Source organism: Barbus barbus, assembly GCF_936440315.1.
Source record: "Barbus barbus genome assembly, chromosome: 23".
Taxonomy (NCBI): Eukaryota; Metazoa; Chordata; class Actinopteri; order Cypriniformes; family Cyprinidae; genus Barbus; species Barbus barbus.
Genome location: NC_136751.1, coordinates 22,761,228 through 22,864,655, shown reverse-complemented (window position 1 = coordinate 22,864,655; position 103,428 = coordinate 22,761,228). Strand labels below are relative to the sequence as shown.

The window sequence follows — 103,428 nt, the reverse complement described above, 5'->3', positions numbered from 1 at the left end:
TTCTACACCCTTGTTAATCAGCTAGCATTTCCCTCTGATTTTAGGGATAAATTATGGTTAGGGTTAGGTTTAGGGGTAGGGATTGGGTAAAATTCCCTCCACTGGCCCTTGTCAATCATGGCCTCCTAATAATCCCCATCCACTTGACTGGTTCTATGACTCTCTCCTCTCCACCAGTAGCTGGAGTGTGGTGAGCGCACTGGCGCCGTTGTACTGTGGCTGCCGTCGCATCATCCAAGTGGATGCTGCACACTGGTGGTGGTTGAGAAGAGACCCCCACATGATTATAAAGCGCTTTGGGTGTAGCCTACGGCAATACACAATAAAAGCGCTATATAAATGCATCATTCATTCATTCATTTAAAGTCTATATTTTTGGACAATAATGTTGATTCAGGATCAACAAAAGATGTTGATCCAGGAACATGTCTTACTTGGCAAAATCACGGTGACCATTTAATGACATTTTAAACATAATATTTTGCAGATTACCTACATTTGAAACTCTTATTGAAACGTATTTAAATTGATGCATTTAAAGAGTTTTTGGATCAAAAAAGAAAAGAACTTGGTTTTAGGTTTGATGAAAGGTTTTGATCCACTTCAAATGTTGACTAGCTACTGTATATTAGAACATTCTGTTCGAGGTCCTTGACATAGGCTAATTAGAGAACAAGGTGAAAAACATGAAAAATGTCCTCTTTGAAGTAAATATGCTCTTATAAATCGTTTAAAATCTAGGACTTTGGATAAATTAAAATATTGAATTTACAGGTCACCCCTAGATATAGTAGCATGCAAACTTTGAGTCCAGATGCTTCACCAATGGGCAACTACTTCCTACATAAAAAGACAATGCTTCTCTTGTTCCTTTCCTTTCTTTTCACTATTCTGACTCATATATCCCTGGCTTTTTCAGTGCAACCCTTCATGCTTCCCTCCTCCCCTGCCCCTCTCCCTTTTTCGCATCTGTTGTGCCTGTAATGATTGTCTGGTTTGCTGAGATTAAGTCTTCTTTAACGCAGTACAAACAACTTGAGGGCTAAGTTGCACTCCAAAGTTACAAAAAAGATTTCTCAGAAAGCAAAAGAAATCTCAGAGCTGCTGAATCAGCTAACAAACAGCATTAAAATTCAGCAAGCAGCATTACAATTATCAAGCTCAGTGGTTCTCAGCTGGTAAGTTGCGTCTGTGGGTCACAGGTCTATTCTGACTGTGGACAGCAGAGGGGAAAATATAAAGTAATGAAATGCAACCAGCCATACAGCCATAGGTAAAATAACAAAATAAACTGCTGTATTAAATTTTAAAATGTATAGAACAAAATGTTCAATGTGTTGGATATTTTGTATCTTAGTTTAACTTAGATAACAAAATAAATGCATTTATTAAATTTCAAAAGGTATATGAGAAAATGCTTTATATTAATTTTAATAAATTAGCATTTATTAATAACATAAATACAAAAATAATATTAAATACACTTATTGAATTTTGGTTGCATTTTATTGATTGCTTAGAGCATCAAACCATTGCAATTCAATATTCATTTAGAATCCAACACTGTCCATTTTTCTATTCTGTCTATTTTGTGCAATAAACAGTTGTGATTTGGGTCGCCACTTGATGTTTGTAAATGTACTGTAAAATCTGAGTTGGGAAAACCTGGGTTCTGCAATACAAGCAAACAAAAATGATGAACATGAGCTTATTAAAAAATCCCAGACTATGAAAAATGACGAGAAGCATGAGTATTTTGTAGTAATCTTTATAAAGAACACTGATTTAGTCATCGAGTGACACAAATGTCATTAGAGACACAGCACATCAGAACATATTGCAGGCACATTCTGAATCAGTCATTTCAGTCAGGGGATTCACAGCTACAATTCTGCAACTCCATGCTGATAATAGTTCATTTTCCCAGACAATGAACCCGCACACACACAGAAGAATGTAAAGTCAATGCAAGACATGACGACAGCAACAAAACCCAAGCATGAAAATGCTTACATGCTCATCTACATTTACAACAGTTAACAAGACTTCAAGAACACTTCTATAATACATTATTGTGAGTTCTCGATGGAAGTCTTAAGATGATTGACATCTTATATACATCTACTTACAGCTGGAGATCAAACTACTCCATATGAGAGATTTCCATCAGTATTTACACTGGCAGCCACATTCTCTGCCCACATTTTAAACATATGGTTACTGATAATAAGAGCAATATCTGTACAACTGTGAAGAAGCATCATCTCAATGCTCGAAAATACAAATCTAGGAAGCATATTTAGTAACATCTATAATCAGTGCTGACAATGATTGAGTTGTTTTCTATTCCAGAGGACTTACTCCTTGTACCCCTAAGCCATGATGTACCAAAAAAGCTTGACCTGCTTGCTGTAGCGATCTCAACAGTGCTGCTTTTTTGGGTCACATCACATTTGCTGCTCATAAAATGAGTTACTGGAATTGCAATATTCCAAGGTTAGTAGAGGTACTGCATCTAAGAAAACCATTATCTATCACAGGTGTTATTCAATTTGGAGATGAAATTTAAAATGGCATTGTTTCCTTTATGGCTGTTACCTAACGCACAGATCAAATCTGCTGAGAAGAGATCACCACAGTCCTAGATGGAGAACTACGAGTGCATTGCTACTGCCACTGAATGAACACATTTACACCGCACTGCTAGAGTCCTGGAGGAAGTGCACGTGTTGGGATCTCAGCATGCTTTGATGAAGTCTGGAGGCAGTTTTAGACGATGGATCCCTTCGATGAGGACAGATGAATGGAGCGAATGCGCGTGGCCAGCGTCTTCTCCAGATCATGCAACACATCGGGGCAGCAGTTCTCCACTGGGGTGTTATAGAGCAACTGTTTAAATGGCTCAAGCTCTATGAGAACTGCCATGTTCTTTAGAAAGTAGCCCTCGATGTAGGTCGACAGCTCAGGTACCTCCAGGAACTAAGAGAGAAAAAGAGAAAAGAACATACTGAGAATGTAAGGAATATTTCATATGCATGGAAAATTAAATCTGAGAACATGTTCGATTGTATGTTACTTTAGCATGGTTGTAGATCTCCACACAAGTTTCGGTGTTGATGTTCTTGGCGCAGATGATCTCACAGTGTCTCTGTAAAGCCTCTAGCTGGAAGAACTTAGATGCAGAGAGGAGCTGGAAGAGAGCAGAGCAGAGAGACGTTAATACCAAAAGAAATAAAACTCATATAAGCCTAATATTGTATATAAGATTCATAGGTAATCAATAATAAATGTCCATATAAAAAAAAAAAAAAAAAAAAAAAAAAAAAAAAAACAATTATATATATATATATATATATAAATAAAAATAAATAATATTTTTAAATTAATACTTTCGTTCAACAAGAATGCATTAAATTGATTAAAAGTGACAGTAAGTCAAGACATGCAACAATATTTAATAAATACAAAAATATTTAAATCATAAAATAAATAAATGTTCTTTTGAACTTTAGAATCCTGAAAAAATGGTTTCCAAAAAAGAACAAAAAATGAAGCAGCTCAACTGTTTTCAACAATGATAATAATAAGAAATATTTATCGAACATCAAAGCATGTTGGAATGATTTCTGAAGGATCGAGTGAGTAATGTCTGATGAAAATTCAGCTTTGCCAACACAAGAATAAATAGCATTTTTAGAATATATTAAAATAGAAAACAGTTATTTAAAATTGTAATAATATTTCACAATATTACTGTTTTTTTCTGTATTTCTTTTTAAATAAATGCAGCCTTGGTGAGCATAAAAGCTTTGAATGAAACAAATCTTTGAACAAATGTTTAAACAGCAGTGTATTTTTTTGTAAGAAACTACTAAATGTATAAAACATTGTACAAATAAAATACTTGAAATAGCATAATAGAAATAATTACATAGTGAGGCTAATGCACTTTATTAATTTGTGGAAGAAATAATAATAACTTCAAACACTGGTCTTATATTGCTGCTGCAATAAGAATCAGTTTGACTGCTTTACACTGTAAAATCCCTTTAAATATCAATCTGCTAGACTGCATAACATAAGGACTGAAACAGAGTTATTAGTACTTACATCCATAACCTCAGTGTTTCTAATGTGAAGTGAATCTGTTCCACCACAGTACAGATACTGCATCACCAGCTATATGGAAAGCAAAATATAATGTTTCATGCATCAGTATGACACTCAATAGGCCACAATATAAAAATGATGAGCTCTCCTTTCCCTCTCAATAAAAGCAGCATAAAAATAGCAAGACACACTCGCATCTTCTCAGAGCATTAGTGGAGCAGTCGGACTGTACCTGAAATACATTGTATTTGACATGGCTGATTTCAATACAGGTGTTCTCAGCAGCTGGTCTGTTTGCCAGAAGTAATTTAAACCTTGGGTACAAGAAGGAGAAGTTAAAACAATAATAACACTCCTTAAAGAGTAACAATGAATGAAAATAAGCTGTTCTTGGGCCTCATAAGGTATTGTAATCAAAAGAACAAAAGATCACAAGGCACACTGTCACTGTATGTACTGTAATTATACAGGGTTTCTTTTTTCAGGTGGATGCAGTGCACCAACTGACCTGTTTGAGGCAGTGAAGAGCAAAACTTTGTGAGCGTAGAATGGCTTTCCTTCCACCAGGAAGGTCACATCTGACATCTCCTTGTTGTTTAGAAAATGAGGATCTGACATAAACATATCACAGATGCATTTCATTAGTTGCAACTGTGGAATCCGTGGAAATTTAGCAGCATACCACAGTCAGTGCCAACAGAACTCCAAAGATTCATCCTCAAAATGAAAATTCTGTCATATTTACTCATATTGTTCCCAACCCGTATGATGTCAAAACAAGTCATACTGAGAAACAGACTGAAATTTTTGTCTTTGTTCAATGAAAATCTTTACAGCCAACCTAGATCTATTTGGAATATGCATGAGAGTTTATATATATTAAAAAAAATGAATTCAACATTCTTTTGAGACGAATACAATTCACAAAACTGGTTTCAATGATCTGTTTGTAAATCGAACTTTAGCAGTTAATGGGTTCACCTCATTTTATTTTAGCTTTATTTCAGTTACAGCAAATGATTCTTAATTTACTTTAAATTAGCCATAACAACATTGCATTAAGTTTTTTTAAAGATGGATTTAATTTGAATTTTAAAGATCTTTTTTTTTTTTATTATTCAAACAAACCGTTCTTAATTGCAGTGCACTCTTCAGAATTTTGTGTTCCACAAAAGAAATCAGTCATTCGGCTCAGAGTGACACGAGGGTGAGTACATAATGACAGAATTTTCATTTTTGACTGAACTATCTCTTCAACCTGCATTTAAAATATTTTTTAATGGCAGAACCACCCACAAATGACATGTTCACTTGACATTTCATTAACAAAAAGAGTGCTCAGTTCAGTTCAAAATGTAACTTTCTGTTGGTCATGAAAAGCTTGCAGTTGTTTGTTTTACAGAGAGCACGGCGCAACCTGATATCTGGTGCTACGTACCCAGTCTTGATATCTGTTTCCTCTTGATCTCTGTAAGTTTGGGGATCGGATACGGTCCGTAGCACTGAGTAAATATCATGGCCAGCTGCTGACTAATCACTTCATTCTGCAAACCATGAGAAAGAGTAACAGGTAAGACCCCTCTCATCAAGCCCCAATACAAAACAACACATTTTGACTTGCCTTGGGGGTGTTACAGTGCCTGAGTTGTGTGAAGGTTATGTGTATGTGTAAGCTTGCATACCAAAGCACACCATCTATCCTTGAGAAGTATCAATGCATGGTGTTTTTTGGGATCAGTACTTTGTTATGAAGGCAATAGGGGTAAAACTCTTAAATCCCTGTCAGTTCGCTCCTTCTGCAGTTTGAACGATCAGTTTCTCTGAAAGATTGTTAGAGGTTCCTCATCAACTTGACATTTCTCTCGCCCGGCCTGCCTCTGCCTCTACAAATCACCTGCTGTCAGCATAGCACCGCTATTTCCTCTCTCTCCCGCTCTCTCTGCTGTTCTTTCTCTTGGTCTCTCTCTCTTTGTACTAACAAGCAGACACACATTACTTGTGAAGGTTGAGCATGGAGCGGAAACTGTCAGTCATCCCTGCAGGGCTCAGAGTAAGATTCCCTGACTCCACCATAGATCAACCTTGACAAACACGCTCACACATACACCTACTGTAGCCCCAATAGAAGGAAATCCACGTTTATCTTTACTTCCTGTACTGTCTGATCTGCTATAGAGGGAGTAGGTATGGATGTGTGAAGCAGATGTAATGGTCAGTGTCTAAGGATTCTTTCTAGCACCCTAGGTTTCAAAGCAAAACTCACTATTACATAATGCTGTGGGAGGACGTCAACAGAATGCCCAATTCAAATTATGCAAGTTTCTGCCTTCACTTCCTATTCTATAGAAGCAATATGTTCCCCAGGATTCTGGACTCTAAGGATTCTAAGAAAAGTAACCCTAGGAAATTACTTGATGGGTATGATCATGTATCTCAGGCAAGCTTAACTAGCAAGACCAAAATCAGAGGTTTGATTCCAGAGAAAGCATATGATGTCAATTGTGGAAATTTTCACTCTGTGTTGGTGCGTGAGTTTAGCATGTGTTTTTGTTCACCTTGCTGGCGCGCAGGATCTGGAACATGAGTGGGAGGCCGTGTGTTATGAGTTCCTCTGTGTACTCCTCCTCTTCAATAGAGCTGAACTCTTTCAGCAGACCCTGGATCAGCGGCCGCCGGTGCTGCAAGAAACAGGTTCGCAGGGACTCCAGCCAAGTGTGCAGCGTCCAGGGCACCCCTGATATACACAAAAACACATGACAAACACCGTTTTACTTTTTAACAAGTAGGAATGTTATGTGATCAGTGATGTAAGTCGCCTTTGAGATTTTCACAATGGTATGCACAACCATTCAAAGATTTTGGGTTGGCAAGATTTTTAGAAATGTTTTTGAAAGAATCTCCTACGCTTACCAAGACTTCAAGTATTCAATGAAAAATACAGCAAATCAGAAATACTGTGAAACAATTACAATAAAAAGAAACTGTTTTGTATTTTAATATATTTTAAAATGCAATTTATTTCTGTGATTGCAAAGCTGAATTTTCAGCAGTTATTACTCCAGTCTTCAGGGTCACATGATCCTTCAAAAATCATTCTATAATGATGATTTAGTGCACAAGGAACATTTCTTAGTATAAAGAATGCTGTAAAAAGTTGTGCTGCTTAATATTTTTGTTGAAGCCTTGATTTTTTGATGAATAGAATGCATGTTAACACATGTGCGTCAATTTAATGCACCCTTGCATAATAAAAGTACACATTTCTTTAAAAAAAAATAATAATATATATATATATATATATATATATATATATATATATATATATATATATATATATATATATATATACAAACAAACAAACACACACACATTTTCTTAATATATATACAATCCGAATTCTGGAAATGTTGGGACGTTTTTTAAATTTGAATAAAATGAAAACTAAAAGACTTTCAAATCACATGAGCCAATATTTTATTCACAATAGAACATAGAGAACATAACAAATGTTTAAACAGAGAAATTTTACACTTTTATCCACTAAATGAGCTCATTTCAAATTTGATGCCTGCTACAGGTCTCAAAAAAGTTGGCTCGCGGTCAACAAACGGCTGAAAAAGCAAGAAATTTAGCAAAGATTCAGCTGGGAGAACATCTAGCAACTAATTAAGTTAACTGACATCTGGGCCCGTATTCACAAAACATTTTATCTTACCACTAAGAGTTCTCCTAAATAGCAATAAAAGTTTTTAGCTAAGAGTTTACTCTTAAAGCCTATTCACAAAGCTGCTGAGACAAACTTTTACTAAGGAATAGAGAGAAGTCTTAAGCTATCATCTCAGCATGCTTACTAACTATGCACACAGTGCTTGGCTGATAGGAGAGGGGAGGGGTCTCTGTCAGAGATTTATGCATAGAAATATTGTAGAGCACGATATTATGTTGCCATATCCACATAAAGGTTTAAAAAATAATGTTAATTGCCACATTCAAATAAAGATTTTAACATGCAGGCTAAGTGTCACTAATTAAACAAATACATGTTCAGCTAATTGTCAGTCTCTTACATGTATGCTTCTTGTAGCGGATGCATATAAACCACCTTTTAATTAACAGAGTAGAATAATCATGGCTGATAGTAAGACATGCAAACATAAAAGAAAACCAAACTGGACACAAGAACAGCTGTTACTTCTTGCACAACTGGTTAATGAAAAGGATATAATCAAAGGAAAATTTGGAGTTGGGATAACCTCCAAACCTTAAAGGTGATACCATTTTAAAGGCTCATTATGGTCAAATGTTTCTAATCGAAGGCAGATTGTTGGCAACAGACATTTTAGGATAGTTGTGAGTTGGTCTTAGTGACTTAGGAGTCCTCTTCACTACTCCTAACGTTTCACAGATTTAGGAGCTAGTTTTAGCGCTAAAACGCTTTGTGAAATACTCTTAGAGCAAAAATGTAGGAGTCCTAAATTGAGGACGCCCACTATTTTTAAGATTTTCTCCTAAATAAGTGAGTTAGGAGCTACTTTTAGCCTTAAGATTTTTCATGAATACGGGCCCAGGTCTGTAACATGATTACCGGTAGCTATAAAAGGGATGTCTTAGAGAGGCAGAGTCTCTCAGAAGTAAAGATGGGCAGAGGCTCTCCAATCTGTGAAAAAGTGCATAAAATGATTGTGTAATACTTTAAAAACAACATTCCTCAATGTCAAATTGCAAAGGCTTTGCAAATCTCATCATCTACAGTGAATAACATCATCAAGATTCAGAGAAACTGGAGAAATCTCTGTGTGTAAGGGACAAGGCCGAAGACCTTTGTTGGATGCCCATGGTCTTCGGGCCCTCAGACGACACTGCATAATTCATCGGCATGATTCTGTCATTGACATTACTAAACTACTAGTCTGGGTGCAGGCCAGCCTGTAGTCCAGATCTTTCACCTATAGAGAACATTTGGCGCATCATTAAACGAAAAATACGTCAAAGACGACCACGAACTCTTCAGCAGCTGGAAACCTATATCAGGCAAGAATGGGACCAAATTCCAACAACAAAACTCCAGAAACTCATAACCTCGATGCCCAGACGTCTTCAAACTGTTTTGAAAAGAAGAGAAGATGCTACACCATGGTAAACATGCCCCCGTCCCAACTATTTTGAGACCTGTAGCAGGCATCAAGTTTGAAATGAGCTCATCTTGTGCATACAATTTAAAAAATTTCTCAGTTTAAACATTTGTTATGTTCTCTATGTTCTATTGTGAATAAAATGTTGGCTCATGTGATTTGAAAGTCTTTTAGTTTTCATTTTATTCATATTTAGAAAACGTCCCAACATTTCCGGAATTCGGGTTGTATATATAAAATATATATATATATATAAAATCAATAAAAATCATTAAAAAGATAGAAGAGAATAGATAGAGCTAGTGTTAGAACGTCAATATATTTTTATTGTTTTCATAATAGTTCAAAGAAAACTACTGTATATATATATATATATATATATATATATATATATATATATATATATATATATATATATATATATATATATATATATATACACACAAAACAAGTATAGAATAGAAATAGAATAGTTAGTTCTAGTGTTAGAGGGTCAAGTGTAGATGTATATATAGCATATATAGCAGTTCTATGCAAGTTTCTGTTTTATTGTATGCCATATCAAAATTTTCCTCAGTACACCTCTTTTCAACAAGCCATTCATTACATTAAGCTATACTTACAGTAAGTAACTTAATGTTATGCAAATTCATTGTGATGTGATTATTTTATTATTGTAGATACAGCATCAGTACTCACCTAGACTTCTGATGTCCAATGTGATGTCGACGTAGCCATGTTCAGAGCTGTGATACATCGCCTCTCTCAGAGCTTTGAGTTTGGCTTTCCCCGTGCGGGTTGCTTCCATCTTCAGGGAATTCCTCTCTTCCATCTCTGATCCCTCAGCCAAGATCTCCTGTAGAGACAGAACATCTGCCTTCCCCTTTTCCGACTGCGACAGAAGCTTGCAGAACACGTTCCTGCAGCACGAGGATGAGGATGATACGATTTTGCAGTTTTATTAATAAATTACGAGACTGTGTGTGTGTATTTGACTAATGCATGTGTGTGTGTGTATTACCTGTGTCCATGCGCTGCAGCTAGGCTGTAGGAGTTCATGTCCCCATGCGGTGCGGTAGAGATGCCATTGCGGTACATGGTCCCAACCATGGGGTCCGCTCCTCTCTCCAAAAGCAGACTGACCAGCTCAAAGTTCCCTACAGCACACAAACTGCTGAGTCCTCTCTTGTGGTCTCGCTGGCTTATAATTCAGTAATTCGAGAAGGAAGTGGCACTGTTGTCCGGTCTGCAGCATGAGCTTTCTTACCTGCAGCGGCAGCTAACTGCAAAGGCGTCTCAGTGTAGTTCTCCATCCCGTCCTGCAGAGAGCCCTCCACATTAGCTCCAGCGTCCAGAAGCAACTGAGATTAAAGGAAGGAGAGAGAAGAGATTTGGTTTTCCATTATGAAGAACTCCAGCTGTAGTGAAGCTAATGAAAGCAATTCCTGCTAAGATTAATTAGAGGAATTAGAGACAATGACAATGAAATAAGCAAACACATAATGAATCATAATGGCTGTACGACTTCATGATAAAATGAGAACCTCAATTCATGCAGACAAGGCCTTCAGGAGAAAACTGATGCATACGCTACAGGAATTTTAGTCTGACTCAGTTGTTTGGTTTAAAATCTTGCCGAAAGTTTGAGCAGGAGAGAGAGGTCACTACCTGCACCACAGGGATATGCTGGCGAAGTACGGCAAAGGTGAGAGGCGTGGCCTGCCGGGTCTCTGGGAAGACTGAGGGGTACTTTTGCACTGTGTTTGGCACCTACGGGAGGTACAGGGGACAGAGCAGGGCACAAATCAGAGAGATGGAGACCTTTAAAAACCTGTCCTGGGAAAAGCATGCAATGCTGCGCTCAGCTTAAAATATGGAGATAGGAGAGGATCTTTGGCCTTTTTGCCTCCATTTTGCCTCCATTTTGAACCATTCAATCAAATGTTCTTTAAAGAACCATCTCTTTCTTACCTTTTAATAATCTGAAGAACCTTCTTTCGCCACAAAGAACCTTTTGTGAAACAGAAAGGTTCTTCAGATGTTAAAGGTTCTTTATGGAACCGTTTAGAACCATAAAAAAAAGTTCTTCTGTCTCATTGTGAAGCACCTTTATTTTAAGAGTGTAGTACAATTCCATCAAACTGAACTGAATAATCCTTATGTATTTTAATTAAACAATTGAACAATCCTTAGTCAATTATTCAATTAATATACGTAAGAATTATTCTCTTCAATTTAATGGAATTTGACTATTAATTAAATTGTGCAAATCTTAAAAATAGGCGTAATTGTTTTTTTGAGTATAATAAGAAATGTCGTAAAATTCTTTTAAAAGACCTACTAAAATACATTTCTATATTATTTACAAAAAAAATTACATTAGCTTTTCAATTGAACATATAACTAAAATTATTATGCTGATAATATCATTTGTGTGAATTAGTGTATATTAAATAATTTAAATTAAGTATTTTTATTTCTGTTATTTCTACTCTAATTTATGTTAACACCAGCACCAAATACCTTGCATTTGGCAAACTGAAGGTTAACGTAATAAAAACACACTTTTGAGGTTTTAACCAGCAACCTTCAATAAAATATGTTAATTAATATGTTAATTCATTAATTAAAAATTTTATTTTATGATAAAAAATTAGCCTCTAACACTAGCATTCTCTATTCTTTTTCAATTCTATACTTGTTTTCGTTTTCTTTATTATATATATTAAAAAAACCTTGCTACGTGTACTGCATTAGGCTAACCGAGACTTGTCACAGCACTTGCACATTATTGTTTTGATTGCTTCTATATTGTCCTCATTTGTAAGTTGCTTTAGATAAAATATTTAAAAAATGATCAAATATGGCCACCACTGTATATACATTTCTTTTTTTTTTACATTTCCATTTTTACTCAAATTTATTTCTACATATTCTAACGTAAAAAAAAATGAAGGTTAACCCAATATTTTGCCTTATCTTCTGGCATATGTTTTGATGGTAAAAAAAACAAGTCAAAATTCTTGTGAGTTGTTTGATGGAAGAAGAAGGTGTAAGGTTTTGTGAGAGAGAGAGCAAAACCAGATTCATAGCAAACGTCAATGAACTTTTTCACATTTTTATGACACACAGATGTAAACAATATTATTTCCCTGCTACAAGTGACTGAAACTGTGACTTGCAGTGATATCTCTCTGAGACGTGTTTTAGCAACAAATAATGAGTGTGTATATTAGTGAGAAATCTGTCTTCGCTAGCTTCTAGGGCCGAGTTTGGCAGAACAACACCTAGTGACAGTGACTTCAAACAAACACAGAGGAAATCTACCCAGACAAATCCCTCATGGGCATGCAAAGCAGTCTGAGTTTTCTCCTGTCATACTACAACACAAACACAAACACTACACATGAAACTACATGACGGGGAGGATGGGTGTACAGAATGTGTATAGAAGAACACAGCAGAGATGTAGTCACAAACCTCACTGTTGATGTCGGCTCCTGCGTCTAGCAGCATCTGAACCATGGCTTCATCACCGCGAACACATGCGTACATCAGAGGGGTCATGCCCTGCAAAACACACAAAAGACCAGTCATACTGAGCATAAGCCAGACATATCTTCTGACTGTGTAGTAACGAGGGAATGCAACTTGACAATATGCAGCATTTCATTTAAATGCATTCCTCTGTTTTATGCAGACAAAATTCAAGCACAGTCTTGTGTTGATAGGAACCAATCTCCTGGAAAACCATAACGTTACTCAAATCAAGAGATGGAAAATCAGATAACAAGTGAATTAGCTAAGAAACAAAGGTAATGGCAAATTTTTCCACTCCCTGAGGTCAATAACAGAGCAAAGCAATCAGTGATGGAAAGCGCACTGGTGTGTGCTCTGATTAATACGGTTAACCGTTAAACACTGTTAATCTTGAGGGAAACCTGCTGTGCAAATCTGTTTGTTTCCTTCTGGGCTTCCATAAATGGAAAATACAGCAATGTGTGCAAGCATTTATAGTCAGCAGCAACCTATCAATTTACGCATTAATCTGCATGTAGTTGCTTTCATCAATTTAAAGTGATGTATAATACATATTTGCACCTGGAGTTGCACCTGCATTTGTACTGGGAGGGGACCTCATGAATGAACCACTTCTAGGGGCTGAACCTGCAACTTTTAGGTTACAAGACCAGGCCAAAACCAATGCAAAATGACTCACCACAGGTTTTCAAAGCCCCAGGAAGCTATTTATTTATTATTTGAGAAAAAGGTTTGTTTATGGCTGTCAGAGTTAACATGTTAACTTAAGTTATTAAGAAAAATAACTTTTTTTTGCACATTCACATTCAAAATTGAATTCAATTCTGCTAGACAATTATATTAATTAAATTTAGATGAAATGTGATTATTTATTAATTTCTTTCTTTATAAAACTTACAGACCCCAAAATTTTATACAGATGGGTATTTCAGGAATGGGGTTCCCATGCAAAGGAATCATAATATTTGTAATTTTTTTATCATTAAAAAGATGATAAAACCCCTACCTTCACATACTGTTAAATACAAAAATAAAGGCAAGTTTTATATTTGTGTGCATGAACATGTCTGTTTATGTAAGAATCATTCGAACCTGTTCACTCATACTGTTGATTCCACCGGGTCCTAGCAAGTTGATGGCCTGGTTGACAAGGTCAGTGCGGCCACAGTTGAGCATGCGGAAGCCCAGGTCCTGCAGGAACTTGGCCTCGGTAGAGGCAGCATCCAGCTTACGTGACACGCAGAAACAGTCATCAGTCCTGCAGCACACATACAAAAACATCTCTCTAATGTCTTAATCCTCTACAAAAAAAAGCTTGAGTCACATATTCCAAGTGAAACACTCATCTATGGACGAAGCTTTCATTACAACACTTGGCCTAATAGCAATAAAACAGCAGTTATGGTGTGATGCATGCCTTATGTTGGGTCGACTGAGCTTGTTTTCCCTGTACAGACTGTTTATGAGCCATTTTCATTTCACTCATGATGGGTAGCAATATCTGGTAGCTGGATGTTAATTTAATGGCAGCATGCTTACTTCAGCTGGCGGGGTTCACAATCCACCCCAGGCAGCAGGAGTCTGGCCGCCTGCCGAACATCATCACTATCCACTGAAAAGCTGCGGCGGTGCTCCGCATGTGCCAAAGCTACTCTGATCCACTCCATCAGAGGAGGCAGTACGAGAAACGGCCTGCAGGAGGAGACAAAATTATTATTGATTATGCTATTTCACAAATACACACTATTTGTCTTTACTAATGATATATTGGTATTAACATTGTATCGACTAATAAGTTAAATTAGCTTTTATATTTTCAGTTTTCATTTTAATTTTAGTTTATTGGTCTCTCGCCAAGGCTTCATTTATTTGTTAAAAAAATACAGTAAAATATAATATTGAGAAATATTTTAAAGAAGTATTTTTTTTTTTTTACATGGAATTTATTCCTGTTGTGGCAAAGCCGAATTGAATGTCACATGATCAATCAGATTATGTATATGTATATAGAACATGTTTATATACGAAAAGTTCATTTGCAAAAACAGATAAATCCGTTTTTAACAATAAAAAAAAAAAAATGTTTTTTCATTGTGCATTCTAATTAATCTCAATCAAACTGCAGTTGGGTTATTTTGATTAGGTTAAAAAACAACTAAAAAACACAATATAAACATGATAACATAAAAAAATATTAATACTTTTATTCTGTTTTTGCAAATAAATTTCATATATTTAGAACTAACACTAATTTTAGTTAGCTGCCAAGGCAACATGTAATTTTTGTTTATTGTAAGTTTTTCATTTAATATTTATATTCGATAATATTAGTGTTATTTCAATTAACAAAATAGTTTTAGTTAGCAATAACATCCCTGATCTTTAAATACTTCAATCTCTGAGAGACAAAACTGGACATAGTCTCACAGGAACTGATTTAATTTCAGCTCAACTAGCAAAAGCCCTTTTCATGACCTTGGAAGATGACATTTTTTAATTAGGTTTCTAAGCTAAATCTCATTAGCAGCTAAGCAACACAATGTAACCTGAGAATATTTACACCAAACAAGTTCAAAATTTAGCAGACAAATCAACCCATAAATGTTTACTTATTTAATATCTTTGAAAATGACACTAACATAATTTTCCATCCGATACAGGAAGTGCTTCACCTACTCTTCATTTATTTATAATGTGGCTTCATTTCATTGCATCGCCTTTGCCTTGCAGTCTGTTGCACTGTATTTCACATTTACACTCCTCTGCATTTCATCATATGACAGTGTCAAGCTGAATAAACGACTGCTTGGCTTAAGGTAAGTACCTTGAGCTACTGCATCAATCAGAAAGCTCCTAATAAAACTACCCAGCCACAGTGGAAGTCCCCTCACCTCTCGGTCTGTAAGGTGACTTTGGACGGCTCTACGTTGGGGTTCTCCCACTCCATCTGAGGGCAGTGCATGAAGTAGCAGAGCGTATATAAAGCCTCGGGCTCCCAGTGGATCAGGCTGCTTTTCTGAGGGAGCGGAGTGCCGTTGCTGTGGTTCTTTATGCTCAGAGGCTGGAGGTGATGCATGGCTCTGGACACTAAATCACCTGTCGGGGCACAAGAGACCTTTGGTTTGGGAATGATGTAAATGGTGAAGGACAGTACTGTCGTCGCATTGATGCTACAGCATAAAAAATTAGCAGCTCTGTCAATCTTTCTCAGCCAGTCAGCTGTTTGTAGGTCCTCGGCAGCACGTTTGTCAGTAATGAAATTCTCCGCCAGTCCATCAAACTGAATATTACACAAAACGGTTATGTAATTTTGCCAGAGTACACCTGTCAGGACTCTATGAGGACAGATTTTTAATCACTCCGAATGACCCGGGTATATCGTTTGAATTTAAAATCTCAATATGTGCTTATTTGCATATATGTAATTTGAAAAAAGTCACATTTTCGAATTATTAAACAGAAGAAGTCTCTTATTCTTACCAAGGCTGCATTTATTTAATCTAAATCAGAGTAAAAACAGTAATATTGTGTATTACAATAACAAAAATTTTTTTTTCTATTTTACAGTTTTCTATTTTAATATATTTAATATGTAACAAATATACACTCACCTAAAGGATTATTAGGAACAACATACTAATACTGTGTTTGACCCCCTTTCGCCTTCAGAACTGCCTTAATTCTACGTGGCATTGATTCAACAAGGTGCTGAAAGCATTCTTTAGAAATGTTGGCCCATATTGATAGGCTAGCATCTTGCAGTTGATGGAGATTTGTGGGATGCACATCCAGGGCACGAAGCTCCCGTTCCACCACATCCCAAAGATGCTCTATTGGGTTGAGATCTGGTGACTGTGGGGGCCATTTTAGTACAGTGAACTCATTGTCATGTTCAAGAAACCAATTTGAAATGATTCGAGCTTTGTGACGGTGCATTATCCTGCTGGAAGTAGCCATCAGAGGATGGGTACATGGTGGTCATAAAGGGATGGACATGGTCAGAAACAATGCTCAGGTAGGCCGTGGCATTTAAACGATGCCCAATTGGCACTAAGGGGCCTAAAGTGTGCCAAGAAAACATCCCCCACACCATTACACCACCACCACCAGCCTGCACAGTGGTAACAAGGCATGATGGATCCATGTTCTCATTCTGTTTACGCCAAATTCTGACTCTACCATCTGAATGTCTCAACAGAAATCGAGACTCATCAGACCAGGCAACATTTTTCCAGTCTTCAACCGTCCAATTTTGGTGAGCTCGTGCAAATTGTAGCCTCTTTTTCCTATTGGTAGTGGAGATGAGTGGTACCCGGTGGGGTCTTCTGCTGTTGTAGCCCATCCGCCTCAAGGTTGTGCGTGTTGTGGCTTCACAAATGCTTTGCTGCATACCTCGGTTGTAATGAGTGGTTATTTCAGTCAAAGTTGCTCTTCTATCAGCTTGAATCAGTCGGCCCATTCTCCTCTGACCTCTAGCATCAACAAGGCATTTTCGCCCACAGGACTGCCGCATACTGGATGTTTTCCCTTTTCACACCATTCTTTGTAAACCCTAGAAATGGCTGTGCATGAAAATCCCAGTAACTGAGCAGATTGTGAAATACTCAGACTGGCCCGTCTGGCACCAACAACCATGCCACGCTCAAAATTGCTTAAATCACCTTTCTTTCCCATTCTGACATTCAGTTTGGAGTTCAGGAGATTGTCTTGACCAGGACCACACCCCTAAATTCATTGAAGCAACTGCCATGTGATTGGTTTATTAGATAATTGCATTAATGAGAAATTGAACAGGTGTTCCTAATAATCCTTTAGGTGAGTGTATATTTCTGTGATGGCAAAGCTGAATTGTCAGAAATATGCTGATTTGGTGCTCAGTTACTGCCATATACAGCAACTGATTTAATATCAGCTCAGCACAAAAACATTTGGTTTTTAAGCTAAATCTTACTTGCAGTTAAGAAATGCAATGCAGCTTGAGAATATTTATATCAAACAAGTTCAAAATTTAGCAAATTAATCCACCAATAAATGTTTACTTATTTATTAGCTTATAAAATGATGCATTTCCATGAGATACATGATGCTTCATGTACATTTTTGCTATATGTGTGTGTGTGTGTGTGTGTGTGTATATATATATATATATATATATATATATATAAAATGTGTATAAAGTATATATGTATACACACACACATACTGTATATAGTCTATATTGTGTGTATAAATACATATATATAATGGGTACATATACATATATACATATATATATATATATATATATATATATATATATAAAACCATGCTGTAGTATACTGTTATACACACACACACATATACATATATATATATATATATATATATATATATATACAGCCTGTATAGTGTGCATAAATTTATGTGCCTGTTTGCATGAGAAGTTTTGTAAAGAGCAGACAATCTGATGGATTGTGTTGAACACCAAAAATGCAAAATGTCACAAACCTCTTTTCAAAGGTCACACAAAGCTCTACATTCATTACACAGAACATTAAACACTCTTCCTCTCGCTCTAATGACTATTGCTTTTCATATGTGAAACTTCCAGGTCATTTGCGGTCTCATTTAGTTCATGAGACCTAATTCTTCTGAATGCGTTCAGCTGAACCACACTGTGTTCAGTACAGTCAATAACACACTCTGAAAGGAACACTGAGAAACAGCCTCATCTATTGCTCTGCAACTTAAACGGCCGCAGCACTCACACTCTTTCTCTCTAGAACATTTCACATCTCTGTATACGCTAATGAATTAACAAGGCTGCCTGTGCGAGATGAGAATTCATTTAGAGAAATAAACGACTTGTTTAACTGTTGTAATTCCTCCACCAAGGCTGCAGATTTAATGGAATAGCCAACCTGATCTCACAAGAAAATAGAAAATTTAGAAAAAAAAGCATGAAGGTTTGCCTCTAATCCAATTTATAAACATAACTGGGGTCACTGGGACATGAGTGGGTCATACAAAACATACAACTGTACGAATTCAAATTAATTAGCAAGCAATTCGCTGAAATGCGAATTGCGCTGAAGTGCGGACCAATGTTTTATTGGATCCCATTGACATTCATTGTGTGGACAAAAACAGCTGACGACTTCTGGATTTGGAACAACATTAGCGTGAGTACATAATGACAGAATAAAGCAAGAATGCAGGCATTGTAAAGAGGGAATAGTGATGAGTTTGAGCGGAAGCTATGTGGACTTTCTGGCAGCAGAGGCCAAAGATATGCACTGTAATTACACACAATAATTACAGGATTATGCGGAATACATTATCAGCAGCCGTGGGAGCTATACACGCACAAAACAATAAAGTGCAAGAATACACCTGTCAGCAGAGAAACACACAGCGTTTGCAGTCGGAGGTGGTGGCAGGAGGCTCTCGAGAGGTGGAGAGGGGCTGGAAGCCACCTGGGGCACTTCTGTGACCGACACTCATCTCTTATTCATGATAGCTTGTGACATTTCCTCAAGTCAGAGGGGCAGCAGAGGAACTGACTGAGAGATATGCTCAAGATTAACCAGCTAAACAAACATGGCCACGGCAAAAGGTCTTCGTCTATTAGTCATGACTGTAAACCTCATTACCAAGAGAGCCAATCATCTACAGTTACTGTAGGGCATTCGTATGAATACGCATGGCAATGTAAGATAACAACATAGCAGAAGATCTTCTTTTTGCTTGAGCGTCTTGGGTTAAATATGATACTCTCATCCGTAAGAGCAGAGAAGGTGCCCTTCATCACCAGACTGAGAACGAGACGTAGGGAATGGAGGATGCAGAATGGTGTTTTACTGTGAAAACTGAGCAGAATCGATTAGCTGTCCTCCCTGAACCAATAAATTATCAAGGAAAGGCCACGAGAGAGGAAGGTGCTCTGCTCCTTTGCTTGGCTTTAAGTAACAGAACAGATTTTTTTGTCTTTTTGAAACGTCAGACTGGGATTAGTTGGATTAACTGTAGTTGTTTTATTTAAACTGTCTGGAAAATTGCACGTCATGGGTATAACATCAAGAACTGTCTCCCAAAATCAATATATACAGACAGACAGACAGACAGACAGACAGACAGACAGACAGACAGACAGATAGACAGATAGATAGATAGATAGATAGATAGATAGATAGATAGATAGATAGATAGATAGATAGATAGATAGATAGATAGATAGATAGATAGATAGATAGATAGACAGATTGATTGATTTATTGATTTTGGGATACAGTTTTTGATGTTATACCCATGACATGCAATTTTCCAGAAATTTTCCAGACATTTAAAAAGACAACAACAACTCAAATTTAATTTTACAAAAAAATAAAAACATATATATATATGGGTGTGTGTGTGTATATACATACTAACATTTTAAAAATATAAAATGATAATATATATACTTATAATTTATTATAATAATAATATTTAATTAAAATATAATATTATACATAATTTTAATTATTACATGTATTAATGATTATTACTAATAGTTAATAATATTTTTAATTATTCATCTTATAAAATATTTCATTTCATTATTAAATATTGAAAAATTTAAATTATTATCTAAATTAAAACTGAATTAAGTGTACAAATAAGCACATTTCTTATTACTATAATGCAAAAATCATATTCTCATTACTGTAATGTGAAAAATAATGATATATTAACTAAATATAAAGTATCTACTTTAAATCTACTTTAAATATATGTAATATAATAATATTATGTAGCATTATTATTATTTTATAAAATAGTAAATACCATTAAAATAGTAATAAAATAATAATGACAATAAGCATAAGACTTTTTGCATTTAAATATTTGAGCATATTTTGTGTAGGATGTAGCATGTTTAGATTTTAGGACCATTTAAGTTTTGCGTTCTTTTAGATATACTGCATTTATTTAAAGTACTGTAGATACTGTATATTTACCCTTTTCATGATTTTAACCCACAGTATTCCCTTATTCTTCTGCTGAAAATACTTGGTCTGTGTCTCCTCACACCTATACGTAATGAGGTTGGCTTTTCCAGACATGCCAGAGAAATGTATATCTCAGCAGCCATCAAGGTTACAGCTACATTTCCTGTGACAGAAAACTCACTGCTCACTAGAATTACTGTATATCCTGTAAGAAAAGTGTAGATAAACAATTAAGAACCAGTCATTGGGCACCAGCAGTGCTCCAGAGCAATGAAGCAATGAAATGTAATGAGCGTTTTATGGAGCAAGAGGGAATAGATGCATTAGCAGAGCTATGGGAGGAAACTGGGACTTTTAGGAAAACAGGGGAAAAAAATGTTATGGGCGGCATGGAAACACTCAGTGATGGCAATCCAGCCATGAAGGTCTTTGATTGGTGTCTGGCCAACCTAAGAAAAGAAAAACTCCTAACTGTTGTGCAGGTTTCGTTCAGACAGAGCCTAATGTAAGACAGCTATTTATTCTGCATAAGAGTTGATTCTCCTTTAGGGCTGTTTTTAGAATCAGTGCAGACTAATGCGAAAATGACTATCAACAAATGTACGTTTCCCAATGAGCTGTTAATGGTTAAGTAACTGCCATAGCCCAAGGTAAAATTTTAGCACGCACACACATAAATGCAGAAAGCAGAGAATTGGTCTTATTTAGATCAAACAAGCCATTACACGAATAAATGTAATATGTAGGAGAAAGCCCATGAAGTGCAATAGAGCTTAGCTTTTCTGGAGTTCATTTGTCCCTCAGTTATTAGATTTTATTTCACATAATAGAAACTAAATTTAAATATGCACCACTTATCTTTTCTATGCAGCAAGCAATAGCTACACTCAATCTACATTACTGTTAAATTGACCCCAGAAAGAGTCAGATTCTTCGGTGCAGATCTGGAGAGGGAATTATTAAGGAACAAGATCTGCTAACTCAAAAACACAATGGAATTTAAAGAGGCAAGAACGGGACAAAAAAGGCTCTTAATGCATTGACCTTTTGACCTTTTAGTGCTCTGCAAGGAGAGACGTCTTCTACTTAACCTGCTCATGACTGACTCATAAAAACCTATGTACTGTAAGAAGATTTAATCTACCGCCATGCTCTGCTGTTATGGGATTTTATGAGTGTAATTACATTAAAGTACTATTACCGTATGGAATTGTAGATTTCAGGCTTCCCTCTGGATATATATGGCTGTGAGAGGATCGTGACAAGCCTACAAAAGGTCATATGTACTTCAGATGTACAATGATTTGCTGAGAGGCAGTGACTTTGAGAGTCTGAATGCCTTCCATTCCGATTTAATAACATACAGCTTTGAAATTTATAATAACCCTGATCCTACTGCAAAAGCCTGGTATAAACATTGTACTTAAAGACAGTTTGTTGATTTTTGTTTTGGAACAAAAGTCTCTTATGTTCACCAAGATGAAAAATATGATTTAAATTACAGTAAAATAGTAATATTAAACAATTACAGTAAAATACTAATATTGTGAAATATTATAATTTAAAAGAAAATGCTGTGGTGGCAAAGCTGAATTTTCAGCATGTCACATGACCAGAAATCATTCTTATTTGGTGCATAGTTTTTGCTGCTTAATATATTTGTGGGAACCATGTGTCACGGTTTAGTTTCCTTTCAGTTCTGTTTTGACCTTATTTGGTAGTTCCTGTTCTGGTTTAGTTAATTAGTAATCATCGTTTAGTCCTGTCACCTGTTTTGTGTTAATTATCTCGTTTGCTCCTTTGTTCTCTGGTCTTTATAAGTCTTGTGTTCACTAGTCTAGGTTGTCAAGTCTTAAAGTTATGTATACGTTGTTTAGAGATTGATTCCTCTTAAAGTTATTAAAGTTCTGTTTTTCTACGTACCCGCTGGTTCCTGCTGTCCTTCGTGGAGCGTACCATAACACCATGATACATTACCATTAAAAAGTTTAGGCTAACTAAGATTTAAAAAAAGAAATTAATACTTTTCTTTAAGGACACATTCAGTTGATCAAATGTGACAGTGAAGACAATTGTAATGTTGCAAAAGATTTATGTATTTTTTTTTCTATTTTCTAAAAGATTTCTAAAAATGCTATTCTTTTGAGCTATTGCTATTCTTTTGAAAGTATCCTGAAAAAAAATATCACTGTTTCCACAAAGATATTAAACCAAAAATTCAGCTTTGCTATCACAGGAATAAATATTTTTTTTTATAAATGTAATAAAACATTAAACAGTTCTTTTAAATTGTAATATTTAACAATATTACTGTTTCTACTAAATTTTTGCTTTGGTGAGCATAAGAAATTTCTTTCAAAAATCTTAATCGTTCCAAACTTTTGACTGGTAGTGTATCATATAATGTATATTTATATGTAAATGCTGCAGATTTGCATTATACAATATTAAGAAGATCAGGCCCTTTCTCTCGGAACATGCAACACAACTCCTTGTTCAGGCTCTTGTTCTGTCCAGATTTGACTATTGCAATGCTCTCTTGGCAGGACTTCCAGCCAATTCTATTAAACCTCTACAATTAATCCAAAATGCTGCTGCAAGATTAATCTTTAATGAGCCGAAAAGAACGCACGTCAGGCCTCTGTTCGTCAATTTGCACTGGCTACCAATAGTTGCTCGCATTAAATTCAATGCATTAATGTTTGCCTACAGAACAACCACTGGCTCAGACTTATGTGCCCTCTAGAAGCTTGCGTTCTACAGGTGAACGACACATTATTGTGCCATCCCAAAGATGCACAAAAACACTTTCACAGACTTTTTCATTAACTGTTCCCATCTGGTGGAATGACCTGCCCAACTCACTCCGAGCAGCCGAATCCTTACCCATCTTCAAGAAACGGCTAAAATCTCATCTGTTCCATCTTTACTTGACCCTCTAACTCTAGCACTCTCTATTCTAATTTTATTTTATCTATGTCTTTTTATTAAAAATAAATGTTGCTCTTTTGTTGGTTGTGATTGCTTCTTATGTCCTCATTTGTAAGTCGCTTTGGATAAAAGCGTCTGCTAAATGACTAAATAAATAAATAAATATTTAGAACTGTTTATTTCAAAAACTTAAAAAAAAATTAATTACTCCAAACCTTTCACCAGTAGTGTATATATTATGAAACATCAAGTTTATACTATTTTAAATATTTCTTGATAGGCAAACTCTGTAAAAAAAAAAAAAAAATCAGCAACACACAAAAACTCATTTGTCATTAAAAGCTGTATAATTAGATCTACATTTTGCAAGTACAGCCTTCTCTTAAAATAAACTCTGCCCTTTGAGTGAGAGTGTTCTGCTGTGACTGTCCAAAAGCAGAAAGAGCCTCTATGTGACAGTTGTTGTTCCTGCCCTTGCTGGAGGCGTAATACTGAATGTGTAAATCAGGGGAGGATCACTGTCCCTAACCAGGGTTCAAACTGCCCTCAACTTCCCCTGCAGGGTCACTGGGGACATCCATGAGAAAGAGAGAGAAATAAAGAAGAGAGGAGCTGGAAATAGACGACGCATTTTATGGAAATCTCCATGGATACTGTGTCTATAATAAAACTAATGGAGATTTTATATGGAAGTTTTGAAGAACACAGGCATTTCTAAAGTAACACATTACAGCATTTGGCACATATCTGCTTCTCCAGGCTTTGCTATGAGAAGTTTCCTTTTACTTTTCAGATATTAAACAGTGCCATGCTTATTTGTTGTATTTTTGTGTTTGTTGTTGCCGAGTTCATATAACGTAGCTGTTGTGACTACAAAGATTTCGCTTTCAAGGTCTGTCCTGCAGCACATATAGAATTGCATTTAAAAATCAATGTTTTCAAGAATAGAACAAGCTTTCTGCTGTAAAATATATTGAATTACATGACCAATCTCCTAAGTAAAAGAGCTTGACATCTAATTAGATTTGCATTTCCAGAAGGAAATACCAATGCTTGCAAGGCAGCAAACCAATAGTGTTAAAGTTTTAGGCAAGATTGAGTTTTAGGCTTTGGTTCTGCTTAAATTAAATGCTGTTGTTGTCATGACATTCAGCATGCATCTTGTTTTCAGATGGCTGCACATCACATGTCACTGTGCAGTAAAGTAAAGGCAACTATATAATTATAGAATAATTATGCGCAAGTAAGACAAGAGCTTTTATAATTCAGAAAAAAAGACCAATCATAATTTAGTATGCAAATAAATGTAAGAATGCAATGCATACTGTAACTGTACATATATTAGTTTTGGAACATTTTAAATATAATATATTAAGATTAAATGTTACACTTTATTTTAAGGTGTCCTTGTTACAGTGTAATTATACATTTAAGTACTGAGTAATATTAATTAACTGCATGTACTTACTATATGGTTAAGGTTAGGATTAGGCTTTGGCTTAGGGTTACTTGCATGTAATTATGCATAATTAATTGTTATTATAATAGTAAATTCATGTAACGTTTAACAATGACACCTTAAAATAAAGTGGTACCGAAATAAACATAAAAATATAGATATATAATAATATTCCATAATTCACTAAAATACATAATTATACATAAAACAGAAAATAAATGCATACAATATAATATATATTAATGTTTTTGAGCATTGTTAAACTAGATGGAGATGCACATAGGACAAACTGCATGCTTTGTTAAACAGTTGAGATAACAACAAACCTTTTAAAAACTGATATCTAAAGCAGTGTATTAAATTCATGGGACAATCAAATACAGTGTATGGCACTTGTATGAGAGTGGATTGTGCTGTATGGGATATTGAGAGCTAAAGGCCTGTTTGAGGTGAGAGATGGAAACCTGAATCCTGAGTAGATGGATTCCTACTAGTAAACACATACCACTTTGGTGTGAAATGCTCCAATTTAGGGCTAATACTTACTTCAAACGAAATGAATTTGCATTGAAATTCATATCTTTAAACACTCCACACCATCATGCAGCTGTTCCTGAGTACTGTGAAAATGTGCTGTACATGCAGATCAAACAGCTGTAGATCGCCCGACAGAAATAGTACCGGGTAAAACACTTGCAAACACAAACAAGTATTTAACCAAAGAATGATGGTGGCTTCCGCTTATCTGAAAAAGGAATTACTGGTAGATAAAGTATAAAGTGCCAGAAGAGCTTTAATTTAAGCTGAAAAATAGACATTTGTTTACTCACTGAGCTCAGCGATGCTCCCCACGCGTGTGGCCAGAAGGGACTGCTCAATAGTACGCTGCTCGGACTGACTGTAGGCGTCTCCAGCTTTATTTGCACACTGCTGGTTCCTGTGCAGGCTCAAACTGTCCGGCAAACTAAGGATTCCTGCACAAAAGAATTAAACAAAAAGAAAAATTCATGTTCAGCTAGAACAAAAAAATGCAGCTGTTAAACTCAAACGTCCAGTATACCAGCAGAGCATGGGTTTAAATCCCAGACAATGCTTGGGATAAAAGTGTTATTTAACATTTATTCATTTAGCACACATATTTATCCTACATTAAAGACAATTATATAATAATAATGGTAATAATATCAAAGACACACACCCCTCAGGAACAGAACCCATGACCTTGCTGTTGTTAGCACCACGCTCAACAGCTCAATACTAGGACTACAAGGACTTCTGTCTCACCCTGAAAAACCACTGGTGTTGCTTCCGGCTAAAATCATAAAAACTTCAAACCATTGCTTCCAGCTAAAATCCTCAATCAATAATATTTCTTTCTCCAGTGGAAAAGTCGTCTCGTCTGAATGAGGAGAGAAATATGCACAGATCAAGCACTGTTTACAAGCGAAAATAGTCCAAAACAGTAAATATACAGATGGATTTTGATGTAAGAGGACAACTGGAGACTGGAGGAAGTGTTATTATGGATTATGGACTCATATTCGGCCAGAAGTGGTATTTTAGAACGCCTTAATGGAGGATGTGTTTCTAACAAACATGCAGGTTTTCACTTCACAAGATATTAAATGATGGACTAGAGCGGTGTGGATTACTTGTGAATTATTGAGATGTTTTTATCAGCTGTCTGAACTCTCTTTCTGACGGCACCCATTCACTGCAGAGGGTTGTCATCTTCATTTAAAGGGATAGTTCACCCAAAAATGAAAACTCTATAATACTCACCCTCATGTCATTCCAAACCCATATATCTTTCTTTCTTTTGTGGATGATAAAAGAAGATATTTTGAAGAATATTAGTAAACAAATTTTGGTTCAAAATTTAAAAAAACTTAAAAAAAATGTAAATTTAAAAAAATTTAAAAAAACATTGTGTTTTTAGTCCATAAAACAGAAGTCAATAGAATTGAAACTGTTTGGTTGTCAACATTTATCAAAATATTTTCTTGTATGTTTCAAAGAACAAAGAAAGTCATACAGGTTTGGAACAACATAAGGGTGAACAAATTATCCCATTTTCATTTTTGGATGGACTATCTCTTTAATAATAATAAGCAGGCAAGCTGTATAACAGGTCCCCCAGGACTTCCTTCTAGGCGGTAACAGGTGATAAACTTGGCTGGCCTCTTGTTTTGTCTGCTCACAAGGAGAAAGGGAGGCGTATCACTTTTCCGGACAACCAGCAATTATGTAAAGAACCACCGTCCTCTATTTGTGGAACACAGACTTAGGTCTATATGCATATAACTTAATGCTAATGTTTCAATGATAACACCTGAAAGGATTCTGCACTTTACCAGTGAAACCGACTCCACATCACACAGCGTCCCTGAAATCAACATTAGATTGAAGGCTTGCTTGTTCAGCACTACTGCACCATCACAAAGCTTTTCATCCCAGCTCACAGCCGAACCGCTGGGGTGAGACTTCGTTAGTGTCTGAATCACAGTGGTTATTGTTTTTAACAGGATGGTTGGGCTCCTCGAAAATTGGATTCGCTCTCATCCTTGTTTTTCCATCAGTCCCATTGTTGGCAAACACTCCTGGAGCCGACGGCGTGTTAAATTATGATGTGGCGGAAACAAATGACTCTGTTTTGTTGTCCTCCACTGACAGAGGGGCTTTCGTTTGAACCGTCTCATTTACTCTCGCGAGGCAAATGTAATTTTAGGGGCCTGCCTGAGAGCGGGAATGATGTAAATCCTTAACCAGCTTCACCCAGGGCAATGTGACGGCAGTGTATGTTGCTTATCATAATGTAAATATATTGCTCATCATAGGTCTTCCAAGGCATGTTATTATTATTAAAAATATATGGATCATGCAGTCCATCTTACAGTAAGTGCTTTGCTTCAAGCAGGAATAAAAAATAAGGCGCATCCTGATAGAATTTGAACTAGGTTGCCATGGAGACAAGGCAGGGGTGGAGTGATGGTTACTTGCCTGCGGCATGGGAGGAAGTACAGGTGTTTAGCAATGCAAGACCACACCTCACTGTCCTGGGCCTAGTATTAAAACAAACCAAACTCGCAGCCCTGCAGATGTTCATAATAAGATCGTGCTCTCCATTGCCCTCACCTCAGCTCAATGAAGAATGATTGACAGGTGTATAAGATCCTAGAGCGGAGCAAAATTCCCCCTCGTTCACTATAATCTCCTGAGTCCACAGCTCTTATTAAAACTCTCAGCGGGTCTCCATGACAGATGAGTGTGCCAGGCTCATGCACAGCCAGCCTGAAACACTTAAAGCAACGGGTGGTAAGATTGGCATCTCGCTCGCTTTCCTTTCAGCTCCACTTCCTCAAACATCGGTCAGGGTAAACTTGTCAAATTACAGTAGGCTATAAAGACTTCACTCGTAGAGAAATGCACACACACACACTTTAAATAACTTTAAAAGCCTGGCTTCTTCCAAATGCTGGCCTTCTTTAGTTCTGTGTGATTTTGCTTCAAAAGGAAATCATGCTCAAAAACATTTTATGGCAGGTTTTTACATTTGGCCCACTGCAGAAAATATATTTTTAATAAGTTTTGAAGGTCAGTGCTTCAGATAACTAAATATGAAGACATGTACATCTATTTTACAGAAAAATAGCACAAGCTAAATATTTCACAACAATAACCTTGCTAAATATTAGAAAATGAAACAATAAGTTTGGGGTCTGTAAGAATGTTTGATGTTTTTTAAAGGAGTAATTTATGCTTACCAATTCTGCATTTATTTGATTAAAAATACTGTAAAAATAGCAATATTTTAAAATATTATTGGAATTTAAAATAGCTGTTTAATATATTTTAAAATATAATTTAGGATTTTAGACAGCTTTCGGAGTCACATTTCTGCTGATTCTTTGGTGAATAAAAGGTTACAGAATTAATTTAAAATATAATTTTTGTAACACTATAAACATCTTTACTGTTGATCAATTCCATGCATACTTGCCAATTAAAAGTATTTTTTATTTTTCTTTAATTTTACTGATTCTAAACTTTTGAACAATAGTGCATATTATTCAAAATTAAGACTTTTGGACACTTTATATGTTAGAAGTATAAAATAAATAAAAATAGCAAAAAATGCATCAAAAAATAATCAAAAAAGTGTTCAAATGCTTATACATGACTATATATCTGAGGTTGCTCTTTGTATAAGAGTCAGTTTATTCAATAAATTATTGAATAGAATGTAGAATAACAATATTAATATTTTACTAATAATATTTTTCAGGTTATTCAACAGCAGCCTGTGAATGCAACAAAAATAATTACCTGCCATTAAATTATTGAAAAGGAATTGATTGAAAAGAAGAAAATCAGTATTTCGTGGGTAGATTCTAGTCTTTTATAAAGAGTTCAAAAAAGAGCTGATCTACCAGAACAATCAAGGAAAAAGCCTAAAGCGCCTCCACTACTTCACTCATAGCTGTAATAAGTTATGGCGACCAGTGTGAAAATACATTTGCATAATGCTGCATAATAATAAATAAATGATCATGATGCCAGGTCATGAAGTGAAAAGTTTTTCCCTCAAGCTCCTTATTCGTCTTCTTCAAGTGTGCAGTGTATTCCAGTGATGCTGCTGCAGATGAAGACCTCCCTCACTCCAGCTCCAGCTCGCTATCCAAAAGGCCTATGGGTTTGGAAACCATTAAAAGTGTGTCCAAAGTGATACCCATACCGCAAAGTCTATATTCTCAAGGAATTCGGTTTATGATGACATAAGTAGACCGAGAAAAATAGAGCCTCCAGCTTTTCTTTCCAACTTGCAACATGCATTTTCTCTATTCTAAAACTGTCTGCTGGACATCAGTGGATTCATTTAAGACATTTGATCTAAAAGATACAGACCTCCTTGAGCTGGGGATATGGTTTAGAGCCCACATTACAACTGGAGTGTGTTATTATGATAGAGTGATAAGTCATAACTTTGTGATGTAGTTTGTTTTTAATAAAGCATTTTGGTTGACCTCAAATAGCAATGGGTTTTTGCAGAATGTGACTTTGAAAACTACTTTTATTAAAGCAAACCTAGCAGATTCAATACATGAAATCTTTTGTAACACTATGAAATGACTACTGTCACTTGCTGAATAAAAGTATTAACTTTTTAAAAAAGAAAAACGTACTTACTGATGCTAAACTTTTGAACAGTAGTGTATATTGTCCAAAATGAAGGACACTTTATGGTCGAATGTTAAATAAAAAAAATAAAAAAATTGTAATTGCAAAACTTTTTTATAAAAAAATGGCACTTGGTTTAAAATTGTATTATTTAATACAATGAAATTCATACATTTTATGTGTGGTGTAAGTGTTCAAATGTTACAAATTGATATTTATACAGCTACAAGGGGAAATTGTCACTTAGTTTAATATTCTGTTATTTAATGCAATCTAAAATGTATACATTTTATGTGTGGTGTTAAGTGTTCAAATGCTATATAATATATCTGAGGTTGCTCTTTATAAATCTGTACATTCAATAAGTAATTGCAAAATGTTGAAAACTGTTATTCAAGCAAACTTAGACTAGCAGATTTCAATACATGCTGTTTTCAAGCCGATGAACAAGAGAGAACGAATAATGAAGGCGTCAGCCAGGTTTAAACCAGCTGAGGATTATGGGTGTGCAGGCGTCAATGCCCTGCAACAATGTCAAAACCCAATGAATTCACATTGGCAACATACAACACGCTCCTTTTGGCCAAAACCAAAGGCTTTGGTTTGGAAAAACACAGCATCCACAGGTTGGCTCTGACAGGAGGCTCTATAAAATGATTTGCATTTTACCTCTAGGGTGCCAGAATTGCATTACAGTACTTATCGCATGCTTCACAGTGGACCATTCGACCAAAAGCGCTTTGACAGGCTGACAAGTGGACATTAGAAGAGCTAGTACGCTTGGGCAGTCAATGGGGAGGAACCACTGGGACATACCGGAGTTTTCCCAGCTTTCCCATGCACGCGTGCCGAGTGTGGATACGCCGCTGACCTCACTGGAGCTTAGAGTCTATATTTAAATCTATTTTAAAGGCCTGTGAAGCCCAGGCCTGCTCATTTTGCCTGAGAATGCAGATGAAAACACATACACACACACACACACACACACTCTCCAAGTACTAATGTGGAAAAACAACTCCCTGGATTTCTCACAGTGCAATGCCAGCATGCAAACCTAGAAAGTGATTCAAGCCACACAATGTAAACCTACACCCACAATACCTATTACACTCACGCAGTTTTGCGCTTGGTCAACTCCTTTACTAACCTCTATGCTAGGTTAAACCCACACATAAGTAAAATAATATCCAATATTTCTTGTGCAAGATGGTATTTTATTGACACACTAGAGACTTGTGAAATGGTGTTACATCCAACGCCCTCCAAAATCAGTTTAACCATATAACGTTAGCAGACAAGTGAAACAATAGTTTGAGAGAGTTTTGTAATAGGTTAAATCGCATATGCTGAATTCTGGCAGCCTTAAGCAGATGGAGTCCATATGTATGGCAATAAGAAGCAGGAATGCTGCATTTCTGGGGAACGGAGGGAGGAGTTTGAGGAGAGGGATGCGGCGGTGTCTACATGCGTCGTGTGACTGCGCAGTATGTCTCCAGTTCTGGCTGACCGCAGAGATTTAATGGTTTTTGGAATCATCCCCAGGGATTTGCTCCGAGTTGTTCGGTGATCAGAAAGTTGGATCGGTTCACGGATTTGTCGCTGACGGCATGTGTCTGTTTGAATTTAAGACACATGACTATCAGAGAAATGGTCAGCACAACCCCCTCAAATATTTCCACTAAGCAACTGTGCATACAGCATGCATACACTAAGAAATTCGTATTTTTATTCAGCAATGATGCACTAAATTGATCAAAAGTGCTAATAAAGACATGTATAATGTTAAAAAGATTGCTTTTTTAAATACATGCTGTTCTATTGAAATTTCATCAAAAGATTCTGAAAAATTATCATGGTTTCTTGAGCACCAGATCAGCATATTAAAATAATTTCTGATGGATCATGTGACTCTGATTCGAGCAATGGCTACTGAAATTTCAGCTTTGCCATCACAGGAATACATTACATTTTAAAATATACTCAAATAAAAAAATAATAATTTTAAAACATATCATTTCACAATATTCGTTTTTACTGTATTTTTGATCAAATAAATGCAGCCCTGGTGAGCATAAAAGACTTCTTTCAAAAACATTCTTACCGACCCCAAAGTTTTAAACATTAATGTATGTAAATATGTTAGCAATATTAATATTCAACACATGTAACATTGACCCTGAAGGCACTTAGAACATACTAAGGACAAGAAAACACTAGGTGAATACAAGAGAGGACATTAAATGAAAACAGCATTGGCATGTACATAAACAACATTTGCCTTAAAAGGCCTATTAACAGTGTGATGGATGAACAGATTGTGTGTTGACTTCTAAATGATCCAAACTGGTTCTTGAATTGCAGGTCACATAAACAAGAGCTCACAAAAGCTTTTAACTATTTTCTTCCAATCTTCATTGACTGGAGTTTTCAAGGTGAAGTGTGTAATTTATAAGCCACTAGCGTCACCAAATAGAATGTATATATATATATAATGGAGAAATAATAACCGTCACAGACAGGCCTCCCAACTCCATTTCCAAATGACTGAAATAAATCAATACATTCATTTACAACAATTCCAGCAAAAGGTATGTTTAGACAATTTAATGATAGCCATGGCATAAACGCAAATCTATTACCTGGTCTTAAATATTGAGCCAACAGAAATGTTCACATTTCTCACAAACCGAGGTTAAATGAATGATTTATGCATTTGATTCAGTAGAACGAACGTGCTCACAATATGGTTTTGATTCACTAAAAAGTACAGGCTTAATTGTCTATGAATCAGTTGAACTAGACTGGTCATGCTGTCTGGTTTTCAGTAACTAAAAAGATCCTGTTTTCATTCAATTGAGATTCAAACAACACTGTTTTAACAGTATGTTTATTCCCTTTAAAAAAAATGGGTAACAAGTCAAGAGTCATTCATTCAGGAATCAAACTACACTGGTTGTTCTGTTTGTTTTGATTCACTAAAAGGAATCAATTCATAAGAGTCGTGCATTTGGGAGTCAAACTACATTATGTTTTGAGCCACTAAAATAAACCAACTTTAAGAGGAATTTGTTTGTGAATCAGACTGTACACTTCACACTATAGATTCAACTGATTTGAATCCAGCTCCAGTTTTTTTCTTCACATTTCCATTTTGTTACAATCTTTATTTACTTTGTTCACTATAGCATCTTTAGAGTCAGTGTTGCATTCAAATCTAACTTGTGAGAATTTCTTGTAAATTATTGACTTTCCTAATGAATAAATTTAAAGCCATATTAGACCTTCAGCAATCTTCACTGGGAGCATTTGCTATTGATCAGTCAGAACAGCAAAACAAAGTCCAAAAGCAAGAGAGTACTGCAGATCTGTGAATGAAAACCTCAAAATAATATGATTCACACAGAAATTGTATCAGCCTCTGTGAAAGCTGACAATAACTGTTATCAGAAGAGATGAAAGGCACTAAAACACAAACATGGTGGTATTTGCATGTGGAAACATGCCAATGAATGCTGGGTAATGACCGTGCTGTGTACGCCTGCTGCGTGCACCAAAGTGATACTGAGCTAAGTGTCTGTGTCATAGCTAGCCCGGATGCCCTGTGGTCCTTCTCTCCAGAAAACTCCAAAACAACTGGTAATGGAAAGCGCTACCTCCTGCAGTGACCCCGATTACATCACCAAAACAGCACGCGTGTCGCCCACCGCTCTCCCCTGCTGAAGCAAGCGTTGCTGTCACTAACAATCAAAAACACACGTTAAATCTGGGACAGCGTGTTATCAGCCGACCCCCTCGAAGACCAGTCTCCAGTCATTCAGACAGAGGGGTACACTGCTGGAAGAATAGTACAAGAGTTCTGAGGAGATTCCAGTGAGCGTTTCCTCTGAGGCATTCATATGTGAAAACTTTATTTTATTTTGAGTCCCTGCTCATTACTCTTTGCATTCTTCCCGGTGCTGAGTGGTAATTTGCATGCAACTGGGCTCCATATTGCACAGTAATAGTTTGACTGGATCTGAGCGATTCATCATTTCGACTTCGCTGAGAGGCACTCTGGGTTACTGGCTCTTTAACACGGGCCGCACGCGACGTCACAGAGAGTGATTTGATTGAGGCCTTATGTGGGACTTTATAAAACTGCACAGAAGAATAACTAATCAATTGTAGTTACAAATGATCATTTGATATACTTAAAAAAAACTTGGCATTTGCAAATCCACATCTTTTAAAAGTTCCAGTAAAACCCTGAGCGCATTTGCTCAACTGTTAATATTTTCCTACAATTTTCTGATGGTACATCCAATTTTTAAGAAGGTCTGCCATTTAATACATTCAGTCAAGAAAAGCATCCTTGCATTCATTGTCCAGTCTTTCTGTAATCAGTTACTGCAATTTACTGTATATTCTTATTGTTCAGAAAAAAATTCCTTCAAAGGCTAGCACGAGTGGAATTTGTAGGCTTTTTTTTCACATTAGGCATGTTTACAACCACTAATTTTAGTCGATACGAATTAATCCATCAAGGTTTCAGATTCTGAAAGTTCTGTTTTAAAATGTTTTTTTCTTATAAAACCAATAACCAAAAAAATGCGGGTTTAAATGCTCAATTTTTCCCTACCAATCATATTATTTCAGGTCTACACTACCCTTTTCAGTCCGATCACAGTTTATTTGGATCAAGCATAATCAAGGGTGATTTTTGGAGAAAAAAGCATGGAATTCTGCAGAATTTATTTAAAATGTGTTGAAATGTATTAAATGGAGAAGGAAGGCAACCTTAAAAAAAGTTAAAAATTTTTGTAATTGTAACTTTTTCTCACAACACAGATAAAGCAGAACTTTGTGAATGAAGGTTACTCCAATTTATTTGAAATATGCTGAACAGATTCTGTGAGGGCCTGGCTTTGACCTCTTCATCCAGCTACTCAATAACTCTATATCCCGATTCCCGAACACACGACTTGTGGGATTATGCACCAGTAAAACCTGTCATGCACACTGGAGAAATAAGCTTATGAGCTTTTTATAGCAGAATGATTAGACCTGTTCATTTTATGGTGTCATGACTTATTATTTCCAAGTAAAACCCTCTGTTCTTGCAAAATCAGGATGTAAATATTTGAAATGTAGTCTTGCATTAAATTTTTCAGCAGGTGGTCACTCACAAATGCATCTTACCTACTCGTTGTCACAGCATTTCCTCCAGGCATAATAGCGTTACCATCACATTACTGTCACTCGCTTCCTCTCATATATAAACACAGACACACATACTGTATAAATACACACTCAATTACACAAAAATAGCAATGTGATGGGAAAAAGGGACTAGTTCTCTTGCCACCATATCAGCTCATACACACTTTTACATAGCAAAACCCTCCCATACACAAACACAGTGGATATATATGTAAAAAAAAAAAAAAAAAAAAAGGGAGGGGGGGGGGGGGGGGGGGGGTTAATATCTATTGCTTCAATTCCCATGAATAAACTCTTAATGTATGGCAGAACTTGTTCGGGGTTCAGCTGCCAAATTTTGCTTGTTTAATGAATTTGACTGATGGTGTGAATCAGCTCTAGTGTGTTCAGAGACACCACACTTTTTGACCTTTGTAAACAAACTTTACAACATTAGCTGAGCATGCACAACAACAGCTGGTGCTCTCCTCTATGTCAAGCGAGAGGTCTAGAAGGTAATTGTGTTCATTAAGACAACAGAGCTTGTGTTTATGGAACAAGAGTGTAAGTATTATTCTATTCGATGTGATCTCGGCTGTGAGGCGCACTGGAAGCAGATCTCCACTAGCGTCATCCTGACTCAGAGCTCTGAGCTTGGCTCCAGCTCGCAGTCTAGCAGAAACCAGCTCCAAACCAGAGACCCGGAGTAGATGAAGCGTTAACTTGTTTTCCAAATGTTCAACTTGCCTCATTCCTCCCCTTTGAACAAACTCCACAAGCTGAGAGCCAAAACTGGGTGAGGTTTATGCAACACATTGATGAAAAATATTATTGGAAACAGAGCTTCTTAACTACAGATTAAAGCTCAACATTCAGTGGCTCCCTGCTGAAACTTTTTTTTTTATAATGCACAACTCAAGGTCAGCGTTTCAAGCTAAAAAGTGTTTTAGGCATGTTTTTAGACCTCTGATGTCCGTCTTTCTCTCTGTTTATGCTGTTCATGATGGCAAAAAACAGTTAAAGCCAAGCTAAAAGAGATTCAAAAGGCATATTCACATACATTACATAATACTGAATCGCCTGCCAAAGAGGTCACAGCTAATGTTGTTTGAAAAGAGGGTGGAAACCCCTTAAGAGAATCAGACCAGTCTCCAAGAGTTGTTTCCAAATTTGAAATTTGAGTCCAATCTTGGGTAGATCAAAATAATGTTAGATTGGTGGGCTAAAGGTTTCATATTAAGAGACCGCTATCATATAATGTGAAGCTAATGTATGCCAGCAAATGAGTCGTTGTATGAAACAGTGCCTTATACTTTAAAAGGTGATTTTAAAGTGAATGAATAAAGTAAAAAAATGCTGGGATATTCTAACAGGGGAATAAGAAATTTATATAGATACAAAATAAAATAAATCTAGAGTGATTGAGAAAACTAATAAACATTTTTTTTAAATAACAAAAAAAAACATAGCATTTTAAATACAAAGTTCTATAGAGCAAGTATCTCATTCTATGAAAAGCACAGTGCCTTTAATTTAGAAAGTGATTTTACAGTAAATGTCTGTATGGTTTTGAGCATTCTGCGATGCAAGAATGACTAAAGCAAAATTAATAAAAAAATATGAGATATTATAACAGGATAAAATTAAATACTATAGGCAGCAGCAATTTGCACTAAGTGTAAATAGCGATGAATGCTATTTACACTAAGTGCAGATAGCAATGGAGTCTATTTACACCAAGTGAAAACAGCAGTATTTTTTAACGATATGCTATTTACACTATGTTCAAATAGCAAGAATTTCTGCTATTGATACTACTTATTGCAAATAGTGGCAATTATCTGCACCTCAGTATTGTAGTACATTATAAAACAGTACGCAATAATAACGTACTGAGTGTAAATTATAGTTTTAATTCAAATTATTAAATGGATGCCACCTTATTGGGACAATAAAGCCCTCCCTACACCTACCCTAACCCTACCCGATACTTTTATTTTCAACTTTTTGATTATTTCCTTAATTTTTATTGAAAATAAATGCCTTTCTGATGCGATATGAGATTTGAAAAGGGAGAAAAAAGTTTGGCAAAAAGCAGACTCGAACTTGGGTCAATCGCGTCAAAAAGCACGCTCCTTACCATCTACGCCACTGATCCTGATCCTGAGTTAGCGTCTTTTTTAGTGTTGGCTAACCCAATCACACGTTAGTGGGCGGAGTAAATAGCCTTTGCATACAAGGCGGACTATTTGCACTTAGTGTAAATAGACACTCCGAATACTATATCCCTAGGCGAAATGCAAATGCAAGGGGGAGAGAGACTATAAACCATTCTAAGCTCTATATTATAGCTGATGTAATCAGCAGTGAACTGAAAGATTCTCACTTCCTGTGACCAAACTGAAGTTCTTATAGTTTTAGTTTTCTTAGATTGTGCTTGTCTGGATGGTAACCTTCCAATCCTTAGGTCCAATTTTGAATCTTTCTAAACGCTAGACCAATTAAATCCTGAAGTAGATTATATGTTAAGTAACAAGATCTGTTTAAAATCAATGAGATTTTTCTGGACTCCAGCTCTAATCCTCACTTTCTGTAGACATCAACCAGCACTGCAGACATATTACATCATTTCCAGGTTATTCCCTACGTTTCCAATGCAATTTTGCTGTTGGATGACACTTTTGGTATCAGTGCAGCTTCAGATAACAGCTTCAAAATCCACTTACTGAAACTGCGGTGGTGATGACATCATTCAACACTAAATCATAGGCTTAATTCAATTGTGCAACAGAGTTGCCTTCATAAACAAGTCATAAAATTGCTGTCACAAACATGTTTGAAGGAGAGATGGCTAAAAAGTGTTGCATAGAAATTACATAACTCTTTCTGAAAGAGTTAATCAACAACATTTCCAAAGGTCTCCTAAAAAATCACTCTGACAAATCACAGCAATTTAGAAACACAAAAACCACACAAATATGACTAAGCGGCCATTTCATCAAAATACTGGAAGTGAATATTAAGGCTTGTCAATTAGTCGTCAATCGAAACTGGCTTCGCTGAAATACACACGGCACCTGGAGTCAGCTTGTGCCTTTCATGCGAAATATCGCCCTGTCATTACTTCATGTGGGAGCCACGCCGCTTTGGCATTGTTTACACCCACGAACAACAGCTTTGCGGATTAGCGTGCGCAAGTGACAGCATGTGTTGAAAAGGACGGCTTCTGCTTCGGTGGCAACCAATACCCCTCCTCACTTCATCTCCGTCCTTCTCGTCTTATCCTGCCTCGTTCCCCCATACTCCCACCCAAACAACACACACTATTAAGCTTAAAGAGAACGGTCCAAACCACACTTTTCATAAAACGTGATTGCTGCAATTATGAGCCATGAAAGCTCAGAGAAGAATAAGACTGGGAAAAGTTCATGCTGTAATTAACATGCTGAGATTTATAAAAAATGCCTTAAAAATAAAGCACTTTTTTGAAAGTGCAGAGACCAACTTAATGTTACTACTGTGCTTGATTTTGGAAAGCTTTGCTTATTTTACAGAGGTGTGGAAAATTGAAAAGGTTCAAAGTCAGAGAACAAAGACTAGACCCATTTACCTAATCTTAATTACTAAAACATGTCTTTTATAAACCTGGATTTCGAACGAACAGAAATGAGGCATTTAGATGCTTATAGGGCTTGGTTAACATGCAACATTAATCTGATCAAATGTTCATTTGGTTTGTTAACTTTTTCTGGTTATATAAAGGGACAGTTCACCCAAAAATAAAAAAATAAAACTCCCTGTATGGCTTTCTTTAGTCTGTGGAACACAAAGGAAAAATGAAAAGCATTCAAAGAACATCGGATCCTACACAGGTTATCCTAGGTTACAAAAGGGGGAGACCATTTTGGTTCCCTAAAGAACCTTTCAGTGAAAAGTTTTAGAAAGAACCTTTTTTTTCTGTAAAGAACATTGTAATAATCAAAAAAACTTTTTACCTCAACAAAGAACCTTTTGTAAAATGAAAAGGTTCCATGGATGTTAAAGGTTCTCCATGTAACCGCCAATGCCAACACTCAGGTGTACAAAAAAAGGTACAAAAGCTGTCACTGGGGCGATACTTTTTTTAAAGTGTGCTGTAAGCTTTTTTTGTACCTAAAGGGTCCATATTGGTTCCTTAAAGGTACATATCAGTATCTAAAGTGTACATATTATTACCTAAAAAGTACAAAAGTGTATGGTTTGAAAAGGTACTGCCCCAGGGACAGTTTTTTTTTCTGAGTGAATAAAGAGCCTTTAATTTCAGTGTGTATTGATTTTAATTGGGTGGACAAAAAGTAATAATAATTCCTCCACGGAAAACAAAGAAAGTCAGAATTTACAATTTGAGTCAACTATCCCTTTGAATGCCAAAAGCAAACCAAGTTTAGAATAGTATGAATAAAAAATCAAAACACATACCAAAATGTTCCAAGAGTGAAACATCTAGTAGTTAAACACGATAGGGTTGTGACTGTGAGCCGAGACATGACATCCTTACTTAATAATGTGCAGCGTAACAGACCTGAGTGGATTTGAACTGACCGTCCATCTCTTGGGTCTCAGTGACTGAGTGAACCTGATAGAATTACAGACTTCCTAAATTTGCAGTTCTCGGAGTAGAGAGACGGCCAAAGGTAACTAAACAGATTTAAATCTACAGCAAGAAACCCCACTCTTTTTAATCCATAAAAGGGGGATTCTAAATACAGAATGTAGTGTTTATAGACAAGTATATGTTCTCAGCTTCCATCTCTGGCCTTAATTCAATCTACATATCTTGCCGGCTGAAACAAAGTAAGCCAATTGGCAATGTCACATGATGGTATTAGTGTTATTTTTCCTCATACTGCAAAACATCAGCCTTGGGCTCAATTGTGGCTCTCTCACTTCTGCTTTTAATTCTGCTCTTAAACTTCACGGAATGGGTTTCAACAGGAAATGTGAGATCTTGCTTCCGCTGAGAGACCTACAGTTCATCTTCAGGCTAACACGCTGTCTACACCGAGATCGTCATAATCAATGTTGCATGCTTGGAGCACAGATAGCTCTATTGATTATAGCGAGACTGTTCTGGTTTTGTTGCTCGCTTGCAGTGTAGAAAAACCATAATAAAGTGCAAATGAACAGAAATTAGAGGCAGCTATGACAAACAGCTATTATACAGTCAATCTGCCCTGTTCATCCTCCAGAAGTGCATGGCAATGAAAAATGATTTTACGCAAGGTGATGAAAGAAACAACAAACCACTCCACTGCCAGGGAAAAAATGAATCACTTGCAGCGAACATGTTAGCATAAGTTCAGATACCTCAAAACACACTTATTTATGTTCTCAGTGGGTATTTTCTAACCAGAGCAACTTGCAATAACGTGCAAATTACTACATCTGTGAGGGCAGCACTGTCAAAATCTGTGGAAAATTGCCTGCTTGTTAATGACTTGACAACACCTGCCACACCATTTAGTAAAGCAACTTGTGTGGTGATAATTTGCAAATAACAAGAACAAATTCAAGAAAATAAATGACTAATTAGCTATTATGATGTATGTAAATATTACCTCCTTCGATATGTCATAATTTTATAGGTCTCTATAGGTCTTTTGTAGTATTTAATTATGACTTTACAGAACTTTTGCCCCAGTGCAGGTGGGGTCTTGATGACCACATCTTCAGTCCACTACACCACTAGGTATACATCAGTAATGATCTGACCATGTGAAATATCTTGGATCATAACTTCACTGGGAAAATGTTAAGAGGAGGTGGAAAGTGCTAAATTACAGCTATGTACCTAATGGCTACCCTTTACAAAATACATTTAAAAAAAAAAAACACACATCTGCATAGAAAGCATGAGATGTGCCTGCATTGAAAAAGCATGAGATTTGTTGCTGGAGCATATGAAATACAATCAGTCCTTTGTCAGCTAGAGAGCTGACTCCATCAGCAGTTTTTCAAACCACAAAACACAAAAACCTTCATGACCTTCACAACACGCATTTGACCACAGAATCCTGACTGCTATGTTGATTAATGCTATGTTTCATTTTATATTCTTTAGCATTAAAATACTTCACATTCATTTACATTCACATTATTTGATCAGACATGCTATTTTTCCAGGGAAATTATTGTTCATATTTGAGACCTCTTTGAAATGGTTGAAATTTGTCTTGATTTTAAAACATCTTCTGCACTAAACTGCAAATTAAAGCCATAGTTCATACAGAAAAAGAAATAATGTTATCATTTACTCGTCTTTTCATTCCTAACCCAAATGACTTTCTTTCTTCTGTGGAACACAAAAGGATACATTTGGAATAATGTCACCCTCGGACTGGAGAATTCCAAAGAACCATTAATTGTTGGACTTGAGAACTGAATCAGCCCAATTTGTGAATGAATCATTCAGACCATTTTGTGAACAGAAACAATGATTCATTCAACAGATGACTCCAAAGAATGAGTCTAGAAAAAACAGTGCATTTTCCACATTTTCGTGACACTTTAATGGTGCTTTTTGTTATTTTAGAGCATTTTGGAGTCCAGTACACATTTACAGTCATTATACTGCAAAGAGTGGCCAGGATTTTCTTCAAAAAGAACAAAACATAGTCAGGTTTGGAATGACATATAAAAAGCTTTTAAATACGAGACTGTTTTGGGAGAAATTGGACGCCTCCCTAGTTGAAGTAATTGAGTGTGCTGATATTCCCATGAGGTAATTTTCTGAAAGTGCATAATGGGGTTCGGCCAAGTAATTAGTACACCACAAATATGACAGACACAGCTTTGGCTGTTGATGATATCCTTATCTGGTGAAAGTTTGATTAAAAATCTTTTTATTACTAATGCTCCAGATGACAATATATCATAGGCACATGAACACTGAATACATATATGTCCTCCACATAATGCACTGACAGCTGACAGGTGTGCTGAGCTGAAAATGAACCCTTGTCAGTTACATAAAGGCACGAATGTCCGGTTAGATTAAGGGAATATTCGTATCACTTTTGGCCTCGTGAGTTGCCAGGTGGATTTGGTGAAATAATTTCCATATGGCACTGACAACAGTGTGGGAAAGCAGATTAGTGCGGGAATATCTATGAGAGCAGGAATAAAAATTCAGTCTCTAGAGATAAAATCACACACAAGGGATGAAGTTTGTTCAGTAACAGAGAAACCCAATGTCAGCAGGCTTCACTGTGTGGACTGGCTCCATCTTATAGATCTCATCAGGGCAGAACTTGTTCTCAATGTTTCTTTATGTTTTCATTTTAATGTCTCCGCAGACATCATTAAAACATGAGTTTTATCAGTTTTATTAGCACATTGGCTGCATCATGGAGCCCATAAATTGTCCAGATCCCCACAACCTGGGCTTATACTGCATTCACACCATGTCAGATTTATCATAAATTAATAAAGTTTTAAATTGGCAGCCTTGAAAACTATGCATGTGTACATAAACCAACAAACTAAAAGCGTACAAAATAGCTTGAGCAATATCACACTGCGACAGCGTGACCTCTTGCAGACAGCCGAAGGATATTCAGAAAAACAGCATGATTGATGGTGTGACACTGCTTTTACACAACAGCTCAGTATACAAGAAGTTTATATTGAGGAATTTATATTTATAGATGCAATATTGCCTGTCAATGAAAACAGATCTAAACAAAGTAGCAGAATCTTTGCGTGTCTGTCTTGACGCAACTCACTGTTGTGGCTTTTCGTTCCTGAATAAATTAGCGTTTTTGAACAAACCGATTGAATGAAACTTTTAAAGACTCACTTGTTTCAAAATGAATCAGCAGGTTTGAATGAATAGGTTGCGTGACTGATTCAGTGACTTACCCATAAAACTTACTGCACAGCCCCTATAAGAATCAACAGCTGTGTCCTAATTCAGGGGCTATACATGTTTGAACGAATCAGCTGAAAGAACCAGTTGAATGAGTCAATGAAAACTCTCCACCACTAATACACCGACTGACAGCATGTTTTGTATATATTTATTCAATTAATCAAGCATAAGCATATCAATCTTAGCAACCTCTGTTTTTAAGTTCATTTCTGTTCACATTTTGCACGATTTTACAGGGGTTCATTAATGCCACACCCACAATATGAACGGGGCCATAGAAATGAATAATTTCAGCTCAGAGAAGAATTTGTATATTTGTATTTGTATCTTATAACTACAGTAATTCCAAAATGACTTGAATGGTGTACTTTCTTAATGACATCACTACTAGGGCCTCAGAAACCCAAAGAAGAGAAATAATGAACTTTTACAACTGCATTATAGCGGGCAGTTTATCCATCCACTTCTGAATTGACTACACAAAATGAGGCTGTAAATTCAACAGCATTTGCTGGACATACTCTGAGCACATGGAGTTCTTCCATGGTGGAGTACAGGAAACTTTGTTTACTCTGGATATTTAAGGGATGATGTCAGTTTGCTAGGTGTTAGCAAGAGATTCTCAATGGTTTCTAGTCATGTAGTGTTTGTGGCCACAGACATGGAATGTTCCATGCTGTGTTTCTGTTGCTATAGGAGGGGTTAAATAGTGACTTCAGAGTTAAACAAAGATTCAGAACCACAGTAAAAACTTGAATATGTAGTATATAATATTAATCAAAAATACAGTCTATAAGTGTGTCGCCTTTATCCAAACCCAGTGGTTTTAAGCTTTTCCCAGTGTTTAAATTGACATCTGTGTTGGTTGTATCTGACCACAATTAATCATCTCTTTTCATTCAACTGTAAATGAAGCAATTACAACAAAAACAGGATAATCTTAATAGCTCCTCATGCTGCTGAAATGGAGTTTAAATGTTTCTGATGCTCTCCCACTGGCACTGAATGACTAACATTAGACTACCAAATGACAAAGCAATGAAGTGAACGAACCAATCAAGCATGTCGTCATTGTCTCTTATCAAATAATGGAAATTAGCCTCTCTGACTCAATCCATACCCTTTGGCCAAAAGACAAAAGTTCACTCACATAGTTACTTTTACTTTATGTATTAAATATAATATTATCAGTAGCTATAAGGCCACACCTGATAACAGCACAGATAAATCATATCTCACATACTGAACTGAGCAGCAGGAGAGGAACTGCCTGCTGCTGGTTTATTTTTAGGGCCAGCACTATGTGGTCAAACAAACAAGGATCAATCTAAGTATAGCGGATGTTAACCCGGGTCAGGAAATAAGGGCACTGGTAACAAATCAGTCACTACATTAGAAAGCCATCTGACCAAAGCTGGGGTCGCAGATTAACAATATTAAGTAAAGTAAATCAAACTTCTCTTCATTAAAATAGTATATAATATATTAGCATATAATATATATTCATATTTTTCATTTATATTATTAATTTTATTTATTGTTAATAGTTTTATTTATTATTTTTATTATATATATATATATATATATATATATATATATATAAGTATTTATATAAAACTATACAAATATATATTATAAAAATATATACAATTGCCAAATCCTTAAATAATAATAATAATAATAATTACAAACGTAATAATAAAAATAACGATTGATAACAATAAATAAATAATAATAAAATAAAAATAAAATTGATAAAATCTATACAAAAACAGATGGTTTCAAAAGTTTAAATCCTAGCCTGTATAGTGGAGGCTCGTACTTCATAGATCATATGTCAAAAATAATATTTAAAATATATTTCAAATACAATATTTTTTCAAATATTTTCTAGAATAATATTTATAAATATATATTTTAAAAAACAATCCACAAACTTTTTATTTTGTCAAATACTTTTTTCCCCCCAGAAAAATCATTGCCAACATTGAAAGGGCTTGCTTGGATTTCAATTTCGTACGTCAAGGCGAGGATGGCAGAAAGCCTAGTCAATGCTGTCAGTCGTGACCAAAGTCTTAATTAAGATGTATATCACACAGTCTGACATACAGACATCTGGTGGCAAACAGTCTGCCATAGCTTTTTATCCAAGATCTCACTGGAGTGAACAATCTGACAAGCAACAGTTGTAAACAACAAAAAAGTGCAACTTTGTACAACAGACTTAATCCATATGTAGACATGAAAAGTGTTAAAGTAATGTGACAATGTTCTTGGGAATAGGGAAGGTTGGAGAGGTTGAGTACCAGAAATGAGGAAATTAAATGGAGAAATAAACAGACAAAAAACATCTATTTTTGCTCTTCTTTAACCACCAAGAATCTGAGTAATTCTGCAAGAGAATTCAGTATTTTGTTACAGACTGCTGCCAGAACACGTCCATCAGGCATGGAGGAGCTACAGTGGCATAACCCCTCATGCAGAACGTAATTCAAACAAGCTTGTTCTTTTCTTCTGCGTAATGCATCCCAAGGCGATAGGCCACCATGTCAAAGGCAGCGTATAAGAAACCGATGTTAAACAACAATATCAATGCAAAAATTACAGCTGACAGGCGCTGCTGCCTCTTGAACAAAACCCTCACTTGGAGAGAGTTCAGTCAGTGAGCGTAGTCTTGCATTTTTATTCTGAAACGATGATCAAAGAATCCCCTTCACATGCACTCAATACCGAATAAAGCACCTGCCGTGAGGTTCAAAAGTAAATAGCCTGTAATACATAGGCATACCTGCCTTAAAAGCATCTCACTTCAGATGGAGATGAAGTCTCATAAAGGCCTTTTGCGTGGTTCATCATTAGCATACACACAACACATTTTTCCAATCTACAGTGCAACTCTACCATAGGGAATTACTGCGCTTGGCAGGAACATTAATATAAAAGGGAGCCAGGCAGGAGCGTTTCAGAGGGAGCATCTCAGGACAGATGGGCTGGTTGCATGAGTTCTGAACAAAAGCCAGAGGGATTGGCAGGGGCACTGCTTTATTGTTTGCTGATTTCTTTTGACAAGTGGGCCCTTTAGCGTGTTGAGCTATTTTTTGTGTAAACATCTATCGACGTACTCAGAGGAGAGACTAAAACGTCTCCGGAGTGGCAAGTGAGAGGCGAACTCTATCAAGGATCCCAAAAAACAACTATCAAATCTCCAAAACTAACCTTTTTTTCAACTCTAGCAAGATCTGACAACTTCATTTGGTGATGGTGTAACAGTGTGAAATACTGTGTGTAATCTTATATAATTCTCATACCTTTCACAAACCTGAGGTTGGTAGGATTTTGAAAAGATTTTAAAACAAGTCTCTTATGCCCACCAAGACTAAATACAGTACAAACAGTACAAAAAAATAGGCCACACTGTACTGTATATATATATATTTTGTTTTTATATTTTGCACTTGTTGTTTTAGGGTTAACATAAATGTCCGTAAAATTAATAGATAGCATCCTGGCAGAAAAATTACCAGTACATTGGCATTTTTTTACAGTGTAATATTGTGAAATATTATTACAATTTAAAAGAACTGTTCTCTACTTTAACATATTTAAACTGTAATTTATTCCTGTGATGGCAAAGCTGATTTTTTTTAATTTGTCATTACTCCTTCAAGTCAAGTCACCTTTATTTATATAGCGCTTTTAACAATACAGATTGTGTCAAAGCACTTAACAGTATCAAATTGGAGGATAGAGCGTCAGTAATGTATAATAATAAGATTAAACACTCAATTTTCAGTTAAAGGCATTTCATTATTGAATTCAATGATGTCATTGTCTAGCTCAGTTTAGTTTAAATAGTATCTGTGAAATCAAATTGACGATAATCGCTAAATTACGAAATCACTAAATTGACATTCAGTGTTACATGACACTTGTTCCATAAGAAACATTTATTATTCATTATTATCAATGCTGAAAACCATTGTGTCACTTAATGTTTTTGTGGAAACCGTAATATATTTTTCAGGATTCTTTTATCAATTGAGAGTTCAAAACAACAACATTTATTTGAAATAGTAATGTTTTTGTAACAATGTAAACATCTTTACTGTCATTTTTGATCAATTTAATGTATCCTTGGTGAATAAAAGTATTAACACTATATTTAAAAAACCTGACAGACTCCATACTTCTGAATGGTAGTGTTTCCTGGCATATTATATTGCAGTACAACTTGTTATCCATCAGTATTGACCGTGGTAAGATTTACATTCGACAATAACAATGCTAATGAACCAATTTCGAAACTGATTAATATAAATAATTACACTGGTTTGTGTTTTGTATGGAGAGGCTGGATACGCTGCAGTGCTGTGGAATGTTCAATCATCGGACTATGGATTCATTCTCATTAGTATTCATTTGATCCGGCTAGCCATCTGAAATGACAGTGATGCATTCCTTAGATCGCCTCAGGGTTGGACAACTGAAATATTTCTTGCCACATATCTGAAAACCCAGTATTTATTAAATATGAACTAGTTCTGTCACCAACCCTTGAAACATTTCACTTAACTGTACGGAATGCTGACAGAAACAACAAAGATCTCACTGCATGTACTGCCGTTTTTATTCTGACAAGACATGAGACCAGATTCTACACCACAATGTTTCTATAAAGGCTTGGACATTCACACAAATCAATGCTGAACTACTGAACTCATTCATCATGTGGGTAACTGTGATGCTTCCAACACAAACTGATGTTCACTGATGTAACTTCGTCTTCCAAGGGGAGGTCCAGAATAAAAACTAGCCCATAAAAGGATATTCACACAGTAGGCGCTTCTTGTATTTTCCAAAATAACCCCCACTTCTTCTTTTAAAGAAGTTTCCTTGAAAAATATAGATCAGCTGATAAGCACAAGGTGATTTCTAAATGAGTCAGATTTTCCTTTAAAATGACTTTACGTTCAGTTTCATCACATTTTGAAATGAGTCATGATTCAGTGGAGAATCAATTAATCATCTGACAGTATTTTCTTGGCAGGTGTAGTTTAAAACAATGCTAGCTTTTATTTGATGGATCTTGAGCAACCATGGAATTTTCTTTTGTCATGGACTGTAACGATGGTTAACTTCGCTGGAGAAATAATAAAACAGAAATCAGCACGTTTGTCACCTCCTATGAATGCCTGTAGGAGTGGGAGGATAGTGTATATGAGTCACTGATGAGATGCTTCAACCTTCCACAATTAACTAACAATGCTCTTTAATTTCCTTATTATTCACACTAACTTAAAAAGTTAAAAACAAAATAGTTCCTGAGCTTGTCTGACCACTGACCTGTGGAGTTCAGGCAAAAATAACAACGGTCTCATCCTCATCTGGTTCCAAATATGTATGACTTTATTTCTTCTGTGGAACACAAAAGATGGCTTTTTGATAAATAATTTTAATCTATAATCTTCCTTTCTAGTGTGATTCTGTGACCAGATCATTGAGGGAATTGAATCACCGATCTGTGAATGATTCATCTTAAAATGAATGAATGATTCATTCAAAAGAATCAACTGTTTCAAATCAGACATTACTATTTATCTCATTCCTGTAAAGTAAAGACAACAGAATTTTCGGTATTATTTAATTTCCATGCTACTGTGCCTGTAAGCCTTTAATTCAAGCCCCCTTTTCATATAAAATATCAATAACAGCACTTTTCTGTGCTCGCAGTAAGAGTTTGGGTTTGCAGTCAGCTCCTATATAGTTTCTAACAACTCTAGCCTTCAATAAATGCCAGTTCACAAAGCCTGCACTACATTTTGACAGATTCAAATGACAATCCACACAGAAATGAAGTTTTGAGGTTTGAAATCTGAAGTATGTTTTCATAGTGCATCAAGCTCTTTTATCTCAAAAGATGAAGGAGAATTTCTTAAGAATTCATCATATAACTCCTTTAAAGTCAAGCACAGCTTGGTAATGCGCGCCTGAGCTGATGTGGAGAGGAAAAGTTCAACATTTTATGACATTCTCCATCCAATACTTTGTTTTCCAGATGGTCACTCTCCTTTTGACAGGCTCATTAAAGAATGCGGTCTGGTGCATGCAAAGCTACAGTGAGTGGATTTTCAGTGCATCTGTTTGATTCGACTATGTCACTATCCTTTCCAGATCGAAACGACTACCAGCTTCAACCCCATCGTTCCATTCGCATAAAGGCTTACCCAGGCAGCTCAGCGTTTAGCCATTGGCTGCCCTACTTTCGGCCTCGGCTATGAGAGTGAATGGACTAAATTGGATGGAAACGTTTTTACTCGTTTGTGCAACTGACCGTTCACCACAAGGCTTTTGGTTGGTCAGGCAGACTCACTGGAGGATTGCTTCTTTCTTATGTGCTGCAGACGCTTACAACCTACTTCCTAAGGGAAATGCGCAAGACACAGTTGGGAGCATTCTTTCTGAAGACAAATAGAAAATGGCAGGCTAGTTTTTTTTTCTGGATATACTAGAGTAGAAACCTATTTATAGCTTTAGATGGCAAGGATAGAGTGAGTAACTTGAGACTCAGATGGTACCATTCTGAAAAACTGCAGCTATAACCACATCAGGGCTGTATTTTGATGTGGAGATAAGAGCTAATCTCAGAAGAGCAGTGAGTTAGCTTAGTCAACGTGATTCACAGCATTTCATTTTGCTACGGTACACCTAATTAATTAATTAATGTGTAAACAGTAATTAATTGCTATCCAGTGACCCCGCAGACAGTCTAAAAGCTAAAACCACAGCAAGCGGGTCTGATTTTACGAGTTTGTGCATCTCTGATGCTGCTTATTAACTAATGCAGGCTAACATGCTGGCTAACATGCCTGGGCGTGCAGTAATTTTATTTTGTGTGTGCCCTTGTTAGGTTCTTCCTCAAAGGCGGTGTTCTAAATTTAATTCAGAGAGTGAGGCACTTAAAGCTGAGCCTATATTAAATATTACATAACTGAATAAATGAAAACCATCAGTCATACTTTCAAACAACTGGTTAACTGTAAATCAGCATTAGCATTAGCCTTCAGGCATGATGCCCATGTGCATGTGATTAATGGTCACAACATTATTTAGAGCCATCTGCTTGTGGAGCGCTTCCTCTAATTGCATCAAAGGCAGGTTACCTGAAACCAGTAAATTACCCAAAGTTCTCTTAAATGTTTGTAACGGCTAAGAGGCACTTCCTTAAAGATTTCCTGACAGACAGGACTATAAGAGGAAAGTCCTAAAAGGGGGAACCTCAAAGGAAAACAGAAAGAGAGCAGAGTGAGTCACCACAGACAGATGACAGGATGGGTCGTGACACAGTTAAGCAATTTTTTTTCTGTGATACAACAACAAATAAGCAATACACCATAAAAATACACACACACACACACACACACACGTTGGTTTTTGTGGTGTATGGGGACTCTCCATAGGCGTAATGGTTTTTATACTGAACAAACTGTGTGTGCTATTGCCCTACACCAACCCTACACCTAAACTTAGCCCTCACAGGAGACTTTGTGCATTTTTAGATTTTCAAAAAAACACCATTTAGTATGTTTTTAAGCCTTTTGAATTACGGGGGCATAGGCAGTGTCCTCATAAACCACCTTCATATTGTAATACCTCTGTCATACCCATGTCATTATACAAATTTGTGTCCTCATAAACCACACACATATATGTGTGTATATATATATATATATATATATATATATATATATATATATATATATATATAAAATATTTTTTTATGTTTTTAGAGTCTCTTAAATTCACCAATCTAAATTTATTTGATCAAAAATACAGTCGAAACAGCAATATTGTGAAATGTTATTAAAATAACTGTTTTCTATTCAAATATATTTTCAAATGCAATTTATGTGATGGCAAAGCTGAATTTTCAGCAGCCATTTCTTCAGTGTAACAAGACCCTTCAGAAATCATTCTAATATGCTGATTTGGTGCTCAAGAAATATATATTAATATTAATGTTGAAGACAGTCGGTGCTCAATAATTTTGTGGAAACTCTGATTTTTCTTTTGGTGAAGATTCCTATTTGAATTTTTACTTTTTTTATTTGAACAAATTTTGTTTGTCCTTACTGTCAGTATTGATTAGCCTATATTTCAAAACATCCTTGCTGAATAAGAGTATTTTTTAATGTATTTTTAAAAAAGTGAAAAACTTACTGACCCCAAACATTTGAATGATAATGCAGAGGTCTATTTTTTTCATTTTCAGCCAGATCAACCAGTTCTACCCTTTGCCATTTTGAAAAGGTCACAAAAAGTCAAACATCCCACAATAAAATGATGCTGTAATCCAAATGTCTTTGAAATCTCAAACACTGTGCTGCAGTATTTCTATAGTCATAATTTAATTCATTGTTTGCATAAATCACACCCTCTGTCATCCATCATCTTAATCACAAACACCAGGCCAGCCAGGATTCCACGGCTGAGGCATAAAATATGAATATTCTAATGACTTTCCTCATGACTAAGATTCACACACACCAATGGATAAACACAAAATGCAAGAATAGAATGACCGATATGCACTAATATTCACACAGATCTTACATTTCTCAGGCAACCTCAATCTCAACAGACTAAAGTATTGGAAAGATACAGCAGTACAACTAAATGGCCAACACCTAAACAATGGCCTTCAATGAAACGTTGGTTTACCTTATCAGGATAACACCATATTTCATTTTTGTCAGGAATAAAAACAATAAGGGATAGAAGTACAGTGTGTTCAATGGATTGTACAGTTGTTTTAACACACTGATTTTTCAGCTGATTGAATGTCTTTCCGAAAACTTTCAAGCAGATAAAAACTCCTTAAAAAAAAAAGACTGTAGACTGTAAGTCTACCCCTCATAGCCTCTTTTTCATCTGCATAAAATTCGTTATGACGTCTAACCTGACTAAGCCCAACAATGACCCAAATTTGTAGTAGATCCAATCAGAGCAATGGCTCAAAAAAGTATATTTTAATGAAATTCCCAAAGTAGTTGGAAAATCTATTAGGGTATAAATTTGATTTGATACTTTTAGACTTATAATTATGACTTAAACACCACAAATGTTCCACACTTCATTTGCTAAATAAATAAACGTAAATGTAAAATTTAACTGTTGGTGGTGCTAGAGGGCTTCAGAAACTAAACCCAAATTTGGTCAGAAGATTTTATAGCTTTGCTGAATTTCATAAATGTCTCCACCTTAATGCTAGTTGAGTAAGTAAAAAAGTAGTACTGTAAGTAGCCACATTAATGGAAAACAGAATCAAGTAAAACACAAGCCAACTTCAGTGATTGCATACTGTTTATGCCACTGGAAAAAAAAAGAAGTAGGCTCTTTCTAAACTTAATTTTCTGCGTATAACTTGTGGGAATTTGCGCTGTTAATTGAACACATATGTGTCCATCCTCTCCAGAAAGTGACCCAGGATGATACATGGGACTTCTTATCATGTTAGCGACGGCCCCTCTTTTTACATTAAATAAGTCTTATTCTGAAAGTAGCATGTGTTTGTAATAAAAATGTCATGAAAGCAGAAAAAAAAACACGCACATACACACACCTTGAAATAATATAAACCATATGCCAACTGCTCAGGATGAAGCTGTAGCAATCGGTCACACAGGATGACAGACTTTTGCTTTTCCATGTCCAAAGTAAAAGAACCCTGTACACCTTAATATGAACTATGGTTTCTATTGTTTTGATTCGGTATGCACATTTATAAATATGATCTTGCACATGTGGCGGTTTCCCATGCACAAATCTTTCACATGCATGCACACAGACGAAACACACACCATGGTAGCCTGACATAAAAAGCTGTTTTTATGTGAATCCTTCCACTTAAAAAAGCCCTGAATTTGATCAGGCTTTTGTGTGCTGGCTGTCTGCAGCACCTCTTCAGCTGAGCACCACTATATTCACTGTTTTTGCGGCTTTCTTTTTCTCTCTGTCTCTTTCATTCTTTATGACTTACTCTTGTACAGCATCACCAATCTATTCACTAGCAGAGAAGAGGTCTCCGCAGGATGTGAGCAGCAATACAATCTTCTAGATAAGTAGCGAACAAACAGGGACACAGCAAACAGGTGTGAGAAGGTACAGGTCTGCCGCAATAGTGCCTGTCTGAATGTGTTGTCTTGTTGTGGGTGTTGAATGTCACAGAGTATTCAAAATTCAGCTCTTTATTAAAAAGTGAGAGCACATCTTTTGGGTCAAATACAGACGGTTTTAAAGTAGTACATTAGGTAAACTTACAAATAAAGGTTCTTTATTGGCATGAGTGGTTTCATGAATAACTTTTAACATCCATGGAACCTTTCCAAGGTTCTTTATAATGGAGAAAACTTTCTTCAGAATATCCAAATATTCTGACACACTTTATTTTAAAGGGGTCATATGATGCTTTTTAAAGATCATTATTTTGTGTGTTTGGTGTAACAGAGGAACTATAATAATGTACAGTATTTGAAAAATAATGTGTTTTTTGAACATTAAAGCATGTCAACATATTCTATGCCCTGCCGCGTCGTTTTCTACAAAGCTCTTCCTTCCAACAAGCGCAGTCTTCTCTGATTGGCCAGCAGACACAGTGCATTGTGATTGGCCGAACACCACAAGCACGCATCGGAAATGTAATGTCCCTTACCATAATCGCATGCTTCGGCTTTCAAAGTAAATATAAAGACAGTAAATAATGTCCTTAGTTTTACCATCAGTTCAAAACGCGTATTATTGGAGTACATTTTACAAGAATTATAACACTATTTCAGTTTTCTATTTCAAAATGTAATGTTTAATACAAAGTGTAACTTGATGGTTCTATGTAATTGTTTGTAAATTTTACTAGCAATTTCTGAATGAAAATTGTTTCATTGTACAGTTAACCAATTAGTGATATTTAGGTAATGCAGTTAAGATGGACATCTATTCAATAATTTTCAAGCTAATTGTTCAACTGAAAAAACACATTTTTGTTTTAAAGAATAATGCAAGCACAAAAAAAAACAAAGCCTTTTTTAACCCTCCAACCCAATGCCTTGCCCCATAGACTGCTATTGTAAGTGAATTGCAAACAAGGTTTTTGTTTGTTTTCACACACCAAGGGACGAATCAGTGAGTTGTCTGTGATAATCGACAGCGTGACACAGATGCAATCAATAGAGCTTAACTTGAATGGTACCCGGAACATTTCTTTAATACATGATAGGAATTATACCGAATGGAATACAGCAATAAAAGCTTGTTGGAACTACTGAACAAAGCGACAAACTAGTAAACTGAAACCCTTAGTGGTATCGATTGCTATTGAAGGAGGCTGTCTGACCTTTGTCTGACCTTGGGCTTGTGGAAATGTGTTCATTATTTTACACCACAAACTGATCTTTGCCATTACTGTCTGCTGCTAAGAGTCTGCTGATAGCTTTCTCCACAACTGCATCTCTAGCGTCTTTTTCCCTTTGGAATGTTGTAATGGTGAATTGTGAACTTCAGTCAGAGCATTACACTGATAAAAATCTGGTCTTTCCTCCTTTGTTTGTCATGAATCTTTGCTGTGAGGATTGCTAGTAATCTCTTGTCTAGTCTGTGGGGAAATATGGATAAGATGTTTACTGTATGTGCCTATAGACTTTGCCAGAACAATATCTGCAATAAGTTATTTAATATTTATTACATGACCTTCAAATTTGACATTTCTTTTATTGGTTTTATTGTTACATGATAAGTAAATGAATTCCTGCGTTTAGTTACTCCACAATGACTTTAATGCATATTAACTACTTTTTTTTCAGTGATTTCAAACTTTTAATGAGAGTTTTTTTTTACAATCTCAGGCACAGTCATACGACCTTGACATTTCTGCCTCATAAAATATCAGAAATTGAAAACCTATTTATTATAGAAAATGTGTATTTGAGTCATTCAAGTCAGCATGACTTGAATGACTCGAATTGTATTTATTTGTTTAATAATACATGATATAATTGAAATATATAAATGAATAGATCAAGTTATGGTCTATATAACTTCCATTATAATTCATTTTTTAAATAATACATTATTTAATTCAAATATATAATTGAGTGTCACATCACTGACTCATAAACTCATACACATTGTCAGTATGTTGTCTATGAGAGTGTGTGTTTGTTTGAATGTGGGTGTCCTCGTTCCTGCCACGCATCCATATGTGTGTCTGTTTATTTACAAGAGCTGGAATGCATGCACGTGCATATGTGTGTGGGTGAATCCGCACTCGTGCTCGAGTGAGAAACACAGTGTGTAATGCTCAGCTCATTATGTTTCATAGTTCGGTAAATTTTGATGAATAGAGGAGTGTTCCCTCTCTCAGGACCTGCCACATCGGTCACGCTGAGAGCCATCTGTGCGATTGGGCTTCGCTCTCATGCATACTACATCTCATGCCTACAGGAGTTCAGCGCCTTTACTTTTAAGACTCTAGTGTATCTATTGTAATATGCATATACAAAATGTCACACTGGCAGGATAGAACAAGTGCCAGGTATGAAACTAAAAATCATGTAAAAGGGTCACTTTATTATTAGTAGTAGTAGAAGTATTAGTAGTAATAATTTTATTATCAAAATAATATTATGTCTCAAATGTCTACTAATATTTTTAAATTGGCTTAAGCATATATACGCATATAAACATATAGATTCTATATACATTATCAATCTAAAGTTAAGAAAATGGCTTCAACACATAACGGCATCATTAAATAATATTCACAATATTTTAGTGTTTATTATTATTGTTGTTATCGTTAAATTAATATTATTTGTCACTGTCTACTTATAATATTAATTGGGCTAAATTATGATCATAACATAGTGACTATCTATATAACAAAAAAATTATCAAACAACAAACCCTAAACTATAAAACATTTTAGGGTTTGTTGTTATTTATTTATTTGTTATTATTATTATTGGTAATTAATAAAAAAAAAAATTGTCATTATGTCTACTTAGAATTTGAATGATTTATTAAAAACATATACTCATAATGTACTGGCCCTATTCTCTATATTGTAAATAACTATTTTGACATATAAGCTGTAACATAATATTAGTCATTCAGTGAGATATTGGTCATACCAACCCAGCCCTATTATGACCTCTTTAAATTACAGCATTGTGCAATACTGAAATGTACAGGTTTGCACAAATCCATTACATTAAACTTCCTCTTGCTTTGAGTACAGTTGTTCCTTATAGACTCAGTTTAGGCAGTTATCTCTCTTTATAAGGTGTCTCTGTATTGTTACCTTTGATTTTTATCTGTATTGTCTTTCCTGCTGGATTCCTGCTCTGCAGAATGCAAATTTCTAGCAATGTTATCATCTACATTTTCAGCAAAGTCTGTGGGCAGAGAATCTGACGGCCAAAAGCTTTCAGAAGAACCTGGAAAAAAATTTAACACAACACATGCCTGCATTCTTCTAAGACGAGCTAATTTGTCTGCGAGATCGATTCAAAGCCAAGACTCAATGGATTTTGAGTGTGACAAATTGAATTGAGTAATTAAGATCAGAACGATTGATAGCTTTTAGAATTCTGACAATAAATGTGTTGCTCACCCATTTCTCAGTGATTCCTGATAGATAACAACAGACATGGATTTAAAGTATTAAAAACAATAATCTGTGAAACCAAGACTCCACAGTTACCTCATCCTCCAACATTACCCTTAATTGTTCTAATGCCTCCAGCAAACCCGCTGCAGAAGAAATCCCTGACACCCAAAGCTCTGGTAAAGAACAGTAAAGAACCTGCTGTGTACTGGGGCAGCCTGGTACAAATAGAGTTGTGTCATGCTTGGACTCCCTAACACTGCCTCCCTTAACACACACACACAAACATACACTTAAACACCCCTCAGTGCCTGGCACTGAACACACACCGGCACACAACAGACCTGGTAACTCAGAGCTGACCACCTCTGCAGCTGAACCAACTGCCTCCACATCTACAACACTGGAGAAAGCTTGCTGATTGCATTATGGAATGCATTTAATGCAATTATACATAGTCAAGAAAAATTAAGAGGTTGTGTAACAGTTGCATGTCCAAAATGTACACTTACTGTAACTCTAACACAATTTACAGCGGAAGAAGGCTTTCTGTTTCTCAAAATGAACCCCTAGTGCAATTAAAACAGCTCTCCAGAGAAGAACAAAGGGTGGGCTATTATCTGGCAGCCCATCTTGATACCACCCTTGAGGGAGAAATGTACCTTACTATGAAGAAGATGTAATCTCCATGTAATTGGTTTGTTGAAACGCTCACCTCTTAATCTATGTAAAATGAGGCATTCTGACAGAGGTGAGAAAACTCAGTAATGGGATACTGAAACCTGTCCATTATACACTAAAACTAATCTGAGATTGTTTCATGTCTATACTATGTTTATATCTATACTGTATAAGCAGTAACGTATATATGCAGTGTGTGTATATACAGCAGGCTATATACAGTATAGTCAACATTTGAAGTGCATCAAAGCCTTTCATCAATGTTGTCCTAAAACACATTCTTGGACAACTTTGATTAACTTTCTTGATCCACTTCAAATGTTGACTACTATCTGTGTGTGTGTGTGTGTGTGTGTGTGTATATATATATATATATATATATATATATATATATATATACATACTCATGTAAACTGGTATATATCACAAATCTCAAGTGAGTGATTGGTTATATCAATGCAAAATGTTAAATAAATTATCGCCCAGCTCTTTATATAAAGTTAGATATACTGTATAGTACTGTATTGTCTTAAAAAAATGTTGTTGTTTCAACAAACAACAAATTGCTCATGCAAGACAATATATATACGGTATAAAATCTCAACTGCTTGATTGCTTGTATCATCACACAATGTAAACTATATTATTGCCCAACTCTAATCTGATAAATGTGACTATGAAGATATTAAGATATTATAAACATTAAACATTAACATCATGATTGAATGAAACAGTGTGTCTCATGAAAAGTGGTATACAAAGCAATTTGAGTTGACTTAATATATGTATATCCTATACATTTCTTATATATTCATAGTATATATAGAATAAAATCATATTTTTAATCACACAATATATTATGTGATTATCAGTGAATATATATCGTTACAAGTGGCACCAGTCCATGTATATTCCTAAAATGGACACCAATAGACTATTATAGAAAAGCCCCTCTGCCAGGCAGCTGTATTAAATCAATGACATCATCACTCTCTTTGGTTCTGCAATACTGTCAAGTCCACAATGTTGCACAAGCATTATTGGAAGTTATACATTGAATAGTCCCTTTGCTCCAGGGTCTATCATTTGGATTATGTCATCCTGTACATAAACTACAGCCTGGAAACATTCTGGATGACACATTCATAAGTACCATAACTGTACAAATTATACATTAAAAAGAACAAGATGGTACTGTGAGCTAATTACCCATGGAAAATGCAGCTGAGCTTGGTATTAAAAAGGAACCGCTCTCTTACACACACTTGCATTATACACAGTGCACAGCACACACAGCCAAATACACATCTATAAATACATCCATGCACACATAAATCAAAGCACATCCCTGATAAATTAAGTTATCTCACATTTCTGAAGTGTTTGGGCCAAACATCATAATGACTATGTTTGCATGCACATTATTTTGCGATTATGTTTATATTCTGGCATCCATAAAAGACATTGCCATGTATTATGGTCCATAACAGTAACTCAATCAAATCATTGATGTCTTTAACAAACAAAGAAACACAAGAGTGCATCAGCATATTTTAATTTTTGCGCAAGTAAATGGCCATTTTTACATGCGCATCATCTTCAATAGACTGGTATTTCATAACTATCTTTAACCTGATTATTGATAATGGCAATCAGGTTAATGCACTTTAACCAGAATATACGACCGAATTCTGATTAATGCTGTAATATTATTGAGCACGTAAACGCAGTCATTGAGTCTGTGTAATAATATATACACAGATGATGTCAGTTTCTGGGCAATGGGCCTAAAAGTTAATGTCACTGTATAAACATTATAGCTGGTTACGTTTTTCCCAATCAAAATCTGACCCAAACGTGAGGCATAAAAACATAAACGAGCTTTAAGCGTCCACCCTCCCTCTGAATAAAAAAGAAATCTGTTCATTTTAAAAGCCTGCTGAACTGCTTTTCAAGTGCTGAACTTACCATTGGCATTTTTCCCACATGTGAGGTGCTGATAGGGCAAAAGGAGGCCGTACAACTCAGAATCATTGCTCAGAGCCTGCTCAAAAGATTCCAGTGTGAATTTGGGGATCCCGTTATCCTTCTCAACCATCGAGCTATTCAACACCCGGGTGAAGACCTCTCGGAAGAGGCTCTCCATACACGCGGTCAGGTATATGGCCGCATGCTCGTGGATGCGCGCCGCGACCCTGCTGTCCACCATCCACCTGAAGAACCTCCCCACGGAGAACACTAAGCCGCATCTCTCCGATTTCCCCCGGCTGAATTTATCCTCGGTGCTCATGTTGTACATGGACAGCGCGCTGAGCGCCGAGGCGGTGCAGTTGACCGAGATGGTCCACGAAAGGATCATCTTGATGGCACTTTGGACTTCGTATTTGGTGCATTTGCCGTAGCGCAAACTCAGCCGCTGCGCTTCCCTGACGATTCTCACCAGCGCGCGGCTCACGAGCGTGGAGAGGCGCGCCAGTAGATCCGCGGACACGGTCCCGAACCTCAACTCTTCCTCCTTGTTGAGCGCGTTCTCCACCTCCCCGAGGCTCCAGGGCACATCCTCAAGCTCGGGAAGTTTCGCACAGTGTCCGGAACACTCCAGGGTCTCGCCGTCTTCAGCCAGGACGGTGTTGACGGTGTCTAGGCTGTTGTGTCGACTGCGCATGGAGTCGGTCAGATGCCAGCAGTGCCCTCCATGCGCATAGGAGATGTGCGCCTCAGAGCAGCACAGAGACAAGCTGGATGACCTGAAGGAGTCCGCGGCTCCACCGTAACCCGAATCCAGCGTCAAATCCTCCAGGGTCCTCACCACGGATTTACCCCTTTTTGCCATAACTGCACTTCATATTGTCCACAAGGCTGAAAGCTAGGGGAAACGTTCCTTTGCAAACAAACGCCACTGCTTGGCTGCTTTATCCTGTCCACAATGTTACTGAAAAGCCACAGGCGAGTTCTCAAATTGTTGCGTTCACTGTTGAAAATGCGCCCCCAACTTTGAAGGAGCAGTGGTGTTGTTATGGCACACACTAGTGTGTTTGAAGGCTGCGAAGCATCAGTTGAAGGAGGAGCCACATACAGTACTGCATCCAATACGCTGACGGGACCATTGCTGCGTACAGTTGGTTTTGAATTCGCACGGTGCTGCATGATGGTTCTGTGTACTTCTGTTCATCTGGAGATCCCCTCTAAAAAGGTCATGCAGAGACGTTAGATCGCGTAAAAATGAAACTCCCATTTTGACTCCAGCTTTAAAGAAAACAAGGTCTAGATCTAAATAATTCCTTTGTGTTATGATCATTAAAGGTCACTACAGACAGACAGACAGACAGACAGACAGACAGACAGACAGATAGACAGATAGACAGATAGACAGATAGATAGATAGATAGATAGATAGATAGATAGATAGATAGATAGATAGATAGATAGATAGATAGATCGATAGATAGATCGATAGATAGATATAGACATTTTTTACTTTAGAATAAAACGTTTAAATTAAACTACAGAAATGCTCATAAAACCCACTTTTTCCAGAAACTATTTTGATCAGATTGCATCCCATTTACTAAGAATTCCATCAGTAAATAAACTGTAATTGGTCTCTGTGTGAAAGCAGAGCTTTAGATCTAGTGGTCTTAAGTGGCCAAAATAAACAGATAGACTTTATACAACTAGTAGTCAGCATGCATGAAACGGCTCCGATCCAGTAGACCAAGCAGGGCAGCATGTTTGAGGACAAAAAGCAAGGGATCAAATGAACACCTGTCCTCTTCCCCATTCTCTCTTTCAGATGGGGCTCAGAGTAACGAGATTCCTGTTCATTAATAATGAAGAGTATGCATAATATATCAGTCATCTTGAAAGGAGGCTTCTTATGAACTTAACTCACACAGTCTGAAAAAGGTCATATGTTTTCAATGTAAAACGAAGGATAAAAGTGAGACACCAAGCACTTCCTATTTTCCTAATAGCTAGGACTAATGCAGTGAGTAAATGGCACAAATTAAAATATTAAATAATCGACCAAATTCAAAATGACATCAAGCCATTTATGTTTACAGACTTAAGCGACTGCAATAGCATAAATCAGTGACTGTAACATAAGAAAGAAAAACAAGATGCTTTTAGAGCTGAAATACACTTTATCACTTAAGTGTTTTAAACCCGCTTTAATAAAGAGGGGACCATATTTTACTCAACACTGACCTCTTTGGACAGCACTCCTCCAAAAACCTGAGACCATAAGTGATATAACAGTTTGAAAGTTGTTTCTGCCAAGAGTAACCTGTTTTCCTTGATGAAACGACCTGAACCTCAGAGTTTCGTTACAATTATATTTTTAATCTGATAATTAATTTGTATCTCATAATTATTCTATTAACAAGTATCAGATTAATAAACTATTTGAGATAGACTCTTGGATTTAGCATTTTGTCGTGGTAGACTGCCATCTAGTGTTCAACCAAAACAATCATCATGTCTTGTTCACTCAAACGACAATAATAATTGTCTGAGCTCAGACATCAGTCATGACCCCCATTCACCTGAAATCTGTCAATAATTTCATAAGGGATGAAAAATATAGGTTATATCAAGTTGGTTGACATTTAGATCTGTCCAGACTAATTTCCATGATGAACAACTAAAATGACAATCCCTGATTTGAAATCAGCAGTAATGCAGTAGCACGGAGACTTGATCTTTAAATTATACATTGTCTCATTTACTTCATTGTATGTTAATGTTCTCTGTATCTAAAGGCAAGCACAGACCTAATCAATAAAGTAATTATGTCTTGGATCAATGCAATCACCCTTTGTGATTTGCAATGTTTTTCTCAACATACTGATCTTTCATCAACTAGACTATTTATTGTCTCCAAATACAAGACTTGCACCAAATGAACTATCAATACTGATGTGAAGAAAGTAATATCAGACTAAAATGTAAAAACACATATTATGCTACATTGATAAATCAAAGTGATCACAATTTTCACTGTTTCAGTTGCCTAGACTGTCTATATCTGAATGGTTGAAACATTGTACTGCTTGGTATTTTTGGAGCTGTAATTTCAGTGTGCGTGCATTATTTGTTCTTTGTTTATTATTATTATTTTTTTTTATGTCCTGCACCTGAACCTAATTTGGGTGTTTTGAATGTCAACACCTTTTTGCATTTGTTTGATTCCAGGAAAAAAAGATGCTATGAATAATGTCAACATTTTATGATAACATGCTCCAATAGTGTAGCATATCAAATAATTTACGCTCAATGGTGTAAGTTGTCACAATGGAACCTGCCATTATAACAAACTATTAGAGGCACCGCAGCAAATTTTAAACAATAAAATAATTAATTTAAAAAAATTTTTTAAACGAATACCTAAAATTAAATTACCAATGGAAAAACATTGGTAAGGCCAATAAGCACTGAAAATAATAAATCAACGAACAAACACACTTATTGATAGAGAAAACAGATGTGTTACTGGACTTTTGACTCAAAATGTACTGTGTAAAAGCCCTCGTGACAAACTATCCCAGTCATATTAGCTTATTATGTATTATATAACAATTGCATAACTTATTATTAGATTTCTACTAGTTTACCTTAAAATTGAAGTGAACTTGTGGCCATAATATTTTATACAGTTTAAATTACGTCTGGTGCACAAATATTTACCATAACAAAACTCATCTGTTCCCTTGTGCCCCAGTTCATGTGCCTATCCGGGTACTCACGCCCTGTCCAATCAGAGTCGAGCAGTAACATTAGCACAAAAAAAGCTTTTTCTATGCATTTATCTAAATGCACTATTATTTTAAGTGACCTTTACACTTCATGGTCAAAAATAATCGAGAACATGCCATTAAATCTACCTAATCTGTGATGTTATCAGTGCTAGAAAAGTGCGGGTCTGCGCGAGCACGCCGCAGAAACGTGATGGTCTATTACGTCTGCCGTGCGGATCTGACCAATCAGCTGCGTTGATGCCAGTTTGCGTCAGTGGGTGGGTGGACGGTTGACGGGGTGAATTAAAATTTACTTTCAACTAAAGGACAACAATCGTGTGAATATTCATCGCTAATCGACGCCTGTACTGTCATACGGATAGAGAACGTGTACGTACATATGGATTTAATCTGAAAACCCAAATATTTAACGTTTTAGGAAGTTTTTTTCTTTCTGTCTTCGCGAGTCCATGTTGACGTTCGCGTGCTTCCTTTGTTGAGGTTTTCTTGTGCGTGTTATTTTTTCTTCATATCTGTCCCTCAGTTTCACACTTAGCAACTATATGAATTTTCGCTGTGTAATTCAGCAGAGATCCAGCTTCAACATGAGAAAAGTTTTTCTTGAGCAAGGCTGAAGAAGACGCAACCAGATCAGACTTTATACCTGAATTGAGTAGTCCGGGTTTGGGAGTTGCTGGAGCATTCGTGATCTCAGAAGGAATAATGGTGGTCAATACGATCCACTGGTTCAGGAAGGGCTTAAGGCTCCACGATAACCCATCTCTGCGGGACTCTATAATAGGAGCCGATACTCTGAGATGCGTTTACATACTGGACCCCTGGTTTGCAGGATCGTCCAACGTGGGAATCAACAGATGGAGGTGAGTTTCCTTGGGATCCTAGCACGTGTGTGCAGATATCAGATCCTATAACACTCTACATATTTGTTAATAATAATAATATTTCAATAGTAGTAGATCAAACAAAGTCCAATGATAGAGAGTGCGTCTTGGTGTCCTGGTGCTGTAGGGTCAAGGTGCTCTCTGGTCTAGGGTTTATCACAGTCCATCAAAAAATGACCATGGCACTCATTCTGAAGCCTTTATTATGAAATGGCTACATCCAAATAGTCTAAAAACTCTAGTACATTTTGTTGATGACCCCAATGAAGCTGATGCCTCTTCCCCTCTATGGGAACTCTTAGATTCTGTAATACATGAAAGAAAAGTAAATAAAACAGTTATACTGAAAAATAAAATAATTACACTTCAGTTTTAAGAGCTGGATTTTCTTCAGGGTTACTGAACGTCCTACTCTATTTAACCAAAGAAGTTGCATGACTCTTCCATTTTTTTGTGATATATTGGTTAAGGAGAGTTTTAAAAATAGTTTTACTCAATTTCTACCCGATTAATTATTTTAGAGCTTGGCATAACTGGAAAAATGTTAATTCTGTAAAAGAAATGCCCATGAAGTTGGCATGACCTCATGATTTTATGTTGCATGGGGCTAAAAGTGACAATCAGTAATCATTTTAGTTATTTATTAGATTATTATTGACCTTATCAAACTTAAGGTCATGGTTTGGTTGAATAAGCAAGTTATAACCTCTACCTTATACCTGGACACCTTATAAAATAGTATGTATGAATTTAATTTTAGCTGCACTGAATATATAACATAATATAAGAATATTATCCTGTCTGAGTGAGAGTTAAGAGTTCCCTCTTGTAGGACTGTGTATTAGCAGCATCTAGTTGAGCTTGTCTGCTCCCCTTCCTAAAGACGTCTGATCCGCTACAGCACATCCCAGGACATCAGCACACACATTCTCAAAGTCACTGGCATTTCAATGGATCTGCATATGAAAGCACGCATGCAGCTTGTTCTACGAGTCAGAATTACATGGTTTGTCTTCAATTACAAATTTTAGCTTGTTATAAAAAACATTAAGCAGCCATTTTCAACATTGATAATAATAAGAAATGTTTAATCAGCAAAAAAACAGCATATTAGAATTATTTCTGAAGGATTATGAGACTGGAGTAATCAACAGTTTCAACAAATATTAAGCAGCAAAACTGCTTTCAACATTGAAAGCATTGCTTCTTGAGCATCAAATCAGCATATTCGAATGATTTTCTGAAGGACCATGTGCCGAAGATGGAAGTAATAGCCGTTGAATAGTCACAAAAACAAATGACATTTTAAAATATAATCAAATACAAAAGTAATTTTAAGTTGGAATCAGATTTTACAATATTACTATGTTTACTGTATTATGGTGTAGGCTACATTTTATAATTAAGGATTTATAGTTTCATATTTAATAATTACATATTAATCATTTAAAATAAAATTGTGCTTCTGCATAAAACAATAGGTATTTTTTCTTGCCATATTAGTCATGTCAGATTCAGTTTCTGAGCTGACTTTCACTGTAAAGATAGCAGCACAGTACTAATGAGTACACTTTCCTGTTGAGCTGGGCTGTATGAATAGGATGTGCATGAAAAATGAAACATTACCAAGACATCAGTCGGGGTGTCTTTGACACGTAGACCTAATACAAAAGAACAAAAGTACTGCAGGTCAATTCAGGGGACAAATTATATACATGACCTCTCAAAAGAAGCCTTTGCGTGGGTTATAATTTCGGTTACAGTTTAGCAACCATAAAGAGAAGTGGTGGCATACCGTAGACGAGAGGCTGTTTGAAGGAGGTGGAAAAGTAGGTCAGTGCTGAAAGGGGAATGTGGTAACAGCATCTACAAACACACTGACCTACTTCCTCATGTGCTGCATCAAAGGGGAGAGGAGAGGTGGCTGAGCTGTACGTTACATCACAACTCTGCTATGAGGGTGACCGCTCAAGCGTCTCTCAAGGATATCCAGCACATAGTACACTCTTGTAAAGATCTATCCGGCCAGCACTAACGGTAAGAATGGCAGTTAGTTTGTATTTACTCTTTTGGTATTGTACAAGTCCTTACAAAATGGTAAAACAATCACAAATTAAACTTATTTAAATGGTCTTCAAGATATCTACATAAGAAAAGGCTACTCATGGCCACCAAGTAAAATTTCAATTGGAAAAAAAAAAAAGTTTACAGCATGTAAATAAACAAAGTGGCAATGCAAAGCTTCTTACTTAATATAAACAAGCTTTCTCATTACACAGCATGCCACAGCTTACAGAAACTCTACTACATACTGAGCTATTTCGATCTGTACTCAATTCAGCTTGTAAAGTCCTAATCTCAACCAAAGAATTTGTTCCACATTCAAAATAGCCACTACATGTAGAGTGTGTGTGTGTGTACACGTCTGGTGTTCTTTTTAATGAAACTGAAAACAGATACTATTGACTGGTCACTATGTGTGTAGAGAGAGAGAGAGAGACTAGTATTCAATCAATATTAGTATTGATTAGTACAGTAGTAGTATGCATTCAATAGTTACTAGTGAAATTTCTAGCACCCACTGAATAGACGATATAAATTTTGGCCCCAGGTAACTATTTCCATTCTTACTGGTAACAAACTTTGCACTTATGCTACTGAATTCTATGTGGGTCTATGGTTATATACTTTTACTTATTAAACCATAGATTGACATAGAATTTAAATGCTATTTAATTTAAACATAGGCTATCTGTTAAATTAGACAATAGTTATTTACTACTAACAACTATCCCTAAATGACTAGTAGCAAATGACTAGTGTCTAATTCGATAGATTTTTGTCTTAGCAAGTATATAATTTGAAAGTCATTTAAATTACTAGTCCCTACTCCCTATGAATAGCTACTAGTGAGTTAGTTGCATTTTAGGACTAGGTGGTACTATGCCATATTACTATTGCACCTGCCTGAGATAAGTGGTAAACAATGTAGAGTGTCTTGTGTGGTAGCACCAGGAGTAAATGAAGTTTTGAAAACAAAACTTGGGTTTGTGGCCTTAGAATGTTGTTGTGGACAATTAGGGGTCAACCAAGTTTCATTCTTCACAAAAATAATGCATTATGAAGAATGTTGGAGACCAAACAGCTGCCGTCATCCATTGAATTGTACATTATTTATAGATTTATTTATTTTTCATGTACTATGGAAATCAGTGGCTACCATAAACATTTCTCAAAATATCTTCTTTGTGCTTAGAAGAAAAAAACTAAATGATGACAGAACTATCCCTGTAAGAAACACAGGTGCAGCATACTATTAAGCAACTTTTATTGCAGCATAATGTCTGAGTTTTGACTTTCTTTTTCAAAAAATAGTAGGCAGTACACTGTCGGTAAACTAGTATTCCATTCCATTCTGAACACAGCCCATGTAATGCAGAATATAACCAATGTGTTTTTCCATACCGTTTGTCTGTTAGTGCCCTCTGCTGGAACAAGTCACAAAAATCTCTCTCCTGTTCCTGCAAGAGATTAAAATGAACTACTATGTCTATCTAAACTACCATTTCATTTGCTTGTCATTTATTAACGTTTGGTTAATTATTCTTTGTTTTACAGGTTTTTGCTGCAGTGTCTTGAGGACTTGGACGCCAGCCTTCGCAAACTTAACTCTCGCCTCTTTGTCATCAGGGGACAACCCACGGATGTCTTTCCAAGACTTTTCAAGGTCAGCGAACAGACTGCCTAGAGCCTGTTCAACAGTTTTGTGTAAACTCTCTGTGTCTGCCCCTTATTTGACTCTCCATCTCTTTTTTCTTTTTTTTGCTCACTAGGAGTGGAAAATCACCCGGCTGTCATATGAGTACGACTCTGAGCCCTTCGGGAAAGATCGTGATGCAGCCATTAAGAAGCTGGCCACTGAGGCAGGGGTGGAAGTCTTCGTCAGGATCTCCCACACACTCTATGATCTGGACAAGTGAGTGTATCTGTATTCATTGCCATATGCCCATATGTCTCCCACGTAGCTGCCAGCAATCCTGTGGGAAGCTGTTGCCCATCATGCCTGATAGTTAACTCTTCATTGAGAAAGTTATGCAGACAGATACTGAGATCGCAAAGATACAGATTTGTTTTATTCTGTCATATGAATATCAAAAAGAAACGGCATTTAAAATACTAAATATTGTAATACTCCAAAAATTGTAATCGTGTGATATACATTTTTGTGATATGAACTATATTACAAAAAGTACTAAATCAAACCTAAAATATAAAAAAGAAAAACAACATTAAAATATATTAATATTTTAATGACTCTCTGTGGTCACTAAAAATCCCATGGCACTTCTCGTAAAGAGTAGGGGTGTGACCCTGGTGTCCTGGCCAAATTCCCTCCACTGGCCCTTATCAATCATGGCCTCCTAGTAATCCCCATCCACTTGATTGGCTCTATCACTCTTTCCTCTCCACCTGTAGCTGGTGTGTGGTGAGTGTACTGGCACCGTTGTACTGTGGCTGCCGTCTGCCAAGTGAATGCTGCACACTGGTGGTGGTTGAGGAGAGACCCCCACATGATTGTAAAGCGCTTTGGGTGTACAGCAATACACAATAAAAGCGCTATATAAATGCATCATTCATTCATATAAGTCCTGAAAGTAGACAAAGAAAACTGAATCAAACAAGTGAGAGATAAATATTTTCGTTGTCATTTATTTATTGAGAAAAATTATGAAGTTTCTTGTAAATGCTGATCAGTCCTGCACAATTACATGTAGGAGTTTTAGCCCATTCCTTAGTGCAGAACCACTTAAACTCTGTGATGTTGGTGGGTTTCCTCCTATGAACTGCTTGCTTAGGTCCTTCCACAAAATTTGAATTGGATTAAGGTCTGGACTTTGACTCAGCCATTCCAAAACATTAACTTTGTTCTTCTTTAACCATTCTTTGGCAGAATGACTTTTGTGCTTGGGGTTGTTGTCTTGCTGCATGGCCCACGTTCTCTTGAGGCTCTGTTCTTAAACAGATGTCCTGATGTTTTCCTTTAGCATTTGCTGGTATAATTCAGAATTCATTGTTCCATCAATGATGGCAGGCTGTCCTGGCCAAGATGCAGCAAAACAGGCCCAAGCCGTGATACTACCACCACCATGTTTCACAGATGGGATAAGATTCTTAAGCTGGAATGCAGTGTGTTCTTTTCTCTGAACGTAATAGCTTCTCATTTAAACCAATAAGTTCTATTTTGGTTTCATCCATCCATTAAACCTTTCTCCAATAGTTCTCTGGCTTGTCCACATGATCTTTAGCTAGCAATTTTCTTTTTGGAGAACAGTGGCTTTCTTCTTGCAACTCTGCCATGCACACCATGGTTGCTCAGTGTTCTCCTGATGGTGGGCTCCTGAACATTAACATTAGACAATGTGAGAAAGGCCTTTAGTTGCTTAGAAGTTACCCTGGGAACTTTTGCAACCTCACAGACTATTACACGTTCTGCTTTGGAGTGATCTTTGTTGGTCAACCACTTTTCGGGAAGGTAACAGTGCTCTTGAAGTTCCTCCATTTGTACACAATCTGTCTGACTGTGGATTTGTGGAGTCCAAACTCTTTAGAGATGGTTTTGTAACCTTTTCTAGCCTGATGAGCAAGATCAACTTTTTCCGAGGTCCTCATTAATCTCCTTTGTTCGTGACACGATTCACTTCCACAAACATGATCAGACTTTGATAGAACCCTGTTCTTTGAATAAAACAGGTCACGTTCTGGCATTTGATAGTCATTGCACTGACTGAAAACACCTCTGTACAGATGGACTCTAATTTCACCTTTAAATTAACAGCTAGTCCAAGAGATTCACATACTTTTGCCACTCACAGATATGCAATATTGGATAATTTTTCTGAATAAATAAATGAAAAAGTAAATATTTTTGTCTGATTTGTTTGATTGGGTTCTCTTTGTCTACTTTCAGGACTTGGGGTCATATTTATGCAGAAATATAGAAAAAGCCCTATAGGGTTCACAAACTTTCAAGCAGCACTGTAGTATATATAGTTTTGTACAAAAATATGAAAATAAAATTAACTGTTGGTCTTATTCAAATTCTAATAATATGAATAATATGATCACTTATTGCATTTCATTTTTTCTTGATATTCATTGCACTTTTTATAATATAATGAAGTATACAAATATGAAAACAATAAAATCTCTTATATATATATATATATATATATATATATATATATATATATATATATATTAGATAGATTGTGTTAAATGAGAAATTCTAATTGCATAAAATATGAAAACATCAAAATTGCTTCAATTACTGTTATTAATGAAATTAATTTTTTTTTTTTTTTTTTTTTTTTTTTTTTGAAATTTATGTGATGAGGCTGTTTTACTTTTTTTGTGTTTAAAAGTATATTAGCATTTGCTGTATTGACAATCATGCAAGTTCTTGTTATTGGCTTTACTTTTTGGTATCATGACAACTAAAATACCATAATATTGTCTACATATTTTAATTATCCCATGTGTGCTCTCTGTCTCTAGGATCATAGAGTTAAATGGAGGACCGTCTCCTCTCACCTATAAACGATTTCAGACGCTCATTAGTAGAATGGATGCTGTGGATATACCAGCGGAGACTATCATGGCTGAAGTCATGGGCAAATGCGCCACACCAGTCAGCGATGACCACGATGACAAGTTTGGTGTTCCCTCTCTGGAAGAGCTCGGTGAGACACCTGTGTTCCCTCTTTATGTGTGCATGTGTCTGTTGTAAATGAGATTTTTAATGAGGATTTGTGCCTTCAGGTTTTGAAACAGATGGGCTGTCCTCGGCTGTGTGGCCTGGTGGAGAGACTGAAGCTCTGACTCGACTAGAGAGACACCTGGAGAGGAAGGTAGACATCTACTTTATTACACTCTTTTACAATTGTACTTTTTTTGCATTGTATTAAACCATATTTAGTATAATAATCATTGCGTACTGCGCAGGGTTAATTATAGTCAGCTAAAACTAAAACCATAACATTTTGGTTTCTTGAAATAATAATTGTTAAATAATAAATAATATAATATAATAAATAATAAAATGTTATCTGAAAGAAAACTACTACTTTCCAAAACAAATTTCCTAATTTTTACTTAGTTTAATTTTATGTACTAAAATAATGGAAACTAAAATGGAAATAAAATTAGACATATTTGAACAAATATGCCAAAACTTTAAAATGAACATTAAAGCAGAAATCATAAAAACAATCTAATTAAAAACACAAACTAAAACTATACGCGTTAAATATAGTTTATGCATTAAAGTTTATGGATTAAATTGATTAAGAGTGATATTTAGATATGTTACAAATAAATGTCTATTTCAAATAAATGCTGTTCTTTTGAACGTTGTGTTCATCAAAGACACCTGAAAATGAAATATCATGATTGCACAAAAAATATTCAGCAGCACAAATGTTTTTAACATTGATAATAATAAGAATTGCTTCTTGAGCATCAAATGAGCAAATTTGAATAATTTCTGAAGGATCATGTGACACTGAAGACTGGAGTATGGCTGCTAAAAATTCTGCTTTGCCATCACAAAAATAAATTAAATGTTAATATATATAATAGAATACCATTATTTTAAATTGTAATAATATTGCAGTTTTTACTGTATTTTTCATTGATTAAATGCAGCCTTGGTGAGCATAAGAGACTTTTTTTCAACAACATTAAAACAAAATCTTCTGTTGGGCTTTTTTTTCAGGCTTGGGTGGCTAATTTCGAGCGTCCCAGAATGAATGCTAATTCCCTGCTGGCCAGCCCCACAGGCCTGAGCCCTTACCTCCGGTTTGGCTGCCTCTCCTGCAGACTTTTCTATTTCAAACTCACAGACCTCTACAGAAAGGTAAAGAGACCAGCATTGTCCTACTATGACATTTAAGGTACTGTTTATCATTGTGATAACTGATTGTAAAATAAAACGTTATTCTCATCCTTTTTGTTCCCTGTCTTTTCAATCACAGGTCAAGAAAAACAGCGTCCCACCACTGTCCCTTTACGGTCAGCTGCTCTGGCGTGAGTTCTTCTACACGGCTGCCACTAACAACCCACACTTCGACAAAATGGAGTTCAATCCCATCTGCGTGCAGATCCCATGGGACAGGAACCCCGAAGCTCTGGCAAAGTGGGCAGAGGGCCGGACTGGTTTCCCGTGGATTGATGCCATAATGACCCAGTTGAGGCAGGAGGGGTGGATCCACCATCTGGCCAGGCATGCTGTTGCTTGCTTCCTCACGCGTGGAGACCTGTGGATCAGCTGGGAAGAGGGCATGAAGGTACTACAATACTGGATTTCAGTAAAAGATTTGTTGTGATTGCATTAGGATCTATATTGACATTGTTTGTTTTATTTTTTTAAGGTGTTTGAGGAGTTGTTGCTGGATGCAGACTGGAGTGTCAATGCTGGTAGCTGGATGTGGCTTTCGTGCAGCTCATTCTTCCAGCAGTTCTTTCACTGTTACTGTCCGGTGGGCTTCGGTCGACGTACTGACCCTAATGGGGACTATATAAGGTGCCACTCTTGATCCTTGCTTACATTCACTAATATTCGGTTCACTATAATTGGCCAGTTTGGTTCAATATTGCTGATTTATTATTATTATTATTACAGACGCTATTTGCCCATATTGAGGGGCTTCCCTGCCAAATTCATCTATGACCCTTGGAATGCCCCAGAAAGTGTTCAGAAGACCGCAAAGTGCATAATCGGAGTGCACTACCCTAAACCCATGGTTAATCACGCTGAGGCCAGCAGGATAAACATCGAGCGAATGAAGCAGATTTACCAGCAGCTGTCCTGCTACCGGGGCCTCGGTAAGAAAATACAAAGCTTTTTCAACCCCAACACTTAAAAATCTAGTTTAACTTTATTTATTTATATTATTGATTGATTTAATTAAATGCCGGTGTTTTGCTGTACGATCTTGGGTTCAATGGGTTTTCTCATAATGCTTTTCAGGGCTCCTTGCAACTGTTCCATCCAACACAACCAACAATGGAGATGGTAATGGAGCAGGTCCTTCCTCAGGAGACAACACACAGGAGGGCACTCACATTACAGGTATACCAACAAGCACATTGTCATACATCTTATAATTCATCTCTGGAAATAACTGATAATGCTGAAAGCTTTTGCTGTAATCTAGGGGTTTCCACATTTTTCCATTAGCAAATCCAAATCCTCTAGCTTTTGTCTTGGCTTTATTTTGGTCACTTCTAATCACAAATATGTTGGAAATTATGCAAATGTGTAAATAAACAATGTATAAAAGAAACGCAAAAGAGTTCTGAACCCTGTTTTTGTGAAACGCTGATCTAATTTATTCAAATTTAGTTATTTAATTTTATCATGCTTATTGGCAGTTTGGTTCATTTTAGTTATAGTTGAAATATTTACCAGTGCACCCATCACCAGCAAGTTCTCAACCAGATTTCTCACCATTTCCAGTGTCATGTGCTCAGCCGTCTGGAAATATTGTGCAGCCACAACCAGGTGTGTATTGACACAGCTGCATGGGTTTTGAAATATTATAAATGCTGTTGATATCTGAAGTATGATGGGCTGCTTTAATAGGATGTTTTTCTTTCTAATCTAGGTTACTCAGGTACTGGTATGGTTGGACAAGTTCACAAACAGTCACAGAGAGGTAAGTTCTGTCCAAACCAAACCAATTCAGAGGACTCTTAACAGATTCTGAACTCAATATATATTTAACCACAAAGCAGTTTTATGTCTCACTGTGGCCTAAAATGTTTTGATTTAACTGAACTACACTTCTTTGACAGACAAGTTTAAACACATCCGATCTTGCGTTAAAAATAAGGATTTACCTCATGTTTGTGAAGGATTATTTTGATGAAAGCACAGACTATTCAAAATCAGGGCTATTCATTTGTGGACAGTTACTCTACCATTCAGAATTTTGGGGCGGTAGGATTTTTTGAATGTTTATATATTTTTTATTTATTTTAAAGCCTCTTATGCTCTTCCAGACTGCATTTATTTGTATAGTGGAATGTAATTTACTGCTGTGATGCCAAAGCTAAATTTTCAAAAGCCATTAATCCAGTCTTCAGTGTCACATGATCCTTCAGAAATCATTCTGATATGCTGATTTGGTGCTCAAGAAACACTTCTTCTTATATAAAGTTACCATACATAATCATATTTGAATTAGAAATCTTTTGTAACATTATGAGTGTCTTTAATGTCACTTTTGATCAGTTTAATGTGTCCTTGATGAGTATTAATTTCGTTAAATAAACCCCAATCTTTTGAATGGTCGTGTTTGTTTTTCATGCTACTCTTAACAATAATGTTGTAAAGTAGAACATGTAACCTCACGCACTGTTTTTGTGTTCAGGGAGAGGGACAAGTACTTTGAAACGACATAATGAAGACAGAGCTTCAGACAGTGCATCGAAGATTCAGAGGCATGACAGTAACTAGCTGTCTCGGAAGCAAGGATTTACACGCACCCCTCCTCAGACTAGTATTTGGACCTGTCCTGAGTCGTAGCATGAAGGACAATGTCTCTGCATGCAATGTCTACTCCTCCTCCATGCTTAGATTTTCCCTTTATGCTTTGCCATGGTGTCATTCTGCTTGTAGAGCTTGAGTTAGCATTGGGGTCAAACGTGTGGTGGCCCAGGAAACAGTAAACTAAGCCATTCGGCATGATATATAGTATGTAGTTACAGCATTTAAAATGTCTACATTTTTGTAAGCTGTATGTTGATGTATTGTGACGGAAAATGTTTTGTAGTATTCATGCAATCCAAATGTCAGTCATCAGTTTCTCTCTGAAGTGTGTATATCCAGCATCCCAGTTGATGTCCATTTGTGCAATGTTGGTTTTTTGGCAATAATTGTGCTATGTAATATTAAGAGGGATTTATTTGGAAATTCATAATCTTAATAGCGATAATCGAGAGCATACTGGCCACTAATTGAGAATCTTTAAACTTTTAAAGTCAAAGGATTTGATTGAGCTAAATGTTCAATTCTAATTTATAAAATGTCTTTTAAGTCCTGAGCAAAAATCTGTAAAAATTTGACTTTTGCTTTTTATAATGGAGTAACTATCATTGAGGCCTGTGGCTCTTAAGCACAAGTGGATTTGTTTCAAGGCAATTACAGGGAAACAAAGCCTACTATGTATATAAGCGTATACTGTAAGTAATTCAGTCTACAAACGATTGTACATAACTTTTTTTTATTTCTTATTTACATATTTTTTTATATGAAAGACTATACCTTTTTTGAATGTTGTAATGTGTTCTTTATAAATCATCATTAAAACATGATAGACCTGTTGAAGTGATTGAGATCATTCAAAGCATGTTCATCAGTATTCAGTGTTATTAAAAAATAATAATTTTCTTAACACTCATATCAGTGTTGGCTATTTTACACGATCAGATTAGCTACTAGTATTATGTTTGTATGATTTGAACAGACTGATTGACCCTGAATTTTAAAATATATGTACACATTAAAGACACATATTAGTAATGCAGTTCTTGCTTTCCAAACATTAATATTTGATAGTAAACCATTCAAAAGTTTGGGGTAGGGAAGGTTTGATAATTTAGAAAGTCATATTTTATACTGCCTCATCAATAAGGCATTTATTTGATCAAAAATACAGTAAAAGCGGAATTATTTTGTAATTTTATCCGTACATCTTGAAATTCTACTATAATTTAAACCAATGCTCTATTATATATATTTAAATGCATTTTTTCCTGTGATGGCTTTACTGGTTTACGAAAAGGGGTGTTATTACACATGAAAAAAACACCATTGATTACAGACAGCCACTCCCATTGGATGTCACATGGTGAGCCAAGCAGATGTTTTAAAGCTCCATAATCTAACTCCATAAATAATCCTAAATCCACTGGACGACGGTAGCCTAGTTTGTATCATAAACCAGATAAACTGCTTTTAGCGAAAGTCGTAAACGATGAACATCGAGGGGGAGGAGATGCGCAAACCAATCCGGCTCATCGCGGCTGCCTGCAGAGACATGGGCATAGGAAAGAACGGACAGCTTCCCTGGAGCCTTCAGTAAGACTATCATCATTCAAGCCTGTGGCTTCATACAGCTGGAATCGCTGTATTTTATAAGTTATGTTAGATATGAATTAATAATTTGTATCAGTAATCAGATGAACTCGTGACGTGACTTCGGTGCCCAAATCCTTTATTGGCATTCGAGGCACAAATTCAGTGTTGTGTTGTGAGCAATTAGATATGTTATAGAAACTATCAAATCTTAAAACATCAAATCGTGTATCGCCTGTCTTCACTGCGTCACTGTGCAACGATTAGACTCCAAATAAATAGTTACAAGTTACAAGTTATTGTAAGATTAGCTCACTGAATTAAAGTATTTGAGTGTGTGTGTGTGTGTGTGTGTACTTGTTTATGCTACATTGTGGGGATAAGGATAGTAAAACCTGACATTTCTGACATTGCGAGGGCATAATTAAAAATAGTAATGATGTTTATCTGAAAGTGTAACAATGCAAACGGATTTTCTGTAAGGGGTAGGCTTTGGGTTAGGAGAAAAAAAATATTGTTTGGTCAGTATAAAAGTAATAGAAGTCTATAGAAAGTCCCCAAAATTCACAGAAAAGCGCGTGCGTGCGTGTGTGTGTGTGTTATAAGCATAAACAGCTAAAATAATAGCTCATTGTTTTGATCTTTTTATTTTAAACCTTTGAATATTTTTATTTTTAACACTTACCTTAACATTTTCCGAACCTTCTGTCTCTCTCTCTCTCTTTTTTTTTTTTTTTTTTTTGTATCGTATTCGTGTAATATGTCACTGACCTTTAGAACTCAAACTGAATGACTGAATGTCAGCAGTTTTTTTTTTCTTTTCTTTTTTTGAATTAGAGAGAAACTTCGAGCCTGCCCCATTTGAGATAAGAGAACAACACGTGCAGCCAGATAGCATAGGGATTATATTCTATTGGGAATTTCTTTATCTTTATTGTATAGAATATTATGTTGGTATGAGCCTTTCCAGCCATACATATTAAATAGGATCAGTGCATGCAGTATGATGGAGGATATCTTTGATTCAACTTTTGATTTTGGCACACACCCCTGCTTTTTTATAAGCTACAAACACATGAAAGATATTTGTCATGCAGCTCAAATTGCATTTTGCACACTATGCAGTTATCAAAGCTGAATGAATATCAAATGGCACACAATATGTCTAATGTGCTCATGTTGTTTACAGAAAAGAATTTCAGTTCCTTCTGGATACAGTTACAGCTGTGTCAGCACCTGGTAAGTGGCTTTAAAAAAAATAGTTTGGTTTGATTTATATTCTAGTTGATGTAATTTTAACAGTAAAATGAAATTACAGTATAAATTCAGTATTTTGTTTTTTTCTTTTCTGGTGCACATCAGGAAAGAAGAATCTGCTTGTCTGGGGCCGAATCTCCTGGTTCTCCTGTCCTGAAACAGTCTTCCCTTTGGCCAACTGCTTAAATTTGGTATTGAGCAGAAATATGAGGTAAGCATATTCATTTATAAACATATATGGTATGTGCACTACCATTCAAAAGTTAAGGGTCAGTAAGACTTTTGAAAGAAATCAATATTTTTATTCAGCAAGGATGCATTAAATTGATCAAAAGTGACAGTAAATATATTTCTATGTATTAAAAGATTTATATTACAAATAAATGTTGCAACTTTATATTCATCAAAGAATCTTTAAAAAATGTATCACAGTTTCCAGAAAAATATTAAGCAGCACAACTGTTTTCAACATTGATAATAAGTCATTAAGAAGCAAATCAGCATATTAGAATGATTTCTGAAGCATTATTTGACACTGAAGACTGGAGTAATGACTGATGAAAATTCGGCTTTGCTATCACAGGAATAAATTACATTAAAAATAATAATAATAATAATGTTTCACGTTATTACTATTTTTTTCTGTATTGTAAAACAAATAAATGAGCCTTTGGTGAGCATAAGAGACTTATTTCAACAACATTTAAAAATATACTTACCCCAAACTTTTGAACAATAGTGATTTTTGTATTTATTTACTATATTCTGCATTACTTCAGTGCAGTGCCTCCACATGCCCACTATCTGTGTAAGGATTTCGGGTCAGTAATTCGCCTGGCTTCAGAGCCTCCTTTGTGTCACATTGTGGAGACCATCTGGGTTTTAGGAGGTCCAGAGGTATATAAGGTGAGAAGCCTGATTTATGCAACATGTATATTATAATATATATGTTAATTAATACAGTAATTCAATTTATATTGTAACTGTGCTATTTAGGAAAGTCTTGAGCATCCATGGTGTGATCTCATCTATCTCACCGACATCATGGCCGACTTTGACTGCAATGTCTTTTTCCCAAAATTTGACCGCAATGTTTTCAGAAAACAAAAGGGGTAGGATTATCCTCTCATTTATTATTTGAGTTACAAAGATAATAAGGTAACACTTTACAATTAGATCCTATTTGTTAACATTAGTTAATGCATCGTCTAACATTAACAATGAGCAATACATTTGTTACAGTATTTATTCATCTTTATTAATGTTTGTTTATTGTTAGTTCATGTAAGCTCAGGTCCATTCAATTAAATTAACAGACACAACTTTTGTTTTTAATAATATAGGAAATGTTGAAATTAACATTAAGCATTTATTAATATTAGTTTGTGTTAACTAATGTAGTTAACTAATTGTAACAAGTGGAAACGTATTGTAAAGTGTTACTGACAAGACTTGCCTCATTTTATGCATCAAATGCATTGTAATTTGTCTTATTAATTGTTGATTTTCTTTATATAAGCTTTCCTGGAGTACCAGATGAAATTCATGAAGAAAATGGTATTAAATTTCAATTTCAAGTATTCAAGAAAGAAGCTTAAGGCTGAAGGCACGAGGAGACAAGACTGTCAAACATGATACTAGAATCGTTTTATGTTTACATAATCTGAAACTACTCATGGTGATGGAAATAAATGAGATGGGAGAAAAAATGCTTTTGCATTTTCTCGCAAATGTATAGCTTTCCCCCTAGAATGTTTGCGTTCTCGCCCCATATATTGTGTTCATCCTTAAAACTTTTGCAGAAGTGTTGCGTTCCCTGAAAAACTCGCAAAACATTGCGTTATTGTGCAAAAGTGTTGCATTCTCACATGCAAACATTGCATTCCTTAGCAAAACATTTCCATTCTTTCACAAAAGTATTGCATTCTTCTGAGAAATTTTGCCTTTTCTCGCAAAACATTTTTCTTGTGCAAAAGTATTGCGTTCCCCCAAAATATTTTGTGTTCACTCAAAAAACATTTGCATTCTCTTGCAAAAGTATTGCATTCCCCTGAGACATTTAGCATTCTTTTGCAGAAGTATTCTTGCTCCAAAGTATTGCATTCCCTTTTGCGCTCTCTCGCAGAAGTATTGCGTTCCCCTGAGACATTTTGCATTCTCTTGCAAAATTGCATTCCCCTGAAATATTTTGCATTCTCTCGTGAGACATTTGCTTTCTTTCGCAAACATATTGTGTTCCCGAGACATTTTGCTTTCTCTCGTGAAACATTTGCTTTATTTCGCAAATATAATCGCATTCCCCTAAGACAGGGGTGGGGAACGTTGATCCTGAGGGCCACTCTCCTGCAGAGTTTAGTTCCAACCCTGAAAACTACCTAACTGCATCCTGAAGACCTTGATTAGCTGCTTCAGGTGTGTTTGATTAGGGTTGGAGCTAAACTCTGCAGGGACACCGGCCCTCCAGGATCAACGTTCCCCACCCCTGCCCTGAGACATTTTGCATGCTCTCGCACAACATTTTCGTTCCCCTGAGAAACTTTGCATTCTCTTCATAGCTGTCATTAGTGGGGTGAAAGGTGGCGACTATAGAGGCTCACGGCTGTGGGGGGCCCCCTGGCGATTTCAAGCGACTGGCCGAGGAGCACAATATTTAGCATTTTCCTTCATGTTCCTTTAGGGCAGTGGTTCTCAATTCCAGTTCTCGCTGTGTACACTTTGTATGTCTCTCTTATCTGACACATTCAGTTCAGTTCTAACAAGCTAATCATCTGAATCAGGTGTGTCAAATAAAGAAGACATGCAAACTGTGCAGAGCAAGGGGTCCCCAGAATAAGGTGACCTTACGTGCCATTTTCCGGGGACACGTTCTAGACAGGATTTCTGTATTGCCTAAAAAATATCCAGGTTTTGGCTTTGTTTTCATACTTGCTGAAGGTAATGATCTAAAAGTAGTTTGACCAATAACATGCAGGTATTGTACATAATCAACCAATCGTGGTGTGTGAGAAGGTGGGATCTACAGAGAACGGTCAAAGCAATGCAAATACGCGCACATATCAGGTGTGTTCAACTGGAAGCAGCGCTGTGCAGAACGATCGGTGTATGACAAAGTACTGCGAAAGCGATTCGAAAGCATAAGGAGCTGTCTGCTCGCTCTCTATAGGTCTCATGGTACTTAGATGTCATATAACGATCGAACTGCACGGCACAAACAGCCAAAACCTGGTTATTTTAGGCAATATAGAAATCCTGGCCAGAACTTGTCCCCAGAAAAAGGCATGTATGGTCACCTTACCCCAGAACTGGAATTGAGAACCAGTGCTTTAGGGCAGGGGTGCCAAATTCTGCTTCTGAGACCTATCGTCCTGCAATGTTCAGTGCAAACCCTGCTCCAACACATCTGTCTGTAATTATCAAATGTTTCTGAAGATCTTAATTAGCCTGTTCATGTGTGTTTGATTAGGGTTGGAGTTGATCTTTACAGGAGGGTAGATCTCCAGGAACAGAAATGGGCACCCCTTGTATGAAACAATATTTGACATAATTTTATTGGTTTTAATATCGTTATGTCAGCTTTGTACAATCTAACACTATTGTAGAGAAGAACACTATCTCAAAGGCTCTGTTGGGCGCTACAGTAACTGGTGGTAATTCTTCACCATCCAAATCATAAGTATTTCAAAGCAGCTAGTTCTTTATATAAACCATATGAAGACCATTTTCCTAATGTCATCTTTTTATTACATAACAAATCACACCACGCATGACCTGAAACAGCAGATGGATACAGACAATGCTGCCAGTGATGAGCACTTCTTTCACGGTTACACATGCAACAGTTTGTGACCACTCACCAGATCTACTCATCTCACTGTCACCATGGTGACACCAGTGTGATGAATCAAAGCAGATCAGGGAGATGGGATACAGTGGGAGTCTTATATGGTTTGTGTATATTCACCATCTGTGAACTCAGTGCCTTACTGCAGTTAGTATTCATTTTTTTGTCATATATATTTTGTAAACAGTGTATTTAACTTCTTAGATTTGTGATATCATTCCATACACTTGTTTTTTGTGAAATTAAATCTGTGGTGCTATAATAAAGTTTGTTTCTAATCCAAATTAAAATACAAAGTGTACAGCAACTTATTGACCACATATAGTGGGATATTTTTTTTTTATATATTTGAGTAAATGTCCAGTGTACATTGTGATAGTGAATGGCCTTCTCCACTAGATGGAGCTGGCAGCTAGGAAGTCCTGCAGTAATCGGGGGTTTTGAGGTATATAACTGGGCTTTCCAAACATGAACTTGGCCCACCCATGATTTCACACAAAAAAAAAACATTCTCAAAGCAAGCTGGATAACACTGAAAATATACAATCTAAAGGGAGACATAGGCCTACAAAATAATAAGAAATCCATGTTAATTGTTATGCTGGTAATATAAACTATTGTTATTATTATTAAATAACATATCATTATTAAGACTTTTATTCAGGAAGGATGCATTAAATGAAAAGTGATAGTAAAAACTTGTTACAAAAAAAAATCTATTTCAAATAAATGCTGTTCTTTTGAACATTCTATTTATCAAAGAATCCTGAAAAAAAATGTATTACGGTTTTCACAAAAATTATAAGCAGCACGAATGTTTTCAACTTTGATAATAAAAAAAAAATGTTGCTTGAGCACCAAATCAGCATATTTGAATAATTTCTGAAGGATCATGTGACACTTAAAAATGGAGTAATGAAAACTGCTAAAATTCATCTTCACCATTTCAGTATATTCAAAAAAGAAAGATGTTTTAAATACAAATAATATTTCTACAACTGTTTTACTCTATTTTTGATCAAATTAATGACACCTTGGTGAATACAAGACACTTTTTTCAAAAACAAATTGGTGGTATAACTGGTTGGTTTTTAAATCTAATGTCCAAAATGTCCACATTGACATCAATAAAAACCAACTCATGGTTGTATACAGCACATTCTGATTAGAAGATCTGAGAGCAGATTGCACAGAGGACAGCGGAGCGCTTCAGCATGACCTCAGACATGGAATATTTACCACCTTAATACTCCAGCATGCAAAGTCCAGGGAAGGAAATTATAGACTTTAATTGCATGTGTCATCTATTTTCATAATTTCCCTGAGTTATGCCCCATAAAATCAATGTGTAACATTTGCTAATAATACCCACTGTCACATTTCAAATGAAAAAGAGCTATTTATATCCTCGCTTATTAACCTCCTATGTGTTCGGGTATAACTCAAAGTGTCATTTTCAGGATAAAGCAGCCATCCGGTTGAAGCCATACACGAGGAGTGGACAAAGAATGGAGAACAAAGAGAAAGGCAGAGGTAAGAATTTAGAGATGTAGAAAAATCAGAGCAGCGATAAATATTAATGAAACCTACCCAAAAAGGTGCTGCATAAATTAATTTAATCATCAACTCTAATCAAGCTCAAAAATATCCATTATTATTTTATAGAGAAATGAGAAGCTTGTGAGAAATGTAATAGTTTACCATTAAAGAAATCATAAAGTCCACTGCATAAACAGCAGATGCCACAAGGCAATATGTAATGTAACTTCATTATAGATACCAGTGAAGACTTTAGTCTAATCATTAAAAAGCGTAAAATTTCCTCAAAATGCTGCCCAGAGGCCAAAATATTGGGAAATGCTTGCAAATGAGATTCTGACGGCAGCACACGGGTAAACATTCATTGATCTGAATATTTATCTGCATAATGCATACCTCCTAGAGGTATTTCATATTGCTCATTATTAGAGAATTTCAAAAGCTACATAAATTACTTGGCACAACATGTCTGCATGTGACAGTACAACAATAACTCATTGCCACAAATGGCAAAAAGTGTACATTTACAATGTAGTTAGGAGAGAAGTTACATAAATTGACATTTTCCTTGAGATATGGGTTGACAATGTATTTGGTAAGAAACACCTTCCACAACGCTAACAAAACATTCAATAATTTATACCTTTCAGCAAATGAATGATCAAAATAAAAGATTTCATGCAGAAAACAGGCAAAAAAACCCTGCTGTAAATATACTGTTTATGTAGCACATGCTATTTTAATTATGGAAGCCGATTTCTGCCATGCAATAAAACAAAAAAAAGGTAATTGTGACTTTTTAATCTTACAATTCAGTTTTTTTTTTGCAGAATTGTGAGTTATAAACTCAGTATTATTATTTGTATCATAAACGTGCAGTTCTGAGAAAGAAAGTGCAAACTGTGAGATGTTTGCACAAAATTGTGAGAGAATTGAGTCAGAATAAGTGTTATAAAATAAATCAGAATTGTACTATAAACTTGTATTAAAAACTTGCAATTACAAGTACAGGTGTACAACTCAAAATTGTGAGACATGAACTTAGAATTGCGAGAAATAAAGTCAGAATTGTGTTAGAAACTCGCAGTTCTGTGAGAGAAGTTCCAAATTGGAAGATTTACCCCTGGTTTCACAGACAAGGCTTAAGCCTAGTTCCAAACTAAAGGGTAAATCTGAGCTGTTTTAACTGAAAGAAACTTGCACTGACTGATCTTAAAATATATCAGTGCCTTTGTTTTGTCTCAAGATGCACACCAGTAATGTTAATAAAAATGACTTAAATTTCCTAATTGAACTATGGCCTAATCCTGGCATAGTCTATGCCCTGTCTGTGAAACCAGGCCATAAACTCACAATTTGGAGGAAAAAAAAAATCAGAATTGCAAAAACGTAACTCAAAATTGAGATACAAGCTCAGATCAGTGTTAAAAATGTGCAAATTCTGAGAGAAAAAAAAAAAGTCGAATTGTGAATGTTAACTCAAAATTGCCAGATAACACAGAGTTTGTCTTGCAATCCTGTCCCTTTCCTTAGAATTGCAAATAAATAAATCAGAATTATGTTATAAACTTGCAATTCTGAATTGCAAGAGGTTAAAGGGGTCATGAACTGAGAAACCAAAATTCCCTTGATCTTTTGACATATAAGAGATCTTTGTACTATAAAAACTTTCAGAACTCAATACTTTGTTGCTACTCTAAAAACAGCTTATATTGAAGGCAGTCTGCCAAAACAACAGCTTTTGGAATGCTCTACTCTATGAGGTAATAGTGAAGCACCGCCTCCGCAAAAGAAGAGCATCACTGCCTATCTAACCAGAAGTGAGGAGGCCTTTGAGGAGGCCTTTGAAGCTATCAGCTAGTATAGGCACAGAATAATATAACAAGGCTGGACACTGAAGTACGATCTGCCTGAGCTCTGCTTCTGTGCATGCCAGGGTCTCCTGGGAGTATCTTAGGGTGAGTCTCATACTTTCAGGGTTCAGCTCAGTGACAAATCCCTTCAGTTTGGGGAGGAGCCGCAAAAGCTCATCGCTGGTAAAGCCCACGTTGCGTAGGAACGCCAAATTATCGTGTAAGGCATCCAGAAGCTTTAGAAGCACGTAGGGATTCTGTGTAAGCAGCTTCTGCAACCAGATCTACATATTGTCCTGCTTCCCGCCCAAGTCCAAATAGGTCTTCTGCAGGGTTTGGATCATCTGCTCGTTTTGCTCCACGGGTCGGCTGAAGCTCTGAGGGGCGCTGGCCTTGAGCTTGCTAATGATACGTTTGTTGAGATGTAACGTCTGGAAATACGCAATGTTGGCTTTCTGGTTGCCTTGATAAGAGGACGAGGTGAAAAACGAGGTGGGGAATTTTTGTATGATTCCTACTAGATCCTTCTGACTGCCACACACTGACATCCACAGCTTTTTCTGTGCCTCCATTTGATCAGGTTTGCAGAGGATAGCCTCAGGATGGAGTTCCAAAACACGGGCGATAACTGGCCCGCTAGCCCCCATGTCCCTCAGCAGGGCGGCGGTCTCGCTCACATACACGGGACTCTGGTGCAACACCCAACCCCTCAGCTTCCAGACTTTACTGGTGTCTACGGACAAGTCATACAAGGTGTTTACGGCAAGCGGGTTCTCTTCTTGAGCGATAACAGAGCGGGGCCTCGTGAGAATCAAAGGTGTTGCCTGAGCCCGCTGGCAGTAGAGACACAGGGATGTCGTGACTAAGCGCAACATGTTTGCACAATCTACAGGTCTGTGGGCGGGGCTGTTGGGTAACTGTTTGCATTGCATGCAAGCAACATGCCTGCAACAATTTGAAAAAAACATATCAGAAAATCTACTTCAAGTCTCAAAGTGTTAACTAAACACTCCCTCATTCCCATTTACTCATGCAAAGCTGATACTAAATGGAAGTCGTTCGAGTGAACACTACAGAGTGAGCATTCAGACACTAAACTATCTACCCATAGGATAAAGAATGTTAAGCAGAAATCAACTAGCTGTCTCATTGCAAGTTATTTTACATCAACACCTAAGATAATTTACTTATGGTAACTAACTGTTAGATATTAGAAAACAGCAAAATTGCACAACAACAACTTGTGGGTACACACAGAAAGAGGTACAAACAGGTTAGACAGTTTCTTTATAAAGAGATCAAGACATATTTATCTTGAGATTGAAACACACACAAAAACACACACACACAAGATACCTTGAGGGACCAGGACGTCCCAATAGTTTTTGAATGACATTTATGAGAAGGCACTATTAACCCTCATGCTCTGTTTGAGGTCTTTCAGCCCATACAAATAATTTTTTTTTACTTTTGTGGCTTTTTTGAGGAAATCTATATTCTGGTGTGCTCCTATTTGAGAAAAAGAGAAGATATAGTATACCGTTTTTGGCTTCTGAAAAAACAGAACAAAACATCAACAGCACATTTTGCACTGAGGGGCACATCAACATTTTTGTTCAGTAAAATGCATTCTAAAATCAGAATAACATGCATTAAATGTCCACTATGAAAAATATAATATAATAAAGATTTTCCTTCAGTACATCAGTATCTAAGTTATACATAAACACAATTAAGTTAAGTTCTCTCTTATGAAACATAAGTCATGACATCGAGGTAAAGAAACAAACACCATAATCTACATGCGGCTTGCATTTATTTGTCGAAAAATGTGCCTAAAACTCCATTCAATGCAGCTCGCATTTTTCGCAAATAATATCACATCGGAAACGTGTTGATAAGACAGTAGGCTACCTCTGCAGCCAGTGAGTGACTGCGGTCACATCTTCAGTGCTGCTGGACTGGATCTCTTGTTCTGCTTGTGACGCCAATGCGGTCTGAGCACAACAGCGCCACCCTCAGTACAGGAGGAACACCGAAACCAGTCAATATAAAAACATTTTCATTTACAGACTTTGATAGATAATACGAACACAGTAAAGGGACATATGAATTAACGACTAACCTAAACTACAAAATAATCAAAACTGTCACAAATATAATATTTATGACGGCCAAATATTTAACAGATAATAGCCTACTATTGTAAGCTGCAGTCATTGGGAACTGTGCTTTCAAAACAGAAAAGTTGCTTAAAATGGCATCAGGGACTGTGAGTTCTATAATCAGCACAGAGAGCAATTAGTTTGAACGGCAGTGGAGAGTGAGTCACAGTTGGAGCTTAATCACAATGCTGGATCATGCCTGCCAACTCAAACTGTTCACTCAGCCCACCCTTGAAGTCTCTACAATCTGGCGACTTACAAAGAGCTTTGCATTCAGATGGCCCCCACAGACCTGTAGGCCGACAAGGTACAGTTTAAAACAATGGATTTTCTTTATTTGAAGACTACAACTTATTTAGAGATGTTTAAATCTCTCTCACAAAATAAATTTTTTAAAGTTTTTAACAAACCATAGGCTACATTATGGTCACATTTAAAAGTTCCAAAAATTACTTAAACATGGCTTTAAACACATAATAAAATAAATAATTTGCAGGTATAATAGAATAAAAGAAGAATTAAAAAATATTTTAATAATATATAGGCCTATATTAATATAGCCCACTGCATATTATGTAATTGATGTGTGTGTGTGTGTGTGTGTGTGCGCGCGTGTTTTTGTGATAAATTTGTATAATGACACAGGTATGACATAGGTATTACAAGGTGAAGATGACTTTTCAGGACATTGACCCATGTCCCCACTTTTCAAAATGCTTATAAATTATACAGAGTGAGTTTTTTTGGGGGAAAGTGTAAATGCACTGCTGTGAGGGCTAAGTTTAGGTGTAGGGTAGGTGTAGGGCAATAGCAAATACAGTTTGTACAGTATAAAAACCATTACGCCTATGGGATGTCCCCACTTTTCACAAAAACAAACGTGTGTGTGTGTGTGTGTGTGTCTGCATTCTAATGTAAATTTAACTCAAATCAATTACACTTTTCAACCGCACTATTTAATTAATTATAATTTGCCAGATATTGCAGTATGCCATTATAGTACAAGAGTGAACACTCATGTGAATGATTTTCCCTGTATGCAAACAATCAGGTTCTTGCAGAAATGGTTGACTGAGGCTGTGACTCTCTAAAAAAAATGTGCAGATGTGTTCTTTTTTTCAGTTTCACGTCAGAATTAACTAACATAGACTATTTTTTTACACCTTGAATTTTCTCTGTTAAGCTTCATTAACTGGTTAAAATGCCGTGTAGCCTATAGTGTCTCTTGAAATAAATACTCAGATACACACACAATACAGCCTAAAGAGGAAGAGCATAAGAGAGAAAATAACCAGTTTGTCTATGCAGTGCTTCAGATTTCTTTTGATGCATGAGATAAAACTTTCAACAACAAGATTAAAAGAATAACCTTAAACAGAAAGATAAATGATAACCTTGTGTTCTGGGTTATAAGGGAGGATATAGGCATGAGGAAAGCAAAGCAAGAAAAACTGCACCTGAGAAGCTGAAGAAAAAACCCTGCACCTAAGAAGGATAACATCCCAACGTGGGTGGATCTTAATGCCAAACTTCAGAAACAGGTTACTCAAATTTCTGAGTATGTGGAAGGCAACAGGCTGAAGCAGTCTCACGGATGGACAGGATGATCCAAACCAAGAACACTGTGATACTTCTCGCTCTGCTGCTGGTGAGCTCTTTTGCAGAAAAAGACCCAGAGCCCATTTTTAAAGCTCTTGGTGGGGAAGTTGAGATGGGTTATTGCTTTGGCGATGATATTGCTGTGTATAGAATGACTGCTGATGGAAAGGAGCTACTGGGTCAGTTCTCGAAACCCTCAGTTTCACCACCTGATGCCTTTAAGGATCGTATCATTTTCTCCACTGAAGTTGAAGGGCTTCTTGGTCTGAAACTCACAAATCTTCAGTTCTCTGATTCTGGCATCTACATCAAAGAGTGCTGGAGTGATAGCACTATGGAAAATTATCGCAAACACTATCTCTACGTTTGTGACAAGGAGTTTGGCTTTAAAACTATTTCACTGACACCCGGAACAGGTGCGGATCTGGAATGCAGTATGGATTCCATAAAGCCTGCTACAGTAAAATGGTACAGAGATATTCCCAACGTGTCTTTGTTCATGGATACTAAGATTTCTTTGGAGCCATTACAAGCAGAGTTTAAAAGCTTCATTCGGGTTCATGGCGAAGGCTCATTTTTACATGTTTCAGATGAGTTTATTCAGGACAGACCTAATTTTTTCTGTCAGGTCATGGAGGGAGAGCAATGCAGGAGCTTCCAAACCATAGGACTACCAGAGGAGCCTGAATTGAAGACTATTTATCGTTCTTACGGAGAAGAAGTAGTCCTTACATGTTCAGTAGATCCCCTCAGACAGAATCACTGGAAAACACCCTTTGGTCAAGTTAACTCATCGGCACCAGAAGGGACAACCAAAAACCAGATGTTTGTGTCGACAAGAACGAATCCTAAAAACTATTCCCTAGTCATTCAGTCTCTCATTTCAGATCATTCTGGGAGCTATAAATGTTTCTCTACCTTCCTCGTTGAAGATTATTTTTTGAATGTGTGCCCTTTGACTGAATCAACTAATATTTTTTTTTCTGAAAGCGATGAGAAGGTGGTCCTTCAATGTAACTTTATGTCTTTACCAGCACTTAGCGGTAAAGTTGAGTACGCCAGCGTTCTGTGGTATCGAAAGACTGGTGAGAAGGACATCCCAATAATGGACTCAGGGGATCCTTCTTTAACCCCACCTAATGATTTCCAAGGTCGTGTAAGGTTTTCACAGGTAGATTCCTCTCTCATCTTTACTGATCCCCAAAAGGAGGACAGTGGGACGTACTGGTGCGTGGTGCTGCTGGAGAAGAAGGAGACTGATGAGGGCTATGATGACGATGCTAACAGCGGTGATGATGGCAATAATGAAGATGATGAGGAGGAACCCCATTCGTGGATAATGGATAATGAAGAATACATGGACATGTGTCTCTTTAAGCAGGTCACCAATCTAAAGTTTCACCACCAACCTATTATAGAACGAAAGGGGGATCATACAGCTCAGCTTGAACCTGAACCTGAACCTGAACCTGAACCTGAACCTGAAGCTGAAGCTGAACCTGAGACTAACTTGACAATGTATGCTTTGTGTGCAGGGCTTGCAGGTCTATTATTACTGGCTGTGATCTGTATTGTGGTGGTTCTAAGAATTAGAGCTAAGAAAAGATCTGCGTCTGTTCAAGGAGGAGGTCTTAAACCATCTGAAGAGGAAGGAATAGCACTTAAATCAACGAACACGTAGAGTATAAGGTCATTGCTTTTTTTAACAATAGTTTGTGCATAATGTTCATGAACAGTGTTATTGTGAGAATTAAGAGGAAACTACTTAAGGTAAAGGGATAGTTTACCAAAAACTCACTAGAAACTGTCATCATTTACTTACTCGCATGTAATTCCAAATCTGTATGAATTTCTTTCTTCTGTGGAATACAAAATAAGATTTTTTTTGTACATACCATCAAAATCAGTGGTCACCAACACTGCTTGGTAACTAACATTCTTCAAAATATCTTCTCTTATGGGTAAGTAAATGATGAAGTTTTCGTTTTCAGTGAACTATCCCTTTAGAGTACAATTTCACCTTCGTACCTGAAAGATTTGTAAGATTTACTCAAAAGGTTGCTCAATAGCAAAAGGGTGTTTGGTTTCACAATTACACATTTGGCAATTGTTGTTCTTGTAAATCTTGAAATGGATCACAAAAGTGTAAAACAGCAAGTAGCACATGTGACATTTTCTTGTGCAACGAAGACAAGACCAGCATGGTTTGTTTCCCTGTCAAATCTTGAGTACACACTTAGCAAATGGTGCTTTAAAAATAAACACGCCATAAAGCCTACATCAAAGCTCATTTCGCATGAAGACAAACATATGGGTCTTAAAGGCATAGTTCACACAAAAATTTTAAATCATTCACTCACCTTCATGTCGTTCCAAACCAGTATGACTTATTTCTGTGGAAAAAAATGTCATGCAGGTTCAGAATGACCTGAGGGCGAGTAAATGATGACAGACTGTTCATTTTTAGATGAACTATTCCTTTAACTATATGCTTTATAGAGGATAGTGTACATATAATACCTATACATACAATTGTCTTAGTTATTTTCTGCATTTATGGTTCAAAATTGCTACATGTCTTGTAAAAACACATCCATTAATCATGTATCCCATACTGCAAAGAGGCATTTAGTACTGCTGAACTGCTACCATTAGAACATCATCTTTCCCAAGACAGAAATCTTGGTAATGATAAACAACAGATGTGCAAACACATCCGTAAACATTTTCATTCTTCTCCTGACTGGGGACGTGTAGAACACTTCCTGTTCTAATTTCTCTTCAGTTTCCATTAATGTGTCAACAGAGTTTGAATCTACTGCTGAAACTAATATCCTAGCCTAACATCTGGCAGCGTAAACACCGGCAGTTAGTGAGAGAAAGGCTGACGGTGTCTAGAGAGCACAGTGTGGATTTGATGGACAAGGTTATGTCATGTAAAGCTGTGCTGGTGGTCCTGCGTGGAAACACAGATTAGAGAAACGGCTCTGTTCATGTGCATTCCAAACATGACCAATGTGTTTTGCTGTGGTTGGACTGACAGCCAAAGTACTATCTTTGTTAAATAGGTATTAAAATCATTTGAGTCACAGTGGGATGGTTAGAATTGTTTGAAAGATTTAATCCATATTTGCGTTTTTATTACAACACAGGTGCGTTCTCAATGTATTCACTGGATATAAATGATCCAGTGCTTTGTTAATGGATTTTTCTTTTTATAATAATGCCTTGATTGCATTCAGAAATCCTGTCAAATGTTTGAAAAAAGTGATTCTGGAACATATAACGATCTTGATAATTAACTGAACATGTCATAGCAACATAACCATAATAACAGAACATGCTGAGTGAGCCACAAAGCCAGATTTAAAGAGGTGTTGATGGTTACCACTAAATAAAAACAGTGCTTATATTTGAAAACAACTGATTAGAACAACTGCCTTTGCGTGATTGAAGCCACTTTGACACATCTAATCTCTAATTTACTCTACTGGTTTCTTTTCTTTTGATATGTGTCAATGATTCATAATGAAGTCCCTAACCGTGAATCACCCAGCAATGTAGACCAGTTCGACAGGCAGGTTTTTTGATGGGCCATGTCTGCTTTCACTTGTCAAAATAGGCTGTCAACCTCCCTAACTGTCATTATGCATTATGCCAAAAGGCAAGAGTTGTATTTCATGGGTGTCATTTCTGTTCCAACACAAGTTTGTATTTGTCTTAAAACTTTAACACTTTTATTCTTTATTTGAAACATCTGTAGCCTCCTATAAGCTTTATTTTATTCAAAAGATTCCCTCAGACTGTCTAGGTCGTCTTGTATATTAATTTTACCCAGGTTCTGCATGACCTTGTCTAGTTTAAACCCATTTAACGGCAGCATGCATTGAAAAACATTACCTAAAGACATGTCACACTCCTCAGATATAATAGATAGTGCACCCTGGTGATAAAATAACTGCAATTTTCATCTAAAAGACTTTTCAAGGCTGTAGTGAAGTGCATGTCCACTGGGGGTGTCCTTTTTGTAAAGAAAATTAAACATTGAGTTTGTGGCGATCTAACTGGCCACCAAACCTTAAAGGAATTACCTTTTATTGATTTCAATTAAAAATGCATGCATGAAAGAATGCTGTTTTTCTTTTCAGAAAGGGAAACACAAAATGTTCACTGACTTGTGAGGTCTTGGTATCCAGTTTCTTTTTCATACATGGTAAACATGACACATAATATGACTGTTTCCAAAAATATCGGTTCCTAGATACGAGTCGCGTTTATAACTCAAATATGTGTCATGAGGGAATGTGACTTTGCCGTACAGCAACAATAAAAAAAAAAAATCACATTAATAAACTCAACCAACCAAGAGTACTTGTGCAGACAGGATATGCCTCCTGAAACAGTCCTGGAACTGTCTAACTGCAATAAACACACACACACACACACACACACACACACACAAACACTATGAGCTAGAAGTAACTTCCAGGACAAAAAAGCCACTAGCAGCATAAATCCTCTTGCTTTCTGATGGGACTGAAATTAAGGAGAGAGGATCATCAGGAATGTCTATCCGTTAAACTGATTTTAACATGAATGTGATGAGTGCCGGGCTTCTAGGTGAGATAACGGCTGTTCAAATGATGAATGAGGTTGACAAGCCTGAAAAATTAATCAATCAGTGTGTTAATAGCAGGATTATTCAACAATTTAACAGTTTATTTGAAATATTACATGCTGTGCTGATTAAACATTTTCATTTTCAAATGTACTGATGAAATCCCTCAAATTAAAATAATTTATAACATTAACAGGATAGTACATCATTGACTCGATATTGCAAAAATTGATTTTAAAATATGCAGGTGGTATAGCTACTTCAATTCTGAGTTAATATGAAAATTCATTATTATGAAATTTCCCTATGGGTCAGAGAATACCATTTTTTTATATAATTAATTGTACTATATTGTACATTAAATTGGATTTTTAATTATCTGATTTAGTATGATAGTCTATTTATTCTCATCTTGTTGATTTCATAATGTTTACTATTCCTCTTTTGAGTGTCTTTTTTTATTCTTTTTTTTTTTATGGGACCAGGTGCCTAGTGTAAATAATGTTTTTGTTCTAGTCTTCCTGTGTACACTGCCTCCTCAGGGTGTTTGTAGACCTGCAGGCTCAGTTTCCTGCTGCCATGGGTTGCATTTCTTTCTCCCTGCATGCTATGTGGGTATAATTATTGCACCTATCTTATTGCATGGGTATTTATGTGTGGGTGTATGTTTGTGCTTATCTTTCTACAGGCTATGTGTTGGTGGCGGGCTCCTCTGAAGTGATTTGGGGCCTGGCATCTGGGGTCTGTCAGCTCCCCTTTTGGTGGCTATAAGGAGAGTGAAGACAAGCCTTTAGTGTGTTAAGTGCTTTTCATCAAATCAGAGCTTTGTACTTGTAAAATATGCTAAGTAAGGTATTTGTTACAATATTCATGAATCTGGTGAGGAACACACACACACACACACACACACACTATATTAAGTCTTTTATTATAGCAATTGTGTGGGAACAAATTGTTATTTTTCACAAAAAATCTTTAAATTTGCCCTAACTGTCTTGGATTATTCATGAATATTCAATTCTCAAGAGAACTAGCAATGTCCAATTAGTGAGCAGATTTATTGGAGTCCAATCCTTTCAATAAATTGTTTGATCTGGTCCTAATCCGAATCAGGCTTTGACATCAGTAGGCTATTTAGGCTATATACGTTTGCGAGCTCTTTATCACACATAAATATATATATTTTTTACTTATTCACAGAAAGTATCATTCTGACACCAATCCTCTGAAAATAAGGTAAACCCGAAACTTACTCAGTAAAAAGCTATCCGAAAGCGTGGTTTTTGATGCAAACAAATAAGCAGCGATCTTACAGGTTTTTTTAAATGTTTTATTATTATTATTTCCAGAGTGCGCATTTGCGTTGAAAAACTGCTAACTATAGTTCTTGAAAAGTAGTCTTGGCGCTGGCCTGGTACTAGCCTACACCGTTCGAGATTACTGCTGAATGCATAAACGCGAACGCCACTTTCTTGCAATAACCGGTGTTGTGCCCATTTTCGACCCCTGCCAAATTATTACCCCCTCTCGTTGAAACCGTTACCTGATTGCCTAATCCTAACCCCACCCCTAATCCGATTTTTTGAGAAACCCTGTGAATAAGTGTCTAAAATGAAGCAACGGGTTTGCGTCAGGTGCACACAACCAGAAACTTCTTTTGTTCCCTATGCACTTTTTCAGCGATCGTCTCTGACCGAGTAAAAGTAGAACGCAGACAAACCAATGACAGAGGAAGAGAAAAACCCACTGGTTATCCACGCGCGATGCCCACCCCCTGCGTTTACAGAAAGCCAACATTATCCATCTGTCACTTAATACAGACGCTCAGCACACATATCGTTTGGCTGATATAGATGGGCTGACTCGAGATCCGCAGGACTATCTGGATAACTTTACTGGATCGAGTCCATGCGTGTTTTATTGGGGAATATTTCTGCACGTCGTGAGTGGTAAGAGATGCGCGGATCGTCCTCTTGTCAGAGAACTGCTTTCGTCAGGTTTCATCAATGTTGTGTTTGTGCCGTGTGATTTTTAGACTGATCATAATAACTTCTTAGCTGTAAATGCATTTGCTACAGTTTCTCTCGGAGCTCGGGCAAGAAGTTCTGTCAGCGGAGGCTGTGTGACAAGAGATGCTCTTGACAGATGTGTGACTGGATTCAGTCTTATAAAAAAACTGGCGATATTTAAACTAATATTCTATTATTTGTTGGTGTAGCTAATCAATTTGGCAGTCTTGTGGGAAGAGTTAGGCATTTTATCAGTGTAAAAAGAAAACATTTAATGCATTTTGCACCATGATTTAAAAACATAGGTTAAATATCATGCATTGCACCTTGCTCCAGCTATTACCTAGCCGGCATATGACCGACCTTCAACGTTGAAATATGGTTGAAATAAGGTCAGTTCTTGTTTCAACCCTTGATACAACGTTTAATACTGAACGGTTGAAGCATGCTCTGGTAAAACAAAAAAAACACCAGACTAAACTGCATTGTCTTATCTGGTCTCCAAACTTGGTCATGCTGAGTTAATTGGTTAAGAAGGGTTTAAGGCACATTTAGGGTTAATTTGTCTTGGAAACCAGCTTGGCCGTGAGCCATCTTAATGAGACCAGAAAACCAACTGAATACCATCTTAAACCAGCAAAACATTGTTAAGCTGTTTTTATTCTTACAAATTCAGCAGGAAAGCTATGGGATAATGCACTATAGACATTTTGATGGTTATTTATTGAGCGATACTGTATTTATGGTTTTTGGATATTATGGATTGGTCACTCACATTAGTGTCTTGCCTGTAGCTGTATTGGCCATAGACACACATTAACCTTGAATAGTAGCCTGCTGTGCCTGTAGGCATATAGAAACATGGAGAGAGTTCAGAAACATATGTAATAATAAATAACTAATCATACCTTAGAATTCTGCATATCTTTCTAGACTTGTGTTAACATCTCAATTAATCTATTTAATTCCAATAAAAGTTAAATTATTTTCATTCATGTGATTTTGTTCAAAGTAGTCAAATACCTGCTATAGATGTACCAATGATGATTGAGACCTTGGCAACACTTTGATTTGGCAAGAAATAAACTTATGTTTTAAACTGGTGAGTATTCAGATATTTCATGAATTCTCAATCTACTCTGACATTTATTAGTTGAGGTAAAAGAGCAACTATTTGCTCATCGTTGGAGACATTAACATGGCTGTAAAGAGTTTTTTAAAAACAGATTAATATATTCACAGCAAGGTCAAGAGACCCAAAGACATTTGCATAGGAGAAATGTGACAAAGCAATAGATATCAATTTTCTTCCAGTAGCTGACGGCTGATAGTACTGGTGCTTGATTGTGTTGGTCGATGGCTGGAGCGATTTTGTCAAATGGCAGAGAAAGCTAATCGTAGCTCTCAGTGTGCACACTGATGGAAATAAATTTTCCCCCCACATTCCCTATTCCCAGTGTGGTAATCAGTTTGTTGAATGAAAAGGCAGAATCATAAGAGAGTTTATTGTAAGAGACAACCCTAAAAATCCTGTAAATGGTTTGAAAAGAGCTGCAGCCAATGAGGATTTTAAGATCGCATGATTGAAAAGAGAAATACAATCTTTACTGCAGTCTAGACGCTAAAGTATATGTCAGATTTGATTCATTTTTTGCTATTTCAAAAAGCCATCAAAATGTGTTTTTGGCTTCTCTCTTGGAAATGAAAGTGTTACAAAACAGGAGAGCTGATATAACCAGAGATTCACAAAAATACAACCAGACATGCAGATAAATTGACTGATTTCAATATATTGATTGTCACAGACACAAAACAATCTGATCAGTCTCCTGAATATGCTTGACTGTTTTAGTCACAGCCCTCTTATGCCATTAGCTGTATATAACTGTCACTATATACAGAGCTGCAGTGGTGACTAGTCCATCTCAGGAGCTAATAAAAAGCACAGGGAAATCACCTCATTGAATGCTCAATTAGCAGGCCAGCAAGAGCTTTTCATGCAAAGTTCAAGGAACCCGAGGCAAGCGACGTGGCTGTTCATTGATAAGCAGTTTGTTAAGTGCTTGATTGCCATATCTGTAAATTTATGCTCTAACAATGTGTTTGAAATTCTGACAATGTGCAAAATTTCCATGCTACATTTTTCTGACATGTTCATTTATATTAGCTGCAGAAGAAATAAGTATCTTTGAAAATAAGTCAAAAGGTCTGGTCCACATCACATCAACAACTTATTTTGGCCAAGAACTGCTTGCATAAACAGAACATTGTTATTTTAACTATCAGTGAGATACTATTATAGTCTTTATGTTTTCCTTTTTCATTTTTACTTTAGTTAAAATGTTTTAGTTGTGTGTTTTTGTCTATAGTTTTTTGGGGTTTTTTAACTAAGGGAAAATTAAAAGTATTTTCTTTAGCAATAGCTGAAATAAAATATTTTTTTCAGGTAACATTTATTTTGTTTCTAGTAAGAAAATATTTGTATGGTTTTCATTTAAAATGGATAACCCTGCCTGCTCAACATGGAAATCAACATATCGACATGTAAAGCAACAAGACTAATATGAATAATAGGTTAAATTTGGCAAACTTGCTTGTTGTATCAGCTTGGTACCTTGGAAACACAAATGTATTCCCCCGGTGGACTAATAAATCAGATTAAAGCTTGACAGATCAAGAGAGATCTGCATGCATTGGCCAGCAAATGGACTGGTCGGTGGGTGTGAGTCCAGGTGACAGAAATGACCACCTTGTTACTGTTGTTTAGGTTACGGGTTTGCAATTATTTAAATATGGAAATACTATGGTAATAGGGCCAAGCAGCCTATTCTGTGATTGTGAGAATGATTAAATGTGAAAAATATGTAATACCAAACCCTTGCTTTAGCTCCCTGAACAATAATGCATCTCACATCTGCCTGTTTGTAACGAAACTCCACAAGCACTCAGTGTAATAATGATCTCTCAAAGCAAAGCAGACACAACATTTTTTTAAACAAATCTTCTTGAAATGCACTTCCTTTAAAGTCCAAAAATAAAAAGTGTAATCCTTCCTTTTTGTTACATTGGTTGCTTTAGTTAATAAGTGTCTATGCTTGCCTTCCTGACAGAGTGAAGCATGTGATGGTGACGGAGCAGTATGGAGTGCTCGTGGAAGACTCTACTGCTGCTCGTGTGCACGTCTTTGGGGGTGCAGTACACTGCCATCCGTTCCCTCCATGACTCCTTCAGTGGCCCATGCCAAGACTCCGCCCACTGCCAAGGACGCCAGGGTAAAGGTTAGTCACTGTCCTGTGACAAAAAGCATTTGATTTTCACAATGATATTTAACATTGCATCAGCATTCTGCAGATCAGTGCCATCACTGGAACAAAGAAAATGAAATTTGTAAGTGGAAATGCATGGTTTTATTCAAATTCTATTAGGTTTACAAAATCTTACTGATGGATTGTATTTACTTTTATTCTGATTAACAAATCAGCAAGGTTTTCCTCTATCTGCTTCTGAGTCATTTCTTTTGTGCTGTATAGACGCATGTTCCCATCATACAATATATTTATTAAAGCTGGGATAAAATGGATGAAATGACAGAACTTTGCAAGAGAAGTATGTTGATTCACTTGAAGACTGGGTTATGACATATAAATTCTCAAGAAATATGCCAGATATTTAAACTTAATTTTTTTCTTTTCTCTAATTAAAATATTTCAAACAAAACATGATTACTTGGGATAATTGTATTGATTGGTAACCATTTTATAGTTTCTCCATGTCCTCAAGTTCACTTTTCAGTAAGTACAGTAAATATTATCATTGTATTTATTATCAGTGTATTCTGTTAAATTTGCATTGTTTTAAGGTTATCAAGTTGATTTGCCTTGATCTAGTTGATTTATCACACTTTAAAGCATCCAATGTAGTTTAGCTAAAATGACATGATATTATCCAAATGTCAAAAGATGGTTAAAATGGATTTCCATTCTCTTTATTATCTTGCCATTGTGTAAATAATCGTATAAATAGAATGAATGAAATATCTGAGCTTGACTAGATCATATATCTGAATACATTTCATAGAAATACTTTAATACAGACATAAAGTTACAGAGCTCAAAAACTGACAATGACCCATCTATTGATGTGTACTGAATTTCATCTGCATTCAAGTCCAAGTGCCAGGATGCATTTTTAGACACAGTTTAAGCACTCCATTAAATTATAGTTTGCATAGGGATTTAAATGCAATTATAATTCATGTTTGGTTATGGACGTAGCTTTAGCTGGTTTGAGAAGATCATCCTAAAGGATTCAGATGACATTCTCTCTATAGGCTTATCTCTCTCAGGTCATCACTTCTGTAATGAGTAAGTTTGTAAGGAAAGAAATTAGCAGAGAACTGTTAGAAAAGCAACCTGGAAATTCCCCCCTCTGCTGTATGGAACGAGAGATGGAATATCAATAATTAATTCTACAATTATCTCATCATTAATCTGCCGTAATATGTCCTCACGGACCAGCTGTTTGCACTTCCAGCAAGCGTCGACTCGCACAACCTAATGTGCCACGCGCAATCAGTCTCTCATCAGCCATAATTACAAGCGTTATCAGTCTCTCCCACCCTCCTGCTATATATAGTAATTGTTCATTTTGAGCAAAAGTCACATAATCTTTTTTTCGTATGTGGAGAAATGCACTCACTGTTCATATTTCAATTTTATAAGTTTTTTCAAATATTGCTTCAAAATGTGAAATGATTACCACCACAGAAGGAGGCAATCCAAGTCTTCAAAACAACATTATTACTGCTGTACATTTCCTCTCTGTGGGCAGAATAGGTTTTTGAATTGCACTGGACTTTATTAAAGTTTTTGTTGAGATTATACAGTGTTTTTTCCCTAAATTACAGCTCCAGGTATTTTCTTACCCAAATAAATGATTGATTAAAGATGAAGCTGAACTAATTGGGTCTTTTGTGGCCTTATAATGTCCTCTGAGGTTTCAGAGCGCTGCATTATCTCACTTTCTCTTCTTCTCTTCCCCAGAGCAGAGATGGAAATCTCTCTGCGATGACAGCCGCATCCCTGATGAGACTAGTGCTGCGGCCGCTCGAAAGCACATCCTTCTGTTTGCGCAAACCCGCAGCGGCTCCTCGTTTACCGGACAACTTTTCAATCAACATCCTGACATATTTTATGTTTTTGAGCCCCTTTTCCATGTGCAACAGGCCTTCACCAATTCTAGTAGCCGTCTGCAAAGGGCTTTGGATGGCAGAGCTCTTCTGGGAGCCTACCGAGACCTCCTACTCAATCTCTACAACTGTGACTTCAGCTTCCTGGAGAGCTACATTCGCCCTGAACCACAGGATCACATGACCGGGGCCTTTTTCCGTCGAAGCTCCAGTCACGCTCTGTGCACACCGCCTGTCTGCCAGGAAGGTGGTGAGGAGATTCTAGCAGGCCAACCGGATGAAGTCTGGTGCCCAAAAAAGTGCCAGGCCTTGAACCTCACACTAGCCTCTCAGGCTTGCCAAGCAAGAAACCACGTGACAATAAAAACAGTTCGTATCCCAGAGATAGGCGACCTACGTACGCTTTCAGAAGACCCCCGTTTAGATTTGCGAATCGTCCATTTGGTGAGAGACCCCCGAGCCATTCTCGCCTCCCGCATGACTGCTTTTGCCGGTAAATTCAGGGCCTGGAAGATCTGGAACGCCACTGGCCGCCAACCACGGTACGTGGACCTGACTCAGATAACAAGAACCTGCAGAGATATTGAGTATTCTGTGGAGACCAGCCTGCAGAAACCCACATGGCTGAGAGGTAGGTATCTGTTGGTGCGTTATGAAGACTTGGCCTTGAATCCTGAGGAAAAGGCCAAGGAGATATACAGATTTCTGGGGCTGGACCTGCATCAAAGAATCCTCACATGGATTGCTCATAATACCAATGGTACTGTCCCATCTTCTTCAGAGTGGAACTATAAGTACTCCACTACAAGAGACTCGAAAGTCACAGCTCAGAGCTGGAGAGTACATCTGAACTTTGACATTGTTAAGACTGTTCAGTCTCTTTGTAACAGAACTCTTTCTCTACTAGGCTATAAGCTTGTCCAGTCTGTAGATGAGCTGAGGAATATAACAAAAAGTTTAATGGAGCCCAGGACGTAGTAAAGGTCATTTTTAAGTGAACTACTCATTCATTTTGGAAAACAAATTATATTTGGTTACGTAATATCGTGCTGATTACTTTTCATATTTTTCTGTTTGTTTTGATCATTTGCATACAAATTGTCAATGCCATGTACTGTAAATGCAACATTATAGATCCTACTTTGGTTAAAACCTAGCTCATTAATAATAATTAGGTCATGATTATGATGCTTGGTACCTTTCCTTAAAGGAATAGTTCATCCAAAAATGAATATTTTGTAATCATTCACTTACCGTATGATTATCTTTCCTCTATCTCAGTGATTTTTGACCATACAATTGAAAAGCCACAGGAAACTAAAATGCTTTGGTTACCAACATCTGCAGAGGAAGGAAAGTTTAGTTTGGAACAACACATTGATCAAAACATCATGATAGAATTTTCATTTTTGGATGAACTATCCATTTAACCATGTAAAGTTCTTAATATTCATGATTCAGGCCTTTAGAATAGTATACATATATAGTATATCATATATGATGCTAAATAAGCACGCAGGCCCACCCTTTTCAGCCTGTAAATGTGCATTAACGTGACCAAAGAACCATCGACAGAAAGCACAGCAGACTTGCCAGTGATGAACATGCCAAAGCTGGTCAAACGATCAAATTAACAGCATGTATCGTCTGGGCGAGCCCTTAAATGGCCTTAAGTATGAATGCTGATCAGCAGATATGTCCTTACAACCCCATAAACAGTCAAACAGAGATCTAAAATGACTGAAATGTCACTCACCGCTATTGAAAAGCCTTCTTCCATGTTCCATGTTAAAAGCAAAGTCCCTAATGAAATCAAGGCGGCACAGAAGGTCGTGTTCAGTTTAAATCACTGGCAGACAGTTCAATATGTTTCCATCCACAGAAGTCCTCTAATTTTTATTTATTTATTTTTTGCAAGCCACAACTTCAAAAAATGATATCCCTCTGATGGCTTTGTGTGTCAGAGTCAGTGAGTCAGTTATTTCTAAGTGCAGTGTCAACATTGGGAAATGCACTTTGGAGCACTTTGCAATTTGTGGATAACAGATATGAAACTATACAAATCAAAATCCTCATTTAATTAATATGCTATCTCTTGTTCACAGAGCCCCCTTGAGGGGTTAATGGGTCACACATTTGGGTTAATGTGGCCCTGCTAATTACTGTTTTAGTTCATATCATGGATTAAATTACTAAACCCATGAACACATCACATTTTGGAAGTCTGAGCTCAAATATCTGCCAATATGTAATGAAAATGTAATTTAATTGCATTCATATGTTGCATAGAAATGCAAAGATTATGAGGTTTGGGAATATTAAAATGTGTCAGTGTTTAGCCTTAAAAATAATCTTGGATTACAGGATGTCTTTGTAAATTTGAGTTGTTGTTCATGCCATTCTGCTAGTTCCTTTAAGCAATATATTACTTCTTTGTGAAACATGCCCTTTTACATATTGGAAATACGCTGTGTAAACAACAGTTCCTCATCTCAGGTATATGATGATTAAATGCAAATCTTCAGCTGCACTGCCAATTAATAAATATTAGAGGAAAACTCTATGGTGGACTAAATTATTCTTTTTCATATTGTTTCATTCCCTTGGAATTGGTGGTTCACAATGATATAATATGTTTGTTTCATTCAGATATTTATTTATGGAAAATTGTTTATTTATGGAAAAAGGTGTAGAATTATGTGGGACAATTGGTGTATTAGCAGTATTAATTATAGGTTCTGAGTGCTTATTTGTCTGTATGTAATCTTTCTGTAATACACATGAACACATTGACTTGTGTTATTAATTTTTAAGCAGGACTGGTGGCAAATGGAA

The 103,428-nt window shown here is 36.5% G+C and overlaps 4 protein-coding genes and 1 pseudogene across 6 annotated transcripts; 3 read left to right on the top strand and 2 right to left on the bottom strand.

The window, feature by feature from the left end:
• Positions 1–1,758: 1,758 nt before the first annotated feature.
• LOC306842820 (ankyrin repeat and BTB/POZ domain-containing protein 3-B) lies at positions 1,759–60,778 on the bottom strand. Its single transcript, XM_079373910.1, has 17 exons — positions 59,714–60,778; positions 25,973–26,116; positions 15,674–15,878; positions 14,322–14,474; positions 13,875–14,040; positions 12,723–12,812; positions 10,911–11,012; positions 10,510–10,603; positions 10,264–10,399; positions 9,942–10,162; positions 6,666–6,844; positions 5,549–5,654; positions 4,619–4,721; positions 4,343–4,424; positions 4,111–4,179; positions 3,077–3,190; positions 1,759–2,979 (listed from the first exon to the last, which is right to left on the bottom strand). The coding sequence occupies exons 1-17, from the start codon at positions 60,576–60,578 to the stop codon at positions 2,770–2,772; spliced, it is 3,039 nt and encodes a 1,012-aa protein (XP_079230036.1). The 5' UTR covers positions 60,579–60,778; the 3' UTR covers positions 1,759–2,769.
• Positions 60,779–63,731: 2,953 nt separating this feature from the next.
• On the top strand, positions 63,732–75,846 carry LOC306842825 (cryptochrome-1-like). 2 transcript variants are annotated; one of them, XM_079373919.1, is made up of 14 exons: positions 63,757–63,873; positions 64,071–64,364; positions 68,004–68,112; positions 68,219–68,361; positions 70,941–71,125; positions 71,205–71,293; positions 72,160–72,300; positions 72,419–72,730; positions 72,815–72,966; positions 73,066–73,268; positions 73,414–73,515; positions 73,903–73,947; positions 74,051–74,101; positions 74,819–75,846. In XM_079373919.1, the coding sequence occupies exons 2-14, from the start codon at positions 64,207–64,209 to the stop codon at positions 74,902–74,904; spliced, it is 1,776 nt and encodes a 591-aa protein (XP_079230045.1). In that variant the 5' UTR covers positions 63,757–63,873; positions 64,071–64,206; the 3' UTR covers positions 74,905–75,846. The 2 variants fall into 2 exon arrangements, with proteins under 2 accessions (XP_079230044.1, XP_079230045.1); XM_079373918.1 differs by having other exon boundaries at positions 63,732–64,364; positions 73,833–73,947; positions 74,819–75,839.
• A 472-nt stretch (positions 75,847–76,318) lies between these two features.
• LOC306842832 (dihydrofolate reductase) lies at positions 76,319–80,074 on the top strand. The gene is made up of 6 exons (XM_079373926.1): positions 76,319–76,527; positions 77,714–77,763; positions 77,887–77,992; positions 78,561–78,687; positions 78,778–78,893; positions 79,301–80,074. The coding sequence occupies exons 1-6, from the start codon at positions 76,424–76,426 to the stop codon at positions 79,377–79,379; spliced, it is 582 nt and encodes a 193-aa protein (XP_079230052.1). The 5' UTR covers positions 76,319–76,423; the 3' UTR covers positions 79,380–80,074.
• Positions 80,075–84,971: 4,897 nt separating this feature from the next.
• Positions 84,972–85,889, bottom strand: LOC306843036 (transcription termination factor 2, mitochondrial-like; annotated as a pseudogene). The gene has a single exon. The product of its transcript is annotated as a transcription termination factor 2, mitochondrial-like (transcript).
• Positions 85,890–88,735: 2,846 nt separating this feature from the next.
• On the top strand, positions 88,736–103,165 carry LOC306842827 (carbohydrate sulfotransferase 1-like). The gene is made up of 3 exons (XM_079373921.1): positions 88,736–90,467; positions 98,516–98,683; positions 100,448–103,165. The coding sequence occupies exons 2-3, from the start codon at positions 98,545–98,547 to the stop codon at positions 101,569–101,571; spliced, it is 1,263 nt and encodes a 420-aa protein (XP_079230047.1). The 5' UTR covers positions 88,736–90,467; positions 98,516–98,544; the 3' UTR covers positions 101,572–103,165.
• Positions 103,166–103,428: the final 263 nt, after the last annotated feature.

What these genes read in the sequence shown, in the direction of transcription:
- LOC306842820 (XM_079373910.1), bottom strand. Translation starts at nt 60,578, where the DNA reads ATGGCAAAAAGGGGTAAATCCGTGGTGAGGACCCTGGAGGATTTGACG. An exon ending in GGGGAGCATCGCTGAGCTCA is followed by an intron (nt 15,879 to 25,972) that starts GTGAGTAAACAA and finishes GTGCCCCGACAG; the next exon opens with GTGATTTAGTGTCCAGAGCC. An exon ending in TCAACAGTATGAGTGAACAG is followed by an intron (nt 12,813 to 13,874) that starts GTTCGAATGATT and finishes TGTGTTTTGCAG; the next exon opens with GGCATGACCCCTCTGATGTA.
- LOC306842825 (XM_079373918.1), top strand. Translation starts at nt 64,207, where the DNA reads ATGGTGGTCAATACGATCCACTGGTTCAGGAAGGGCTTAAGGCTCCAC. An exon ending in TCCCTCTCTGGAAGAGCTCG is followed by an intron (nt 71,126 to 71,204) that starts GTGAGACACCTG and finishes TTGTGCCTTCAG; the next exon opens with GTTTTGAAACAGATGGGCTG. An exon ending in TATTGTGCAGCCACAACCAG is followed by an intron (nt 73,948 to 74,050) that starts GTGTGTATTGAC and finishes TTTCTAATCTAG; the next exon opens with GTTACTCAGGTACTGGTATG.
- LOC306842832 (XM_079373926.1), top strand. Translation starts at nt 76,424, where the DNA reads ATGAACATCGAGGGGGAGGAGATGCGCAAACCAATCCGGCTCATCGCG. An exon ending in CAGCTTCCCTGGAGCCTTCA is followed by an intron (nt 76,528 to 77,713) that starts GTAAGACTATCA and finishes TGTTGTTTACAG; the next exon opens with AAAAGAATTTCAGTTCCTTC. An exon ending in GTTTTCAGAAAACAAAAGGG is followed by an intron (nt 78,894 to 79,300) that starts GTAGGATTATCC and finishes TCTTTATATAAG; the next exon opens with CTTTCCTGGAGTACCAGATG.
- LOC306842827 (XM_079373921.1), top strand. Translation starts at nt 98,545, where the DNA reads ATGGAGTGCTCGTGGAAGACTCTACTGCTGCTCGTGTGCACGTCTTTG. An exon ending in CCAAGGACGCCAGGGTAAAG is followed by an intron (nt 98,684 to 100,447) that starts GTTAGTCACTGT and finishes TCTCTTCCCCAG; the next exon opens with AGCAGAGATGGAAATCTCTC.